Source organism: Rhinichthys klamathensis, unplaced genomic scaffold (genome assembly GCF_029890125.1).
Source record: "Rhinichthys klamathensis goyatoka isolate OS25496 unplaced genomic scaffold, OSU_Roscu_1.1 h1tg000216l_1, whole genome shotgun sequence".
Classification (NCBI taxonomy): domain Eukaryota; kingdom Metazoa; phylum Chordata; class Actinopteri; order Cypriniformes; family Leuciscidae; genus Rhinichthys; species Rhinichthys klamathensis.
Genome location: NW_026606741.1, coordinates 1,248,919 through 1,356,653, shown reverse-complemented (window position 1 = coordinate 1,356,653; position 107,735 = coordinate 1,248,919). Strand labels below are relative to the sequence as shown.

Below are 107,735 nucleotides of genomic sequence, written 5' to 3'. Positions count from 1 at the left end.
TTTGGTGATATAGTGACATTTATAGTGCGATTTGTTTAGTTATATTTAGGCTTCCATTTAAATTTACACATTGACTGAGAGACAGAGTACATATAGTGACACATTAATAGATGCATAGATAGAAATATATATATATAGACAGATAGATTATTAGATATATACATAGATTAATAGATAGATGCATAATAGATTTTCATTTTCATTCAGAGCCACAAATGTCAACACCAGGCCCATCATCATCAACACCAGTAGAAACACAGGACAGTTTATGGGAACATTTTGATAATCACATCCGTGAAACCCAGATGATACACAATGCTACAGCTGATGCCACAGTGGAAGTGAAAAAATACCTCAACGATGCGTTTTTGCCCAGAACTCATGATCCCCTAACTTACTGGAAAGAGAGAGCTGTAATCTTTCCTCATTTGTATGTCCTTGCTAAAAAAAATATCTTTGCATGCCAACAACAAGTGTCCCTTGTGAGAGGATTTTTTCAAAGGCTGGAGAAATTATCTGTAAAAAAAGAAGTAGGCTGAGTCCTTCGACAGCAGAGAGATTGATTTTTTTTAATAAAAATCTATAAGAAAGTGAGACATTGTGGCTTGATTTCTTTTATTCATTTTTCATGACCAAAATAACATTATGCAATGTGAAGAGACTACAGGTTACAAGCTTCACATATTAGAAACATACAATAAAAATACAATAAAAAAAAATAAAAAATAAAGTTTTTTATTGGCTCGTTGTATTAAAAAATCAAAGTTGTTTCAGATCAACACCTGCAAGTGACCACTAGGTGTCACCGTGGAGACGGGTGTCGGATTGATTCGAAGCCTCGAAACAATATGGCACGTTTGCTTCAACTGTTTCATTGCTTCACGAAGCCTCGATCTGCCCATCACTAGCAAACACTCCGGGTGCTTCTCAATATCCCTCCTCGTCTCCTCGCTCCTCCGTCCTCCATCCTATGACCCGGAAACCAATCGAGCTCAGCCATCTTGAAGGACATCTCACTTCTCTAATTGCACCGCGAGGAGCCGAGGATCGAGGAGTGAGGAGGCTTCCAGAGGAGTTATGAGCGAGGATACACAGGTGTACCCTTTGCGGAAGTGTTTTATCGACTAAACATGACGCACGTATCAATTCTCATCCCCCTTCACATCTGTCACAATCATTTGAATTTATACTTTACTTTTGTAGTTTACATAAACCACACAACTCACATATTTCAACAAGGTATCTTGCTTTATTATTATTTCTAATGAATTTCTTAAATAAACAAACTTTAACAACATAAGGGCAGATCCTTTGATCACTGCTGATGACGCAGTGAAGTGACGCTCGAGTGATCAAGCATTCCAATGTATAAAATAGCTTTCATTCAATTCCTCCGTCCTCGAATTTTTTCCTTGCAGCCTTTCCTCGCATCCTACAGGGGGTGGAGCTGAGACGCGAGGAAAGGAAACGAGGATGCACAAATAAGAAATGAGAAGCACCCTCCGATTCTTCCTCCAGGAGGCGCTGAATGACTCCGAAAACCGAAACCTTAAAGACCAAAATACCCTTTTGTAGTTCAGTCTACAAACAAAGTATTATATTTTAAATATAGTAAGGCCAAATAACAAACAAAAAATCCACAAGATAAATCTCCAGTGATGCGTTAAAGCACACAGTAAGAAAATAAACACAGTTTGAACCGTGTGATCAAACTATTTATGGAGATAGTTTCCTCTAAATCAGAAAAATCAAACCATTCTCTTTTTTGGCATTCCACAGCAAGTAAAGGGACAAAAGCAACATTTGACTCTCAGAGAATACAAAATGTATTTATTAGAAAAGGGACCATGTAGGCTACAATTATTAACATAGGCCAACATGTTTCCATTTAATGCATTTATTTGAAAATGATATTCTTTGATATGATATAATATATGATAAAAAAAAAACCCTCAGTAGTCAGTAATTATGAAGAATCAAGAATGGACACCAACCTGTTTGTTCTTCAGTATTTTGTTTCATTTAGCATGTTTTTGGATAACTGACGTCCTCCTTCTCCACTTTAACAAACTCCATAGTATGTGCCAGTAACATTTATTTACCATATGTTGTGTGGGTGCTTAGACTGATCACAAGGTACTAAAATATCTTAATAAATACTGCTTTTATTTATCAAATTCTTTAAAAACCGGGTTTAAATATCCACCCTCCTCAGGAAAAGCATGAAGTAACAACTTCTTTAAAGAAAGAAAACCAAAACAACTCAAAATCCCCTTCGTAACATAACTGTGTTTAGTGTTTTTAAATCGCAGTTGAAAACGTTTCTTTTCAAGAAGGCTTTCAACACGTAACCACTTGTTTTGTTCTTAGTCGTTGTGCTAGCTATTTTGTTTAAATTAGTTTTAACTTGCAATTTTTATATACTGCTGTCTTTTTTATGTGTTTTATGGAAAGCGCTTTGTGCACCTTTCTGGTTGTTGTAATGGCGCTATATAAATAAAAATTGAATTGAATTGAATTGAATTAAAAATAAATCAACTCTAAATAACCAAATCATTCAACAAAATAGGACAAATTAAATCAAAACCGAGGCAATCTGTTAAAAACACACAAAAATAAATCAATTAACATACATCACATAATCATAATAATACAGAAATAATGTACACATTGAAATAAACAAACACTTCATACTTTTAAACCCCTAATTTTACGCTCAGGCCACTCTGGTTACCGGGGTTCTCGGGAGCGCTTGACATCTACAAACACATACACTTAAAATACCTGCACACTTTATCACACGAAACCCCCCCCCACTATACTATCCTACTCACCCAATTCTTTCTCAGCGCCGTTTGTGTGGCGTCTTCTCCGCATGAGTTTGGTGCATCACTTAAATTATGGTGCGTTCCATTATTTATCCGTGTCGGAGTTCTGACTAGGAAGACAGACGTTGCCTAGCAACACGCACTAACACACCCCCTTTCCTCGGATTTTCCCGCTCGGATTTCGGACAAACGTGAGGACACCGAGCAAGAATTCCAATACGGAATCCAAGATGGCTGCGCCCTGTGTGACTTAGTATGAATTGTTTTCATTGTTTTTGGACCGCTTTGGTTGTTTAAATGAAGATTTTAATCACTCGTATTACAGCGTCCGTATCACTGCCTGTGGGTATGGGAATCGGTCTTGTTGTGAGTGCAATATTGAATGAAGCCTTGTTTCAAACGGGTGTTACTAACGTGGGTAGCGTTGCTAACAGAAGATAAACTAAAACATGAAATAAAGTGAAAATTTTAGAAGTTCAAATGGCTGAGTTTTGATAAGCACCTGGTACTCGGCCAGTGCTAACATAGCAACAGCTTTTAGGGTGACGTCCATGTTTTTTCTACGACTCGGACGCTCACAACATACCAGAACGCTTGAAGTGTGGAAATGGCGTCATATCCGAGGGCCGAGTCGGTTCGTTGACAATAATAGAATAATAGCTTGTACTTGAGTCTATCCCTTGATACTCCCTTGACCGTACAGGCTCCTTCTGCAGAGGTCCACAACGACGTAGCTCCAAGCGATGCACATTCTTTGGTGGACGCGGTTGATCCACTGGAACTACCTTATACACGCCTTATCTGGGTCCAATCTTTCCAACACACAGTGAGGCAAATCCTCCCAAACATCCAGTATTTTATTTCTTCATCTCACTCTGTGATTACGCAGATAAACCAAATCCCCTGGATTCAAACTGGCATCTTTGAACACCCCTTGCTGTCTTTGTCTCTGCTTGGCCAAACTCTGCAACCGTCTCTGTGTCAGCCTATAAGCCTGTTGCAGTTTATGCTGATGTTCAATCACCCAGGTCTCCACCATACCTTCTCCTTTCTTTTCCACTGTACCACCCCTCAAATAATGGTCAGTTGGGAGATCAGGGCTCCTGCCAAACATTAAAAAGAATGTGGAAAATCACGTCATAGCATTTTCTGTAGTATTATATGCAAACAATACTTCATGCAAATACTCATCCCATCTCATTTTCTTTTCGGAAGGAAGGGCCCTGAGGAGATCATGTAAAGTTATATTAAAACGTTCACATTGCCCGTTACCTTGGGGGTGAAATGCTGTTGTTTGGCTCTTCTGTATGCCATACATTCTACACAACTGCTGCACGACTTCAGCCTCAAAGCACCGTCCTTGGTCAGAATGAATCCGGGCTGGGACTCTATATCGATGAATCCACTCCTTGACAGGCACTTTTGCCACTGTTATGGCCCTCTGATCAGCTGTAGGTAAGGCTACTGTGAATTTAGAAAATACATCCGTTATAACAAGCACATTTTCTTTTCCACTCTGGGAACGTTCCAGCAACGTAAAATCCAATTCCACAACCTCCAAGGGTTTAGATGCTTGAATGCTACTCATCGCTGTTTTTACTTTAGGCTGAACATCCTTAGACACAATACATCAAAAACAATGTTTGCAGAACTCCTGAACATCCTGGTACATCCCGGGCCAATAAAACCGTTGACGTACTAGCTTAAACGTTCGGTCAATCCCCTGATGACCTTGATGGTCGTGCAGCTGACCAAGGACTTCTTGCTTTAAGACTTGAGGTAAGAGAAGCTATTTTACCCAGCCCCCTCTTGCATCTGCAATGACTCTATAAAAGATGCCTTCATGAGCTTCCACTTTATCCCACTGCCTGAACAGCTCCAGTGCATCTTTTGACTCCATTTTCTTTCTTTCTTACCTGGCCTTTCCCCCTTACTCCAGTAGAACTTGAACCGGGAAATAGCAGGATCCTGTTCTTGCCAACTTTGCAGATCTTGTGTCTGAAATTCAGGGAAAACAGAAATAACATCCACTGTAGTTACAGATTGAGGTAAAATACTCCCATTGTCTGCATCCTCCAGTCCACAACCACCATTGAATGTGGGAGTCACTCCCTCTGACACGGCCAGCTGTCGTCCTCCTACCGACTTTTGTCGAGACAAGGCGTCTGCATTTCCATTCTTCTTCCCAGGACGGTAGTGAAGGGTTGGTCAAAATCCCTTGCCTCTTCAAATACATCTATAATAATCATATCCTTTTGAATGCTTATATACTTCCTTTATAAAAATCAATAATCAAATATATTCATTATCACATAATAATTTTTATATTCTTTGTGCTTGTGAAATTATATTGTCTTAAATGCATGTGATGTAAGTAACCAGTTTCTTTTAGGTGCATTCCAATCTTACTTTGAGATTGCACGCAGTACACGCAGGACACAAAGGCCACGTAACCCACAAGGCCATTTGTCTCTTTCTCTGGTATCAGTAGAGGGTCCTAAAGGCAGCGTGGACACATATGATCCTTCGCTGGACATATGGTCAAGCTATATTGAGCGTTACTATATCGAACTTTAATTGTTGTATTAAAATGTATTCTTTCCAGTATATTTCCTTCCTTCGGAGTAAATGCCAGTGATCTGTTTTTCTCCCAAATGAGTGAATGTTTTAGCATTATGTTTTGGTATACTTAACTGATAATAAGGAGCTCAGACTCTCTTCAGCCTTGATGGGAGCTGTTATTTGCTAGTGTCTGTTATGTGTGTGTGTGTGTGCGTAAGACATTCTATGTAGGTTCTGGACGTTCGGACCAGACACCCCGGCGCCCTTCTCTAACCTGCGAGGCCACCACAGACCTAAATCCAGAGGTGGGTAGTAAGTACATTTACTTCGTTACATTTACTTGAGTAGTTTTTTGGAAAAATTTTACTTTTAAGAGTAGATTTAATTGTGGGTACTTTAACTTTAACTCGAGTACATTTCTAATGAAAAAAATGTACTTTTACTTCGTTACGTTGGGCGACGTTCCTCTCGTTACTTTATTTTAATTCAATATGTTGTTAAAAGCGTAGTTTATTCTAAGCGCGCGCTTTCTCTTTTTTCTGGGCATGAGCGATGCTCAATTCACAAATGAATCACTCTTTTGAGTCGATTCTGTTCAAAGACGTCATCAAACAAGTTGGGCAGATCTGTCTAAATCGGTTCGCGAATCAGTTTGAATGATCTGTTCAGTTTCCTGCACGCACTGAATCATCTCGGAGTCGTAACAGGAAGATTTAAGAACTTCAAGAGCGCTGTATGAAGTGGCGGTCCACAGTCTACAGTACAGTCTAGAAAGTAAATCTGCAAATGCATCATATTTTTTGCCAGCGATGAAGATCTTTATTAGTTGAACATCTTCGTATGTTACTTCGTAAGCTGTCTGTGAATGAATTATTCCACACGACGATACATTCGATTTCATTCAGGTAATACATTTTACAACCAAACAGATTATTACGCCATATAGCACTACTACCAAGTATGACATTACCCTTTTTTCGGACATATACATTACTTTATAGTTATACATTAAATAAGCTACCATCGTCCAGTTTATGAATGTGTGTACACACACAATGTGTGTATTGCGCAGTGGCGTGCGAACTCGACTTGAAAACGAATGCTGTTGCCTGCCTTATTAGACACAGTTAACCAGTTTAAAGATGCTTTCATAAATATAGCCTACACTTAAATAGGAGAACAGACAGAAGAATTTCCTTGCATTTGATCGTTGTTTGTGTTGGGCATGACATGACTGCCATCCCTTTACATTTGAATGCAAAACTCCATAGAGTCACTTTATTCCGACATTGTCTAATAATCCAAATGTAGTTGTATAAGTTATTATACAAACCAAAGGACAGGCAATGGTTTTCGGGCTATAGATATAATATACAGAAATAATGTTTGTCTCTTCTGTTTTTGTTGCAAAGATAGCTTATCTAATTATGATAATTTTAGTCATTTAAATGAACAAATATCTAAATAATATCATGTTATATATATATATATATATATATATATATATATATATATATATAGGCCTATGTGATCCAAAGTAACTAGTAACTAACTACTTGAGTAGTTTTTTCATTGGATACTTTTTTACTCTTACTCAAGTAACTTTTAAGATTATTACTTTTACTTTTACTTTGAGTAAATATTTCTATAAGTACTTGTACTTTTACTTGAGTACAGTTTTTGGATACTCTACCCACCTCTGCCTAAATCTAATGAGTGGACGACAACTATCTTTACTAATGGCGATAGGCACCCCTATCTCCTCACATGTGTTAAATTGTTTAGGCTCTTAATGTTTCTTAGCCAATGAGAATCATTCAACCTGTAAGCAATGACGTAGCTTAGACCTTGGAAATGGTATAACTGCTGTGATCTTTGTAACTGTAGGCTGGGCGGCCTACGAACTCCTGGGTGAGTCTTGAAGCTGACTTCTGCTGATGAAACTGCATACTATCTTCAGTAAAACTTTTCTTTAATTTTGTATAATTCTGACTCCGGGTCTTCATTATTCATATCTGGTTCTGGGTCTTTGACTGTATACCCCTTACAGTTATGGTGGAGGATGCGCAGGCAATTATTCTCGGTGACACCCCTGGCAAATCAACAAACAAGGTAGTAAGCTTTTATTAATTGTTAGGGCTGTCTGACTGGAAGAGATTTTGAAGGAGAGCGGGAGACCTTCACTCCGATGAGGCGAGTGAAGGAGTAAGTTAATTATACTACTGACAGTATAAGAAGTCGCTGAGAGCGTCGTTAAGGGTAACGGCAGCAGACAGCGCAAGCGAAGCGTGCTCTGTGGGGGCCCCGCTGGGCATTACTGGTGTAGCACCACCCCAGCAGAGTACGTCCCTGGGCTAGAGGTCCAGTGGCACCGTAAACCTGCTCAATCTCTTCCATTTCAGATAGGGGATCCCCGAACTTAGTGAAGTGAATCAGGCAGTTAGGGATACTAACAATAATAGGGTTGTTTGCCAGGGATGCATCAGGAACGATTCCGAGAGAAAATTTTAAAAATGTGTGACCCAAATTGGCGTGGACCAGTATATGTAACTGTGATTTTGGAGTATACTTTGCAGTTTCATCACGCAGAAGCCAACCGGTGTTGTTCAAAGATCGCCGCCTCCATTTCTGCAATAACTTCAGGTGAGTATGAACCATGATTAAGATATGGCAGAAAAATATAATAACTTGATCAGTAACCTGAAGAGTCCTGAAACAAATAGTGAGACAGGAAAGCAAACGCTGTAAGCAGCTGTGCTCTAAAGCCCTCACTTCAAAGAAATTTGCAGAAATGATTAAGTAAATGGTAGTCAGGGTTTTGATTCTGATTGGAAATTTAAACAACTTGACTGGCTACAAACAAACAAAGAAACCTAAAAATTAAAATGTTTAGCCTCGTATTGCTTACGATGATTACAAGAAGCAAGTGAAAGAAATTCTGGGTCTGGGATAATTTCCCTCGACAAGCGACTAAAGTTAAACAGACACTTTGTGAAAACAACTTAGAATATTTTGCAGCTTATGAAAATTAATGTTCTGCCAATAATAAAGATGAAGATTATGATTGGGCTTTTATGATTAAATCAGCCACTGGTGGACTGTAAAAGAATACAGAGAACTGCTTAATCAGTGGCTCTGTTTGCATTCCTGAATGGGACACACACTGCTTCAAGGGTGTGCAGTAAGTTGGAGCCGAGAGTGTTTTAATGGTGGTCATCAGGACCATTTAATACGTAACTGTAAATGCCCACCGAGAAGGTATTTAAAAATGTGATAAAATGACAACACATTTTTGGTAATAATATTGGTTTGAAAGTAGATCAGTGTTTAAATGATGAAAGTAACATTTTTAGTCTGAGAAATAAGAGATAAAAAGGTCAAAAGATTGAAGTCTTAAAGTGAATCCTTTTGAAGAAAAGATCTATAATAGTAATTTTTATAAGTTGATGTAAAATTAATGACTCCAACAAATGTGAGTTGCAAAATATATCAAAGTAACTAAAAGGATGATTGTGTTGTAATTAAACATTTTAAAAAGATTTTAGATGATATAGAGAGACTAATCTCACAGATGATTTACAATAACTGCAAAAGTATCACAAGCAGAGAGTGCTTGCCTCGTCAAACTTAGTGTGAATCCTAATTGGAGATTGATAAACTCCAAGAGAAAACTTAAGTCAAATATTAAACTATGGTTGAGAACTTGACAATTAAAATTGAGATTGAGAAATGTGAAACGTTATTGAGAACTAGAATAATTATTTTTATGTAAGAACAAATAAGCAGAAGCAGTACTGGATTAACAGTTGCTAAATGCTGATTAAACAAACAGCTTGAAAAGTTGACCATGAAAGAACTAGAAGCTGATGTTTTGCTTTCAAAAGATAAGTTTGCTATTGGCTGTAATGAAACAGTTTGCTTATCTGAATCTGATGTGTGTGATATAATGTTAATTTACCAACCTATTGAAGTATTAATATTATATCAGATAATGAAATGCGGTTTATTACTGTAAATTTTAAGTTAAGTCTGTTAAACCAATAACGTTTCCGGCTCCAGGGGGATAAACGAAGGCCTTCTGAAGGTAATCCGTGCGGTTTTGTCGTAAAAATATACATATTTAAAACTTTATAAATGAAAATATCTGACTTCCGGCAACGATCGACGCGCGTTCACGGGTGATGGAGGTAGGACGTAGTCTAGGAACCGTCGTGACGTAGACGTTGTTTTGCTCTGCTCTCTGGCTGCGCAGGCGCGTTCGTTCTACGTCACGACGGTTCCTACGCTACGTCCTACCTTGTACGCCGACTTCCATCAGCCGTGAGCGCGCGTCGATCGTTGCCGGAAGTCAGATATTTTCATTTATAAAGTTTTAAATATGTATATTTTTACGACAAAACCGCACTGATTACCCTCAGAAGGCCTTCGTTTATCCCCCTGGAGCCGGATGGATTACTTTTCTGAAGGATGTATGCACATTTTGGGACTTGAAAGAGGTGGACCCCATTGCTTCACATTATATCCACTGAAGGGTCTAAGACATTTCCTAAAATAACTGAAAATGTGTTCGTCTGAAACAAGATTGACATATGCATCTCGAACGGCTTGAGGGTGAGTAATGCATGTGTTAAATATCATTTTTGGCCGAACTATCCCTTTAAGTGTGACAGGTAAGAATAAAGTGATGTCAGTTCATAAAGTTATAACGTTAGACCGTTTCCCAGGAGGTACACATAACGTTACATACAAAAATAAGTTATCAATGAAATAAATGAATTCAGCAAATAAATGTAATTGTACTAAAATGTAAATGTTGGACAATAAATATATAACAGCAATTGAATAGATTTACAGTAAACTGTTTTTTTGCAGTACTATCTTATATTAATGACCGTTAAAGCAAGCCTATGTAAACAAAAAAACACAGCCACTGTCCAAAGTGGCAATTATATGATAACGAACGTGGCAATTAACTTATATGATAACGGACACAGCAATGCATCATGTTAAGACCATCATGTTTGTAGCATGATCCAGGGGATTAAAACGTACAAAATATATTTCAGGCCTAGTGGAGTTGGTAACTAATAATAGTAGTAAATGTGTAAAGTTGCATAAAATGGAAATACTCACTAATGCAAGAAAAAACTACCTCAAAAAACTGTTATCTGTGCTGTTGTCCAGTAACTCCAGTTGGAATTTTCACCCCAAAATGGCGGCCGCGCTACCGAAGCGCCACCTAGTGGCTGTTACCAAAAAAGCATCAGAGTTTCGCCTCTTGTTCTTCTATACTCTTTGACTATAGGGTAAGCTAATCTTGTTTAGGGTCTCAATCGCTATATCGTCACAAAGCATATAATGAATTTAGCTGGCAATATTATGTATTAAGAAGTGTAATCTGTGTATTTCAGATGTATCATATTTGGCAAAGTCGCTGCCACAGACCATCTGTTTGGACGTTTAACAGAGCTTCTGATGGGTGGGATGTGATTGTTCCTGGTTTTACAAACACGCAGTGGTTGGAGAACTTTAGAATGTCGGAAGAAACGTTTATCCATTTGTGCACAAAACTGCGTCCTGCGATGGAGCGACGGGACACAAACTTCCGCGTGTGTGTACCCAGTGCTTTAAGTGGCCCAAAAGAGGTGCCGGTACTCTATTTATTTATTTTTCTTGTTGACTCCCCTCCTCCCCTGAGGTAACAACAACTATATTGAAGGGGTTTTATGTACAGCAGTCAACAGACGACCTTATAAAAAATAATAAATCATTTTATTAGTTTGAGGACTTGCTTGAGCTAGAAAGGTATGGAAGCTTGTTTCCGCCACTGAATAAAAAAAAAAAAAAAAATTGCGACTTTTTATCTCACAATTGCCAGATATGAAGTCAGAATTGAGAGAAATAAAGTCGCAATTCTGAGAAATAAAGTCGCAATAGACTTTTTTTTCTCACAATTTAGAGTTTACATCTTGCAATTCTGACTTTATAACACATAATTGCGAGTTTATATCTCGAAATTCTGACATCTTTTCTCAGAATTGTGAGATATAAACTCGCACTTGCGAGTTATCAGGCCAATTATAAGGGAAAAAAAGACTAACTTTTTTCCCCTCCGAATAGTTTATCTCACAATTCTGACTTTACAACACGCAATTTCGACTTTATATCATGCAATTCTGACTTTATATCTTGCAAATCTGACTTTATATCTCGCAATTCTGACTTTATATCAAGCAATTCTGACTTTGTATCTTGCAAATCTGAGTTTATATCTCGCAATTCTGACTTTATAACGCAATTGCGACTTTATATCACGCAATTCTGACTTTATATCTCGCAAATCTGAGAAAAAAAGTCAGAATTGTGAGATGTAAACTCGCAATTGTGAGAAAAAAAGTCAGAATTGTGAGAAAAAAAGTCAGAATTGTGAGATAAAAAGTCGCAATTACCTTTTTTATTTTTCATTCGGTGGCGGACACAAGCTTGATCCATTCACACACCCTCTCCGGACCCTCTATGTCTGGACCACGTTGCGGCAAAAGCGACGCATGCGCTTTTCACTTGTAAAACTCGAGGGTGTATGGCCATGCAGTCTCTGCTCTCGGTGGGACGAATTAGGAAGCGTGCATTGTGAAGGGCGCTCTGAAAAGCGGCAGCCAAAGGATTAAAACAGATGTGCAAATGAGCGTACCGGTACGCTAAAAGCACGTTCTGGGCGCACGGAGAGGTGGCGGTACGCTCAAGAGCTATATTTGGAAGTGGCGGTACTGAGTACCGGCCCACTTAAAACACTGTGTGTACCTCTAAAGAAGAGAGTAGCCATTGCACTGTGGAAGCTTTCAACCGCCTCTGAGTACAGAAGTGTTGGACATCTTTTTGGAGCAAGCATTTCAACTGCGTGTCGGTGTGTTCGGGAGTTCTGTGCTGCAGCAGAGACGTTGTTGGTACCAGAACAAATTCGTTTTCCAGATCAGGAGAGGTTTAAAGAAATGGCTGTCTACGTTGAGAACAGATGGGGACTCCCACAGTGTATTGGTGCTATTGATGGATCACACATACCCATAATAGCACCACAAGACTATCACTGTGACTATTTCAACCGTAAAGGCTGGCACTCCATCATCCTTCAAGGTGTTGTGGATGGGAGGGGACTTTTCTGGAATGTTTTCACAGGACTGCCTGGAAGCCTGCATGATGCTCGGGTTTTGAGACTGTCCACGCTGTGTTAGGTGGCAAGCCGTGGAAACCACATACCAGATAGCACCAAAAACATTGATGGGGTGAATGTTGGCTACTACATCCTTGGAGACTCTGCCTATCCCTTGCAGAACTGGCTCTTAAAACCATTCATTGACACTGGACGGCTGACAGCGGAACAGCGGGTCTATAACACGAAAATATCCAGAGCACGTTTAGTGGTTGAAAATGCTTTTGGAAGATTAAAAGGAAGATGGCGTTGCCTTATGAAAAGAAATTACTGTGCGGTCGACCTTGTGAAATCTATGGTGCTGACATGCTGTGCTCTACATAACCTTTGTGAGAGTCATGGAGAGGCCTATGAGAGTTCAATTTAATTCAATTTTCTGGCGCACGGTACCGCAGAAAATCTAAACCAGAAAATCTAAATATCAGTGAACAAAAACAATTTCTAAAACTAGGTCTTCTAAACATTAGATCGCTCACACCTAAGGCGGTTATTGTAAATGAAATGGTCACAGATAATAGCTTCGATGTACTTTGCCTTACTGAAACCTGGCTTAAACCAAATTAGTATTTCGGTCTAAATGAGTCTACTCCGCCAGGATACTGTTATAAGCATGAGCCCCGTCTGATCGGTCGTGGCGGCGGTGTTGCAACAATCTATAGAGATATTCTTAATGTTACTCAGAAAACAGGTCACAGGTTTAATTCGTTTGAAGTACTTGTGCTAAATGTTACGCTCTTAGATGTAAGAAAGAAATCCCTATTATCTCTAGCCCTGGCTACTGTATATAGACCGCCAGGGCCCTACACTGATTTCCTAAAAGAGTTTGCAGACTTTCTCTCAGATCTATTGGTCAATGCTGATAAAGCAATAATTGTTGGAGATTTTAACATACACGTAGATAAAACAAATGATGCGTTAGGGACTGCGTTTACAGATTTATTAAACTCCTTTGGGGTCAAGCAAAACGTCAGTGGTCCCACTCATCGTCTAAATCATACACTAGATTTAATTATATCATACGGAACCAATCCAACCGATATAGATATTATACCGCAAAGTGACGATCTCACTGATCATTGCATGGTAACGTGCATAATACGTACTGCTGAAATTTGTCATGTTGCGCTGCGTTATCAACCAGGCAGAACAATCCTTCCAACCACTATAGATAGATTCTCAAATAGTTTACCTGATCTATCTCAGCTGCTCAGTGAACCCAAACAAACAGATGAACTAGAGGAAATGACCAGCAGTTTGAGCACCATTTTCTCTAGTACATTAGATGTTGTTGCACCAATTAGATTAAAAAAGGTTAGAGAGAAAACTAAAGCACCATGGTACAATAGTACTACACATGCTATCAAGAGAGAAACTCGTAACTTAGAGCGTAAATGGAAACAAACTAATTTAGAGGTCTTTAGAATCGCGTGGAAAGACAGTGTGTCACGTTATAAAAAGGCTCTAAAAGCAGCCAGGGTTGAGCATCTCCGCAAACTAATAGAAAATAACAAAAATAATCCAAGGTTTTTATTTAACACCGTGGCTAGACTAACAAATAAACAGACATCGCCAGAGCAAAATATTCCGTTACAGTATAGTTGTAATGATTTTATGAATTACTTCAATGAGAAAATAGAAAGCATCCGAAATACAATTGTAAATGTACAATCCTCTATGGTGTCTTGTGATTCAGCCTCAACTATCGCCCCTCAAGAACAACTACACCGCTTTACAACTGTAGGACAGGAAGAGCTAAATAAACTTATCATTGCATCTAAACCAACAACATGTTTATTAGATCCAATACCCACTAAACTACTGAAAGAAGTGTTACCTGTAGTGGAAGAGCCTCTTCTCAATATTATTAACTCGTCTTTATTCTTAGGTCATGTTCCAAAAATATTCAAGCTGGCAGTTATAAAACCTCTTATTAAGAAACCGCAATTAGATCAAAATAACTTAGCAAATTACAGACCCATTTCAAATCTTCCATTTATGTCTAAAATACTAGAAAAAATTGTGTCCGCTCAATTCTGCTCTTTCATGCAAGAAAATGAGATATATGAAAAATTTCAGTCAGGATTCAGACCGCATCATAGCACAGAAACTGCGCTAGTTAAAATTACAAATGATTTACTTTTAGCTTCTGACCAAGGCTGTATCTCAATACTAGTTCTACTCGATCTTAGCGCTGCGTTCGACACTATAGATCACAAAATACTCTTGGATCGACTACAAAACTACACTGGTGTTCAGGGACAGGCATTAAGCTGGTTCAGATCGTACTTATCGGACCGTTACCATTTTGTCTGTTTAAATGGGGAAAAATCGAAGATAACGTCAGTAGACTATGGAGTGCCGCAAGGATCGGTGTTAGGCCCTCTGCTATTCTCAATATATATGCTGCCACTTGGTAATATTATAAGAAAACATGGAATTAATTTCCACTGCTATGCTGATGACACTCAATTATATATTTCATCACGACCAGATGAAAACACTAACTTATCTAAATTGACAGAATGTCTTAAAGATATAAAATGCTGGATGACGTGTAATTTCCTGCTATTAAATCCAGATAAAACGGAGGTATTACTTATTGGTCCAAAAAACTACCCACAAAATCTCTTACAATACAACTTTAATTTAGAAGGATGTCCTGTTACCTTATCGACTACAGTAAAAGACCTGGGTGTTATACTAGACCGCAACTTGTCTTTCGAAAATCATATTTCATATGTTACAAGAACTGCCTTTTTCCACCTTAGAAACATTGCTAAATTACGTAACATGCTATCTGTTTCTGATGCAGAAACGTTAGTTCATGCATTCATGACCTCGAGACTAGATTACTGTAATGCTTTATTAGCTGGTTGTCCTGCATCCTCAATAAACAAGCTACAGTTAGTGCAAAATGCAGCCGCTAGAGTTCTTACTAGGTCAAGAAAATATGATCATATAACACCGATTCTATCATCTCTGCACTGGTTACCTATTAAGTTCCGTATCAATTACAAAGTACTACTACTGACCTATAAAGCCCTAAATGGTTTAGCTCCTGTGTATTTAATGGACCTTCTATCGCCCTACAATCCATCGCGTTCTTTAAGATCCCGAAATTCGAGGCTTCTGGTCATTCCTAGGATATCTAAGTCCACTAAAGGAGGGAGGGCGTTCTCACATTTAGCTCCTAAACTCTGGAATAGCCTTCCTGATACTGTTCGTGGCTCAGACTCGCTCTCCCAGTTCAAAACTAGATTAAAGACGCATCTCTTCAGCCAAGCATTCACATAATGCTTACCTTTTATACTACTGTTGAATCAGATCGAATGCATTAATATTATGAACAGCAGCTACGCTAATTATTTCCCATCTGCTTTTCTGCTGTTATCTCGGGACGCTAGTCCCGAGGTAAATAGCGTTCGTCAGCTCCAGTTTGTATCCAGCCTCTCACGGAGACTTCAGATGCCCCAACACCTGCGATGAGACGACTCGACGCCTGTGAAGAGACGACTATACGCCTGTGAAGAGATGACTCAACGCCGGCGATTTGTTATGCCCTAAATTAATACATGATGATTAACTAACTATATTCTTATATGTACATTTCTGAAATGCACTTTCTGTAAAGCTGCTTTGAAACAATATGTATTGTGAAAAGCGCTATACAAATAAATTTGAATTGAATTGAATATTTGACCACTGTTATGATAAATCTGCTTTGCAGTGACATTAAATTCTTAATTTATTCCAGGAGTGCAAAATTATTAATCTGTAACATGTGATTGTTACGATCTGCGTGGAAGCAAAGGCGGAAGTCGGATCTAGATGCAGCAGTAGACTTTAATTATCACAGACTAGGGTAACTTAGATCTCAGAGAAACTCGAGGAGCGTACACATACAGGCAATCACATACATTCAATAACTGACCATGAACAAAAGAGCAGACAGGATTAAATACACAGACGGGATGAGGGAACAAGACACAGCTGGGGCAAATCAGAACACAGGTGAATAAACTGAACACTAACAAGGAGCGGGAAAACTGGGAACAGGACTGAACCAAATACACAATGACGGGGAAAACTCAGGGAAACAGATACAGAACAGACATAACTATAACATTATCCCCCCCTTCCATAAGGCGTGTCCCCGCGCCGAATAAACATCAAATAGGGGCGGGAGGGTGGGCGCCCTGGAGGCTGACGAGGGCGTGGCTTGCCCGGAACAGGAAGCCTCCAGGGCGGAGCAGGACGTGACGGCGGCCAGGGCGGAGCAGGATGAGGCGAAGGCCAGGGCGGAGCAGGACGAGGCGAAGGCCAGGGTGGAGCATGGCGTGGTGAAGGCCAGGGTGGAGCATGGCGTGGCGAAGGCCAGGGTGGAGCATGGCGTGGCAAAGGCCAGGGTGGAGCATGGCGTGGCAAAGGCCAGGGCGGAGCACAATGAGATGGTGGCCAGGTCGGAGCAGACTCAGACGAGGGTGAGGACCATGTCGACGTCGTCTCCATGGCCCTCACGGAGTACCTTCTGCCCCCCCCCCAAAAAATACTTGGGGAAATCCTCGGGAGGAACCTCCAGGTGGTAAATGGGTTCCGGGCAGGCCTCCCGGAGCTTGAAGGGCGCAGGCAGGACGAGGCGCAGAGGCGGGGCCGGCAGGGCGAGGCGCAGAGGCGGGACCGGCAGGGCGAGGCGCAAAGGCGGGGCCGGCAGGGCGAGGAGACTGGGAACGCCCTCCGTAGCCTGGCGAAGTAAACGAGTCCTCCTCCTCCTTCTGCGACGATGCTTCACTGGGCTTGATTCACTACTGGACGTACTTGACTCACTTGACTCAGTAGACTCGGACTCACTTGACTCAGTAGACTCGGTAGACTCACTTGACTCAGTAGACTCGGTAGACTCACTTGACTCAGTAGACTCACTTGACTCAGTAGACTCGGTAGACTCACTTGACTCAGTAGACTCAGTAGACTCGGTAGACTCACTTGACTCAGTAGACTCGGTAGACTCACTTGACTCGGCGGCACTTGACTCGCTTGACTCGGCGGCACTTGACTCGCTTGACTCGGCGGCAATTGACTCACTTGACTCGGGAAGCGCGGTCTCACTTGACTCGGCGGCACTTGACTCACTTGACTCGGGTTCGTCGAGGCTGAAGTGATGTGCGAGTTCGGCTGAGCGGACGAGAAGCGCGGGTTCGCGACATACTCGAAGTCCTAACTTCGATGACCCTTCATTTTTTGAAAATGTCTTTAAAATCATACCTGACTTTATGCATTCACGAGTCATCATAGCAGGTGATTATAATTGCGTGTTAAATGCTAGGCTAGACACGCATCCCCGCCGAACCACAACAAATAAATCGGCTGGTGTACTAAGCAATTACATGCAAAAGTTAAATCTAATCGATTGCTGGAGAGCTTTGCATCCCAATGATCATGACTTTTCATTCTACTCCTCAGTCCATAAAACATATTCAAGAATTGACTTTTTCCTAATAGATTCAAGATTGTTGCAATGTGTAGTTTCAACTCAATATCATAATAGATTATTATCAGACCATGCCCCTGTTTCTCTTCATTTAAGAATACAATTTAGTAGAGGAAATTATGCCTGGAAATTTGATAATATGTTATTAAATGATGTCAAATTGTGGGAATACATTTCTAACAAGTTTACATTATTTTTAGAAAACAATGATAAAGGAGATGTATCTGACTCTGTCCTGTGGGAGGCAATGAAGGCAGTCATCAGAGGTGATATTATAGCATATCAAACTGCAAAGAATAGAGAGAATAGAGCCAAATTGAATAATATTGACACACAAATAACAAATTTAGAGATGGAATACAGATCAACCAGTTGTGAGACTATACTTAAGAAAATAGTTGCGCTGCGAAGCGAATATAACTCGATTATTTCTAAGAATATTTCAAGACAACTCATGTATATTAGGCAAAGGCAGTTTGAAATAGGTGATAAACCCCCAAAACTACTTGCACGCCAATTAAAGCATTCTCAGGCAACTCGTGCAATACATAAAATAAAGTCGGATAATGGGAAGATGATTGTTGATCCTAAGGAAATTAATTGTTGCTTTGCTGATTTCTATAGAGAAGTCTATGAATCAAAATGTGAAACAAGCTCGGAAGTAATAGAAGATTTATTTTCTGATTTGGACCTTCCCATTCTTAGCACTGAAGCAAAACAATTTTTAGACAAAGAAATCACACTGGAAGAAATAAATGAAGTAATATCACAGTTACCTAATAATAAATCGGCCGGACCTGATGGCTTTAGTGCTGAATTCTTAAAAAAATTCAGGAATAATCTTGTACCTATAATCCAAAGATTGATTAAAAATGCAACAACACAATGTAAATTTCCGCCAACAATGTACAGAGCGAGTATAGTATTAATTCCAAAACCAGGACGGGATAAACAGAGGATGTCTTCCTATCGACCGATTTCTCTTATTCCCATTGAATCTAAGATTATAAGCAAAATTCTTGCGAATAGGCTGAAAAAGTACATTTGTTCAATAATTCATCAGGTAATAGAGTTCAAGAAGTGCAGCACGCACATCCAGAGTAATAAAACTGGGTGCTGGACGGACAGATATTTGCAAAAGTAAACAATGAGTCCGCACACCAGAAGATGCTCCTAAGCGAGTTTAATAGTTGCTCACCTCGTGTAACGTTTCGGGCCCAAGCCCTTCATCAGACATAAACAAGTGGAGAGACACTTATACATTCATCAGGACCAGACTGGTTTTATGCCCAATAGGCATTTATATTTTAATTTGAGGCGGCTATTTAACATAATTTATAACAAAAAAAACGTAAAGACATGTGTAATTTCACTAGACGCTCAACGAGCCTTTGACCAGTTAGAGTGGAAATATATGATTGCTGTACTAAAGAAATTTGGATTCGGTTCAGAATTTGTTAAATGGATTGAAATGTTTTATGCGCATCCAGTAGCTTCTGTTATTACTAACCAAGACATTTCAAATCCATTTCAGTTATCTCGTGGCACACGACAGGGATGCCCCCTATCTCCTTTTTTGTTCGCCATATCGATGGAACCATTGGCAGCAAGGATCCGGCAACATCTTAACATAGCGCCTATTATGATCAAGGGCAGACCCCAACATCTTTCGCTGTATGCGGACGATATTATATTGTACATTTCTAACCCTGAAATGTCTATTCCACCATTACTTGAGCTTATCGAAAAATTTGGCAGTCTTTCCGGATTCACGATAAATTGGGAAAAAAGTGAATTAATGCCAGTCTCTGACGATCTAGATAAAACATTTTTAGCCAGTACCAAATTTAAAATTGCAAACAACTCCTTTTTGGGTATGTTGATCACTAAAAACCCTGAAACGTTATTAAAATTGAATTGGAAAAAGAAAATTGATCAGCTTAAAGATAATATAATTTTTTGGAAGACACTCCCCATGTCCATGGTAGGCAGGATAAACGCTATAAAAATGGTCGTACTTCCAAGATTTTTGTATGTATTTCAATGTATTCCTTTCTTTATTCCCCTTTATCATTTTAAACAGCTAGAATCTATTATAACCAGCTTCATATGGGCCAACAAGACTGCTAGGATTAACAAGAAGCATCTAAATAAACTTAAGGATCAAGGAGGATTTGGGCTTCCCAATTTTAAATATTATTATTGGGCAGCTAATTTATGTACTTTAGCATGGTGGAGGAAATCCGGATTGGTGGAGTTAGTTGACAAGCCAGAATGGTTAGCAATTGAAGAAGCTTGCTGTAATAAGACTTCATTAACTGCTTTGCTTAATAGTCCCATTAAAATTGACGTCAAGAGTATCAACGGAAACATAGTTATCTCTAATTTAATTAAAGTATGGAAACAAATTAAAGTATTTTTGAAAATTCCAGATATATATCTGGACACTCCAATTTGTAATAATCATGCTTTTCCTCCGGGGTTACATGATAAGCTCTTTTTTCAATGGAAACACATGGGTATAGTAACAATTCAGGATCTTTATAGAGAAGGTACATTTAGCTCTTTTGAACAGCTAAAACAAAGCTATGCTCTTGTTTCTGCACATTTCTTCCGTTATTTGCAAGTTAGAGACTTTGTTAGAAAGCACATTCCAAACTTTGAAGTTTTGAATTTGAATCCCACCTTAGAGAGAATCGTTAATGTACATCCTGGTATGAATGGTAGTGTGTCTAACTTTTACAAATTACTGCTAGAAAATGTGGACAGTAGCACAGAAAAAATAAAACATGACTGGGAGGAGGAAATTGGTTTTAACATTCATGAAAACGTGTGGGATGCATGCTTGAGAAACATACATACATGCTCTGTGAATGCTAGACACAATTTGATTCAGTTCAAGGTAATTCATAGGCTTCATTATTCTAAGTCAAAACTTCATAAAATATATCCCACGATTTCTCCACTATGTAATAAGTGTAAAGTGTCAGAAGGCACACTGTTTCATTCTTTATGGTCATGTAGTAAAATTCAGCCATTTTGGGAATGTATATTTAAATTTATTTCTGAAGCAAATTCTATTGAGTTGGAGCCTGAGCCTTGCACTGGACTTTTAGGAGCAGAGAATGCTTTTTGTAATAAATATCAGACACAGGCCATTTCGCTGTGTATGATGTTGGCAAAAAGACTTATTTTACAAATGTGGAAAGCAGATTCTGTCCCCACCTTTGAGATGTTGGCTAGGGAACTGGGAAATACGTTGTACTTGGAAGAATTGAGATTTGTATTAAAAGACAAATTATCTATTTTCATTAAAATTTGGGAACCAATAAGAAAATTCTTACAGATGGACTGAACAAGCTTTATATGTTATTTTAATTTCTGTTATTGCCATTCACTAGGATAAAAGACTGTATATGTTTATTCTTTGCCCATTTACAAAATGTTTTTGTTTGTAGAGCACTTGAAGACACCTTCTACAATCATTGCAATATTGTGGGGGGAGGGGGGAGGGAGGTTTTAATTTAAAAGCTGTAAGTACCTAGTTTAATGTAACATGTACAATGGTACTGCTTAGAAAGTATATTTAGACGTACTTCTGTATAGTTACTGTTTTGGTGGCATTGTGCATGTGGGTTGTCTTCATGAAAATTTAAATAAAGGGATAAAAAAAACAAAAAAACACACACAAATCTTGTGGCATTTCACAGCAACACTAGTTTATTAGTTAACTAACTACACATTTACTTTATGTGAATCTAACAAAACATTTGCTCACTGTGACAAAGAACAATGCTTTCTAATATGCCTACCTAGACTACATGATTGGGTGAAACTCTTCCCACACTGAGAACAGTAGTACGGCTTCTCTCCAGTATGAACTCGCTCGTGTGATTCCAGGTGTGCAGACCGAGTGAAACTCTTATCACAATATGAGCACTTGTAAGGTTTTTCTCCAGTGTGAATTCTTTGATGCTGTTTCAGATCACGAGATGTAGTAAAGCTCTTCCCACAGTCACAGCACATATAATCTCTCACTTCATTATGTGTTTTTTGGTGCTGTTTAAAACTGTCCAGCCATGAAAAACTCTTTCCACAGAGAGAACACACATAAGGCTTCTCATCTGAATGAACTTTTAGGTGTGATTTTAGATTTGATGATGAAATAAAATCTTTACCACACTGATCACAGTTAAATATTTTTTCTCCAGAGTGAATGAGCAGATGATGACTGAGACCTGATGCTTGAGAATAACTCTTTCCACACTGAGTGCATGTATACGGTTTCTCTCCAGTGTGAATTCTCCTGTGTACGTTAAGGGTTCCTTTCTGTGAGAAACTCTTTCCACACTGAGTGCAGGTGTGCGTCTTTTTGGCTTTTGTTCTTTGAATTGTAAAGTTACGATGTTCCTCCTCCACTTCATTCAGTTCTTGTCTTTCCTCTTTCACTTTCACCTGGTCTAAAATACACAGAAATACAGTTAGAATCAGTTCAAGTGAACCCTTTGTAAAAGCCAACAGAGTAGTTAAGCACTATTTTTATTATAGCTACGCTATAAGGGTTTATTATTACGGTATCGGGCTTTTATTTTGATAACCAAAGGAACCGGAAGTGTAGTGACGCAAATGAATCTGGAAACGGCGGAAAGGACGAAAGGAAAGTCTGAAAAGGTTCACGGTTACAAACAGTTAAATTACAAGGTTTAGCTTCGGTCAATTGGGGAACAAGGTTTGTAGAGTTAATTAGAAATATATTTGAGCTAGCCTACTTGAAATATTTATCGTAAAATGTATAATTTGGTGATGCTATCGTATTGAAACTAATGTAATGAGCTGTGTAACGTTCGAAATGTGATGGTAATGCATGGTTTATTTGTGTTTCACACAGCTCTTACGTTGGTTGATGACAAGGAAAGCAATAAAAGTAATTTAACCATCAGTTCTGGCCTTCTCAATATTGACTGGATGCTACAGTAAGAGCTTGACCATCGCCACACGCTGCACAACGGGGCTACAAGATTCAACGGCAATACCCAGTACGTCCAGCGGAAGTTGGTCAGAAAATAAAAAGATTCAATGAAAAGTGCTCAAAATGGAAGAATCACAGGCTGCTTCAGTAAGTCAAATGGACATAAATGAACAGATCACAAATTTACAACAAGAAATTCAAGATTTAAAAGACTCACTTAAAGACGAAAGTGAGGATAGACAAAACATTAAAGATTCGATCACATGTAAAGAACAAATCTTAACAGAGCTTCAAGACAAAGTTCAGAGCATGTCAGAGCTGCCAAGACGTTCTGAAAGAGTTAAAGTACACACGGAAAAGATGATAAAATTCCAAAGGGAAGAAATGAGAAAGAGGGAAAAAGACTAATAACTCTTTATGAACAATGGAAAACACAGGTACGCGAAACAAGAAGATATCACAGACAAGGAGATGTCAGAACTTGCAGACATAATAGAGCAAAGGAGAGATTATGTATCAAGGTTATATTCAGAAATAAGAAACCAAATGGCACCACCATCTGACATAAGGAGAAAAATTGATGCATGTGATGCAATAACTCATGACATCGTAAGGATAATTCTGGAAAGATTAAGTGGTGTTGATGAGGATTTTGATGCAGAGCGCGAAAGAACTCGTTTACGTGGACTTTTAGAGCATGACGACGCCCAGTCCATATATGGCTCAACCGCAGCATCAAATCGCAGCCAACGGTCCTCAGCTTCACAGCTCACAGCAAAACGAGCCGATGCAGCGGCAGAGCTAGCTGCAAAGGAGGCTGAATATGAGATCGTACTAGAGGAACAAAGACAACAGGAAAAGATAAAAGCTCTAGAGGAGGAACACAGGAAACAAATGGCAGCTCAAACATCAGAGTTGGAACGCTTGAAAGCACAAAAGGACATGAAAGCAGCTCGAGCCAGGTTTGAAGCATATGACAGAGAGTTATCACAGGTGGATGATGTACGGTCAATTAAAGGTGAACAGGTGAGCCCATACTTCACACCCAAACAGCCCACACCAGCACTCTCTTTCATTCCTGTGCAAACAGCTCCCCCTAGTGTCACTCAACTAGCTCAAGCAGTGCAGGACAGCATTAAACTGAACAGACTTCCCACGCCGGAACCAACAGTGTTTAGTGGTGAACCCATAAGCTTTATTGAATGGAAATCCACGTTCATATCACTGATTGAACAAAGGGACATCTCAGCGGCAGACAAGTTGTACTATTTGAAAAGATATGTAGCGGGTCCAGCTCGAAAATGCCTTGAAGGGACTTTCTTTAGAAACGATGAAGAGGCTTACAAGGACGCTTGGAACAAACTAAATCAAAGGTACGGCCAGCCGTTCGTGATTCAGAAGGCATTTAGAGAAAGGCTATCAAACTGGCCTAAAGTGCAGTCTAGAGATGCTGATGGACTAAGGGCATTTGCAGATTTCATAAATGCATGCATGCTTGCAATGCCTCATGTAAAGGGTCTACAAATACTCAATGACAGAGAAGAAAACCAAAAACTGTTGCACAAACTACCAGACTGGATAAACGCGAGATGGAACAGGCAGGTAATAAAGACTTTAATGGAGGGCGGTGAGTTTCCAAGTTTTATTGCTTTTGCCTCCTTCCTCTCAGTAGAAGCTGAAGTCGCCTGCAACCCAGTCACCTCCATTTATGCGCTTCGCTGCACTGAAACAAACAGCGACAGAAGGAACACAAAGGAAATCAAAAGAAACAAGGCAAGTGTATTTAACACAAACACAACTGAACAAAGTGATAAAAGGAAAATAACAAAAACACTTAACAGCTCTCCATGCACAATGTGCCAGGGCACCCATCAACTCCACAAGTGCCCCTACCTCTTGAAAATGTCTCTAGAAAACAGAAAGAAGCATGTGAAAGACAATAGACTTTGTTATGGCTGTCTAAAACAAGGACACAGTGCTAAGGACTGCAAACGGCGCCTCACTTGTGAGACTTGCACAAAGCGACACCCGACATGTCTTCACGATGAAAATTACAGGAGCGATCTGCAAAGAGAAACACGTGTGAGCACAAACAATGCAGCTCAAGGTACCTCACCTGAAACAGCAACAGCCATGTCACTTAATGTTGCCAGATCTGAACAGTCAGTCAGCACCTCAATGATAGTTCCAGTGTGGCTGTCAACTACCACTAACCCACTCAAGGAAAAACTGGTCTATGCGTTATTAGACACACAGAGCGACACTGTATTCATTGATCAGGATGTCACACATGAGCTGCAGGCAGATGTTTGTCCAGTAAAGCTGAAACTAACTACTATGATGGGTAGAAATACAGTTGTAACCAGTGGAAAGGTGTCTGATCTCTTAGTGAGAGGTTATAACTCAGCCACAGTCATAAAGCTTCCCACTGCATACACCAAGGATTACATACCTGCTAACAGAGAACACATACCTACATGTGAAACAGCCAAACAGTGGAGTCATTTGCTGCCGATCGTGGACGAGGTCCCTCCACTCCTCAGTTGTGAAGTAAGTCTCCTCATAGGTTATACTTGTCCTAGAGCTCTCGCACCCAAACAAGTAATCTTAGGCAAAGAAAACGAGCCTTATGCCATTCACACTGATTTGGGATGGAGCATAGTTGGCAACTCGACACCATGCAATGAAACAGATTCGGCGAGCAGTCTCTGTCACCGAATCACTGTTAAAGAAATCCCTCCCTCCACTCCGGCAGATGCAATACGTGCTTTGGAGAGAGATTTCAAAGAGACTGATGGGAATGAAAAGACTGTGTCGCAAGAAGACTTAGTATTCCTTCAGAAACTTGAGCAAGGCATAACACAAACTGAAAATGGACATTTTGAAATGCCATTACCATTTAAAGAAAGACCACAAATGCCAGATAACAGACAACTCGCTGAAACCAGGCTAAACCAGCTCAAACGCAAATTCCTGAAAAATGAAAAATACAAAAAGGAATACATGAAATACATGAGCGACATCATCAAAAGAGGTGATGCTGAAAAGATTGATGATAATGGACCGCCCGGAGAGACATGGTACATACCGCACCACGGCATCTATCATCCCAAGAAACCTGAGAGGTTGCGCGTAGTCTTCGACTGCTCTGCAAAACACAAGGGCACCTGTCTTAATGAGTATTTATTGAACGGTCCTGACATGATCAACAACCTAACTGGTGTGCTTGTGCGCTTCAGAAAGTACCAAGTAGCTCTCATGTGCGACATTGAAAAAATGTTCCACCAGTTCCAAGTCAAAGAAAATGATCGAAACTACTTGCGCTTCGTATGGTGGAAAGACGGAGATATGAACAGCCAACCACAAGCGTACAGGATGACAGTACACCTCTTTGGCGCCGTTTCATCACCCGGCTGTGCGAACTATGGACTCAAACATTTAGCCAAAGAGAACAGTTCTGTATATCCAGTTGGCTCACAGTTCATAGCAAGAGACTTCTATGTAGACGACGGAGTCACCAGCGCAGCGACAGTAAAGGATGCTGTACGACTGGCAAAGGAAGCATGTGAACTATGTGCAAAGGGTGGACTAAGGTTACACAAATTCATGTCCAACAACTCTGAAGTTTTAAAAAGCATTCCAGCTTCAGAGCATGCAACAGATACAAGAACTAAGGACTTGACTTTTAATGAAATACAGACAGAAAGAGCACTTGGCATTTATTGGAATGTGGAGAAGGATTGCTTTACATTTAACATCCCACTAAAAGACCAACCACCAACGAGACGTGGCATCTTGTCCACAGTCGCAGCAATATACGACCCCCTTGGCTTCATTGCTCCCTATGTGCTCAAGGGAAAGGGGATTCTTCAAGAAATGTGTCACCAAGGAACAGACTGGGACGACCCGCTACCTGAGCATCTTAAGCCACGGTGGGAGTGCTGGAAAGGAGATCTACACAATCTAAAAACCGTGCAAATCAGCAGATGTTATGTTCCTGCAGATTTTGGAGAAGTGATAAAAAGAGAAATACACCACTTTTCCGATGCAAGCACCACAGGATATGGACAGTGTTCTTATCTCAGACTTACAAACAAAAGGGAAGATGTCTACTGTACCTTCATCATGGGCAAAGCACACGTCTCTCCAACAAAGGTCAACACGATCCCAAGGTTAGAGCTTACCGCAGCCGCAGTATCAGTCGCTGTAAGTAACACGCTAAGAGAGGAACTGCTCTATGACAATGTTGAGGAGTTCTTCTGGACAGACTCAAAGGTCACTCTAGGTTCCATAAACAACGATGCGAGACGGTTTCACACGTTTGTTGCTAATAGAGTGCAGAAAATCCACAACAGTACCTCACCGCAACAATGGTTTTATGTGCCTACCAGCGAAAACCCAGCAGATATGGCATCCAGGGGCACATCTGTAAATGAACTGCTTTCATCTAGTTGGTTCACAGGCCCTCACTTCCTGTGGGAAAAGAAAATACAGCTTCCAACAAAAGAGACCATTGTACTTACAGTAGGAGACCAAGAGGTGAGAAAGGTACAGACACTAAACACAGAAACGATTGAACATACAAGCCTTAGTGACCGGCTCACAAAGTTCTCATCCTGGTCCCGTGCAGTCAGCGCAGTCGGACGTCTCAGACGATACCTGCTCAAAGACAAATCAAAGACACTCACAACTGTAACTGAAAGACAAAACACAGAAATGGTGATAATCAAAGACGTACAAAGACAAGCATATCAAAACGAAATAGAGACATTAAACAAAGGCAAACAACTTCCAAAGAACAACAAAATGTACAACTTGGATGTTCTCTTAGACAAGGACAATGTGCTTAAGGTGGGAGGAAGGCTCCATCACTCATCTCTTTCCAGCTCATTTAAACATCCAACAATCATTCCCAGAGAACATCACGTCACAAAACTGATAATTGCCCACTGCCACGAAAGGGTCAATCATCAGGGAAAGGGCTTCACAATGAATGAGATACGATCCAATGGCTATTGGATCCCAAAGTTGAGTCAAACGGTTGCATCCTACATTCGCCAGTGAGTGTTTTGTCGGAAACAAAGGAGACCTGTGGAAGGACAAAAAATGAGAGACTTACCCACAGAAAGAATTGAACACTCTCCGCCTTTCACATACTGTGGTATGGACGTTTTTGGACCGTTCCTGACCAAACAAGCAAGGAAAGAATATAAAAGGTATGGCCTCCTTTTCACATGCTTTTATTCACGTGCAATTCATGTTGAAATGTTAGAGGATCTATCAACGGAGGCCTTTATAAATGGACTCAGATGCTTCATTGCTCTAAGATGCTCTGTCAGACAAATAAAATGCGATCAGGGTACTAACTTCGTAGGTGCCAAAAATCGAACTGAATGCAGCACAAGGCGAAATTGACACTGACAAACTGACAACCTTTCTTGCAGAAAAACAATGCGACTTTGTCCTAAACACACCTCATGCTAGTCACGCAGGTGGAGTATGGGAACGACAGATACGGACTGTGAGAAACGTTCTTAATGCAACATTGGCTCTCACACCAGGTCGACTCACCGACTCTTCACTCAGAACCTTCTTGTATGAAGCAGCTGCTATAGTAAACAGCCGCCCCCTTACAACAGACAGTCTCAATGATCCAAACAGTTTGGAGCCGCTATCTCCAAATCATCTTGTCACAATGAAAACCTCAATTCCTCTGCCTCCCCCAGGACAGTACGTCAAGGAGGACTTGTATGCACAAAAACGATGGCGTCAAGTACAGTACTTGCTCGAACAGTTTTGGAGCAGATGGAAAAGGGAGTACTTGCAGAATATAATGTCAGACAAAGATGGCACAAGCCTAAAAGAAAAATGCAGATAGGCGACATAGTAATGGACAAGGATGAAATGCAACCACGATCACAGTGGAAACTTGTCAGAAAGGTCAAAATAGGCTTTACAGACAGAAATCTTACCAAAAGGGGTCAACGTGTGAACAAAATGTCTGTAGTAGAACCCATATGTAGTACATAAGTTAGTTCTGCTACTAGAAGATTGTGAAAGGTAAATGTACAATGCTTAAGTGTATTGAAATGTTGAAGTAACAGTTGTAACATGTTTACAAGGTTATTTCTGTATTCTGGTTAAGTAACTTGAAGAAATTATTTGTGTTTTTATGTGTGTAACAGCAAATAATTTGGTGGGAGTGTAAAAGCCAACAGAGTAGTTAAGCACTATTTTTAAGGGTTTATTATTATTATTATAAGGGTTTATTATTACGGTATCGGGCTTTTATTTTGATAACCAAAGGAACCGGAAGTGTAGTGACGCAAATGAATCTGGAAAACGGCGGAAAGGACGAAAGGAAAGTCTGAAAAGGTTCACGGTTACAAACAGTTAAATTACAAGGTTTAGCTTCGGTCAATTGGGGAACAAGGTTTGTAGAGTTAATGAGAAATATATTTGAGCTAGCCTACTTGAAATGTTTATCGTAAAATGTATAATTTGGTGATGCTATCGTATTGAAACTAATGTAATGAGCTGTGTAACGTTCGAAATGTGATGGTAATGCATGGTTTATTTGTGTTTCACACAGCTCTTACGTTGGTTGATGACAAGGAAAGCAATAAAAGTAATTTAACCATCAGTTCTGGCCTTCTCAATATTGACTGGATGCTACACGCTTATTAAATAGCAGAGAGCAACAGAGATCAGGTCTTTAATTTTTTGTTCTGTCATTCACTTGTCAATATAGTAAAAATATGTTTGCCAACTGCTATATACGAGTTTATGATCATTTGGATGTATTTCTCGATCATTTATCATCCATATACTGCTTATTAATTCACATCTACCAAAGCATCAACAATGAAGAATCAAGAATGGACACCAACCTATTTGTTCCTCAGTATCTTCATGTTTTATTCTGGATGGTTCTGGATCTCTCATGTCTTCAATCTCCTCTTTAATAAACTCCATCTTTAACAGTCACACAGATTTCAGCTGCTACTCCTGGAGTTTGTGCTTCTCTTGTAGGATGATGGGAATATTCCCAGTATGTATTGGTGAATTGTTGTGGGAGGGGCTTCACTGCAGGTGTGAACTGTGATCACTGTGTTTTTATCCAATCTGCATTTAAAAAGTACAGGAACATCATGTTAAACTGAGCAGCTGAAAAACCTCTTTGTCTCCAAAAGTTCCCTGTTTTCAGCTCATTCATTATGGTGATCTCTGAGATCTTCAGTAAATTGGCACATTAAATCGTTTTATTGGTGTCAACAGACTGAAACAAACTACAGCATCATCACCTTTAACTGCAGTTCTTGTCATTGCTCTTTCACTTCCATCGAGTCTGAAATATTAAAACATATTAAGTTGTTAGAATGAGTTCTGGAGGATAAATGTGAATTTTCAATTTTCAATATCAACCAAAATTTGAAGAAACTGTAACCAAGTAATGTAAAAAAAAAAAGTCAGCATAATATAGAAATTAATGTTTAAATAACAACCGATCTTCATGTTTGTCTAAAACAAATTTAACTGACTGATGAATAAAATGACCTTATGCTCTGGGAACAATATAATGAAAATAAATAAAACTAAAAACTGAAATAATGCACTTCTGACAGCATCTTTATTTAATCTACAGTCGAAGAAATATGTAAGGGATAATGTATAGAGAGGCGGTTGTTATAGCGAATGCCACCCCGACAGATTATGAGCCGACGCGAAGGGTTTGTATTCGCTATTTAACAACCGCCTCGCTATACATTATCCCGCTTATTACATGGCTACCTACCAAATAAATCAATAATTTAACACAAAATATTGATTTAAAAAGGAGTTTATCGATTTAAAACGATTGTATTGCTTTCGCTAAAGAAAATAGTCCGTTCCGTCTCTGAATTGCGTCCATGGCAACGCTCTGTTTTTCAGCAACAGTGTGTCTGATATCATAAATAACAGACCGCATTCTACATTGGAATTCTACCAAGCCATGTAGTATTATTCCTAACGAAAAATAGCATGGAATATCAGAAACATGTCATGTTCAGAAACAGAAACACAAGAAAAAATTATGTTATTTTATAATCTACTTAATTAGAAAAGCAGAACATAAATTGTTGACCAAATGATTAATAAGGTAAATCCTTCATGTATCGAAAATAAACTTTGCTCAGACAAATTACACGATATTCTCGGCACTGTAGTGCAATAGAAATGTAGTCATGTGCTTGTAATAATAACTACTCATATTATAATTACCTAAACACTAAATATTAAACAGACATATATGAATTTCGCATTTGTTTACAAAAGATCCTCACGCTGTCCACTGCCATGTTGCTGCCGCAAACGTGTTCAGAACTGTAGTAAACATCTACCGTACGGCCCATGCGAGTGTCGCATTGAGCAGCAAACACTCCGATTCTTCCACCAGGAGGCGCTGAATGACTCCGAAAACCGAAACATTAAAGACCAAAATACCCTTTCGTAGTTCAGTCTACAAACAAAGTATTATAGTTTAAATATAGTAAGTCCAAATAACAAACAAAAAATCCACAAGATAAATCTCCAGTGATGCGTTAAAACACACACAGTAAGAAAACAAACGCAGTGTGAACCGTCACCATGTGATTAAACTATTTATGGAGATAGTTTCCTCTAAACCAGAAAAATCAAACCATTATTTAAAAAAAACCCACAAAAATATATATATTTTAAAACAAGAATGGAAAAATTTGCTAAATTTTTTTCAATATCATTTTCACAAGTTGAAATTTAGGGTTTGGGACAGCCACCTCCTAATTGAAAGTAGCCCATAAATGATGATTTTATATACAGGTCATTCTAAAAAAATTTGCATATTGTGATAAAGTTCATTATTTTCCATAATGTAAGGATATTGCGCACCAACTGAAATATTTCAGGTCTTTTATTGTTTTAATACTGATGATTTTGGCATACAGCTCATGAAAACCCAAAATTCCTGTCTCAAAAAATTTGCATATTTCATCCGACCAATAAAAGAAGTGTTTTTAATACAAAAAAAGGTCAACCTTCAAATAATTATGTTCAGTTATGCACTCAATAGTCAATACTTGGTCGGGAATCCTTTTGCAGAAATGACTGCTTCAATGCGGCGTGGCATGGAGGCAATCAGCCTGTGGCACTGCTGAGGTGTTATGGAGGCCCAGGATCCTTCGATAGCGGCCTTAAGCTCATCCAGAGTGTTGGGTCTTGCGTCTCTCAACTTTCTCTTCACAATATCCCACAGATTCTCTATGGGGTTCAGGTCAGGAGAGTTGGCAGGCCAATTGAGCACAGTAATACCATGGTTAGTAAACCATTTACCAGTGGTTTTGGCACTGTGAGCAGGTGCCAGGTCGTGCTGAAAAATGAAATCTTCATCTTTCAACACCTCACAATTTATTAACACATATTAATACAAAAACAAAAAAGAAAAGGTGTTACCAGGGACAATTGAACTGGCCCATATTTCAGGATATAGCTACTATATTTCTGTTAGCAGAACACAAAAGAAACAATATATAAATTTAGCAGGGTGCTACATCAATAATATTCTTGTTCTCCAACTTATAAAACACAAATCTTGTGGCATTTCACAGCAACACTAGTTTATTAGTTAACTAACTACACATTTACTTTATGTGAATCTAACAAAACATTTGCTCACTGTGACACAGAACAATGCTTTCTAATATGAGTCACTAGATTACATGAGTAGGAGAAACTCTTCCCACACTGAGTACAGTCGTACGGCTTCTCTCCAGTATGAACTCGCTTGTGTAATTTCAGGGATCCAGAATGATTGAATCTCTTGTCACAATATGAGCACTTGTAAGGTTTTTCTCCAGTATGAATTCTTTGGTGCTGTTTCAGATGCTCAGCTCTAGTAAAGCTCTTCCCACAGTCAAAGCACATATAATCTCTCACTTCATTGTGTGTTTTCTGGTGCTGTTTAAAACTGTTCAGCCATGAAAAACTCTTTCCACAGAGAGAGCACACATAAAGCTTCTCATCTGAATGAACTTTTAGGTGATCTGTTAGTTTTGATGATGAAATAAAATCTTTACCACACTGATTACAGTTAAATGGCCTTTCTCCAGAGTGAATGCGCAGATGAACACTGAGAGTTGATACTTGAGAAAAACTCTTTCCACACTGAGTGCATGTATACGGTTTCTCTTCAGTGTGAATTCTCATGTGTATTTTAAGGTCTCCTTTATGTGTGAAACTCTTTCCACACTGAGTGCAGGTGTGCGTCTTTTTGGCTTTTGTTCTTTGAATTGTAAAGTTACGATGTTCCTCCTCCAATTCATTCAGTTCTCGTCTTTGCTCTTTCACTCTCACCTGGTCTAAAATACACAGAAATACAGTTAGAATCAGTTTAAGTGAATCCTTATTTAATAGCAGAAAACAACAGAGATCAGATCTTTCACTTTTTGTTCTGTCATTCTCTTGTTAACATAGCTTAATTTGTTTGACAACTGCTAAAGGTTATGAGGGTTTTCTATCATTTATCATCCATATACTGCTTATTAATTCACATCTACCAAAGCATCAACAATGAAGAATCAAGAATGGACACCAACCTATTTGTTCCTCAGTATCTTCATGTTTTATTCTGGATGGTTCTGGATCACTCATGTCTTCAATCTCCTCTTTAATAAACTCCATCTTTAACAGTCACACAGATTTCAGCTGCTACTCCTGGAGTTTGTCCTTCTCTTGTAGGATGATGGGAATATTCCCAGTATTTATTGGTGAATTGTTGTGGGAGGGGCTTCACTGCAGGTGTGAACTGTGATCACTGTGTTTTTATCCAATCTGCATTTAAAAAGTACAGGGCCATCATGTTAAACTGAGCAGCTGAAAAACCTCTTTGTCTCCAAAAGTTCCCTGTTTTCAGCTCATTCATTATGGTGATGTCTGAGATCTTCTGTAAATTGGCACATTAAATCGTTTTATTGGTGTCAACAGGCTGAAACAAACTACAGCATCATCACCTTTAACTTCAGTTTTTGTCTTTGCTCTTTCACTTCCATCGAGTCTGAAACATTAAAACATATTAAGTTGTTAGAATGAGTTCTGGAGGATAAATGTGAATTTTCAAGTGAACCCTGATTTAAAGCTAGGGTATACGATTTCAAAGATTGTTCATTATTAATATCCTCGTTTAGATGCTAGTTATGGTTATATAGTACAATCCTAACAATATGAATAGAAAAAAGAATGAAAAAAATCCATTCACTCTATTGGCTGTACAGCCGCAGAGAAGTTGACCAATGTAAGCTGTCCGGCCGGACAGCTTACATTGGTCAACTGCTCTCATCCAATCACCAGCTCCACTGAAACTCCGCCTGGCGCTCGCGTCTCCACCCCACCGCACCCGCCGCCGCCCCCCCTCCTGCGTCATGAAATTGCGCGAGCAAGCAGCTGACAGTCTATGGTAGCTAGCTAAGTAGCATATCAGCAATGGATAAAAAAAAAAGACAGCAGCAAGCGTCCCCTGCTTGCCCCTACAGTAAAGTAAGGACGAAAGAGAAAGTCATTAGAGGAACGAGCAGAGATAAAAAAAAAAATGTGAAGAACGCCGAACTTTGAGTAGGATATAAATATAGGGTCCACCATTGACCGTTGGAGGAAGCTTCAGGAAGATCTGGGACTAAAGACCGACGCTGACACGGCTGACTTTTTGTTGAGCAGGTAAACATTTATTTATACTTTTATGGACGTGTTACAAAAATAGCTTTTTATCAGTTTGACAACTTGCTAATGTTGCCGGTAGGCATTGGAATGGTAGCCGTTTAGCATCGCCTATCACGGGTCAAAGTAATTATATTTCTTGAAGTCCTTGAATATATTTCAGTAGGCCTAGTGGGTTTCTGTTCGAGCCGATCGAAATTTGAACAAGATGCGCTGTGTGCTGCAATAACAATTACTGAAAACCTTAGCAATACTAGTAGTATTATACTAATGGTGGTGGGGAGTTTAGAACATTTCATGTGTTGCTAATCTTGCGTTGACGTGAACTCAAACGTGACATTGAATTGTTGATGAAGCAACTAAGTTCAAGTGTCTAAAGGCAATTTTACATATGTGTCATTAGCGAGGTCATTAGATTGAACATTACATGAACTGACATTACATCTCAGTTCCGATGTTTAGTACCGGTGATCACAGCTTGACTGAGTGACATAGTTCAGTTCGTTTCCCGGTGGGAGGGATCAGGTCGCACAGAGGGGAGGGATGTGTGTGTGGAGGGGCGGGATGAGTTTTTTAAAAATTCAGGCTTTCTCGACCGATTTTCAAAATCGTATACCATAGCTTTAATAAAAGAAAACAAGTGAGATCTGTTTATCAAATATCATATTTTTGTTGTACCAAAGGTTAGATTTGTCATTCTCTTGTTAATAGTCAAAATGTGAATGACAACTGCTGTACAAGATTATGATCTAAGTGCATTTATGTCATATATTCCTGAATTATTTGCTTATTTCTCACAGGTCTTATGATTGGCATCTAACAATACTATATATATATATATATATATATATATATATATATATATATATATATATATATATATATATATATATATATATATACACTCACCGGCCACTTTATTAGGTACACCTGTCCAACTGCTCGTTAACACTTAATTTCTAAGCAGCCAATCACATGGCGGCAACTCAGTGCATTTAGGCATGTAGACATGGTCAAGACAATCTCCTGCAGTTCAAACCGAGCATCAGTATGGGGAAGAAAGGTGATTTGAGTGACTTTGAACGTGGCATGATTGTTGGTGCCAGAAGGGCTGGTCTGAGTATTTCAGAAACTGCTAATCTACTGGGATTTTCACGCACAACCATCTCTAGGGTTTACAGAGAATGGTCCGAAAAAGAAAAAACATCCAGTGAGCAGCAGTTCTGTGGGCGGAAATGCCTTGTTGATGCCAGAGGTCAGAGGAGAATGGCCAGACTGGTTCGAGCTGATAGAAGGGCAACAGTGACTCAAATAACCACCCGTTACAACCAAGGTGGGCAGAAGAGCATCTCTGAACGCACAGTACGTCGAACTTTGAGGCAGATGGGCTACAACAGCAGAAGACCCCACCGGGTACCACTCATCTCCACTACAAATAGGAAAAAGAGGCTACAATTTGCAAGAGCTCACCAAAATTGGACAGTTGAAGACTGGAAAAATGTTGCCTGGTCTGATGAGTCTCGATTTCTGTTGAGACATTCAGATGGTAGAGTCAGAATTTGGCGTAAACAGAATAAGAACATGGATCCATCATGCCTTGTTACCACTGAGCAGGCTGGTGGTGGTGGTATAATGGTGTGGGGGATGTTTTCTTGGCACACTTTAGGCCCCTTAGTGCCAATTGGGCATCGTTTAAATGCCACGGCCTACCTGAGCATTGTTTCTGACCATGTCCATCCCTTTATGGCCACCATGTACCCATCCTCTGATGGCTACTTCCAGCAGGATAATGCACCATGGCACAAAGCTCGAATCATTTCAAATTGGTTTTCTTGAACATGACAATGAGTTCACTGTACTAAAATGGCCTCCACAGTCTCCAGATCTCAATCCAATAGAGCATCTTTGGGATGTGGTGGAACGGGAGATTCGCATCATGGATGTGCAGCCGACAAATCTGCGGCAACTGTGTGATGCCATCATGTCAATATGGACCAAACTCCCTGAGGAATGCTTCCAGCACCTTGTTGAATCTATGCCACGAAGAATTGAGGCAGTTCTGAAGGCAAAAGGGGGTCCAACCCGTTACTAGCATGGGGTACCTAATAAAGTGGCCGGTGAGTGTATATATATATATATATATATATATATATACATATATATATATATATATATATATATATATATATATATATATAAACTAAGCCAAACAGATAATTATGCATTTGAACTAATTGAAACCATTCATAAAATTAGCAATGATTTTTGTGTACTGTAAAAAAAAAAAAAAAGGTGCCTCAAATATCCTGTCGGATACTCAATGAACTTAAAAATGTAATTTAAGTGCCTAAAAAATAAAACGTAATTTTTACGATAAAAAAACGTCAGCTGTGGTTGCCAGAACGAGCTAGGATAAATAGGCTAAACTTTTAGCCAACTCCCCACAGAAAAGTCTGTTCCCATCATTTTACCACAGGTTTCACACATAATCCGTGTGCAATGCGTGTGCGGTGCGTGTACGGTACAGAAGCAGGACGCGCTATAGTGCTTTATATGCGGCGTTTGCAGTGCGTAACTGATCCGCGGCTGTACCACACACACTATATATTAAGTTGCTCAAGCAAGTGGTCAAATATGTAACCATGTACTTATATTAAAATCGCAAACATTTTTAATTAAAACTTAAAATTGACAAAAACAACCGACTCTCATGCCTTTTCTTTTGCATTTACATTTTAATACAACAAATCTTGCATGTCACAAAGAACTTGTTTTTCCACCTCCACGAATGAGACGAGTGTCGTTCATTATGTTGCCTTGTTGAGGTAAATTATCAGACATAGGGACTTGTGACTTGGACTCGAGTCGACTCGAGTCGCTATTTTTAGGACTTGTGACTTGACTTGACATAAAATGAAATACTTGAGACTTGACTCGGAGTTGGAAGTTAAAGACTCGGGACTTGACTTGAGACACGATGACTTGAATGACTTGAGTGTTAATCACATCATGTTTTCAGTTTTAATATAAAATATATATAAATAAAAATAAATAAAAAGTTGATCCAGCTGGAGCGCAGGCTGAGAATAGCGTTGTCATGACTGGATCACGACACTATCATCAGTCATGCCCTCTCGTACCTTACGCACACCACGCCCACTTAGACATCACATCAAAATGTCAGCCGGAGGGGTACCGAGGGTCATCGCTTTCGGCTTCAAGAATTATTCACAAGATGGCAAAAGACGAACAGCGCTTTGCAAGACATGCAACATTAACATTGCGGACAGCCAAACGACAACCTCCAATTTCGTCCGTCATTTGAAGAGCCATTCTGCCCAGTAAGTGCTTGTCAATTTGTTAATGTTATCTGGTTAGTTGGTAGTTAGCTAATGTAATAATTGCTAAAGTAGTTATTAACCCTTTCACAAGTAAGTTTAAACTATTCTAACTGGTGATCCCCCAGCGTGAGTTTTTCTAAGCGACCGTTATTTAGAACCTGTCACTCACTTTGATGTTTCCATGGTGACGCGTCATTGCTTGTCACGTGACACAGTGCAACCACAACACAGCGCTGAATGAATGATGATCTGCTTTTATGTAATTTTTCCTGTTTTATTCAAAATGTTCACAAATGTATAAGCTAATGTCAAATATGTGGAAGTGGATGTGTTTTGTTGTTTAAACACCTGTATAACGATCACGTTAGTTGAGCTGTATGTGCGAATGGGTGGCATGAATGCGTCATTGTACCCAAATGCACTTCCGAATGCGCCTCTGTTCATTTCAAACCAAACTGACGCCCATAGATCAAATTCTGCAGGTAAAATTACAATAATAAGGTGACTTGACTTGGACTTGACTTGACCTACTACAGGACTTGACTTGAATTGACTTGACTTGCCCAGGAAAAAAATACTTGGGACTTACTTGAGACTTGAAGATTAAGACTTGAGACTTACTTGAGACTTGCACATGTGTGACTTGGTCCCATCTCTGTAAATTGTAGTTTGTTTACGGATACTGTATGAACGAGATGGTTATAAATATCCGGATAAGTTACGCCTGGCAATAAGGACGGATCTTTACTTAATGCTATTGGGTCTATTTGATGTGGGTCCACACCAATCAAGCTGATCTTCTCTTGATACCGACGAGATGAGGCCAGGCTACTGCTCCCCTCAACTCAAATCTGCGCGCGGCTAGGGGCAGCAGGGCAGATGTCATGTCAACAATATGGCCGCGGTTAGCTACTTCCGGTGTTTGCGAATAAGGTCTATAGCGAGGCAGTTGTTATAGCGAATGTAGTCTCAGCCTCAGACGTCACGCCCACGGACCATTGACTGAATGTCTGATGCATATGGTACACTTTTCTGGAAACACTTCAGGAGTTCGAAGTCGCGATCTGATTGGTTGAATTCTACAGGATGTCCGGGAGACACGTGTGTCACGTTCTTTAACGGTTCGCGTGGAAACAAATTCTGTGACGCCAAAACCCCTCGTGGAAGAAGAAAGCCGTTGTGTTTACAACTGTGACAATAAGCGCTTACCAGGATCAACTAATCGCTGGATTTTCAAAAGTATGTGAAGTTTGCGGCTCATTGTTGCAGTAAACTTGCACAACGCTCTTGAATGAATAATTTATTAGATGCACACCGGTGTGTTATTGTAGGGAGATCGACATAATATTGTCACGCCCCCAAACATGACGTGGAACAAAATGAACTGTGATTGGTTGCGTTACATGTCAGTCAAACATCCTCTTGGGCGGTCCTTGGCCAAGAAAAGCTGCGATAGAGTCCAGACCTTCTGTCGTCAGTCTGAAGGTCTGGCAATGCGAGACTATAGCGAATGCCACCCCGACAGGCTGATTATGAGCCCGACGCGAAGCGGATGGGTCTTGAATAAGCCTGAAGGGTTTGTATTCGCTATACCCATCCTCTGATGGCTACTTCTAGCAGGATAATGCACCATGTCACAAAGCTCGAATCATTTCAAATTGGTTTCTTGAACATGACAATGAGTTCACTGTACTAAAATGGCCCCCACAGTCTCCAGATCTCAACCCAATAGAGCATCTTTGGGATGTGGTGGAACGGGAGCTTCGTGCCCTGGATGTGCATCCCACAAATCTCCATCAACTGCAAGATGCTATCCTATCAATATGGGCCAACATTTCTAAAGAATGCTTTCAGCACCTTGTTGAATCAATGCCACGTAGAGTTAAGGCAGTTCTGAAGGCGAAAGGGGGTCAAACACAGTATTAGTATGGTGTTCCTAATAATCCTTTAGGTGAGTGTACTTTGTAAATAACAACATTTTCACCAATGCAAACATGATGATGTATACAGTAAGAGCTTTGTTGTGCAGTGTAACGTGCATCATTGATTTCAAAACGAGTTGTCCAGATAAACTCACGCTGTGTGGAAAGATTGTTCTTTGATCGCTTTCTGTATATAATTTGTTCACAATTTAAATAAGATTATTTTTCATCCTACTAAAAGAAACGATGTGAAGTTGATATTTTAGTCACTGGCTTGACTTACTGATGCATAAACAGTATTGAACGATTTTGAGAGAAAGATTACCTGTCTGAACTTGAACAATTAGGCTACACATCAGAAATTGTTGCTTGGTAGCTCGATCGATTTATTTTCAGACGTTCATCGAGGCCAGCTCTGTATTGGCCCAAGTTGAGGAAACAGTCGTCGGTGAAATGTTGGACCATACAAAACTTTGGGAAGTTGTGTCGGCGCATTTGCAAGCCATGATATCTCTCGAGGAAGAACAAAACTCAAATCGCGTTCGTACTTCCTAGCTCATTTTCTCATGGGCGAGCCAAATTCTCTGGGCGGGCAAAGCAGAGAAAGGGGAGGTTACCTATCCTCCGTATGATGTCATACGGAGGAGATTCAAGATCACCCCGTTTAAACTTTCATTTTCTCACAGGCAGAGAAAGATAGCCAAGCTCGGTTTACACCGATTGAAATTTCTAGACACATTCTAGTGCAATGCTAAAAAAATCCACTAGATGGCACTGTGTCTGTGAGCAGCATGCCATTTCAGTGTTCCTTCAAACAGCACGACACAGCGAAAATTTGCTCCTCCTTTGATGACGCATATCGGCGGGACTTTTAAAGGTAAGACTATTTGGTTGACATATTATCGTTTCAGAGGAGTTGTTAAACAGAATTATGTAACTTAATTAAACAAAAATAAGTCTTATAAGGGTCAAATAATTTTTTTTAAACATGCTCTACCAAACGGTTGAGTTGTCCTTTTAAGGTAGTAAAAATTAGCTAATAAAATTAGCTAATGTTGGTAAAATTAGCTATTTACAATGAACAAAAGGGTTAGTGTTGTTAAAATGATTAATTTTAATATTATTCAATTACATATTTGATAAAAAATATTTGATCAATATCATTTTTTCAGCATTTCTGTACTGTATTATGGTAAATATCAAGAATACATTTGAAGAATTAATACCGATTCTGGTGTTACTATTAATTTCATAATTTAAAATTGACTATGTTTGTGTATTACTATATGACTAGCATTGTAAGAGCCATCAATAGCAGCCATCAGATTTTTTTATTGGTCAAGAAAATGCACTTAATATGACTTGTTCTGAATGTTGTTCTTTTATTATGAACAGACGTCTCAACCGTTTGGTAGAGGATTGTATCTAAAATACTGTAAGGTCTAATTAAAAACATTTTTTTGATTGTTGTTATTGTTATCATAATTTAATAAAAAATGCAAAGAAATAATTTTTCCTTTGCTTTTTTCATGGTGCGTACCTTAAAGGGTTAATGTTAAAAAACCTCAGAAAGTGAAAATTTCATGTCAGGGAACCTTTAAGTTGATTCAACTTGCCCAGGCTAACAGTGCAGGTTTCCATAATGAATGAATCTCTTGTCACAATATGAGCACTTGTAAGGTTTTTCTCACTTTAAAACATTCCATCCTGTTTCATAAAATCACAGAAAGATTTCAAAAGACTGGTGTCAAAAGTCTCATTTACATGTTTATAAAACACTTCATTAAATTACCCTTCGCTAAGCCCCGCCCTCCTTAGTTACTGTTGCTACGCCTGTCAAGCTTTCGTGGCTGCCACGTCTATTACAGTGTGAATGTACCGGTGTCAGACATTCCCAAGGAGATATTTAGTCATTTTTGGCGAACAAGTGAAATATCTGAGAGAGCAAGACAAAAGGGACAGCAGTATGCATTCGAGGGATATATCCACGACATAATATGCAACCAATTAGAGAATAATTTCATCAAAATTGAAGCTAAAGCCTATAACGTTAGGTCCCAGCGCAAGCAGCAGCCGCCTCCTTAGCAGACCATTCAAATGGGAAACACACAAATTGAACAGCTATGTTCATGCACAGCAGAGTAAGTGAAATGTGAAAATAATCTAATATCAAATCAATTTAAATCAAACAGCTTATCCATCAATCTAACACCGGGAGAGACGCGATCGGATTGGGGTAAAGTTACAGGCGTAAAGTTAACGTTAGTAGGCCGTCCACCGTCGATTAACACAATGCTGAAACATATTTTAAAGTATGTCAGTGAGCCTCCGTCTTGCCTTTAATCGTCTTATTTTACGTTCAAATAAATGCATTATGAACAAAGAACCGCCATTATTTCCAACCAATAGGCGTTTTTTTTTTTGTTAATCCTGTCGACATTTAGTTGCGAATGGGTCTCCACACTGCTTGATCCACGCCCGGGATTTTTCCCCTTTGGCTTTTAGGTTTCGGGAAGAGAAAAAATGCCACCCCACCGTCCAAACTTTTAGAATACCGGGTATCAGATTTGCACAATCTATACACACAACGCGTCGGCATGTTTGCCTCGCTCGAAAGCTTGACAGACCTCCCGCGCCTAGTTACGGTTGCTAAGGCACGATTGGCCAGTGGCGGTTTTCGGGCGTGGCTTAGCGAAGGGTCAATTACACAAGCATATTCATGTTGGTATAGAAATGAACAGAAATACACATGAGGAAATTAATAAACAGTCTGTGATATTTGAGACGGTTTTATGCAGATCATAACGTTTTCTATCGCATTATATAAATACACTTAGGTAGTGTATGAAAGCATGCTTGGAATGTTAAGAATGTTAATGAGTCATTCAGTTACATTGTTCAGTTTACAGATAAGTGATGTCTGAAATTAAAAACTGTAACAGCTGGGAGCCAAAAAACAAAAGTCGTTGAACTGAATTAATTGCTAATTGATGTTTGCCCTGTTTTTATTTAGTTTTCAGTGTGTGTAGGTTCTGTTTTCCCTGTGCCCGTCATCTGACCCTGTTTTCCAGTGTGTCTGATAAATGATTACGTTCACCTGTTCGGTATCTATTCTATTATCTCATTGGTTCTCCTTTTTATTTGATTATAAAATGTGTTTGTTGTCGTCTATGTTTGAATGTGGTTGTGTTTTCCCGAAATTCCCTGTCAGATTTATTATTAAAGACGGTTCTTTTCCTTTATGTCCTGGGTCATGCGATTTTTGCAACCATATCGTGATAAGATTTTTAGGTGTCTATAAAGAACGCCTCCATGTTAAAGAAATCTAGTGTAAGCGTTAGATCAGGCAGGCCACGTAGGCATAGCTCAGAATCAGCCGCTGCACCCAGTTCTCACCCACCTTCCCCCCTTTCCTGTTTCCCGTTACCAGCGGTATCCTCTGGGTGATGGGCGCTCCACTCTCATTGGTAAGAGCTTTCTCTCAGGCTCCCCAGCTCGCATCACTTATGTAAATAGTGTTTGTTTTAAACGTAAATAGAGAGAGCAAAGTACAAAGATTTATTATACCTTAATCTAAGTTGTAATATTTGGCAGATTTTAAGTCTTGGCAGTTTGATATGAAGACATTAACTCATAATAATTTAATAAATTAATTATTCAGCCATATTAATTCAAGCTAAAAGTTCTATGAACACTGTTTTTTTCTCCATCCAAAAAAGTCATGTCACTGGTTTTCCACTGGAACATCTGGATAACGTCTCGGTTACTGATGTAAACTTAGTTCCCTGAAGGAGGGAACAGAGATGTTACGTCCATATTGCCGTATTGGGGTCTTGAGAGCCCCAATCACCTTTGAGTAGTAAAAAACGGTCCAATGAATATTGGCGAGTGAGATTTGCATGCTGAGCCACTCCGACCCGGACATACGGGTGTAAAAAGCCGGCTAGCACTCACTCATTTGAATTCTTTGGTGCAGTTTCAGATGATCAGTTCTAGTAAAGCTCTTCCCAGTCACAACACACTTGATCTCTCACTTCATCATGTGTTTTCTTGTGCCGTTTAAAACTGTCCAGCCTATAAAAACTCTTTCCACAGAAAGAACACACATAAGGCCTCTCATCTGAATGAAGTTTCAGGTGTTTATTTAGATTTGATGATGAAATAAAATCTTTACCACACTGATCACAGTTAAATGGCTTTTCTCCAGAGTGAATGAGCAGATGATGACGGACTCTTGATAAACGAGAAAATCTCTTTCCACACTGAGTGCATGTATACGGTTTCTCTCCAGTGTGAATTCTCATGTGTGAGTCAAGGTTTCCTTTCTGTGTGAAACTCTTTCCACACTGAGTGCATGTATACGGATTCTCTCCAGTGTGAATTCTCATGTGTGAGTCAAGGTCTCCTTTCTTTGTGAAACTCTTTCCACACTTACTGCATGTATACGGTTTCTCTCCAGTGTGAATTCTCATGTGTGAGTCAAGGTCTCCTTTCTGTGTGAAACTCTTTCCACACTGAGTGCATGTATAGGGTTTCTCTCCAGAGTGAATTCTCATGTGTCTGTAAAGGTTTCCTTTCTGTGTGAAATTCTTTCCACACTGAGTGCATGTATAGGGTTTCTCTCCAGAGTGAATTCTCATGTGTCTGTAAAGGTCTCCTTTTTGTATGAAACTCTCTCCACACTGAGTGCATGTATACGGTTTCTCTCCAGTGTGAATTCTCATGTGTGAGATAAGGCTTCCTTTCTGTGTGAAACTCTCTCCACACTGAGTGCAGGTGTGCGTCTTTTTGGCTTTTGTTCTTTGAATTGTAAAGTTTCGATGTTCCTCCTTCACTTCATTCAGTTCTTGTCTTTGCTCTTTCACTCTCACCTGGTCTAAAATACACAGAAATACAGTTTGAATCAGTTCAAGTGAACCCTTATTTAATAGCAGAAAGCCACAGAGATCAGGGGCCTCGTGTATCAATCTTGCGTAAGCACAAAAACTTTGCGTACGCCAGCTTTCACGCTCACGGTCGGATGTACTAACAGTGAAATTAACGCGAGAATGTGCGTTCCTCCACGCCAATTTCATGTCTGGCGTACGTACATTTCTTATAGTTTTTGTCCCTTAGCGACTCTTACAGGCAATGAAGTCAAGTTGCAAACATTACACAACGAATTGTTCTACAAGTCTATCGCACCACCACATGTGGGAAGCATTGCTATTATAAATTATATAAGATCTATAATTCCGCTCGAAGGGGGTCTCGCCCAGGGTGTAATTCAATGTAGAACCGCCACTGTTTGAGTCTGTTCTTTATTAATGAGAAAACGCCACTGATCTATATAATGACATATATAATGTCATTCTATATAGATCAGTGGTACATGCATTTGCCATAAATACAATGGATACGTTGTACTTTTGGTCAGCTACATTGCATGCATTGGAAAATTAAATAGGTAAGCTATATGTACCATAGTAAAAACAAATGAGAAATTGGTTACCTTCGTGGCAGTCCTGTAGTAAATCCGAGTCTCCCACAGCAGCAGATATACTCCAGATATACTCCTCACCCATAATTGAGGCATAATTGAGGCAACTCAATCAGTTTCTTGCCGCTTGCTTTAGCCATTTTCTTACTGTTTTCTTTTGCCAAAGTGGACTCATTATCATATTTAAATTGATTTATTTAAGGGAGGAGACTGGGTGAGGCGTTGTGCTCATGCATGTGTGCTCAATTTTACGTTAATTAGGATGTACAAAGAGTATGCGTGGGATCCTTCGTACGCAGAGATTCATACATCTGTTTTTTTTTGTGCGTACGCACATTAACAGCTTTGTCTGTACGCAATGTTTTAATATGAATTCAACGCAAGTCTTTGTACATGGGGCCCCAGATCTTTCACTTTTTGTTCTGTCATTCAATTGTTAATATAGTAAAAATAAGTTTGACAACTGCTATATACAAGGTTGATCATTCAGATGCATTTCTCTATCATTTATCATCCATATATATACTGCTTATTAATTCACATCTACCAAAGCGTCAACAATGAAGAATCAAGAATGGACACCAACCTATTTGTTTCTCAGTATCTTCATGTTTTATTCTGGATGGTTCTGGATCACTCATGTCTTCAATCTCCTCTTTAATAAACTCCATCTTTAACAGTCATACAGATTTCAGCTGCTACTCCTGGAGTTTGTCCTTCTTTTGTAGGATGATGGGAATATTCCCAGTATTTATTGGTGAATTGTTGTGGGAGGGGCTTCACAGCGGGTGTGAACTGTGATCACTGTGTTTTTATCCAATCTGCATTCAAAAAGTACAGAGTCATTATGTTAAACTGCTGCTGAAAAGCCTCTTTGTCTCCAAAAGTTCCTTGTTTTATTGGTGTCAACAGGCTGAAACAAACTACAGCATCATCACCTTTAACTTCAGTTCTTTTCTTTGCACTTTCACTTCCATCGTGTCTGAAACATTATGGTTATGGTTATTTTATTTATAAAGCACTTTAAAACTGCACCTGCAGACCAAAGTGCTGTACAATCAGCAGCATAAAACAAACACATAAAAACAACATGCAACTTACAGCAATCCAGATAATAGCCCAACCTCTCAAAGGCTAAAGACAAGAAATAATTTAACACTGGTTTTAAATACATTTAAAGAAGTGATCTCTCTTAGTTCAAGAGGCAGACTATTCCAAAGCCTCGGACCAGCAACAGCGAAGGCCTGATCACCTTTTAACTTTAAATGAGATCGAGGGACCGAGAGCAATGATTTATTATTTGATCTTAAGGACCTAGGTGCTTAGTGAAGAGCAACAAGCTCAGATACATAAGCAGGAGCTATCCCATGCACTGCTTTAAAAACATACAGCAGAGTTTTATATTTTATCCTGCAATTCACAGGTAGCCACCTGAGAGAAGCTAAAACAGTAAAAATGTGATGACTTTTCTTAGCACCCACCAGCAGCCGTGCCGCCGCATTCTGAACGAACTGCAAGCGTGATATAGTGGTCTGACTGGACCCTACATACAAAACATAACAATAGTCAAGGCGGGACAGAACAAAGGCATTAATAACCTTTTCTAGATCTTTTCTCAACAGAATAGGCTTTAAGCGTGCAATAGTCCTAATCTGGAAAAAGCAACTCTTAACCACGGCATTAATCTGCTTATCAAATTTCAGCTCTGGGTCAAACACAACACCTAAGTTTTTTACTTGGTCATGGCAATAGCCTGACCATGTACCAAAATATGTTGCAATATCAAAGCATCTTCTGGCAGGGCCAAAAAGCATGATCTCAGTTTTACTTTGGTTTAACTGAACCAAATTATGAGTCATCCAGCTCTTAACCTCCTCCAGGCATGCCAACAGTGAGTAAGAACCACAGTTCTTTCCTGATTTCAACGGGAGATAAATTTGTGTATCGTCGGCATACAAATGCAACCAATTGGGATAACCGCTTTATGAGAATCACATGGTCTATAGTATCAAAAGCCGCACTCAAGTCCAATAAAATCAGAGCTGCAAAATTACCTGCATCTCGGATTAAACGAAGGTCATTAAAGACCCACTCCGATGAAAATAATGTTTTTCTAGGTGTTAACATGTTCTTGTGGCATTTTTCTTATGTTAGAGGACATATCTTTAGAAAAATAGGCTCAAAGTTGTATTTCTGAGTATTTTTACATTCAAATGGCTGTGAATCAGTAGCAGACGCAAAAATGCCGTTTGAAATAGACTGGAGTTGTGACGTAGTAACTCCACTGGGCGGGGCCACAAGCTCATACTGTGCTCTATAAGTAAACTTAAATTTAAACTTGATTCTGCAGCACTATGATTTATTCTTTGTGTGATAGCTATGAACACTTCAAAAAGGTTAATCTGACTAAATGTTTGGAGCATGTCCACAAACATATTTATTTACTAACATGTTATTAGGAGTTATTGGCCTGAAATAGTCAATTCAAGAGATTACAAAAACAATAACGTTACCATTCTGATACATCCACTTGTAGACGACTAGATCTATGTACGTCCTCTTGTTCCTCGTCCGAGCTGGCATCTGGCTCAAAACTGTACGGCTGGATAGCTCCAATATTGTTCTCCATTTTTGTTGCACCGGTATTGACAGGTTGGGGATGTAAGCTAGCGGGAGAGACAGAGCTCTCAGCAACGGGCAGGGGGAGGGGCGTCTCTGTGCCAACGGCTCCGCCCACAACGCAGAGGCGAATTTCTAATGAGCTACTGCCGCTCTGCTGAAGCGAAGTCCCAGAAAACGGCACAGGTTTTGTGATTTTGGCTAAAAATGGCATAATCATAATTTAAAGACCACTGGGAATGTTTAAAAATAGCTAAAAAATATGATCGGAGTGGGACTTTAACAACTCTCAAGAGTGCTGATTCCGTACTATAACCTGCCCTAAAACCGGACTGAAATTTATCTAAGATCTCATGTTTACTTAAAAATGACATCAGCTGTGCATAAACCACCTTCTCTAAAACCTTGACAAGCATGGAAGTTTGGAAATAGGCTGATAATTCTTCAATTCAAATGGGTCTAAGTTATGCTTTTTAAGAAGCGGCTGAATAACTGCTTACTTGAGGGCTGTTGGAACAATCCCATTATGAAGACTGCTATTAAAAATAGAGGCAATACTTGGTCCAACAACATCCACCAATTCCTTGAGGAGGCGTAAAGGAGTCACATTGCAATCATCAGATGTACGCTTCAAACTTATAATGATGTCCTTAACTTGTGCCACTGACACCTGCTCAAAGAGGTCAAAACACTTGACACTAGCTGTCAACAACACAGTCTCAACAGGCAATATAGGAAGACTAGATCTAATCTTCACTTTTTCTTTAAAAAAAAATGTTTGAAACCTGTCACATGTTTCCAACGAAGGTGTCAAAGCAGAACAGCCAATTGGTTTTAGCAGTCTATTTATTGTTGCGAAAAGGGATCTAGGTAAATTACATTTCTGTGCAATGACATTAGAGAAATAATTTTGCCTCGCACTTCTCACAGCAGCCTGATAGTCTGAAAAACACTGCCTCATAATTTGAAGAGAAACCTGTATCTTATCCTTTCTCTATTTTCATTCAGCCTTTCTGCATTCATGCCTCAAAGAACGAGTATAATTATTAAGCCAGGGTATTGAATTAATCTTTGGTTTCCTAACTCGCCATGGGGCCACTACATCCAAAATATCTGAGCAAACAGAATTAAAGAGTACCAACAGCTCATCTGGGCCCACATAAAGAGAAGGAGACTTAATCACATTCACAAATGAAGAGGAGATATACCTCAGAGAATTCTACAGCCATTGATGACGTAATGAGGCGAGAACAAATCACATCTGTCTGAGGCAAAATTGGTTTGCATGGCTGTCACGGCCGGCTCTAAGCCGCGACAAATGAGGGAGGCAACGATAAGCTACATAATTAACGCAAAACACAATAAACACGTTCCAATAACACAGGCCTGTAAACATAACTTCCCAACTAAAACTAATACATAAAGCAAGCAAGCAAACAAATAAAACAACAACAACCCAAACTAACAAAAAACCAGAGGGTAACCGAAGCCACCCCAAGTCAGAGAACCATTACCTTTTATAACCCTCTGCAGGTGTTTCACATTAATTACCTCAGTAGGACGGGCCTAGAGGCACGTCACACACCCCCCCCCCCTTAAAAAATAAACCCACATACAAACAAAACAAAACACTTCCAACAGGGTACATCCCAGCCTCCTAACTAACATCACAAACTTCCTAAAGCCTATCTAGTCTTCAGTGGCTTGCCGAGCTCGGGGCGACTTTAAACACTGAACTCAGCATCCTCAACAATCCCATAACCAGGACTGCCGAAGAACACTGAAGCGTACCCCCACTCAGGATTACCACCCAAAACAAAAAACAACCCCCCCCATAACTAATCTGGGATGTACACACACAAAACAAAAATTAACAAAACAATAAATTATTAGACTACAGAACTCCCGAATAACACCGATGTCACAGCATCTTCCAGAATCCAATCATCTCCTCCCACCATAATACTCATCGACCTCGGTACCTAAGAGACAAGCTTGAGAGAGAGAAACAGAAAACCAGAAAACATCGTGGCAACACATCATACTCGTGACAGAGCATCCGCAATCACGTTTTCTGTACCCTTGATGTGTCCTGTATCAAGATGATACCCTTGTAAAAAGATACACCATCTCATGAGTCGCTGGTTTGGGTTCTGCAAAGAATGAAGGAATGTTAGAGGATTGTGATCTGTAAAAACCACCAATGGCCCTCCCCCTGAACCTACATAAACCTCAAAATGGATAAGTGACCAAATTAGAGCTAATGCTTCTTTCTCAATAACGGAATAGTTAAGTTGATAAGCATTAAACTTTTTAGAGAAGTACCCCACTGCACAGTCTACCCCATCTTCTGAGGTCTGCAGTAAAACAGCTCCAGCTCCCACATTACTAGCGTCAACTTGCAATTTAAAAGGTTTATCCAGTCTAGGTGCAACCAAAATTGGAGACACAGTGAGAAGAGACTCAACATCCTCAAATGCTCTCTGACACACAGAGGTCCACTCAAATTTGATTTTATCTCGAAGCAGGTTGGTAAGAGGAGCTGCCACAGTAGAAAAATTCTGACAGAATCCCCTATAAAACCCAACCATCCCAAGAAACCTCATTAATTCCTTTTTAGTTGTAGGGGTCGAAAATTGATCAATTGCTGCCACTTTAGCTCGAACAGGACATACATGACCCTGACCTACAACTTTTCCAAGGTAGATTACAGTGGCCTTAGCAAATTCACATTTGCTCAAATTAACAGTGAGGTTAGCCGCAACCAGACGATCTAACAATGCTCTAATCCGACTTAGATGTTCTAAACTACATCGTCTAAGTAAACTGCACAACCTTCCAAGCCAGAGATAACTCGATTCATTAATCGTTGAAACGTAGCTGGAGCGTTTCTCAGGCCAAAACTCATAACCTTATAGGAAAATAGACCTGACGGAGTAACAAATGCAGAGATCTCTTGGGCTCTAGCTGTTAGAGGAACCTGCCAATAACCCTTTAGCAAATCAAATTTGCTAACATAAGTAGCAGACCCAACTTGGTCAATGCAATCTTCGATTCGTGGCAAAGGGAAGGAATCAGGTTTAGCTAGTGCATTTACCTTCCTGTAGTCTGTACAAAATCTATGAGAGCCGTTGGCTTTTCTAACCAGAATACACGGAGACGCCCAGCTGGAATAAGAAGGCTCCGCTAACCCATTTTTCAACAAGTATTCAACCTCAGCCTATAGGTGTCGCTTTTTCTCCAACGGAACACGGTAATAGTGCTGATGAACGGGTTTTGCGTCCCCCACATCAATATCATGATCAATTAACTTTGTCTGTGTGGGAGTATCTGAAAACAGAGACACGTACTCATTTATTAAATCTGACACATCAGAATATTGAACATCAGGGAGATGCTTCAACATCACCCCCAAATTCTCAAGGGCTTCTGTGTTTTTAAAACAGCCTTGTGTGACTGATTCACCCGGATCCAGACCCTCATCATCGGAAACAGGCCTCGCAGGAACACCTCTTAAAGATGTTTCCACCCCTGCGTCAACCAAAAGCACAGGCTTCACTTGGGATCCTTCTGGATTTTCAAAAGGCAAAAGAGAATTAGCAGCCTCCTGGGTAGCATCTTCAACAGTATCACGCACATAATAAGGTTTCAACAAATTCACATGGCAAACACGTGCCTTCTTCCTCCTATCAGGAGTTTCAATCAAATAGTTCAACTCTGAAACCTGACGTAACACAGTATAAGGGTCTACAAATTTTGCCTGAAAAGGAGAACCCACAACTGGCACCAAAGCAAGCACCTGATCCCCAGACTGAAAAACTCGAACCTCTGCATGACGATCAAATAACCGCTTCATTCTATCTTGTGAATGCCCCAGATTCGCTTTTGCCTGTGCACAAGATTCATACAATCTCCTACAAAAATCACTTACATAGTTCAACAAATTTTTTGGTGGATTAACATCCTTCAAATCCTCAGACAAAAGTGACATTGGACTACGCACAGAATGCCCAAATACAAGCTCATTTGGACTAAACCCTGTGCTTTCCTGTGAAGCTTCCCTAGCGGACATAAGAAGCCAGGGCAAACTGTCCTCCCAATCACCCTTCATGTGCGTGCAATAAGATCTTAAAGGTCCCGTATTATGCCCCTTTTCACAAGATGTAAAATAAGTCTCTGATGTCCCCAGAATGTGTATGTGAAGTTTTAGCTCAAAATACCCAACAGATAATTTTTTACAGCATGTTTAAATTGTCATTTTTTGGGGCTCAGAAAAACGCGCTGTTTTAGTGTGTGCCCTTTAAATGCAAATAAGCTGCTGCTGCCGGCACAGGGGGCGGAGCTTCATGAGCTCGCGCTCAGTCTCTCAGGACAATTTCATCTCACGGAATGATGATAATATCAGAAACTCTCAGTAACGGTGTTCATTTCGAGTCGGACAATAATGCCTACAGAGTCAGAGTGCTGTATAGAGATGGAACAGGTATAGTTTAGTAGTTTAATTACGGTTATTATAACGTATTTGTCATCTGCTTGTATGTATCCATTATTCATTAATAGCCTACAAGTCTGCTGTTTCGGACCAGGTCCGAATGATGATCAAACATATACTGATGAGTTTAATAAAGTTTATTGTACATCACACAAAAGATGAAGCGTCAGTTTTACTTCAGAAAATCACCGTAAGAGCTGAGTAAACACAGTAAGTTATAAGAAGTGCGCAAGTTGAGGGAGTTGAGGGAGCATTCCTGTGGGCGGACGTTAGTCAAAAACCTGTTCTACTGACGTCATTAAAGAAGGAAGTAGAGGGATGTAGTCCAAACGGGCCGTTCGATGTAGGCGACTTCTGTTAAATAAAATATCTCGCTTGGCATTGAACTTTGAGCTTTATAATTTTACAGATATTATTTATACTCTAACAACAACATTACACACTAACTAAAGTGTGAAACATGGGATCACGAAGAACGGGACCTTTAAAAGAGACTTCAGTGTCTGATGGAAGCGTTCTAGCGCCCCTGACTTTGAGCATGGTAAGCGCTAGCCTTCTGATGTTTAACACGCAACTGTTTTAATATTTGAGCAAATATCTTCGAAGTAAAATTCGATCCTTGGTCTGTTTGTATGACTTTAGGAATTCCAAACAGAGCAATGAATTGCGTTAAGGCTTTTAACACGGTTTTTGTAGTAATGGAGCGTAACGAATAGGCTGTTGGAAACCTAGTTGTTTGACACATTATCGTGAGCAAATATTTACTACCTGCTTTAGACTTAGGTAATGGGCCCACACAATCCACAATTAAATATTCAAATGGTTGGTTTACCACTGGAACAGGAAAGAGTGGTGCTGGTCTCAGAGTCTGATTTGGTTTTCCCGTCAACTGACAAGTATGGCATGTTTTAATGTATGCAGACACGTCCCGTTTAAGCTTGGGCCAAAAAAAACTTCTCAAAATTAATTGATACGTTTTTTTTACTCCCAGATGTCCTGAAGTATCATGAGCTGTTTTCAAAACAAGATCACGGAGATTTTTTGGAACAACAATCTGAACAATTGGGTCTCCTACAAAATCTTTACCATGGGGCACCCACTTCCTGACTAATATTTCTCCATCCAGATAATACCCTGAAGGTGTATCTTGCAGTACATCTGGAGACAGAAGTCTGTCAAACAAGACAACAAGCGAGGCATCTGCCTGTTGTTCTTTCACCAATTCACTACGTGAGATAGTCAAAACTGTTGGTATCTTTGTCATTGTCTTACCATCTCTTTCAACATCTGACTGAGTCACAGATAAAGATTTACTCCCAGCACGGGTTACAACAGAAGAAACAAATACTTCTGCAAAACTCTGGGCATTTTCATCTGACCCCTCTGAAACCAATAAAGAGGGAGACACTATCAAAGCTGGCGGACCAACGGACCACACTCTACTTCCAGCTAAATTGTTTCCAAGAATAATGTCTACACCTACAACTGGTAAACAGGGGCGTACGCCAAGTGTTACCTCTCCTTGCACCAAATCTGAAACCATCATCACTTTATGTAGAGGAATGGATACTACATTTAACCCTATTCCTCTAATCAAAACATTATTTCCAGTATACGATTCACTGGAAAAAGACAGGACGTTTTCAGAAATAAACGATTCCGTTGCATCTGTGTCTCTGAGTATCTTTAGTTTATTCTCTTTAGAGCCTACTAGTGAGACATAACCTTCTGTAATAAAAGGTGAAAAACCAGAATTCAAGGTTTCACAATCATTTTCAATAGCTAGTTCGAACGATGATTGAATAGATGTTACCAATCCTACTGATTTTGCTCCCAAAACAGCATTTTGGGGCCTTCTATTCCCTGATAAATATTGAGCTTTTGCTTTTAGCATCGGACATTCATTTTTCCAATGCCCTTTAGCCTGGCAGTAATAGCATACATCCACTAATTCACATTCCCCAGGTGAACGCAATGATCTACCTCTAAAGATATCAGGATTTTCCCTACTCTTATCATGTACAGACCAATCAGGATCTCGTCTAATTTCTCTGAATGCCCTTTGTCCAAACTGATTTTTGTGAATTAGAGCATATTCATCAGCAAGGACCGCAGCATCATACGCTGTATGAGCTTTAGTCTCAGTTACATAAGTAGCAACACGAGGTGGCACTGAATTTTTAAACTGCTCTAACAATACTAGCCCTTTCAGATCACTTAAAGTTTTGACATCAGAAGCAGAACACCAGCGATTAAAATGAGTTTGAATTTCTCTCACAAATTCCACATGCGTTTGTCTTTCAGATTTTTGCCAACCTCTAAATCGCTGTCTATATGCCTCTGGTACCAATTCATAAGCTTTCAAAACAGCTGACTTAACACTAGGGGTGACCCCGAATAGTCGAAGATTCGATGCTTCGATAGGAGGAGCCTGATTCGACTACCAATCTCACGGTCGAATCTTCGCAGATGTGTTATTAAACGAGGATTATGTCATTTTGGCTATATGAGTGTGCTCAATGTCTGATTTCACATAGAACTACTGGTTTTCTGTCAATACGTTAATATACAGCCTATTATGATAATGCTGTCAATAAAAATGTGCAAAGAAAGAAGCTTTTAATAAATATTTTTTAACGTGCGTGCCGTGCAGCGTGAATAAATCCAAACACCCCGTGACAGATTTAAGTTTCACTTTCGATCCGTGACCGACAGAGGAGCGTCTTGTCGGCAGGGATTTAAATCTTTAAAAATGTTTGGGATAAGAAAATCTAAAGATGCACACCGTCAGAAAGGATATTCTCTCCAAGGCTGGATTTAGCATCAGGAAAACCATGATCGCACTTCTGCCGGCCAACGTTAACAGGCTGGTTTTCCTCGGGACGTTCTAAAACGCTTAACGTCAAAAAAGCTTTTAAAACGCTTAAATGGCCCTTTTACGTGCTTATGTACACAGTAGGCTACACACCTTAAGAAACCATTCTATGTGCAGATAAGCAGATGAACCCAGAATATGAACGCAACGCGTTTCTCAGATAGAAAGTCACGTAAAGCTTTTTCTTTAACGGTTTTCTATGGGAGGAAAATGCTTAACGTAGCCTATAATAAAACGCGTTGCGTTCATATTCTGGGCTCATCTGCTTTTCTGTAGGCTATATAGTATGCTGTATTAATAAGGTGTGTACAGAATTTGATCTTTTAATATAACAGTTTTAGGACAAAGCCGTTAAGCGTTTTTCACGTTAAGCGTTTTTAGAATGTATTTTATCCGCGCAAACAATGTGAAAAGACTCAAACGGACACAGGCCGAGTGAAAGACTGGATTTAGTTTCTCGATCAGGTATGGGTACAAGTGATTCAAAACATTTCAGCCGGTTCTAATTTGATTTTTGGATACTGTGAACACGTTTAGCTAAAAAGACTGCCGCTCCAGTTTTGCGTTTATTGTTGTTTCTGCAGTTAAAAAGACAAAGTTGACAATCCTGGCCATACTTTCGTTATTTTAATAATTTCTTTATTTTTATTTTATTAATTGATCACTCAGGGTGATCTAATTTAACTATTTGTGACTTGTGTTTTTAATATTTGTTCCCCTGCACTTTAGGCATTTTGCGCATTTGTTCTGCTTCTTGTGACTTGATTCTGACTTATTTCGTTTTGTATTTTTATTTATTATAAATGTATATTGTGATCTTAATTGTTGATTATGTTTCAGTGCATCGATGTTGCGCTGTAGGCCTACTTAGAGCATGCTCGTACAGGCAATTCAGCCGATTTAATTTGATTTGCATGTGAAATGCAAATCCTATCTGCAGTGTGGCCTTTCTGCAGTTATTTATGTTATTTCTTAGTTTTATTGATCCAAAATGTTTTTTTACATTTTCTTCTATATCTTTGTGTGATGTTCTGTACATTGCGGCTTTAAAATGTTAAAGCCCCGCCCCGCCCCGCCCCGCCGCCTCCCCAACACCACACACATGATTCGACTATTAGTCGACTATAGGCAGGACTTGACGAATCTGATTCGACTATGAAAATCCTTAGTCGGGGACACCCCTACTTAACACATTCATATTTTTCCGAGTCCTGAATGCTTAACGAAGAAAAAAATCTCCTGAGCTCTTCCCGTGAAAACGCATTGCAATAACAAAACACGCTCTGAATCGGACCAACCTCTAGTACCAGCTACTCGCTCAAACAGTGAAAAAAAAAGGTATCAATTTCCCTTTCATCAAATTTAGGCACAAGTTTCAAGTTTGTGACCACATCAAAATCAAACAAGTCATGCTCACTACCCTCAACAGACAATCTTCGGGCTTCTCTAGAACCTTTTCCAGCATTTATCAAATCCAACTTATAACGCTCAAGCTCCAATCTCTTCCTTTCAATATCATGTCTTGCTTCAATTTTTTGCTGCTCGATCTTTTCCTTAGACTTCATTTATATCAGAAGTAAATCCTTTTGTTGCTCATAAGTCAAAGACATTCTGCTAGCCTGAACAGTAGACACTGTCTTTTCATCTTCAAGTACATTCTGTTCTACCAAAGCAGATATCAAGATCGATTTTAAACTTTCCTTTAACCGTTTGTCAGCAACAGAAAGCTCAACATTATAATGATTCGCAAGCGCTAACAATTGATCCTTCGGAAACTCATTTAAAAGTTCTTCTGACGGATTACGAATAAATTCATCAATAGTGGAAGTCATTTTTGTCAGCAACAGAAAAACTAAGAAACTAACAAACAAAAAAACTAAGATTACGAACGAACACCGAATATTGTATATTTTCATACATTCAATCAGTAGCCTAGACTATTCAATTCATAAACTTACCGCATTCGTTTCCTGATAGCCCACTCTAATCAGCACGTAGCGGCAATTATAGTCATTTACACAGTGTTTCCCAAATTCAAACTACAAACAAAATCATATACTTTACGTCCTAACCAATTGTTACTCGAAGCCTCCCAAACAAACTAAACAGCGCATGCTGAACACTCGCTCACGGAGTCGGAGATAATGACAACCAGGTGTTCTCAATCTCCACGAATGGCTGGACGAGCCCCCATATTTGTCACGGCCGGCTCTAAGCCGCGACAAATGAGGGAGGCAACGAGAACAAAAGCCAGTCAAAGAGATTTTATTTACAATAAAGAATAAGCTACATAATTAACGCAAAACACAATAAACACGTTCCAATAACACAGGCCTGTAAACATAACTTCCCAACTAAAACTAATACATAAAGCAAGCAAGCAAACAAATAAAACAACAACAACCCAAACTAACAAAAAACCAGAGGGTAACCGAAGCCACCCCAAGTCAGAGAACCATTACCTTTTATAACCCTCTGCAGGTGTTTCACATTAATTACCTCAGTAGGACGGGCCTAGAGGCACGTCACATGGCAAACAGGCATTAAAAATAACAGGCATATGATCAGACAAAACATCATTACAAACATCAATATTACAAATTGGAAGCCCCAGAGACAAGACCAAATCCAAGATATGGCCTTGTTCATGGGTAGGACTTGAAACAGACTATGAAATTAAAAGAGTCTACCAATTGTATGAACTCAGAGACCATATGCTTATTCGGACAGCACACATGAATATTAAAATCCCCAAGAATTAAAATATCACAACGGGGCACAATATGAGATAAAAACTGCTGAATAAAATCTTTGTTGTACCTCGGAGGTCTATATACCAAAACACATAAAACAGCTTTCCAAGCATCACACATCATAACTTGGGCCTCAAAGCTCTGATAATTCGCCATTGACAAAAGACGGCATTTAAATCTCCTCTTAAAAACACAAGCAAGTCCACCACCCCGGCCAGAAGCTCTAGGGGTGCTAAAAAAATTAACAGTCATCTGGAGAAAGTTCAATCAGAGAATGCATTTCACCGACATTAAGCCAGGTTTCAGAAACAGAAAATCCCGATTATGTTGTGTAAAAAAGTCATTTAAAACAAACGTTTTGTTTGAGAGTGATCTTGCAGTTACCAGTGCCATTTTAACTGTAGTTCCATCCGAGACCACAGCCGACTCGATATAACGCAGATTGTTACTATTTACTCCTCTCGAGCGTCGCTGAGCCACAATCCGCGAGCGTTGCTGAGCCACAATCCGCGAGGATGGTATCCAAGAAACCGGACAAACTGGACGCAAACAGGGAAGTGTCTCGATCGAATCTCTCTCGCACTGCTCGCTGCACATCTCATCAAAAATCTTAGTCGAGAGCGCACGCGCATCGTATCGTACGCAACACACATAGTGCCACCTGTTGATGACTCCAGGGAAGTACAGCTAATCTCTGTTTTTTTTTTCCTGTCTATATAATTATAATGACAATGAAATACAAGGCTTTAACATACAAGGAGAAAATCAAAATTTAAGGGTATTTACCACCCGGTTACATCCTCCTCTGCTATAAGTCAGCGTCCTCGATGACTCGTTTAATCACCTATTTCGGCATTCATGACACCCTGCAATGCCTTCTCAAACAATGCAGTGCCAATACTTGAGACACCATATCCATGCTGACACTCACTGCATTACAAGCGGACCTGGGTGCATGAAAAGGATTAGTGTGAACACCCGCAGTTGCTCGCTTGCTTCTGCACACAGCTGGAACTACGCCTAGGAGTGGGCAAGGCACCTGGCACTCAGACCTGTGAACCCTTTTCGATGGCCCTCCCTCTGTCCATCACTCTGTCCCCTTTAAATCTTTCAGAAAATGATGTAAGTGTATCGAATTATATCGAATCGTATCGTTGGCTGAATATCGTGATATATATCGTATCGTGAGCTGAATATCGTGTATCGTATCGTATCGTGAGATTAGTGTATCGCTACAGCCCTCGCTGACACTTCTTTACCCATTCCTCCACATCCTCATACATAACAGCCCAAAAACACCTCTGCTTCAACAACCCCATGGTCCGCTCAATGCCCTGGTGCCCCATATCGCTGTGCATGCTCTGTAGCACTTGTTGCTTTAAACAACCCGGCAACAACAATTGCCAGCAGCTCTCTTCAGAAGGTCCATCTACTACTCGATACAGCAACCTATTCCATTCTCTTACGAGGCTCCACTGCTTCAGAAGGCACTTCACAGACCTGGACAAAGACCAGGTTTCAGGTTTCAAGGCTGTACCTCGACTAAAAACACTGCAAATCGCTACACACTCATCCCAATCAACGTCAGGATAAGATTCAGGCTCCCCTGCAAACTCCTGCCTAGACAGAGCATCAGCTGCAGTGTTACACTTGCCTGGCCTGTACTTCACCTCAAAGTTGAAGACAGACAGCTGAGCTACCCATCTCTACTCGATCACTCCTAACTTAGCAGTTTGCAAGTGACAAAGCGGATAATTATCCGTTATCACCTCAAACCAAGACCCAAGTAAATAGCCGCAAAACTTCTCGACTACTGCCCACTTAAGGGCCAGTAGTTCGAGCTTCATGCTACTGTAATTGCGATCGTTCCTCTCTGCGTATGCAATGAATTCATTGTGTATGCAATGATTGCGTATGCAATGACCCTCTTCTTGTCATCCTGTATCTGGTACAGAATGGCCTCTAAGCCTGGTCAAGACAATCTCCTGAACTCCAAACTGAATGTCAGAATGGGAAAGAAAGGTGATTTAAAGGGGTCATATAATGATAGATGCACTTTTACAAGTTGATACTGAAATGTGTGTTGGCAGTGCCTGTACACAACCATCATAAAATGATAAAAATCCATCCAGTGTTTTTGTTTTAATCTCCTTAGTTTTCCCTTGCCTCAAATCGAGCCGTTCGACCGTGTGATGTCACACGGTCGGACGCCCCTCCCACGATTGTTGATTGACAGCAGCGTTTCAACACAGACACGCCCTCGCTCGTGAGCGAGCTTTCAATCATAGTCCGCGCGGACCGGCAAGGTCATTATTGATGATATGCTGGAGCACTGTCTATGAGCAGAATGGCGTCCAAGCGATTGTGGTGTTCTGTTCTTGGGTGTAATAACGAACACAGTCATTTTAATGTTCCTGAATCCGAACCGCTGAGGACACAGTGGCGAGTTTAGATTTCGAAGGGAATATTCCCCACGAGCAACGTCAATGCTTTCATGTTCCCGTGAATCATTTCTCACCAGACTGCTTTATAAAGGAGTAGAAAGCTGGTTTTGCTAAGAAGCTGCTTCTGAATAAAGGATCGGTACGAACTATTCGTGTTCCTGCTGAACCTCCAGAAGAACTGAAGTGAGTGTAACGTTTTATTAACATTTATATTTATTAATATTTATATTAATATTTGTAAATCGCTTGCACGCTTCACGATGAATGCGGCTAAGGTTTACACTCAGGGTATATTACGGCATGTTTTCTATGTAAGACATTCTCAATATAATTCATAATCCCACGTTTATAATGAACAACGCGTTATGGTTATTGTGTTATTGTGTTACAAACGGTGTACGCACAGAACAGAGAGGCGGGGTGAGCGAAGCTCATTATCATTTAAAGGCATATGCACTGAAACGGGGTGCTGAAAACAGAGCTGTTTTTGACCAGGTAAAATAAGTGTTTTCTTACAATACTAATGAGAATTTTTAATTAAAGTATATTACAAACTTTTAATTTAGACCCTCGCTGTCCGGAGCCCAACTGTATCTCTGCTGGACCCAGTGCAAAAATGGCATTATATGACCCCTTTAAGTAATTTTGAGCGTGGCATGGTTGTTGGTGCCAGATGGGCCAGTCTGAGTATTTAACAATCTGCTCAGTTACTGGGATTTTCACACACAACAATTTCTAGGGTTTACAAAGAATGGTGTGAAAAGGGAAAAACATCCAGTATGCGGCAGTCCTGTGGGCGAAAATGCCTTGTTGATGCTAGAGGTCAGAGGAGAATGGGCCGACTGATTCAAGCTGATAGAAGAGCAACTTTGACTGAAATAGCCACTCGTTACAACCGAGGTATGCAGCAAAGCATTTGTGAAGCCACAACACGCACAACCTTGAGGCGGATGGGCTACAACAGCAGAAGACCCCACCAGGTACCACTCATCTCCACTACAAATAGGAAAAAGAGGCTACAATTTGCAAGAGCTCACTAAAATTGGACAGTTGAAGACTGGAAAAATGTTGCCTGGTCTGATGAGTCTCAATTTCTGTTGAGACATTCAGATGGTAGAGTCAGAATTTGGCGTAAACAGAATGGATCCATCATGCCTTGTTACCACTGTGCAGACTGGTGGTGGTGGTGAAATGGTGTGGGGGATGTTTTCTTGGCACACTTTAGGCCACATAGTGCCAATTGGGCACCGTTTAAATGCCACGGCCTACCTGAGCATTGTTTCTGACCATGTTCATCTCTTTATGACCACTAGGGCTGTCACTTTTTATTCGATATTCGAATATGCATTCGAACATGACATGAAATATCCGTAATCGAATTATAAATAAAATAACCGTTTTTTAGAGTGCCATGTTTAGCGCATTTTTTTACAGTCTATGAGACCGTTTGTTTTTTATTTTATTGTTTGCCATCTCATCCAGTACGTTAGCGGGCACTCTAAACGTATTGTAGCGTAAGCTCATGACTAAATCAAGCGAATAATAGCAGCCACCCTGTTTTGAAAATGGAAGATAACACACAGAACGGCCAGCCTGAGATGACAATTACGACCCCAACTCATCTAAAAAGTAGTGTCTGGAAATATTTTGGGTTCTACACCGTAGATACCACTTCTCTCAACATTGACGCGCAAATACCCGTGTCGTGTTTTCCAGGCTCGTGTGCGCGCTTCAAGCGCGTGTTCTCCACCGCGGGGAACATCGTCAATAAAAAGAGAGCCGCTCTTGATCCAGATACAGTTGATAAATTGGTGTTTCTAGCAAACATTAAGAAATGAATTAGGCTAGGCTATAGGCCTTATTCCTGCTGCTGTTTAAGTTGTCACGTTATTATTGTTTGTGCCATGCTGTTCCGCTTCTGTTTTTTGACTGTGGCCCAGAGAGCACTGAACTAGTCAACACAACGAGATTTGAAGCTAAAATGCCTCCAAAGAAGAATGAAGAGATCGAAGAAATAAAGAAATCGCTTGATTTTCTGTCTGAGGAGATTTCGACTGTCTCTAAGCAGCAGAAAACGATCATTGATTTGATGAGCGAAATTAAAGATCTGAAAAAAACAAAATGAGGAGAAGGACAAGCGGATCGCCAGCCTGGAGGGCCGTGTGGCCGACATGGAGCAGCATTCCCGCATGAACGACATTGTTGTCAGCGGATTGGAGATCAGGCCCCGTTCTTACGCCAGGGCGGTGACAACGACAGGCAGTGGGGAGCTCATCGAGGCAGACATGGACTCAGTGGAGCAACAGGTGACTGCTTTTTTTCACAGCAAAGGCTTATCAATATCCAACACCGATATTGAGGCTTGTCATCCTTTACCCAGGAAAAACAAAAACGACAAGCCTGCAATAATAATTCGATTCACGAACAGAAAAAGCAAAATTTCTTTGCTCAGGCAAGGGAAAAAGCTTAGAGGGACTGATGTTTATGTGAACGAGCACCTGACGGAAAAAAATGCAGACATAGCCAGAAAGGCACGCTTCCTAAGGAAGCAGGGGAAAATCCAGTCAACCTGGACAACTAACTGCAAGGTGTTCATTAAACTTACCGGGTCACCTGAGGAAGCAAGAGTACTGTCTGTTAGATTCATTGAGGAACTGGACAAGTACCTGTGAATCATGATCATGTAACTTGTATCAATGTGTGGGACTGATTTGAATTATAATGGCTATGGACTCTTTTGAAGAGCTTGACTGTTTAAACTTAACAACAGTTGGAAATGAGAGTGACAATGATGAGAGGGATGGTTGGAACTTAAACACTTTCAAATTCACTGATCATAATCTACATGGTTTTGAACAAGATATTGACCCTGAAAACAATTTTCTTAACAACATAAACAACAACTGTTGTTATTACTCTGATGATCAATTCAACATGAACATAAAATCTGATTATGGATTGTCAATTATTCATTTTAATAGTAGAAGCTTATATGCAAATTTTCTTTACATCAAGGATTACTTGAGTCATTTAAACAACCCATTCCAGGTGATAGCCATATCTGAGACCTGGCTTACTTCCGAGAAGGGTGCTGATTATGAGTTAAATGGATATGAATTGAATTATGTTAATAGAGAGAATAAAAAAGGAGGTGGAGTGGCATTGTATGTAGATAGAAGATTAAAATATAAAATTGTGAAAAATATGACAACTAATATTGATGATGTAATGGAGATAATAACGGTTGAAATTAATTTGGAAAAAAAGAAAAATGTAATTGTAAGCTGTGTATACAGAGCCTCTGGTTCAAATATCGAAATGTTCATGAACAGTATGGAAATTCTATTTACTAAGAATAATCAAAAAGTGGTGTTCATTTGTGGGGATTTTAATATAGATCTTTTAAATCCCAATAAGCATAAACTTACAGATGAATTTATCGATTTAATGTTTAGCTTGAGTCTTTTCCCACTTATAACTAAACCAAGCAGAATTTCATCACACTGTGCAACTCTAATTGACAACATATTTACAAACCGAATGGACAATAGTCTAAAGAGTGGTTTGTTACTAAATGACATAAGTGATCATTTGCCAGTTTTTGCGATGTGTGTTGGTGATCATGTGAAGTATAAGGAAGTTAATGAGGTTAGTTACAGGAGAATCAGAACTGTTGAATCAATAAATACACTTAGAAGTGTATTACTTACATATAATTGGAAAAAATTGTATGATGAGACTGATACCAATAATGCATACGCAACATTTCTGTCCACTTTTAAATCATTATATGACGAACACTGTCCTTTAAAACAATTAACCATAAAGCACAAATTTAAAGAGACCCCATGGATGAGAAAAGGATTAAAAAATGCTTGTAAAAAAAAGAACACCTTGTATAAAGAATTTATAAAACACAGAACAAAAGAAGCTGAGAATAAATATAAAAGATATAAAAATAAATTGACCAGTATCATGAGGAAAAGTAAGAAAGATTATTATAATAAAATATTAAATGATAATAAAAATGATATCAAGGGTATATGGAAAGTGCTAAATAATATTATAAGGAATGGACCAATGAATAAAAAATACCCTCAGCATTATATAGAAAATGAGAGGACTTTAAGCAACATGGAAGAAGTGGTCAATGGGTTTAACAATTTCTTTGTAAGTGTGGGAGCAAAGCTGGCTGATGTTATTAAAAATCCACAGATTGAAAGTGAGGTGAAGGCAGTTGATTATTTATATAGTAACCCCAACTCTATGTTTTTGAAACCAGCTGAGGAAATTGAGATTATTGAAATTGTTAATAATTGTAAGAATAAAAAGTCAACAGACGTGAATGATATTGATATGGTCTTAATTAAGGATGTCATTGGTGCAATCGTTAAACCGTTAACTCATATTTATAATTTGTCTTTCAATACAGGTGTATTCCCAAGCAAAATGAAAATTGCAAAAATCATTCCACTATATAAATCTGGAGAGAGAAATCAATTCACGAATTATAGGCCATTGTCTTTACTCTCGCAGTTCTCTAAAATATTAGAAAAATTGTATGTAATTAGATTGGATAATTTTATTGAGAAGCATGAATTATTGGTTGATAGTCAGTATGGATTTAGGACAAACAGATCTACATCAATGGCACTAATGGAGTTAATTGAAGACATTACCAGTGCTATAGATAACAAACAATATGCAGTGGGAGTATTTATTGATTTAAAAAAAGCTTTCGATACAATCGATCATCGTTTGTTAATCAATAAACTGGAAAAGTATGGTATCAGAGGAGTTGCATTAGATTGGATGAAAAGTTACATAAGTAACAGACTACAATTTGTGCAAATGGGTGAGTACAGATCGGAGTGCTTGGGTATCACCTGTGGAGTACCACAGGGGTCAATATTGGGACCAAAATTATTTATTATGTACATAAATGACATATGTAGGGTGACTGACCTCTTAAAATTTGTGATTTTTGCGGATGATACCAATATTTTTTGTTCAGGGGAAAATCTGAAGCAGCTTTTGGAGGTGGTCACATCAGAAATTAATAAGTTAAAAATATGGTTTGACTTAAATAAATTATCGTTAAATTTAGATAAAACCAAATTTATGCTGTTTGGTAATCGTAAAACCGACACACAAGTAAAAGTTATGATTAATAATGTTAAAATAGAAAGAGTGTATGAAAATAAATTTTTGGGTGTGATTCTTGACCATAAAATTTGTTGGAAACCCCATATCAAATATGTTAGAACAAAAGTAGCGCAGAGTATTGGAGTAATGGGGAAAGCAAGGCATGTATTGAGTAAAAAAGCACTTTTTATCTTGTATTGTTCCCTTGTGTTGCCTTATTTAAATTATTGTGTTGAAGTATGGGGCAACACCTACAAAACCACCTTACAAACATTAAGCACAATACAAAAAAGAGCAATTAGGATAGTAAATAAGGTAGGATATCATGAGCATACTAATTTGCTATATTTAAAATTGCACACTCTAAAGTTTAATGATCTCGTTAAATTTAGGACCGCTCAATTAATTTATAAAGCAATAAATAAACAGTTGCCTGGAAACATACAACAGTTATTTACAGATAGGGTTGGGGGTTATAACTTGAGAGGGGATTTAAATTTGAGTCAACATAGGATTCGGACAAAACTCAAAAGTATGTGTATTTCGATTTGTGGGGTGCTTTTGTGGAATGGTCTGAGCAGTTCGATCAAACAAAGTGTTAATATGTTGCAATTCAAAAAACGGTATAAAAGTTTTATTTTTGATAAGTACAGAAGTGAAGAGGGTGAATGATATTTCATTATGGTTGGAAATGCAGTTTGATCATGTTTTTTTTTATGCTTTTATTTTATTTTTTCAGTATCTTAATATTAAGATAAAGTATTACTTTAATTTAGCAGGTATTTTTTTTTTTTTTTATTATTTAAAACGTTATGTTAGATTTATCTTGTCTGATTGTGAATTGGTTTGGGTAGTTACTGGGGGTAGGTCTTGATAAGCCTAGGGCTTCTACCTATCCCTTTTCGAACAGGTTGATTATTATGCTAAAAAAAAATATATATATATTTTTTTTATTGTTTATGTGTTTAATTATTTGTATGGATACTTCGTACGTATTGCTGTCTTTATTTATTTATTTTATTATTATTTTTATTAATTGTTCGAAATAAAGATTTCATTCATTCATTCATTTTTTTTCCATGTAGCCTAATTTTGTGATTAGCTAAGTTGATAACCTGCTGTTTAAAACATTAAGTCAAACATTATTTTTCAGACAGGCTTGAGTCCTGTTTATGACTTGTCAGACTGTTAATAAATGTGTGATCTCCGTTACAGTGGTGTTTTTTTTTGGGGGGTACCCCAACCAACCTCAAAATGAAAATAGAAAAGAAAAGAAAAAGCCCCTTATCATCATGAACGATTCAAAAGCATTGTAAATGTTATTAATATTCTTAAGAAATACGTTGAAATGTTGAAGTAGTAGGCCTAGTTAAAATGTCTAGTTCATGGTTATCTGCCCCTACACAAACACCCCCTACTTTCACAATGAAATGGACTAGTCCGTAACGGTGAAAGATAAACACACAGTGACAGGAGGACTGGGAAGTACACAACGAAGTAAGACGAGTCGTTCACGCGAAAATGAAACAAAGTTACACAAGCTGCTCAAATAAAAGCAAAAAGACACCGATGTATTTGGCAACGCTGCCAAAAATGACAAACTTTTTTTTACGCCTACTGTTGGGGATACATGCCGCTACAGCAGCAGCTGTGAGTGACGCTAGTTGAGGATAACTTATCCTGTTACAGAAAGGGCAAAATTAAATATGACATTTATTATGGGTTTGTGATGATTGTTTGAAGTTCACGTTAATTAAAAGTTGTTATATATATTTTTTAAGCCTAATAAATGTTAATTGTTTGGCTTTCAAATACACTGTAATGTTGGATGGCTTTAATTAATGTTTAAAATTAGGGGAAAAAATATTTTTTATCCAGACATCAATAGCTGAATTAGTATCAGTGATACTGACCTTCATTCATAAAAAGATGCCATTAAACAAGTATTTAAAGTCCCTGTAAAGGCAATTCTACAAAAAAATTCTAAACACACTATGAATGTTACAAATGTATTGCTAAAACATATTACAAAGACTGTGAACTGTGAAGTTAGACCGTTAAACAGTTTTTCACCATTGCTATTTTCCGGATTTTTTGGGCGGGGCTAAAACGGGGCTCGATGACGCACTGGAGCCCATGAGCTCCTGGACACGCCCCTACTTGATGACGCACTGAGGCCACTGAGGCTGCCAAACAATGGAACACATTCGCATCAGTTCGGCGCTCAATCGCGAGCTACTGTCAGTACTATTAAGTTACTACAGCCTACAGTTTTCTTTCTAGCTAGCTATGCCTTCGACACGAAAATGCATAGGCTACTACCTGGATGCGATTACGTACAAAACAGATCGGTGTCTTTATTTAAATTTCCTAAAAACGATCACATCAAGAAGAGGTGGATTCATTTTGTGGAGAGCCGACCTTGATGGAGAGCTGAGGATCACCGCCAACACCTGCCTCTGTAGTGATCATTTTACACGGGATAGTTTTATAAACTTTCGTCGGAGACAACTGGGGTTCACTGATAATCCGCTGTTACTGGTTAATGGGGCCGAACCGACTATCTCCCGCCTCGGCCTTCATCCTCCCGTCCCGAAAGCAGTATCACCTAATATCACCGTCGGCAGCTGTCCTGCGAGTGGGCGTGGTTTCAGTGCAGCCAGCGGACACGCCCCCCAGCGGACACGCCCCCAGCGTTTGAGAGCAGAGAATACTGCTCATTTTTTCAAGATTTTCATAGCTTATTTTATGTACTTGCCGGCTTTTTTATCATTCAAATTTGGCTGGGTGGCTAATAACACATTTTTCTGTGGTGTGACAAACTCAGAACACATACTTAATTTTGACTTTACAGGGACTTTAAAATATACTGTCTTTATGTTATCTCAACATTAATTTGTAGATTAACTGTGAAATTCTTACATTATAAAAATATATTAACTAATATAAACCTATAAAACTGTTTGTTTGTAGAATGTTTGAAATGTCAATCACAAGTGCAATGCCAATTGCAACCTCACTCACTCACTCATACAAAGTAAATTATTCATCTTGGCAATATGCTATATGGCTAATATAGTATATGGCTGTTTGTGATGTTTTGCTAAGTATTTGACCATTTGTGGGGGTTTACCCTAACTAGGCCAACTTTTCTTGCTGGTTATATTGATATTGATTTGATCTTAAAGAAAGAATAAACAGTGCTGGTTTTCCTGGCATTTTGGCAAAGACAGGTGTTATCCAAAACCATATTCTCTGTTGGGTTCCATCATGACTATTAGTTTGTGTAGTGCTACACTTTGTATGCTCTCTGCTTTCCATCTTAATTTTGGAGTAAAGAAGTGTATAGGGTTTAAAGGGGAAGGTTTTTTCTCCTCTCCAACCTTTACTTCCCGTAGATTAGCTTTACCCACACCATTCAGTTGGTACAATTTTTTTTCGTTCTCTTTTAAAGATGGGATGGGGGGCCCCATACGTACCTTCGCTTTGGGCCCCCAATTTGCTAAATCCACCACTGTGAAGGAGAAACACTTCGAAAGGGACGCTGAAGCTGCCTGCTTTCTTTTCGACAGGTAATTCAATGTTACGGTCTAAATTACAAGCTTTTTTTTCATTGCTTGGTTGTGTACTTTATTATATAGGCAGCATAACAGTACAGTGTTTCCCCTACCATTGTTTTCACGACACCCCGCCCCCCCCTAAAATGCTGACGAAATCCAGTCATAAAAACGGAATTTACTGTAACGCGGAATTTCACAGAATTTGTACATTTTTTGAGGAATAAATAGAAAGCAGTTCAGTACACTTGAAATCAAATCGCGATGTAGACTAGTGTGTGTGGATATTAAACCACAAAGACAATTTAAATACGAATCCTGCATGTTCTGTGTGAATGAATGGTGCAGCCCCGACGCGCAGTTTCATTTACCACACACACACACACACACACACACACACACACACACGGAAGCACGTATGACGCTTGCGCTGTATTTTTGCCTATATGAAGACACAAATGCATGAATTTCCTCTCCAGGCTCTAGATCCACTCTGAAAGTCACTTCGAGATCATTTAACCGCTTAATTTGAGAAAACTATCTTCATGACATAAACACACAGAAACTCAAAAGGTCTTCACGCCAACCCGTCAAAATAAAAGTTCGGTTTAACTTGACAGAAATATATTACTGTTGTACAGTAGAATTTAGATATGTCCCAATGTAATAATACTAACAGTAATCCAAATTAATTATCATCAAAATTCAGTTTAAGGAATCCATGTTTTAATTTTAACAGTAAAGCTCATTGTGCAGCACGTTATTTGACAAAAAGTTTATTTAATTTCATATGATTTAAATTGATGATAAATGATAAAATTTGTGTTTTATGTCTTCATTTTATTACCAGAAAAAAACACAACACAGAATTAGGGTAATTTTTTTTTCATATATATTTTTTAAATGTTGTATAAGTTTAATGATTCATAATACATTATTTCAATTATTACATTATTTCTTAATTATTAGCGTTATTTTACATTTGATTTTTCAATGTCTGACTCTGTACCTGAATACAGTTAGATTTACCTGAAAAGTCATTTCTTTGTTCTATTGCATTTATCTATGCTTGTAATTATTTACTTTCTATGCAGATTCACTTCATTACAAAATCATCCCAGTCATTCTAGAATGATTCATTCTTTCCAAATAGAGCTATTCAAGTCATCTGGTGAAATTGTTTTCATATCGCAGAAAAATTAAATAACGCAATGTATTTTTTTCCCAATATCGTGCAGCCCTACAGGCTACAGACACAAACACACACACACCTTCAGATTCACTGTCTTTCTACTGAAGGATGCATGAGAAAAGACATTTATTACCGTCCTCCCTAACAATAACTGCAATTCTTCTAATACGGTACACAGATATGGCTAAAAAACATACATTAACATCAAAATGAAAGCTAAACCCATTTAAACGACATTTCCACAGACTCAATCCACCAAAATGATATGTGGAGATTTTAAAAACGCGCTTTAAACAAACACAACATAGAGACAAAGAAACTCGTAATCTGAAAACAGGCATAAAGTCAGGCAGCAAACTTACATAAATCAGTCCACAGTAGAAAACAGTCCAGGCCAGCCAGCAAACAATCACGAAGAGAATAAACAGTCCAAGAGTAATCCACGGGAAGACAAAACCACAGGAAGAAACGCTCAGAGATGTTCACCAGGGCAACACAAAACTTCCCACTGAGGAACTTTTTCTTCATCTGTGTTTTTTTGTGTGGCAGTTTGCAAACAAAGTGCATTACCGCCATCTTCTGGATTGAGGTGTGAACTCATTGGGATGTCATTTTATGTTATATAACAAAAAATAAATAAAAAAATAAAATAAAACCTAAGTCCTGAGTTTCTTTCATAAAGATCATAACATCCTTAATTATAGATTGCGTGCCAGGCAAACTCAATAGTTTTTTTTTTAACTCAATCCATTTCCCTTAGTTCTACCAGAAAGACTCGGGAGAATAAATACTGTAACAATAAATACATTTCTTGATAGCCCAGCAAGCAATAAAGTTCTTTGGCGTAGGCCCCGTCCATAGCTCGCAATCCGAGGGTCCGGACTCTGCATTTGCTGCCTGAAGACGAAGGCAGGGGCGCAGCCGACCCCTTGTGAGGTATAGGGAGGGACCATCCTGGTGGTGGTGGGGAGGATGGAGGTGAATGAAAGCGTCAGCATCTGCGAACTCAAACATGTGTAAGTACTGGTCTTTTATACCGCAAGTATTAGACACGATTGGATAGATGAGAAGGTAATAAGCAGTGGCGGTTCTAGCCCATTTCAACTGGGGGGGCCAAGCTGGGGCCAGTTGTACTGTTAGAGGGGCCAGTTACATTTAGACCTTATTGTTGTCATATCATTTTCTGCACTGCTGCAGGCATTAACAGGGAAAATACCGTGTTTATAATCATTCAACAATGTATTTGCATTTCCATTATATTTTTACATTTGCATTACATATTCAGTATTAGTCACAGTAACTGTAATAGACATGATGTCCTTCTTTCTCTTCATTTTGAGAACTATAGAGCAAAAGCAATGGGGACCAAGAAGCTTATTAATTCATTTACTGAAAATAACTGACTTGATATGTCTAACCGTTTACAGGGTTCCTGCACACTTTTTAGAGTCCAATTTAAGGCTTTTTAAGACCTAAAGAAATCAAAATTAATACCGTACATTAGAGGTGTGCAATATTGACAAAAATATATTTCAACATTTTCAACATTTTGTTAATAATTAGATAATATTTTACTGATTGTGTTTTTGTGCTGGTGCCATGGCTGGTTTAGGCCTGTTGTTGACAGCTGACTCACGAAGATATTCCTATTTTTCATATTCTATGCAGTGGTCGATTCACAGCAGTGACAGAAATACATTTTTTAATTAAGGGGCAATATTTGCCACCTTAAATTGATTTCCAGGGGCATTTTCACCTATATATGGACATTTTTTCTAAACTTATTTAGAGTTATGCATCACCTTTTATGTCAAATACTAACATTCAAATTATACAGTAATTATACTTATTTATACAATAATACTTAATTATACAATAATTATACAGTACCACTGTTACCAGTCAAATTAATTAATTCAATCAAAATCCATCTTTGCAGTGCAGAGGTGACACAGAAGTGGCATTAATATATTTACACTCCATTTACAATTGCATAAATAAAGCTATGAGATTTTTTTCAAGTCAATATTTAAATATGAAATTATTTCTAAGTTTAACGTTTTAATTAAAGGATACTTTAAATATGAAACTAAAACCGCCAGTAGGCGGCGGCAAGTCCCTGTAAGAGGGATTCATTCATTCAAACGATTTGTTCAAACGGCCGATTTATTCGGGAAAGAAGCAAGTGATTCGTTCAAAACGCGGATTTCAGTCAAGAAATCATCGCTGTGTTGCATTGAGACTCACTACGGTTTCATTATGAAATTCTAGTCGGCGAAATAAAGGGAAAACAAACAATATTGACAATATTGTGTCTAAAAAGTAACTCCCAATGTTAACTTATTGTTAATTTAACTGTTGTATAACATAAATATCACAGTTGCAATTGTGCACGGGAAAACGGCACTCTTGCTGATGTGATATTCTAATATAAGAACATAATATGATATAAATATAAGACAAAAACTAATTTGGGGACATAGCCTACCTATGAACTGCACACAGCAGTGAAAGGACGATAGACAAATGCTATGTCAGCTCACAGTGCCTCGTACATACCGTGAAACTTCAAATAATAGCCGAGTCCCGAATAGACGCCTGTCTCTTTTACACGCCTGGTGTGGCGACAGGTTTGGGTACATAAAGGCCGGTCTCAAATAGAAGCCGGGTCTGTTTTTAGTTTCGGGTTGTATTTTATCTTCTAAAACCCGTCAGAGCGTCCGCTTGCTGCGCTTGACAGTGCATAACGAGCAGAGAGAGAGAGAGAGCGCCCCGGCCGCGCGCGCGCACTCACCTCTTCAAACATTCTGCCGCGATTCCCGCGAATGTGATGCGAATTGTCACGTGAAAATGCAAATCCACAAAGATAGAAAAATAAAAAAATAATACACATACAACGATAGCAAAAAACAGTTTTGTAAAAATTATTTCAAACTCCACATTTAGGGGGGCCACAAGGGGGGCCAAGCTTTTTGTCACAGGGGCACTGGCCCCCCTGGCCCCCCCTCTAGAACCGCCACTGGTAATAAGTGACGTAGCAATTGAGTCTTCCTGGAAGAACTTAACACTAAAGCTTCCATTTCTTTCCTTTTTTTCAGAGTACTTTCTACACATCAAGAGTATATGTTTTACATTTTTCACTTCTCCACAATGAATGCATAATCCAGTCTGGTGTTTCCTAATAACTTTCGGCAGCTGTTTAATCTTGTGTGCCTTTTCTCAACCTTGTAAGCATAGTGTCCTCCTGTCGTCTTATACTGTTCTTTTTAACCACCACTTCTTTCTGGATGCTTTATAAATGTCTTCCTTTCTCTTCCTGATCCCATGTATCCTGACACTTTTTATTTATAGTATCTTTAATAATAACTTTAATTTCTAATTTGCTAAGTGGAACTTGTATAATTATGTTCTAAGCTTTCAGGGCTTCTTTTGCTAATGTATCCACCTTTTCATTTCCCTCAATACCCACATGCGCTGGAACCCAGGTAAACTGTGCGTACATCTAAAAGATCTTGCTTATATAGATTTTCCACTCTGAATACTTTATAGGGAGGACATGGAATCTGATCAGATTACTATCATATGCGGTTTAACTTCCTCTAACCCATTGCAGTGCTAAAATAATGGCCATTATTTCAACTGAGAAGACTGAGAGATGATCTGAAGTTGTTTTTTGGATGTTAATGTTGTATTTTAGGATGATTACAGCTGCACCCGTCTTGCCAGTTATTGGATTTAAACACAGCTCGCGCTGACCAAAGTGCTGTAGCGCAATAACCACAAAATAATAATAATAATAATAAAAAAATACACTTCCAAATCAGTAATTTAAACTAAGATGACATCAAGAGAAAAACAGTTAAAAATAATTGATTGTTGTTGTTTTTCTGCATTTGTTTCCAGTCTCTTTTCATTTTGGTATTTCTTTGAGTAAGCGTTCAATCAAAATAATTTTCAATAATATTCTTGTTCTCCAACATATAAAACACAAATATTGTGGCATTCACTGCAACACTAGTTTATTAGTTAATTAACCAACTACACATTTACTTTATGTGAATCTAACACAACATTTGCTCACTGTGACACAGAACAATGCTTTCTAATATGAGTCACTAGACTACTTGATTTGGTGAAACTCTTCCCACACTGAGTACAGTCGTACGGCTTCTCTCCAGTATGAACTCGCTCGTGTGATTTCAGGTGTGTAGACTGAGTGAAACTCTTGTCACAATATGAGCACTTGTAAGGTTTTTCTCCAGTATGAATTCTTTGGTGCAGTTTCAGATTCACAGATGTAGTAAAGCTCTTCTCACAGTCAAAGCACATATGATCTCTCACTTCATTGTGTGTTTTCTGGTGCAGTTTAAAACTGTTCAGCCATGAAAAACTCTTTCCACAGAGAGAGCACACATAAGGCTTCTCATCTGAATGAAGTTTCAGGTGATCTTTTAGATTTGATAATGAAATAAAATCTTTACCACACTGATCACAGTTAAATGGCTTTTCTCCAGAGTGAACGCGCAGATGATAACTGAGAGCTGATGCTTGAGAAAAACTCTTTCCACACTGAGTGCATGTATACGGTTTCTCTCCAGTGTGAATTCTCATGTGTGTGTTAAGGTTTCCTTTCTCTGTGAAACTCTTTCCACACTGAGTGCAGGTGTGCGTCTTTTTGGCTTTTGTTCTTTGAATTGTAAAGTTACGATGTTCCTCCTTCACTTCATTCAGTTCTTGTCTTTGCTCTTTCACTCTCACCTGGTCTAAAATACACAGAAATACAGTAAGAATCAGTTCAAGTGAACCCTTGTTTAATAGCAGAAAGCAACAGAGATCAGATCTTCACTATTTGTTCTGTCATTCATTGTTAATAGGCTATTGTAAAAATATGTTTGACAACTGCTATATACAAGGTTATGATCATTTGTAGCGGTGCACCGAAATTTCGGCCGCCGAAAATGGCATTATCGGTTTGGGGCCGAAATAAAAAAAACGAGTGGGGGTTCAATCTTCAGCTGGCTGGCAGCAGCCGCCACTGGCAGGTCACGTGACCTGTCAGTGGCTGGCTAGTTGTCTGGCAGTCTGCTTTGACAAGTTTCAGAAACCATTGATTTTTGACAGTTTTTGTGTTTTGTGTTCCTCCCTTTCTAGCTCATTTATTATGCATCTGTTGATATGATTATGTTCTTTAGTATGATTGATGTTTTGGGGACTGTTATCCCAACATAACCAGTCAAATGGCCGCGATCCGACTGGCAGCTTACAGACGCTTGCTCGACGCTCATCCAGTCAGTTGCGGCTGAACTGCGAGTATAACGCGTTGCCTGACACTCAGGAAATAAATTGTTTTCTTATTATGAATATAATGTCACGCATCTCTTCTTGTGTATGATTGATGTTTTGGGGACTGTTATCACAATATAACCAGTCAAATGGCCGAATATATCACGCATCTATTCTTCTTTGCAACTGCACACTGTGTGTGTGTTGAATAATAGTTTAAAGTCCCTGTAAAGGCAATTCTAAAAAAAAAATCTAAACCCAGTATAAATGTTAGAAATGTATTGCTAAAAGATATTACAAAGACTGTGAACTGTGAATTACTGAATTGTGGAGTTAGACCGTTAAACAGTTTTTCACCATTGCTATTTTCCGGATTTTTTGGGCGGGGCTAAAACAGGGCTCGATGACACACTGGAGCCCCTGAGCTCCTGGACACGCCCCTAATTGATGACGCACTGAGGCCACTGAGGCTGGCTCTTCCCATAACAATAGAGCACATTCGCTTCAGTTTGGCGCTCAATCGCGAGTTACTGTACTATTAGTTACTACAGCCTACAGTTTGCTAGCTAGCTATGCCTTCGACACGGAAATGCGTAGGCTACTACCTGGATGCGATTACGTACAAAACAGATCGGTGTCTTTATTTAAATTTCCGAAAAACGATCACATCAAGAAGAGGTGGATTAATTTTGTGGAGAGCCGACCTTGATGGAGAGCTGAGGATCACCGCCAACACCCGCCTCTGTAGTGATTATTTTACACGGGATAGTTTTATAAACTTTCGTCGGAGACAACTGGGGTTCACTGATAATCCGCTGTTACTGGTGAATGGGGCCGAACCGACTATCTCCCGCCTCGGCCTTCATCCTCCCGTCCCGAAAGCAGTATCACCTAATATCACCGTCGGCAGCTGTCCTGCGAGTGGGCGTGGTTTCAGTGCAGCCAACGGACACGCCCCCCAGCGGACACGCCCCCAGCGTTTGAGAGCAGAGAATACTGCTCATATTTTCGAGATTTCGATAGCTTATTTTATGTACTTGCCGGCTTTTTTTTATCATTCAAATTTGGCTGGGTGGCTAATAACACATTTTTTCTGTTGTGTGACAACCTCAGAACACATACTTAATTTTGACTTTACAGGGACTTTAAGTGCGACAAGCAATGCCCTATATAGATTCTTGTTTTTTATTTGTAAATATATTTTTTTATTTGTTTTTATTTGTAAATAGTTTTTTTTTCTTGGGTTTTATTTGTAAATAGTCTTTGTAAATTTTAAAATAGTGAGACAGTCTGTGTTAAGTGATTTTACCGTTAAAGTTACCAGTATACTAGACCGGGACGATTTTAATCCTTGTGAAAAAGTAGCCTATAAAAACGTGAATTAATCCCAATAACATGAATCTTTGTCATTGGCTTGACCATTTTCTGACACCAGGACAAAATAGATATGCTTTTAAATAATTCAATAAAAGAATGCCAACTTTAACGGTAAAATCACTTAGCACAGACTGTATCGCTATTTTCAAATTTACAAAGACTATTTACAAATAAAAAACAAGAATCTATATAGGCCATTGCTTGTCGCACTTAAACTATTATTCAACACACACACAGTGTGCAGTTGCAAAGAAGAATAGATGTGTGATATATTCGGCCATTTGACTGGTTATATTGTGATAACAGTCCCCAAAACATCAAGCGAGAGTGTCAGGCAGCGCGTTATACTCGCAGTTCAGCCGCAACTGACTGGATGAGCGTCGAGCAAGCCTCTGTAAGCTGCCAGTCGGATCACGGCCATTTGACTGGTTATATTGGGTTAACAGTCCCCAAAACATCAATCATACACAAGAATAAAGGCGTGACATTATATTCATAATAAGAAAACAATTTATTTCCTTGTAGCGAGAGTGTCAGGCAACGCGTTATACTCGCACTATGACCCGCGACTGACTGGATGAGCGTCGAGCAAGCGTCTGTAAGCTGCCAGTCGGATCACGGCCATTTGACTGGTTATATTGGGATAACAGTCCCCAAAACATCAATCATACTAAAGAACATAATAATATCAACAGATTCCTCATAAATGAGCTAGAAAGAGAGGAACACAAAACACAAAAACTCAAATCAATGGTTTCTGAAACTTTCCAAAGGCAGACTGCCAGACAACTTGCCAGCCACTGACAGGTCACGTGACCTGCCAGTGGCGGCTCCTGCCAGCCAGCTGAAGATTGAACCCCTACTGAAAAAAACAGCCGAAAACGTAAACCAAAAATGAATGTCACTCGCCCCTCCCATCCGTGCGCAAGCGCTTAGGTTTCACTCACGGTCGAGCTGTTATCACGCTGCGCGTGCGTGAAATGACACAAAAATAGCTGTTGGAGATTGACATTTCTGGTGAAGGAAGAGACTCGACAGGGAGCGCAGCGCAAACGGTGCCTGAGAAACGGTTATGTACAAGTGAGGAGGCGTACACACCCTCACTTTCTGAGATGTTTGACGGAATTTTACACAGGTATTTATCTGCCCCAAGCACCAGCACAGACAGTTAGAGACTATTCAGTGCAGCATCTCATGTTCTTAATGAGAAGAGGAACCGTCTTTCCTGTCAAAAAGCTGAGCAACTTTTGTTCTTAAAGAGAAACCTGCCTGATTAAATATAAAACGTCTGATTAAATAAACAGCAGTCCAATTTTCTGTGTTTATAGCAGTTACATTAAAATTTGCGTAGCACTGCACAACTGTTTCCTAAGGCTACATAGGCTTATGTTGTTTACAGTTTGAGTTTGGATTTATTCAGATAATTGTGGATCTTATTTTGCACAACTGTTAAAAAACAATTTTATTTGATGGAACATAAAACTTGAAGAAGAATATTATTTGGTATTATTATTTATATTTATTGTTAAAAATATTTTAGGTTTTGTTATGCTACTGTTAATAAAAGTTTGATTTTTCTATTGCATTATTCTATAGTATAAGTTCTTAAAAGAAGCGATTTTCGGCTTCAGTTTCGGTTTTCGGCCAAGTGCATCCTAAATTTTCGGTTTTGGCCCAGAATTTTCATTTCGGTGCATCACTAATCATTTAGATGTATTTCTCTATCATTTATCATCCATATAACTGCTTATTAATTCACATCTACCAAAGCGTCAACAATGAAGAATCAAGAATGGACACCAACCTATTTGTTCCTCAGTATCTTCATGTTTTATTCTGGATGGTTCTGGATCACTCATGTCTTCAATCTCCTCTTTAATAAACTCCATCTTTAACAGTCACACATATTTCAGCTGCTACTCCTGGAGTTTGTGCTTCTCTTGTAGGATGATGGGAATATTCCCAGTATTTATTGGTGAATTGTTGTGGGAGGGGCTTCACTGCAGGTGTGAACTGTGATCACTGTGTTTTTATCCAATCTGCATTTAAAAAGTACAGGGCCATCATGTTTAACTGAACAGCTGAAAAACCTCTTTGTCTCCAAAAGTTCCCTGTTTTCAGCTCATTCATTATGGTGATGTCTGAGATCTTCTGTAAATTGGCACATTAAATCGTTTTATTGGTGTCAACAGGCTGAAACAAACTACAGCATCATCACATTTAACTTCAGTTCTTGTCTTTGCTCTTTCACTTCCATCTGGCCTGAAACATATTAAAACATGAAGTTGTTAGAATGAGAAGGATAAATGTGAATTCAAGCAAACCCTGATTTAACAACAGAAAACAAGTGAGATCTGCATATTATATTTTTGATGCACCAAAGGTTAGTTTTGTCATCCTCTTGATAAATCAAAATGTGAGCGACAACTGCTGTACAAGATTATGATATAAGTGCATTTATATTCCTAGATTATTTGCTTATTTTATTTTTTTGTGTAAAAGGTAACTATAGAATTAAACAAGAGATATTCAGATAAAATGATAAATTTTTTGTTTTTAAACTTTCATATAAATCAAAGTTACACACCAGTGAATTTAGTCAAATGTCTTGTAGGCCTAAATATATAACAGAATTCACCCAGCAACACAAATGAAACACATCTGCAGTTTATTGACAGAGGACAGACAATAAACACACACAGCTTCAGATTCACTGTCTTTCAGCTGAAGGATTCATGAGAAAATACATGAATTACCGTCCTCCCAAACATCTAATACACAGGTCAGATATGGCTAAAAACATACATTAACATAAAAAAAAAAAACTAAACCCATTTAAACGACATTTCCACAGACTCAATCCACCAAAATGATATGTGGAGATTTTAGGGTTTTTTTTTACGCGCGTTAATTAAAGTCCAAAAATACATCAAACTGTTGGCAGAAAAACACACACATAACCTTATTCCGGTTTTATGTCACTTGTTACGCCTGCCTGTTTGCCCTGCTGGCGTCTACTACACAGTGCAGACGTTACTTGTGGCAACAGGTGGATTCAATCCCTAATCAGTTCACCACAGGAGTAGGATAAAGACGGGTGACTGGGAGTACAGTCTCTCTCGCTTCGCTTCCACTCTCTTTCCCTTTTCTTATTTTTTTGTATATATTTTTCCTTTCCCCTTGAACCTTTCCTTGTTTATCTTTATTTCAAATATCTGCTATTGTTTATTTAGTAACCACACGCGTGCGTTTCTTTCCCTAGACGTCGTTTTCTTTTTTTTTATTGTTTAAAGTAATGTTTGATTGGTTTGACAATAAATTGTTTTATTGTTAAGGAATTTGTTGTCGGCCTATTTTTATGTTGCGGTCTGTGAGCCAGCCGTAATATAAAATTGGGGCTCGTCCGAATTGTTTTGAGGGAGTATTTTTTTATTGTCTCTTCAGGATTTCTGTAAGGATCGGTTTTCACTCCGGTTAGTAAGAGTGTTCCAGCTGGGCTGCGTGGAGTGGTCCTTCCATCGGAACACTTGTTTGTTGTTTTGTTGATTTTTGTTTTGTATTTTATTTGGAGTTTTCGGAAGGAAATCCTGGGTGGGGGGTACACTTCTCGCGCAGCTGAACTCATTTTGAGAACGGTTGTTACGAGGTTCAGCGTTTCAAGTCGCCTCGAGCCCGGCAGTCCTTTGAAGACTAGCTAGGATAGTTAGTTTAATGGGCAGACATATCGGAGATGAAAAGCCGATGGAAATCCTGGTGAGTATTATATTTCTCCCTGATTTGTTTAATTTGATTACAAAGAGAGCATGTTTTCGCGTGTGGTTATATAAGTTGCCAATTTATATAGGAATTATTTGGATTCATTGTGGTCAATTTATTAACTAATCTTCATTGTGTACATTTTAAGCTAGTTCAAGATGACTTCCATTCAGGGATTGAATGTAGAACTTTGAGAAGTTTCTAGATAGGTGCACCAAAGAACAACTTTTAGAAATCGCAGAGAGTCAAGCGATCATCTTGACTAGCAATGATAAGAAGCGCAAGGAGGATTTGTTAGGGGCTATTAAAAGCCAGTTGACAGCAAAAGGAATTCTGGTTGTAGGAGATGAAGCTACTAGTCTTGGGAAAGTAGTGTTTCCACTGGAGAGAGATGTAATGTCTATAGAGAAACAAACACAGTTTGAAACTGAGAGACTGTCATTTGAAGCCACTCAAGCATTAGAAGATAGGGAATGGGGAAAACGTCTTCAGTTTAAAAAAATTAGAGCTTGAACAGGAGCGTGAGCATACACAATTTGAGCTGAAAAAGTTAGAATATGTACGTGAGAGCGAACGTGACCATAGACAGTATGAGATAAGGAAGCTAGAACTTGAACTGGAAGCAAAAAAAGCTGAAGCTTCAAAATCCGTTCAGGTTGTGCATTCTTCCTTTGAATTTGATGTTGGTCGAAACATTAAGATGGTTCCTCCATTTTGTGAACGTGATGTGGATAAGTATTTTGCCCATTTTGAAAGGGTTGCGTCTTCCCTAAAATGGCTGGAGGAAGTCTGGACTTTACTTCTGCAGTGTGTTCTGACTCGGAAGGCTCAGGAGGTGTTTTCTTCTCTTTCTGAAGAAGAGAGTGTAGATTTTAAACAAGTAAAAGTAGCCATTTTGAGAGCATATGAGTTAGTACCAGAGGCTTATCGCCAACGATTTCGTGGGTACAAAAAGACTGAAAAACAAACATATGTTGAATTCGCTCGGGAAAAAGAGATTGCGTTTAGAAGGTGGTGTCAGTCTCAGAAAGTAGAAACCTTGAACCAGTTAAGGGAGTTAATTCTTGTGGAAGAATTTAAAAACTGCGTACCAGGGTCGGTGTCTACTTATTTGAATGAGCAGAAGGCTCTTACATTAGCTAATGCAGCTGTGTTGGCTGATGAATTTGTTCTGACTCACAGAATTTCTTTTTCTGATAGAGGTTCAAGCGATCAGAGTAGGAAGTTATTTAGAAATCGGTGGACACCTCCAGTGCGTACATCAAACGCTGTTTTAAGTGTGCCCCCAGTGAGTCAGAATTTTTCATCAGATAAGAAGGGTAAGGTGATCTGCTTTTAAGGTCACAAAGTGGGACATATAATCTCTGAATGTAACGCTTTAAAAAAGTCTGTTAAGCCAGTTGGATTGGTTGGACTTGAACCATTAGAGGTTCATGTTCACCAACAGAATTCTGAGGTTAGAATGGGATCTCACAACAGGTAGATGTTGGAGATAATTATGCAGAGTATGCTCCAATTATTACTAACGGCATTGTGTCTTTGCCAGGACAAGAGCGAAAAGTTTCTTTGAAGATCCTGAGAGACACCGGAGCTTCTCAATCGTTTTTGCTAGAGGGTGCTCTTCCACTCTCAGGTCAGACTGCGACCGGGAGGGATGTATTAATTAGGGCAGTGGTTCCCAAACCTGTCCTGGCGACACACCAACACTGCACATTTTCTTTGTCTCCCTAACAAAGAAAACGTGCAGTGTTGGTGGGTCGCCAGGACAGGTTTGGGAACCACTGAATTAGGGGGATAGAAATGACCTTCTTAAAAGTTCCCTTACACAGGGTACATCTTGCCTCTGATCTTGTAAATGGAGATGTGATTGTTGGAGTGCCGTCTTCCCTTCCTGTGCCAGGGGTTTCTTTTATCTTGGGGAACGATCTTGCTCAGGGAAATGTCTGGGGAACATCAAAACCTGTACCATCTACTGTTGTAGTCTCCTCACCTATGTCTGCAGATGTTCCTGATGAGTGTGGTCAGAAATTTCCCCACGTGTTTCCTTCCTGTGCTGTCACCCGAGCCAGAGGAAGACAACTTAAAGCTGACCGACTGTGTGAAGGTGAAGTTTATTTACATCCTGACAGTGAGGTAACAATGGAGAAACAGTTACCCATTCATTCTGAGGATGATGTAGAGGGATTTAGTTTTGTGCCGTCAAATCAGGTTGGTGGTGGGACAATTGATGGGGAACCACTTCATATGACCTTGGCAGATAACATTATTTCAGATTCATCTGTTTTCTTTTCTGAGTCATTGGCCTCTGGGGAGAAGACAGTGTCAGAGGATTTGTTATCCTCTATTTTTCATGTTTCTAGAGAGGACCTGATTCAAGAACAGTTAGCTGATGTAATGTTGAAACCTTTGTTCTCAATGGTTTGTATCAAGGGGGATATTGAGACTCAGCTACCCTCTTGCTACTTCCTAAAAGATGGGATGTTGCTTAGACGATGGGTCAGTAACTCTGAACCCATTACTAAGGTTTATGTTAAGCTGGTAGTCCCTCTTAAATTCAGGCAGTCTGTGGTCGGGTTAGCACATGATAGACTGGCTGGACATATGGGGGTGAGGAAAACGTATGATCGATTGCAACGCAAGTTCTTTTGGCCTGGTTTAAAAAGAGACGTGGCAAAGTTTATTAGAACTTGTCATGTGTGCCAACTCACTGGCAAGCCAAACCAGAAAATCCCTGTGGCTCCTCTCCAACCTATTCCAGCTATATCAAAACCATTTGAGTATTTGCTAGTTGATTGCGTAGGTCCATTACCTAGATCAAAAACTGGTCATTTATATCTGCTCACAGTTATGTGTCTGTCTACCCGGTATCAAGCTGCGTATCCAGTAAGATCCATCACTACAAAATATATTCTCAAAGATTTAACTGCCTTTATGTCGACATTCGGCATTCCTAGGGTTATCCAGTCTGACCAGGGCTCTAACTTCATGAGCCGCCAGTTTGCTAAGGCTTTACAACAATTGAAAATCAGTCATAACATTTCCAGTGCCTATCACTCTCAGAGTCAAGGGGCCCTTGAAAGGTTTCATCAGACCCTGAAGTCATTGTTACGGTCATACTGTGTCGAGCTTGGGTCTGATTGGGAGGAGGGGCTGCCTTGGTTGCTTATGGGAGTTAGAGAGGTAACTCAAGAGAGCATTGGATTTAGTCCAAATGATTTGGTATTGGGTCATGGAGTTCGTGGTCCCACTGCAGTTTTAGCTGACAACTGGATCCCTTCTGAACCTTCCAAAAACATTTTGGACTTTGTGAGTGGTTTTCGATATCGGCTGTATGAGGCTCGAGCAATTGCTCAGAGGAAACTGGGGAAGTCACAGTGTAAGATGGAGATATTGTTTAACAAACGAGCAGTCGCTCGGAAATTTCAGGTTGGAGACCAAGTATTAGCTTTGTTGCCCCTTGTAAGAAACCCCTTTTCACGTCCGTTTTGCAGGTCCTTATCGGGTCCTCAAATGCCTTCCTGGGCAGAATGATCTTTTGGAAACCCCAGAACGACGCAAGGGGGTACAGGTTTGTCATATAAATCTCTTAAAGCCTTACTCTCCTTCTACGTCTTCTGTGGGGTTAGTGACCACTGTGCTAGATGATTCTTCACATCTAAGGGAGGGGGGGACTTCCTCTTCAGAAAGTTCCTCCTTGAATTGCTTGGGGGATGATTGCGTTCACTGTCCTTCTCGAGGGGTTATTGAAGGACAATTGAATAACTCTGAATTGTATCCAAGATTGGTTCATCATTTACCCCATCTATCTCAGCCTGAGAAAAGGGACATCCTTCGGTTGGTGGAGTCTTTTGCACTACTGTCAGGAGTCAGTTGCACTACTGTCGTTGAACACAACATTGATGTGGGTTCTGCTTTACCAATTAAGCAGCATGCGTATAGGGTAAATCCTACGAAACGGGACTTGTTGAAAAAGGAGGTGACTTACTTATTAGATAACAACTTGGCTGAGCCCAGCTTTAGTGCCTGGAGTTCCCCTTGTCTTCTTGTAAATAAGCCTGACGGATCCTACAGATTTTGTACAGACTATCGTAAGCTTAATTCCGTCACTAAGCCCGACTGCTACCCTTTACCCCGCATAGATGATTGTGTGGATTGAGTGGGGTCTGCAAAATTTGTGAGCAAATTTGATCTCTTAAAAGATACTGGCAGGTTCCATTAACTGCTAGAGCAATGGAACTGTCTGCATTTGTGACACCTGATGACTTCCTCCAATACCGTGTTATGCCGTTTGGGGTTCGAAATGCTCCAGCCACCTTCCAACGCCTCATAAATAAGGTGTTGTCTGGATTACCTGACTGTGAAGCTTATTTGGACGATGTGGTTCTGTACAGTTCATCTTGGTCGGATCACCTAGCCCAAATCAAGGAGTTGTTTGTTCGTTTGACTGAGGCCTCTTTAACTTTAAATTTGGCAAAATGCGAATTTGGGAAAGCTACCGTCACCTATTTGGGTAAAATAGTAGGAAATGGACATGTCAGCCCTATTGAAGCTAAGATTGAGTCAATTTATGTTTTTCCAGTGCCTGCAAATCGCAAAGAATTGCGTAGGTTTCTGGGAATGGCAGGGTATTATCGTGGGTTTTGCCCAAACTTTGCTTCCATTGTTGCACCCTTGACCGATCTTATAAGTACCAAAGTATCTTTTAACTGGACCACTGGTTCTCAACAGGCATTTGATGGAGCCAAAGCACTGTTAACTAGTGCTCCTGTGCTTGTTGCACCAGATTTCTCTCAACCTTTTTCTTTAGCTGTTGATGCTAGCGACACTGGAGCCGGAGCTGTTCTCCTACAGAAAAGTCAAGATGGTGTAGAACATCCATTCTGTTATTTTGCCAAAAAATTCAATATCCATCAACGAGTTTACTCTGTTGTGGAAAAGGAGGCACTTGCTCTTGTTTTAGCTATCCAACATTTCGAAGTCTATTTGGGGTCATCTGCAAGTCCAATTGTGGTTTATATGGACCATAATCCTTTGGTGTTCTTACATCGAATGAAGGATCGAAATCAGAGGATAATGCGATGGAGTCTTTTCTTACAACCATTTTCTCTGGATATTAAACACATCCGGGGCCCTATCCCAAGCATGAAGTTGTAAGTTTTGATGTCTCGCCTTTTTCCCTTCTCTCTTCTCTTCCTATCCTGTTTTCTAGGGCCCAGGAAACAGGACTCAGGAACCAAGGGGACTGGGATCAACGGTGGAAATTATTATATATTTTCTTGCATTCCTTAGAGGAATACTTTTGTGGGGGAGGTGTTACGCCTGCCTGTTTGCCCTGCTGGCGTCTACTACACAGTGCATACGTTATTTGTGGCAACAGGTGGATTCAATCCCTAATCAGTTCACCACAGGAGTAGGATAAAGATGGGTGACTGGGAGTACAGACTTTTTCGCTTCGCTTCCACCTCTCTTTCCCTTTTCTTTATTTTGTATACATTTTTCCTTTCCCCTTGAACCTTCCCTTGTTTATCTTTATTTCAAATATCTGCTATTGTTTATTTAGTAACCACACGCGCGTTTCTTTCCCTAGACGTCGTTTTTTTTTTATTGTTTAAGTAATGTGTGATTGGTTTGACAATAAATAGTTTTATTGTTAAGGAATTTGTTGTCGGCCTATTTTTGTTGCGGTCTGCGAGCCAGCCGTAATACACTTCCATAATATAAACTCAAAACTTCACTTGTAACGAGGCTTCAGCAAAGGGAGGATCCATTTGCAGCTTTATTGTAATCTTGGTCGTACAATCAGGGTCATTATCCAGCAAACACAACATAGAGACAAAGCAACTCGTAATCTGAAAACAGGCATAAAGTCAGGCAGCAAACTTACATAAATCAGTCCACAGTAGAAAACAGTCCAGGACAGACAGCAAACAATCACGAAGAGAATAAACAGTCCAAGAGTAATCCACGGGAAGACAAAACCACAGGAAAAAACGCTCAGAGATGTTCACCAGGGCAAAACAAGGCCCTGTCCCAATATCCGCACTTGCGCCCTTGTGCCCCTCAAATGCGCGTTCTCGCTAAGGGGTGCAAGGCCGTAGGGTGTCCCGATCCTCTAATGTGTTCTCCAGGGGTGATCGTAAGGGCACTTAATGCACCCTTTTCGCAAGTGTGCATCAGACCTCACTTTGCTGTGGGCTATTACCCAGAATCCTTGTAGTGTTGTGACGTTTCGAACAGCTAACCAATGGGGGAGAACGGTTGCTATGGTGCTGCTGTTCGGGAGCGGAAACTCCGAAGATAAAGGAAGCCGGTGTGGTGAAGTGTTTTTCAAGGCCGCGAAATTTAAAAATATTAGTGTTATTGTGTCACGAAATGTAGTTTTAAGAGTTTTTCAGTCGAGAATATAGTTGTTTAAAGCTCAAATCTGTGGTTTATTTATAAAGATAACGCCTATTTAAAAATTTGATCTGACGTTTTCGGAGTTCCAGGGATCAGCGGGAGCTCAGTGCTCATGTACCCCAGCTGGAACAGCCTTACCTCGGCTAGTCATTCTGACGTTTCCCGCGGGCTCTGTGTCTAGTGGTTAAACATGAGCTATAAATCGGCTTGTGTATATCTAACGGGCGATCTTTGGTTTCATTAATCTATGATTTGTTCCCTGGCAAATCATTTTGGCTGAGGGCAAAGGGAAGTTTCATAATTTTATATATTTAGGCTATTTAACGGTAACGTTGTAACATTAGCCTATTGACTTATGTTTGACTGAATCTTTTAACTTGCTTTATTTCTTGACTTATATAGCTTCTTATACTTTTTAGGCTACTTATACTTTAATAATGACTATTATTGATCAATAAAACTAAAATGTAACAAAAAGAGACAGGGTTGTGTCATTTTATTTCATATAACCTGTGTAAGACTATTTTAATATATACCCTATGTATCACCAACACGTCATGTATTTTTTCATGTATGGGATGGGAAGAATTTAATATATCAATTTCCATAATAACATAATTAAAAATGTTTCGAATCGCTGTGAATACGGTAAGGCAGTATAATCTCAGGTAAACCTCAATCACAATTTATCTTATCAGTTATCACAATTTATCTTAGCCAAAAACTAATTTAATATTAATAACATTAACAGAAAGGTTGGGAGCTAAGAGTAAAAAAAGATATACATTTTTTCATTCAAAGGATTGTGTCATGCGACAGCTATTATAAGCAGCACAGCACACACATTAGCCAAATGAACGGTGTTTACTCCCCTGATCACAACAGAAGTGACGTAGATAGTGATGTGTGCAAAACTGTCCCAATTCTGCTCTTCACAGCTTCGGGCCCTTGCACACTTACTCCGCTAAGTGCACTTTCAACAAGTGTCCACTTCCAGGAAGGCCTTAGGGCTCAAGTGAGTATTGGGACTGGGCCCAAAACTTCCCACTGAGGCTCTTCTTCTTCATCTGTGGTTTTTTATTGGCAGTTTGCAAACAAAGTGGATTACCGCCATCTTCTGGATTGAGGTGTGAATTTATTGGGATGTCATTTTATGTTACTAAACTAAACTAAAATAAAATAAAGTTAAATTAAATTAAAATAATAAAACCTAAATCCTATTTGCAAGCTGAGTTTCTTTCATAAAGATCATAACATCCTTAAAGCTGCAGTAGGTAACTTTTGAAAAAAATTATTTTTTACATTTGTTAAAACTGTCATTATGTCCTGACAGTAGAATATAAAACAGATAATCTGTGAAAAAAATCAAGCTCCTCTGGCTTCTCCCAGTGGTCCTATTGCCATTTGCAGAAATACACCGCTCCCGGTCAGAAACAACCAATCAGAGCGAGGAGGAATGTCTTAGCAGTGTCAATCACGCTCGTGTACGCGCTGATCACACCCCTCTCTTACACAGTGCGTACCGTCGTTCAAACTCAAGATTGCCGGTGTGCCGCAGCTGTGCTAATGGCGGACAAACCACCAAAATTTCCAATTTTTCGAGTGGCTCCTGCTCATCCATTCCTCCAGTAATACACGGCTGCAGGAAGATACCGTATGCAGTTCATGACCGACTTAAAGAGACACTTGATGATTTGGAGAAAAGGGGTGTCATAAGCAAAGTATCTAAACCTACTGCATGGGTTAGCAGTCTCTGCATTACAGAAAAAAAAAACGGCGCGCTGAGAGTCTGCCTGGATCCCAGAGACCTAAACAAAGCCATACTCCGCCAGCACTACAATATTCCCACTCTGGAGGACATACGGAGTAAGCTAGCTGGCAAAAAGTTGTTCACCATCCTGGATGAGAAGGATGGCTACTGGCAGATTCAACTAGATGAGGAGTCAGCAGATCTCTGTGCTTTCAACACGCCGTGGGGCAGATACCGTTTCCATCGCATGCCTTTTGGTATAAAGTCAGCGAGTGAGGTATTTCAGCGCCTGAACTCAGAAAGCTTTGGGGACATTGAAGGTGTTTTCATGGTGGCTGACGACATGATCATAGCGGCATCCACCAAAGCGGAGCATGATGTCATCCTAGAGAAAGTGATGAACAGAGCGCTGAGTCTAAATGTGAAATTCAACAAAGACAAATTGCAGTATATGGTCCATGAGGTGACTTACCTAGGCCACGTCATCACCGCTGAGGGAGTGAAGCCTGATGAGTCGAAGGTTTCGGCAATATTGCAATTTCCCCCTCCCACTGACAGAAAAGCCCTTCAGCGCCTGCTAGGTATGACACGCTACCTGTCACAATACATTCCCAATGAAGCCACCCTCACTGCACCTCTTAGGCTGTTGCTAAGGAAAGACATAGACTGGCAATGGCATCCTGAACAGCAGTTAGCACTTGAAAAACTCAGAACAGCCATAGCAACTGCACCTGTTCTTGGACATTTTGACCCAAAGCAGCCTATTGAAGTGCAGGCAGATGCCTCAAAAGATGGCTTGGGGGCTGCTCTTATGCAGAAACAGCAACCAATTGCATATGCTTCGAGAGCGCTATCTGCGGCTGAAAAGAACTATGCCCAGATAGAAAAAGAGCTACTGGCCATAGTATTTGCTCTGAGAAAATTCCACCAGCATGTTTACGGTGTGCCTGTCAGGGTTCAATCTGATCACAAACCACTTGAGGCGATATTCTCCAAACCCATAGGTGCAGCACCAGCACGCCTTCAAAGAATGCTGCTCCAGCTGCAAAGGTATGACATCCACATTGTTTACACTCCAGGCAACCAGATGCATATCGCCGACGCGCTGTCCAGAGCATACATTCAGTCTGATACAACAGAGAGTCTAGACCTGAGCGAAGAGAAAGTCATCTATGCAATGAATGGAGAATCACTTGGTGGTAACATCATGCACATGATCCAACAAGCCACACAGTCAGATGCTGAGATTCAACTGATACGGCAGCTACATGAGCGAGGATGGCCGGACAGAAAGAAAAATGCCCCACTGGCTGCTCAAGCTTACTGGCCAGTCAGACACACTATTAGCATAGATGATGAGCTACTCTTGAAAGATGATCGCATCATTATCCCTCGCGCACTGCGACAAGAAGTGCTGAAACGACTTCATGCGGCACATCAGGGTATACAGCGGTCTCTAGCACACGCCAGATCATGTTTCTACTGGCCAGGACTCACTGAAGCCGTACGTCACATGGTAGAAGTCTGTAGTTTCTGTCAAGAGAGTCGCCCTGAAAATCAAAAGGAGCCACTTATCTCGCAATCCAGTTCCAAAGGGACCCTGGCAGAAGATAGCTGCTGACATTTTTGACTTTCAAGGGCGTTCATTCCTTCTGATTGTGGACTATTTTTCGAAATATCCAGAAGTCTTACAGCTGCCAGACAAAACGTCAGCCTCACTAATAGCACAATTCAAAGCAGTGTTTGCAAGACATGGTGTGCCTGAGATCCTGATGGCAGATCATGTACCCTTTGCCAGTGCTGAAATGGCTCGATTTGCTCATGACTGGGGTTTCAACATCACACACTCCAGCCCCAATTTCCCTCAGTCCAACGGCATGGCAGAGCGAGCCGTAAAGACTGTTAAATCTATGCTGAAAGCTGCTGCTCAGTCTGGCACTGACCCTCACCTCGCTTTATTGACTCTCCGCAACACTCCTGTCACTGGTCTCAAGCACTCCCCAGCCCAGATCCTTATGGGCAGAGTCTTACGTTCTACTTTACCGGCCAGCAAAGCTGTTCTGCAACCTTCTATACCTAAACACATCCAGGAAGCGCTGCAGCATCTTCAATCACAGCAAAAAAGATGGTATGATAGAACAGCAGCCCCACTTCCAGCCTTCAAAGGGGGACAGAGAGTATATATGAGAATCAGAAATACATGGAAACCAGCTACAGTTGTCAGTGCCCGAGAAGAGCCCCGTTCATACGATGTTGTCACACCAGCGGGCACAGTCTACCGCAGGAACAGACGTCATCTCAGGCCTGACAGGTCAATCAAACATGACTCGCAACCTGACTGTTCCCTGGACACTGACATTGATTTGAGCAAGGACACTGTTTCAAATCCTGTTCCAAATGAGCCTCCTCAAGATGTGGAAAGAAGTGTGCGGCGACCGAAATGCACAAGAGCCGGACGTATCGTCAGACAACCGGCACGGTTCGAGGATTATGTGCTTACTTAAGTATGCTAGATTAGTGTAACTATTGCTTGCTCATATCAAACGTTATTTCATACACTGGTGATATTGTCAGCATACTGTTCTTGTTTTATGTCTGATTAATACTCTGTTTAAAAGCTTAAGAAGGGGGATGTAGTATGCAGTGAATGGTTCTGACCAGCACACCCCCATACAGTTCGTGTAGTTGGTATGACCCACTGTTGTATGGCTTGTGGCCAATGTGGTGAATTGAGTTAAAAACATGCAAGTAAAGAAGCTGGGCGTTATAACTCCTGTGTGTATGTGTCTTGATGTGACTAAGGATAAACAAAGACCACAACATTGCCTATTGCAAGCTTGTTCAGAAATGGTGACAAAAACTTAAAATATAACTGCTTTTCCATCATATTGAACATCATTATAGTATTAGGTTGAATGAGTTAGAATGAACTGTTTTATTAATCATTAGAATATAGACATTAAGAGAATAAATTGTTATGCAAGTACTTTTACTTTTAATACTAAAAGTACATTTAAAATCAGGTACTTTTTACTTAAGTAGGGTTGTCATTGTGGTACTTCTACTTTTACTAAAGTAAATATGTCTCTGGTTATTTGTACTTTTACTTAAGTACTGAGATTCAGTACTTCCTCCACCACTGAACATATATTACTAGATTGTGTAGCATACAGTAGAGAAAGGCTTGAATTAATTCAGTCTTTAAAGGATAGGGGTGTAAGAAATTATACACTTAAGGAATTATTAGAAGGAACAAATTATACAATACACGAAAAAGTTTTCAAATTTTTCAAGTGTATCAAAATCAAGTGTATTCTATCAAGTAGTGCTCCATACTCCAATCCAGTAGGTGGCGGATAATGCACCTTAAGTTGGTTTGCCAACCGCCATTTAAACAACAGAAGAAGAAGAAGAACAGGAGAGTTCGCAAGGCGAGCATTTGTGCCTATAACACTTTAACTTTTTTATTTATTTTTGAAATGACCGATCGTTTCGCTAGATAAGACCCTTATTCATCGTCTGGTGTCGTTTAAAGCCCTTTGAAGCTGAACTGAAACGGTCATTTAGACCTTGAACCGTTTGGCTACCATTGAAGTCCATTATATGGAGAAAAATCCTGTAATGTTTTCATCAAAAACATTAATTTCTTTTCGACTGAAGAAAGAAAGACATGGACATCTTGGATGACATGGGGGTGAGTAAATTATCAGCAAAAGTTTTTTTAAAAGTGAACTAATCCTTTAACCTTACTCCGTTCATAGTGCAATAGTGCAATACTGTCTTGTTCCTTGCTTTTTGAAGAAGCCAAACACGTCTGCATCTTTCATCATTAAAGGGATATAGTTCACCCAAAAACGAAAATCATTTAAATCAAACCAGTTTCTTTCTTCTGCTGAACACAAAAGAAAATATTTTGAAGAATGTCGATAACCAAACAGCTGATTGTAGCCATTGACATCCATTGTAGGAAAAAAAAAATACTATGGAAGTCAAGGGCTACCATCAACTGTTTGGTTATTGACATTCTTCAAAATATCTTCTTTTGTGTTCAGCAGAAGAAAGTATCTGGTTTGAAACAGCTTGAGAGTGAGTAAATGATGACAGAATTTAATTTTTAAATAAGTGAACTATCCCTTTAACAATAATTAACTGTTGGCATTTATGTTTTGTATCAATACTGTCAAGTTTGTCCTGTTGGACTCGACACAGCAATACTGTCAAGTGTCACTTGTGACCATTGCATTGAGACATGTTTTCAGGGTCCTAAGTGCACTGAAACTTCTTTTAGTCCAGCTGATGAGACTGGGATGACAAGGGTTCAACTTGATCAAACAGGCCTCTCATTTCAACAGACCAAGCAATGTTATTTTTTTCATGTTTTATGGGGACTTTGCATAGTCATAATGATTTTTATACTGTACAAACTGTGTATTCTACCCCCCCCCCCCCCCCCCCCACCCCCCCACAAACACACACACTAACCCTATCACAAATAACTCTCTGCATTTAAAAAAAAAAACATCACTTAGTCTGATTTATAAGCTGTTAAAAAAAAAATACCGACAAGGATTTCGGATATTGCCATCTTTATGGGGATATTTTGATTCTATAATGTAGGGTTACACACACACACACACACACACTCACTCTCACTCTCTCTCTCTCTCTCTCTCTCTCTCTCTCTCTCTCTCTCTCTCTCTCTCTCTCTCTCTCTCTCTCTCTCTCTCTCTCTCTCACACGCTCACACACACATGCACGCGCACACACACTCTCTCTCTCTCTCTCTCTCTCTCTCTCTCTCTCTCTCTCATGTTCCTCTCTCTCTCTCTCTCTCTCTCACACACACACACACTTTCGATTATGTTTGCCACTTATCCCGCGATTGTCTTACAGTACTAGCGCGCTATATTGTAAAAGGTAAAAACGGCTGTCCCCGAATCATTATTTGACGCGATTTGCCCCACATTCTTGAGCAGAAAACTGTTGATTTCTCCCTCACCCGCATCTAGGTTTCCTAATTCCTTCGGATGAGTTTTGCCGCTTCGCATGCCAAATGTAACAGCCTCTCACAAGTTAGAAAGAAAACACAAAGCCAATCAGTTTAGCGATGTTCAGGAGGCGGGACTCAGATCTATTAAAGGTTTGTGTAATTGGTCATTTTTTGAACGATGACAAGCCGAAATGAAAACTAGCCGAAATGAAATAGGAGTAACGAGGCTATTTTTAAAATGTAAGGAGTAGAAAGTACAGATAATTGCGTGAAAATGTAAGGAGTAGAAGTAAAAAGTCGGCTGAAAAATAATTACTCAAGTAAACACCCAAAATTTCTACTTAAAGGGTTAGTTCACCCAAAAATGAAAATTAAGTCATTAATTACTCACCCCCATGCTGTACCAACCCCGTAAGTCCTTCGTTTGTCTTCGGAACACAAATGAAGATATTTTTGATTAAATGTGAGAGCTGGATGATGTCACTCCTCCATAGGCTCCCTAAGGGATTGAAACCTGACGGCCCAGAAAGTCAATGAAGAAAATAAATATTCCATGTGACTTCACTGAAAAACAAATGCAGAAAAACAGAAACAATCAGTTATTTTTAACTGTTTTTCTCTTGATGTCATCCTAGTTTAAATTACTGATTTGTAAGTGTATTTATTTTATTTGATTATCTATGTACAGCACTTTGGTCAGCGCGAGCTGTGTTTAAATGTGCTAGAAAAATAAAATGTACTTACAGATGGGTCCAAGATCCAATAACTGGCAAGACGGGTGCAGCTGTAATCATCCCAAAATACAACATTAACATTCAAAAAACAACTTCAGATCATCTCTCAGTCTTCTCAGTTGAAATAATGGCCATTATTTTAGCACTGCAATGGGTTAGAGGAAGTTAAACCGCATATGATAGTAATCTGATCAGATTCCATGTTCTCCCTATAAAGTATTCAGAGTGGAAATCTCTATGTAAGCAAGATCTTTTAGATGAAATAAATCAATTAATTTTAGATTAACTCAACCAAAACTGTACGTACAGTTTACCTGGGTTCCAGCGCATGTGGGTATTGAGGGTGGATACATTAGCAAAAGAAGCCCTGAAAGCAGAGAACATAATTATACAAGTTACACTTAGCAAATTAGAATTAATTAAAGTTATTATTAAAGATTCTATAAATAAAATGTGGCAGGATACATAGGATCAGGAAGAGAAATGAAGACATTTATAAAGCATCCAGAAAGAAGTGATGGTTAAAAAGAACAGTATACGACGACAGGAGGAAACTATGCTTACAAGGTTGAGAATAGGGCACACAAGATTAATAAACTGTTAATAGGAAAACACCGGACTGGATTATGGATTCATCTTGATGAGTAGAAAGTAGCCTATACTCTGAAAAAGGAAAATAATTAGAGAGGGAAAATAGAGTGAGTTTAAAAAACCTATTGAGTTTGCCTGGCACGCAATTAATTATTAAGGATGTTATGAACTTTATGAAAGAAACAAAGCATTTAGGTTTTATTATTTTATTTTTATTTTATTTAATTTTTTTGTTTAGTAACATGTTTAAAATGACATCCCAATGAGTTCACACCTCAATCCAGAAGATGGCGGTAATGCACTTTGTTTGTAAACTCCCGATAAAAACCACAGAAGAAGAAGAAGATCCTCGAAGTTTTGTTGTGCCCTGGTGAACATCTCTGAGCGTTTCTTCCTGTGGTTTTGTCTTCCCGTGGATTACTCTTCGACTGTTTATTCTCTTTGTGATTCTTTGCTGCCTGTCCTGTTTGCTATTGTGGACTGAGTAAGTTTGCTGCCCTAAACTTATGCCTGTTTTCGGATTACGAGTTGCTTTGTCTACTGTTGTGTTTGCTTAAAGCGCGTTTAAAAAATGAACAATTCTCCACATATCATTTTGGTGGATTGAGTCTGTGGTAGGGTGACCAGACGTCCCGTTTTTCCCGGGACAGTCCCGTATTTCAACTCTTTTAGTGTCCCGACTTATTATGAAAAAATCATGTTTTGTCCCGTATTTCATCGTTAATATATATTTTTTTATATATTATAGGTTTCGTTTTCGAAAGGCTACGTGAAGATGTATGTATGTTATGTTCAAAACCGTGTAGCGCGCGCATGACAGAGAGGGAGAGGGCGAGAGACCTTGCGTGTGTGTGCCCGTGTGTGCCCGTGTAGCAGTTAAGTTAACTATTTATTTTTCATTTATGACATTATTATAATAAATAAAATACACTTTGTTTCGAAATACAGATTGTTTATTTGTATAAAACAATAAATATGTCTGAACAAATTCATACATTTTATATCATATTATAATGCAACTTATTAGGCCTATATATTTATAGAATAGCAAAGTAGGCTTAATCAATATACAAGACTAAACCACACAGATATATAAAGGCTATCATGATCATTTTGCCAAAAATGAACCATTTGTTAGATTATAATACGTTTTATTTTTAACTTAAACAAACACAACATATAACATTCGAAACTCATCGGCTTAGACTGCATTTGAAGAAAAATAAACACAACAGTTTTCTGTAGCCTTGTGCGAACTTATTCAATATAATTAGACTTCTAGAATGTTCTTTCCGGTGCAATTTTTTTTTTTTTTTTTTTTTTTTGTAGTTTTTCTTATCATAGCCTACAAATGTCTTCGGAAACACATTTTACTCGATTTACTGAAGCCTGTAAAATGCATTTGCAGCTGCACAGCTTGCACATTGAGCGTCTGGCTCGCTCAGGCTGCGCTGCGGCAACTGCACATCCAATGGCGCGGGCGCCTGTGACGTGCGACCAATGAGCCAACTCTACGTCATTACACGTCAGCCCGTCAAGGGGGGGCGCCAAGTCCCCGAATTTGCCATTATAGCAGCGGGTCAGTTCGTTCATTCATCATAGTCTGTCTGACTTATATATTAGAAGGTATGTGTCTGTCATGGATTTGCACTGAATTGATTCTCAAAAATACGGAACAAAGTGCGTTCCGTATCAGTTCAATACGGAACAAGCCTTTTATGTGTCAAATACGGAACGATTCCGTATTTTACGGAACGGTTGGCAACCCTAGCGAGCGGGCATGTCGGAGAATAGCGCGGACACGAGCTACACACCGCGAGCGGGCATGTAGGAGAATAGCGCGGACACGAGAGCTACACACCGCGAGCGGGCATGTCGGAGAATAGCGCGGACACGAGCTACACACCGCGAGCGGGCATGTAGGAGAATAGCGCGGACACGAGCTACACACCGCGAGCAGGCATGTAGGAGAATAGCGCGGACACGAGCTACACACCGCGAGCGGGCATGTAGGAGAATAGCGCGGACACGAGCTACACACCGCGAGCAGGCATGTAGGAGAATAGCGCGGACAAGAGCTATACACACCGCGAGCGGGCATGTCGGAGAATAGCGCGGACACGCGAGCGGGCTGCGGGCACCCAATAGATTGTTTGACTATCAATAATCCCTCACATCACTCATTTTTTAAAATTATTGTATAGGTGAAAACAGACTTAAGGAACAGGCTCCAGGGGTAGGCTACTATTTAGCAGCATATGCTCAGCATCAGGGGTGTTTGTTGTTTGGACAGGCCTGCCCCCTCTGCTAAAAAAAATCCTCTAGGAAACACTGTAACTCTTCCCATTTGAATTTTTCTGAAACATTAACCAAGATGGCCTAGTATTGTTGTTGATAAGAGTCTGTGTTGTCTCGTTTTAATTCTTAAAGTTAACATAATCTGACTGAGGAATCTTAGACAAGTAAATATTGTAACTGTGGTCAAATGTAAATTAACTGGTGCCTATTTAACTTTATTCAAAAATTATTATTTAATTCTGCAATTTTACTTCATTAGCTATTATCATCAATTTGATTACACAGATATTAATTAAACAGCTAGACAAGGCATCTCTAAATTCAATAATGACATGCCTTTAACTGAAAATTGAATGTTTAATCTTATTATTATACATTACTGACTCTCTATCCTCCAATTTGATACTGTTAAGTGCTTTTTTGTTACAGTATATTTTAATCTTTGATAACAGTAGGTAATGAAAATGCATCATGTTAGCTCTGGTCCAATTAAAAATATATAAACAAATAGAACTCAGGACATTTTTGTTCATGTAAAATATACCTCATTGTCATGTTCTAGACTTATTATATTTAGCTTTAAATAAAAAAAAATACCCCCTTAATATTGTGGCAGTTTTTTTCTCCGTGGTATCGAAAATGGTATCGAATATCGATATTTTTCAAGGTATCGTATCGAAGTTAGAAATTCTAGTATCGTGACAACACTAATGTTTATAGCCATATATGTGACCTGTGTATTAGATGAATTGCAGAGGGAGGACGGTAATAGGGCTGCGGCGCCGTTGCATTCTGGGATGTGGCGGCCATCTTGACAGCTATACGAATGTAAACATACAGCAATCCGAACGAGGAGAAGCAGAGTTGAGAGAAAGAAAAGAAAATAAATATGTTAAAACACCTAAAAGGATGTGCAATTTACCGCGATAGGTTATCTAGGGAAGCCAGGGACCGATATGTGGACAAAATCGCCATTATAAACGGTTTGGATCCTTATGAAATTTCACATAAAGAGTGGAGCACCGACGAGGACTTGCTGCCGCAGTTTTGTATAAACAACATATTCAGCTACCTTGTTTGTGGTGTGAGCGCCTACACCTCTGAACAGTTCCGAAGCTACAAGGCATTGGAGTCGCATGTTCAGTTCACTAATGGATGGGTTCAGGAGCTGCAGATCACCATAACGAACAGTGGGAACGCAGTAATCCGGACAAAGGTAAGGTGCGCTCCATCTAGCTGCTAGTTCACTAACTGTTAGTGCTAACAACCATTCACATGTACTTTTAACTATGTGTTTTAAAAGTGTAGTTTTCCGGGTTTCTTGCGTATTTTGAGCTCTTTTCCGCTGTCTTCATCATGAATTCGACTTAAGCTATATAAATTAATATTCAGATGTTAATAATAATAATACAGGGTGATATGGCTGTTATTTACTGTCGTATATATAAATGGCATTTATATGTCACGTACACATTACTGAGGGTTTGAGGTTAATGTTTAGTTTCCTGCATAGAATGAAACATAATGAAGTGTTGTCCTTATCTGTCATTTTTTAATGTAAAGTGTTACTTTATTATTACTACTGTCTTTTTCCAGTTTTAAGACAAATGAACAAATGCATAATGTATGTTCATTTATGTCTCCTCAGGTCTTGCACTCTCAACGCATCAATGAGACTCCTCTGAAGCAATGGGTTATCATTGCCAACGATGGCCAGGTTTGCTGTGCACACTGTACATGCATGGCTGGCATTGCAGAGTCATGTACACATGTTGGGCCTCTACTATTTAAGATTGAGGCAGCAGTCCGCATTCGCGGAAAAAAGACCGTGACAGATGTGCCTGCTTACTGGAAAATACCATCTGGAATTAACAAAGTCCACAGAGAGGTCGCCCACAAGATAGACTTTACTTCTGCTAAAGCTCAGAGGATTGCTCTGGACAGTGTCATCAATGACAACAGTCCCATGCCTGGCCTACGGACACGAGTCAGTAGACACATACCCCAAGCCACATTGGACGACTTGTCATCACTGCTCCCTGTTCTCCATAAACATAGGGCAGTTTGTATGTCGACAATGGACAACTACTATCACGCCTATGCTGACCCTGTCCAGCCAGCTGTGATGCCAAAACCCCTGCAAGCCCATCTGCGTGACCCACAGTTTGATCATGCTCCACTATCTGTCCTTCTCCAGCTTTGTGAGACAGTGGAAGACATGGCAGCTGTGACAAAGGAACAAGCCAACATCATCAGCACACACACAAAGCAGCAGCATAAGTCATCTGCCTGGTATGGAGTAGGGGCAGGGAGAGTAACCGCCTCAGCTATGCATGCAGTTGTTGTTTCAACATGACATCATGACTTTGCGTAAACATACACGCCACTTTCAATTCAAGTGGCGTGTTATCTATACGCATTTTGAGATATCCGCGTGTATGTCCACGCCGAAATCTTTTGCGTGTATGTGTACGCCGTTAAATGTCCGAGTGATTCCGCGTGTATGTGTACGCCGTTAAATGTCCGAGCGAAACGAAGCAAAATCTATATCTACATCTGTGGAGCGATATTTCTTTTCCTAGGATGGTAGGAGAAAACTCATAAATGGTATTAACCCCATTGACGGGTAGGTTTAGGGACGGGGTTGGGGTAGGTCATATATTTATATATACATAATACAGTAATATAACGTTAAGTCAAAGGCGTTGATAAACACGCTGATAAGCGATTATGCGTGTTGATAGCACGCCAAAAATGGAAATACGAATTCGTGTGTCATACATACGCCATTTCATGAGATCAGTCTGGTTGTTTGCAACATTGAGAAGCTGGCTGTGTCCACGGTGAGAAAAGTGTGCTACCCAACAGCACTGTTGACTACACAAGACACAAGATGGGGAATTGAACATGAAACAACTGCAAGGAGTGCTTATCAGGCCAAACAAGCACCACACCACACTGACCTGAAAATTGAGCTGTTTGGATTCTGCATCAACCCTGGGTTTCCACAAGTAGGCGCTTCACCCGATGGATTACTTCACTGTATCTGCTGTGGGAAAGGCTGCCTGGAAATAAAGTGTCCAGCAAAGCACAAGAATACCACTGTCCAGGAGGCTTGTGATGGTGACAGGGACTTCTGTCTCCAACTTGTGGACAACACATTTCTACTTAAACAAGGCCACAGATACTACACACTGGTGCAGACACAGATCTTTGTGACTGAGTCCAAATACTGTGACTTTGTGGTGTGGACACAGAAAGATCTCGTTGTTGTCCGAGTCATGCCAGATGTCAGGTTCTGGGAGTCATGTCTACAAAAGGCACAGGAATTTTTCCTGAAGGTTTCCCTCCCTGAGCTCATTTGCGGCCACTACACACAAGATGCCTCCACACCGCAGCCCTCAAGAGTTTTGGCTGTAAAATGTCGGAACACTGTAACAGTCCCACAAGTAAGAGGGCAAAAGAGAGCGAGGAAGAAGACCACAGAAAGTAAAGAGAATATGTGGTGCGTGCGCCAAGGGCCTGAGGAACTGGATGACATGGTTGCGTGCGACAACAAGAACTGTGCGACGCAGTGGTTCCACCTTTCCTGTGTTGGACTTGATGCAACTACTGCAGCAGGTGACTCCTGGTTTTGTGATGCATGTCTGTAGTCACACAGCTGTCCAAGGACATACATTGTATATATTATATATTGTATAGATACCTATTTATTTATAGCATGGAAAGAAATAAGAAATGTATATTTATTATTATCACATAAGAAATTGCACTACCTCCATTTTTATTTGAATCCGTTATTGCATTGTTGTTGTTTACTATATTTATAATTTGCACTACCTCCATTTTCTGTGTCCATTGTTGTTATTTTATAGATACCTATTTATTTGTAGTATTGAAAGAATTTCTAAAAAATGTGTATTTATTATTGTTATATAAGAAATTATAAAATAAGAAATCGGTGTCCATTTTTTATTTGTAACCTTTTATGGTAACACTTTACAATACGGGTGCACTATTAATCATTAATTCATGGTTAACTAATGCACAGATAATACTGAATTAATGTGTAACTAATGATTATCTAAGCTATTCATTAATGATTACCACATTAGGAACTAATTAAGAGTCTGTATGGTTAATGTGTTAGTTCATACATGAATTGTTATTAATTAAATATGTAATTGTGAATTAATTCCCTAATAACTCATTTTTTTAACTAATAGTGTTAATTAATATGTTAATTACCAGAATGAGCCAAAGCCTTGTATTTCAACTTCCAGATAATACAGGTACACTAATATGCATTAATACATGATTAATTACTTCATTGTTAGTGCAAAATCATGTGTAAATTACTACAATTACTAAATGACTAGTTAATAATGATGTGCCTCAACAAGTAAAGTCATAACATAATGATACCTTTGCAAATCATTAGCTAATGATTAATTAAAGCAGACAACTGGAAGTTGAAGTGCATAGCTTTGACTAATTGTGGTAATTAACACATTAATTTACACTATTAGTTAATAAAATATGTTATTAAGGAATTAATACACAATGAATTAATAGCAATTCATGTACTACTTAATCTATGAATCAAATAGACTCTTTATTAGTTGCTGATGCAGTAATCATTAATTAATGGTTTAGTTCTTCATGAATCATACATTAACTCATGATTATCTATGCATTAGTTAAACATGAATTAATGCATATTAGTGCACCCGTATTGTAAAGTGTTACCCCTTTTATCTTGAAGCATTCCAACTACACTGCACCGGTCTGTGTTCTCAGGTTGCACTACTTGCAAATAAACACTGAAAAACATCTGATTGTGTGACACTTCTTGCTTTTGCACATCATACTGTTATTGCTTCTGGTTTATAAGACACATGCATCTTAGTATGTTTATTGTGAAGATTGTGGGTATGGATGAAACAGACACGTATGGCTGTATTTAATGCACATTTATTTCAGCACAACACTAGGGCTCATGTTTGTGAGAACACAACATACAGACACAATCTTATCAAGGAATGTCATGTCTTCATCCTTGCATGGCAGCACCATGTGAATCGGTACTTTTTGCGGACGGTTCCAATCACCCTTTCCACATGAATTCGGAGGTGGGCAATTTTTCTTGTGCTCTCCACATCTCTTGCATCCAGCTGACAGCGTCCTTTTGTGAAAGCAGGGATCTTTACCTCGGCACACATAAGTCCCACGCTGTCCTGTATGTCAAAGCCGCGATCAGCCAACACCAAATCCCCAGGTAACAGTTTGTCCAGAATCCCACAGTTATCAGTTATGTGCTTATCACTGATGCCCCCCCCCCCCCCATCCCTTGGAAATGAATGAAATTGAGCCCTGTGGTGTAATGCCAATAAGGTACTTCATAGTTGTGTTGTGTTTGTAGTGGGAATATGACTGAGCTTGAGCTTTAAGATTTGATGGTCTCTGCATGAATATTTCGAAACAGTCCAGAATAACGGCAACACGCTTCCCAAAGGCCTCCACAAACTGATGAGGCATAGTTGCATGCAACGAATCTCGCCCTGGCCAGTTAATCAAAGGGCCGGTGCGGGCATGCAAAACATTTATGATGTTACTGAAGGTTTTGGAAACAGTTTTTCTGTCTACACAAAAGAGGTGGGCAATGTGTTGTATTGGTAAATTTAGTCTAAGGCGCATGAGAGTCAGGAAAAGCATCTGAAAAGGTGACAGTACTTTACTACTCTGTGTCACGTACGGTCCAACACAGGCTAGAACACCCATGACAACTTCAAGGTGTGGAAGTCCAGTGTAGTACTTCACTTTGACGTTGTCATCCTTCAGGAAATGTTCATCCATTTTTCTCTGGCCAAGCTCACATTTCAGGGCCCTGTTCTCTTCCAGCAGCCGGTCGATTTCATCGCGCCGACGCTGACAGAAGTCACATTCTGTCAGCAATCTCTGGTCAGCTCCATCCTCTACTGGTGCTGCTGGTGTCTCCACTGTGGATCATATAAGGAATTGTTTTAGCTAAACAGCAATGTTTGCAGCTGCAACAGCAACAAAAACAATATAAGGTCTTGAATCTGCTGGCTCTGTAAGGCTTACCTGGTGGAACAAGGTAATCAATAACTGTCTCATCCATCGCAGGTGTACTGTCAGTCCTTTGCCGTTTTCTCTTTTCCTGCCTCTCAGTGTGGTCCAGGTTTACTGATGGTGCCCAATCCGGATGCGAGTTGAACATTTCATTTGCTGGTTTTCCTGGTAACACAATCAAAATTATCATCGCATAGCAGAAGTGTTGAAAACATATAGAACCATAATGTTGTGATATGTTTGTGTTGTGTTTGTGTGCGCGCGCATCATGTGTATGTATGTGGTGTCGCGGTTGAAGGAAAGAAACAATGTATAAAAAGAAAATCGTACACCTTCTTTAACGTACCAGAATGAAAATGCAGGGAACACACTCTCATCGACACCGGGATACTGTGGAAGGTTATGTTTGGTCGTCTTACAGCCGAGATCCAAGCGAGCCGACGACTCTGTTATCTCGGACACTAGGTCTCCGTGGGTGCGCTTCCAAGCAGGAAAGCGGTGGAAAGTTAATCCATTTTTTATCTTTTTCCCATGATCATTATGTGTTGAGCTGTTACATCCCACAATACAGCAACGGGTTACCATGGTTGAAATAACGTAACTTAAATCAAATTAAGCCACAGAACTGAGAGGAAGTACGTCTACAAACAGCGCGAAGTAGTCCGAGTAGTAGTAAAGGAAGCTGCCAAAATGGCGGCCACGCCATGTGATGACGTCACGACGCCCAAGCCCTATTAATGTTTCTTTTCTCATACATCCTTCAGCAGAAAGACTGAATCTGTGTGTGTGTGTGTGTGTGTGTGTGTTTATTGTCTCTAGTGCTGCACGATATTAGGAAAAAATGACATTGCGTTATTTTATTTTTCTGCGATATGAAAACTATTTCACCAGATGACTTGAATAGCTCTATTTGGAAAGAATGAATCATTCTAGAATGACTGGGATGATTTGTAATTAAGTAAATCTGCATAGAAAGTAAAAAATTACAAGCATAGATAAATACAATAGAACAAAGATATAAATGTATTTTTTACCCAGGTAAATCTAACTGTATTCAGGTACAGAGTCACACATTGAATAATCAAATGTAAAATAACACTGTATATATTCTTCACTGTATAAATTAAATATAATTAATTGAATTATCTTTGTTAAAGGTACACCGTGTAGGAATTTCTCCCATCTAGCGGTGAAATTGTATTTTGCATTCAAACGAATAGTGCTCTCTAGTGCCTCGATTTTTCAAATGCGTGTTGCAACTACGGTAGCCGTTATGTATCAAAAAGCTATGACAACATGTAGGCATGAAATGCAACCCTTATTACATCAAACATAGCCTGTGATGCTATTCATCAAAGAGCCTGTTTAGCTTTTAACTATACATGTTCTACTGTTATGCTGCCTATATAATAAGTACACAACCAAGCAATGAAAAAAGCTTGTAATTTAGACCATAATCAATTGCTTAGATCATGATCACTTAGATCATAATCTTGTACAGCAGTTGTCATTCACATTTTGACTAAACAAGATGACAAAACTAACCTTTGGTACAACAAAAATATGATATTTGATAAACAGATCTCACTTGTTTTCTGTTATTAAATCAGGGTTCACTTGAAAATTCACATTTATCGTCCAGAACTCATTCTAATAACATAATGTTTTATTGTTTCAGACTCGATGGAAGTGAAAGAGCAAAGACTAGAACTGAAGTGAAAGGTGATGATGCTGTAGTTTGTTTCAGCCTGTTGACACCAATAAAACGATTTAATGTGGCAATTTACAGAAGATCTCAGACATCACCATAATGAATGAGCTGAAAACAGGGAACTTTTGGAGACAAAGAGGTTTTTCAGCTGCTCAGTTTAACATGATGGCCCTGTACTTTTTAAATGCAGATTGGATAAAAACACAGTGATCACAGTTCACACCTGCAGTGAAGCCCCTCCCACAACAATTCACCAATAAATACTGGGAATATTCCCATCATCCTACAAGAGAAGGACAAACTCCAGGAGTAGCAGCTGAAATCTGTGTGACTGTTAAAGATGGAGTTTATTAAAGAGGAGATTGAAGACATGAGTGATCCAGAACCATCCAGAATGAAACATGAAGATACTGAGGAACAAATAGGTTGGTGTCCATTCTTGATTCTTCATTGTTGACGCTTTGGTAGATGTGAATTATTAAGCATATGGATGTTTACACCTGGCCACTTCATGCGTTTTCTGTGATCGGATAGCTATCCGATCGTGAAAAGACCAGGTGTAAATGCCCTCTGAAACGCATTCGAGACGGATTTAAATCCGATCGCTCAAACCACTTCAGGAGGTGGTCTGGGCCGCATTCCAGATGAAACTGGACAAGTGTAAATGCATCTGGTTGTTGAAACCACATATGTAAATTTTACTCCTCCCAAAAATCCTAAAAAATAAAGTGTGAGAGCGTGTTATAGGCTATATGTCATGTTATAGTCAGATATGACGTCGCTACTGCAACACGCATTACCGCAGAGGAGCAGCTGAGCATCGATCTCTTCATCAAGCCAACGTGCAAACTATCGCAAATCAAAGTGAAAGTAAGTCGCAGACGCTTAACACACTAATCACCTTCATTAAAAGTAAAGAAACGAAATGATCTTACCAGGGCTGTTGCCGCTCTCTCTTATTGCGGTCTTTGATTTTGAAATTAGCTGATGATCAATAAAATGCAGCGCTTATCTGTTGCTTTCGGTGACGTGCACTCCATTAAATCTGCTTATAGCGCGGGAATTGAAGATCGGATTTATATCCGTTTTGCAAAAACACATTTATGTGACCAGGTGTAAATGGAATCGTTTTGATAAATCAGATAGCTATCCGATCTGAGAAAACGCATGAAGTGGCCAGGTGTAAACAGCCCCTAAATGATCATAACCTTTATAGCAGTTGTCAAACAAATTTTAACTATGTTAACAAGTGAATGACAGAATAACAAGTGAAAGATCTTATCTCTGTTGCTCTCTGCTATTAAATAAGGGTTCACTTGAACTGATTCTAACTGTATTTCTGTGTATTTTAGACCAGGTGAGAGTGAAAGAGCAAAGACAAGAACTGAATGAAGTGGAGGAGGAACATTGTAACTTTACAATTCAAAGAACAAAAGCCAAAAAGACGCACACCTGCACTCAGTGTGGAAAGAGTTTCACACAGAAAGGAAACCTTAACACACACATGAGAATTCACACTGGAGAGAAACCGTATACATGCACTCAGTGTGGAAAGAGTTTCACAAGGAAAGGAAACCTTAACACACACATGAGAATTCACACTGGAGAGAAACCGTATACATGCACTCAGTGTGGAAAGAGTTTTTCTAATGCATCAGGTCTCAGTGATCATCTGCTCATTCACTCTGGAGAAAAGCCATTTAACTGTGATCAGTGTGGTAAAGATTTTAAGTCATCAGCAAATCTAAAACAACACCTGAAACTTCATTCAGATGAGAGGCCTTATGTGTGCTCTCTCTGTGGAAAGAGTTTTTCAAGGCTGATCAGTTTTAAACTGCACCAGAAAACACACAATGAAGTGAGAGATCAAGTGTGCTTTGACTGTGGGAAGAGCTTTACTAGAGCTGGTGAACTGAAACGGCACCAAAGAATTCATACTGGAGAAAAACCTTACAAGTGCTCATATTGTGACAAGAGTTTCACTCGGTCTGCACACCTGAAATCACACGAGCGAGTTCATACTGGAGAGAAGCTGGACGACTGTACTCAGTGTGGGAAGAGTTTCACCCATTCAAGTAATCTAGTTAGGCATATTAGAAAGCATTGTTCTGTGTCACAGTGAGCAAATGTTTTTTTAGGGTGTATTCACACCT

General features: G+C 39.5%; 3 protein-coding genes and 1 long non-coding RNA gene across 4 annotated transcripts; 1 reads left to right on the top strand and 3 right to left on the bottom strand.

The window, feature by feature from the left end:
- Positions 1-21,859: 21,859 nt before the first annotated feature.
- LOC130097305 (gastrula zinc finger protein XlCGF7.1-like) lies at positions 21,860-30,102 on the bottom strand. The gene is made up of 2 exons (XM_056264104.1): positions 29,945-30,102; positions 21,860-22,545 (listed from the first exon to the last, which is right to left on the bottom strand). Exons 1-2 carry the CDS (start codon positions 30,027-30,029, stop codon positions 21,860-21,862), a joined length of 771 nt encoding a protein of 256 aa, XP_056120079.1. The 5' UTR covers positions 30,030-30,102.
- Positions 30,103-32,457: 2,355 nt separating this feature from the next.
- Positions 32,458-44,914, bottom strand: LOC130097333 (gastrula zinc finger protein XlCGF57.1-like). Its single transcript, XM_056264131.1, has 2 exons — positions 44,111-44,914; positions 32,458-33,292 (listed from the first exon to the last, which is right to left on the bottom strand). Exons 1-2 carry the CDS (start codon positions 44,766-44,768, stop codon positions 32,745-32,747), a joined length of 1,206 nt encoding a protein of 401 aa, XP_056120106.1. The 5' UTR covers positions 44,769-44,914; the 3' UTR covers positions 32,458-32,744.
- Positions 44,915-46,468: 1,554 nt separating this feature from the next.
- On the bottom strand, positions 46,469-87,017 carry LOC130097341 (uncharacterized). Its single transcript, XR_008808292.1, has 3 exons — positions 86,901-87,017; positions 79,065-79,299; positions 46,469-46,505 (listed from the first exon to the last, which is right to left on the bottom strand). It is a non-coding gene; the product is annotated as an uncharacterized LOC130097341 (long non-coding RNA).
- An 18,605-nt stretch (positions 87,018-105,622) lies between these two features.
- Positions 105,623-107,704, top strand: LOC130097304 (gastrula zinc finger protein XlCGF7.1-like). Its single transcript, XM_056264103.1, has 2 exons — positions 105,623-106,007; positions 106,935-107,704. Exons 1-2 carry the CDS (start codon positions 105,923-105,925, stop codon positions 107,702-107,704), a joined length of 855 nt encoding a protein of 284 aa, XP_056120078.1. The 5' UTR covers positions 105,623-105,922.
- Positions 107,705-107,735: the final 31 nt, after the last annotated feature.

Bases quoted from the DNA above. Each gene is read 5' to 3' on its own strand.
- LOC130097305 (XM_056264104.1), bottom strand. From the start codon at position 30,029: ATGGAGTTTATTAAAGAGGAGATTGAAGACATGAGAGATCCAGAACCA. The intron at 22,546-29,944 runs GTTGGTGTCCAT...TGTGTATTTTAG, and splicing joins AGATACTGAGGAACAAATAG to ACCAGGTGAAAGTGAAAGAG.
- LOC130097333 (XM_056264131.1), bottom strand. From the start codon at position 44,768: ATGAGAATTCACACTGGAGAGAAACCGTATACATGCACTCAGTGTGGA. The intron at 33,293-44,110 runs GTTTTAAACGGC...CACATAAAGGAG, and splicing joins GAGTTTTTATAGGCTGGACA to ACCTTAAAATACACATGAGA.
- LOC130097304 (XM_056264103.1), top strand. From the start codon at position 105,923: ATGGAGTTTATTAAAGAGGAGATTGAAGACATGAGTGATCCAGAACCA. The intron at 106,008-106,934 runs GTTGGTGTCCAT...TGTGTATTTTAG, and splicing joins AGATACTGAGGAACAAATAG to ACCAGGTGAGAGTGAAAGAG.